Source organism: Leopardus geoffroyi, chromosome A1, assembly GCF_018350155.1.
Source record: "Leopardus geoffroyi isolate Oge1 chromosome A1, O.geoffroyi_Oge1_pat1.0, whole genome shotgun sequence".
Taxonomy (NCBI): Eukaryota; Metazoa; Chordata; class Mammalia; order Carnivora; family Felidae; genus Leopardus; species Leopardus geoffroyi.
In genome coordinates, this window is record NC_059326.1 from 204,514,501 (window position 1) to 204,628,632 (window position 114,132).

Genomic DNA, 114,132 nt, shown 5'->3' on the forward strand with positions numbered 1-114,132 from the left:
AGCCAAAGTCAAGCGTTGGATGCTTAACCGACTGAGCCACTAGGTGCCCCAAGGTCTTTGCCACTTTTATGTTTTTTCTGGGTTTCACAAGGACTGATTTTAAAAAGGCACAGGCACAGTTGGATTATAACACATATCAGTTAAAACCCCCCATTCAGAATCTCCCAATAACAAAATAGAGAATGAAATAGCTTCAGAGGATTTTTCTTTAACATAAAATTAAGTATAATAAATTCAGCAAAGTACAACCATAGATAGCTAGCCATTGTACTGGCCACCATTTCTGGCTGGTTTCAGTAGAAAAGGGATTCATTGCAGTGATGTTGGGCCTCATGGAGAGCTTCAGGGAAGGCTTAAAAGGCAGGATTGGAAAATGGGCAGAAGTGAAAGGAGGCTAGCCAGCCAGGAAGGGCCTGCCTCCCCTGCCGAACACACACCAGGGCTGTGGCTTGCATCACTGATCCTGAACACATTTTTGGCCTTTGCTCACCATCACCCCTCCCCAACCCCTGCTCCACCCCACGAAAATGGATGGTGCAGCCACTGTCAGAAAGAATGCTCTACTTGCTTTCCTTCTTTCCAACGCTAACTTCAGGTTCAAAGACCTAAGTGCATGCATCTGACAGGCTAAATCCAGGTCACGTACCCTCTCCCTGTTAGGTGATGTGACAAAGTTGGTATCTGCTGTTCTCACCTGATTGTGGGAGGGAGACCATTCATGGGGAATTTCCTAAATATAGGAATGAGGTCCACAGGCTCAGAGGTGAAGATAAAAAAATGACAAATGCACACTACAACACTTTTCGGCAGTGGTGCCTACAACCAAATATTCTTGTGTATTAAGGCAAATCATACCTAACCCCACCATTTTGTATTCTATAGTGCTGTTATGATCACCAGAGAGATAAACACAAAGTGCAATTTATCAGGAATTAAAGTCCACAAAACAAAATGTTAGTACAACAATAAATCTTGGTTCCAAGGAGGAGAATCAAGGAAGAAAATAGCTAAGACAGGAAATATGGAAGTTCTCATGTGCACTATATCACACGTTTTTGCTACTTTTTAAACTTGAAGCATTCGTCATGTGGGTACAGTGATTTAACATCCTCTTCTCAGTTCAGAAATGGAAACTCAGGCCAATATTTAAAAATGGCAACCAAACTTTTGTTTTATTTCTTCCTGTCTTTTTCTTAAGTATTCAGCTTCAGTAACAATGCGGATAAGTGTTCTGGGCAGATTGCCCCTTAATTATTCTTTATTTTAACACTCGCTACAATTCAGGACTCTCATTTTGAGAGTAAGGTTATGCTGGAATATAAACAGTTACTATTTTAAAATAACATTTGCACGGTAGCATTTCCTTACCTTGGTTGGAAGCCGTGAGATGGAACTCACTGCACTCTTCCCACATCAACTCATCAGTCCTAGACCGGACATACCTGCATGTGTCAAAGAGAGCTTCAAAAATATATTTTAAAATATGTTTGCGAATTGGCATTCCTTATTCTTGATTACGCGTTTTATGTGCCAGCACGTTTCTCTAGGCAACCATATTTGAAACTGGCATTCTGAATATATCATAATGAGCATGATAAACTTGACTGATGTGAGTGTACTTCTGGTTAAAGTTATGGTTCCCACACTGCTACTATCCTCTTTGCCTAAAATAAATTAGGATCATTCTCCCCTCCCCCGCCCCACCTCCACCCTGCCCCATCTCCAAGTCTGGCTAATGCCTGTTAGCTCTTTAAATTCAGCTCAGTCATACTTGTCTTCTGTCTGTTCATCAGACAGGGGTCATTTATTTCTGTCTCAGAACCTTTGTACTTGTTTTTCTTGCAAGTCCCAGGGCCTCCTATGACTGGCTCCTTCTGATCATTCATTTCTCAGCTCGACTTTCACAAGAAATGACTGTTTTCCTAGCCCCCTCATGTATCACCATCCTCCTCCCAGCCAATCATATTTCATCCTATTATCCTGCTTCATTTTCTTAGTATTGTCTCTGGAAACATTGCAGCTTATTTATTAACTTATTTATCGATTTGCTTACATATTTCACTGGCTCCTCCCCATCTTTAACACTGTGACTTATAATTAGAAATGTATTTTTGGTCTGTGTCCCATTTCTGGCACAGAGCTACGAAAACCCTTGGAATATCCTAAGTGGTCAGAGCAATAAATGTGTCATTATTCATAACAAACCCCTTTCAACCACGCTTGAATTTATGTTGATGAGGTGACTTTAGGAAAGCACCTAAAGATGCTGGCTGGTTTTCAGGGGAACCAACCCTGTGTTTAGAGGATTGGAACTTTCAGTCCCTCTATCCGCCCCCTGTCACCCACCCCCCGGGAGGGGAGAGGGGCTGGAGATTGAATTCAATCAACCATGCCTAAAACATGAAGCCTCCATAAAACCTCAAAAGGAGAGGGTTTGAAGAGCTTCTGGGTTGGTGAACGAGAACCTACCTAATGCTGGGAAGATGGCACACTCCAAACTCCATGGGGACAGGAGCTCTTGTACTTGAGACATTTATGGATCTTTCCCTATGTTGTCTTCATTTGGCTATTCGTTTATAGCCTTAAAATCCTTTGTAATAAGCCAATAATTACTACTGTCTAGTAAGTAAACTGGTTTACTGAGTGCTGTGAGTTGCTCTGGAAAATTAATTAAACCTGAAGGGGATGCCATGGGAATCTCTGATTTATAAGTGGTGGGTGAGGAGCACAGGTAGTAATCAGGACTTGTGACTGTGCCTGAAGTGGTTTGAGAGGGAGGCAGTCTTGTGAGACTGAGCCTTTAACCTGTAAGATTGGATGCTGTCTCCAGGTAGGTAGTGTCAAAATTGAGTTAAATTGCAGGACATCCAGCTGTTGTCGAAGAATTGCTTAATGCGTGTCAGAAGTGAAGTTGTGTTAGAGAAAATGGAGGAAACATATAGCAGTGTGTTTTTCTTTAGACCACCCCACTAGAAAGAAAGTTCTCTGGGCACAAGGACAGTGTTTGTTTTGTTTCAAACTGTTAACCTTGTGGGATGGGAATCTTGAGCAAGGAAGGTGCCTTTCTGAGAAAAATGCCAACACCAAGGAAATCATTCTCCATAGTTGTGGAGAGTGCTATAGTAGTAAAGACATCAACTGACCTCTTGGATCCAATTTTCCTAGAAAAAAAACGAACCTCCTGGATTTTTCATTATACAAACACATTGATTAAGTTAGTTGATGTTGGTTTCTGTTCTTTGCAACCAAAAGAGTATTGACTAATACACCAGTGAATGGACTCTCCAAATTAAATCACCCAGTTAGGCAACCAGTTAGGGTTTGAAGGGTGTATATTGCCATAAAATCCCACGTCTGGCAGGAAGAGTCCTGGGATTACTCAACCTTCAGGCAGCTCCCAGACACCCATATCCACACACAGGAAGGTGGCTGTTCGAGTAGAACTCCTCCATATGGCAGATACAGTTCCTGCCTACGCTTTAGTCTTTTGCTCCGTATTCCTTATAAATAGAACCCAGAACTTCTTTTAGAGAAGGCTGAAGCTAATAATGATAATGGTATTCCCCCATAATGATTGATTTAGGAATGGGCATGTGATGCCATTCTGCTCAATGAAATATGTGAGAATCCAGAGAGGCTTTTGGAAAAGTTGTCTTTGCTCTTCCAAAGGGATTTTGGGAAGGAAGCCCTTTCCCCCTCTTCCAGCCTTTGGGTATTGTTAGGCAAAGACATAAATCTTAGACCTGTTGCAACCATCTTGTGATGTGACTAAATAAGCCTGAAGACAAAAGCCAAACAAAGCCATGGAGGTAGCAAAGCGAAACCATGGCCGGATCTTCCCGCAACAACCACACAGCTCTTACTCCCTGTGTGCTATGAGACCCTTTACATGCATCTGTGGGAAGCTCTGAGGTTCTCTTTCATACTCCTTTAGTGTTATGGTGTCACAGCACAGGAGCCGTCCTCTGTCTCCTTCACAGGCAATTCCTCATGCGACCATTCCAACACATTTTCTTTAAAAAATCTACAGACCAAAAGTAGGCACTAATCTTTATATTTAATGTGCTCCCACCCTCCCCCCGGGGGATGTATGTAAAGTTCTTCCAATTCTTCCTCCATGCCCCAAAGTGCTCCTAAGGCTGCCTTTGGGACAGGACTTCAGGCCCTGCAGCTCAGCAATCAGGCAGTCGAGGAGGGGAATGTCAGTATTCTCTTCCTGTCAATAACCGAAAGTTTAATTTAACCTGGGAGCAATGGAGAAAGAACCACCCTTCCTCCAAAGGGCAAGAAGAAATTGCCCTCTCCCTAGTATCCCAAACTTCTCTCTGGACTTATGTCTCTTGACCTCCCCCTCTTCCTACCCTCACCACCCTCTTTTCTTTTATGTTGTGGAGGTATAGTAGGTGGTGGTTGATTGCAGAAAGGTTTTTCTTGGGGCGCCTGGGTGGCGCAGTCGGTTAAGCGTCCGACTTCAGCCAGGTCACGATCTCGCGGTCCGTGAGTTTGAGCCCCGCGTCGGGCTCTGGGCTGATGGCTCAGAGCCTGGAGCCTGTTTCCGATTCTGTGTCTCCCTCTCTCTCTGCCCCTCCCCTGTTCATGCTCTGTCTCTCTCTGTCCCAAAAATAAATAAACGTTGAGAAAGGTTTTTCTTTCACCAATTCAAAATCCGTTTGTAGGAATGAAACTGGCTCCAGTGTTGCTCTTTATAGACTGTAAGGTATTTAGTGCGTCTTTATTTCTCAGCTTTGGGCCCCGGTGCTCAGTGCTGGCCTGGGTGCTCCAAATCTAGGGTGACTCACATTGCGTAACTCAGGCTATCTGTGAGCTGGACACTATCTTAACATATTCCTTCCATACACTACTGTGAGGGACAGTGAGGGCAGTACGTGTTTTCAGGAGGTAGAGTCTTCGGTGAGGTACCCCCTAAGGACCCAGAAACTGGGTCATCCGCTGAAGAATAACCTTTAAGAAGTTGACACATACTGAAGCAGAGATAGAAAACGTCACTTCAAAGAAACCAAATGTTACTCAGGCAGTAAGACTAGACTTTAACCTGATTGATTGTACTGACTTGTTTAGGGAACAGAATGGGAAGTAGAGATGGTCAGTCATGGCTTCATAAAAAAGAAGTCACAGATACAAACGCAAACCATGCCCAATTAAGAATGGGTCAAAGAAGAGATTAGGAGTGGATTGTGTATCCAGTGTTCTTGAGCCATTGGCAAAGCCAGTCTTCAAGTGGCATGGGCGAAGTTCATTGGTAGTTTCGTGGCCTTGGCATATCTTCATTCCTATTTGGAAGACCGTCCTATTGAAAAATGGATACGTCATGTCACCGTAACCAGATGAGAAGAGGAGCTTGAAAGAGCTGTGTTTCTAATTTTCTTCCCAATTCCATGTGTACAATCAATGTCCGAGGATGACACGACCTCCCGTGTTGGTTAACCTAGACGGTGAGTCATGCGGACTTTGAGGGCTGGGGTCCCTTTTGTACTATCAGTAGTGAACTGGCATTCTGATTTATGCATCATATACGTGGTCAATGTAGTGCACCCCTCAGAGACGGACTTGTTCTTAGCAGGCTGATAGAAGACGTCTGCTGAGCCCAGGAGCCAGGCACCAAAAGAGTCCCCGGGGTACTCGGTGCTGTCCTCTGAAGCCTCTTGGGAGAGGTTACCTCCATTGCCTTACTTGACATCTACCACCCCACCCCAGTCTACCCTCTTTGAACACAACTGTGTTTCTGTATACACAATAGTAGAAGGAACATGGGTTTTGACATCACAAGACCTGGATTTGAATTCCATTTTTGCTACTTTTTAATTAACTTGAAACAAGTTACCTAACTTCTCTGCACCTCATTCTCCTCGTTTGTAAATTGGGTTTTACACAGTGGTGAATTAGAGGGATAGTGTATACAATACACATATTATAATCTCTGAAAAACACTATACACTCAATAAACCCTTACTACAAATGTTGACAAGTGAGAAGAGGATTAACCTCAAGATCACACTGTAGGAAGAACATTCCATTGAACTCACTCCCTTGCCTCCCAAATTATATGGAAAAAATATCATACTCTTGCTCTCTTAACACTCCTTTTACCTGAAAAACCCAGCACGAGGGAAATTTTACTGGAACTCACCACCACTTGGACTTAGGCTATCACTCTTGATTGAAGTTGCAGTTCCCACGTTATACAGTTGATGGTTCCCTTTCCCTGAAATGATGCCCCCTCCCTGGTCCACGACCCAGATATCTCCGGTCACTCCTCCAAAACTCAGCTCAGACACATGGGCCTTTTGTTTTCTATTCTTCAACCGGGCAAGCCTTTGCCCTTCCTGGCCCTTTCACTCGGCATCCCTCTGACTCCAGAGCTAGAGAGGTTCTTCCTCTCCACCTCATGGACCTGTCCACCCAACAGGCATTTTCTTGTCTCATTACTCCACTGCATTCTTTTCTTCACGGTATGATCACTGCCTGAAGAGACATCAACTTATTCTTTTTCCTACATAATGTTTGGTTTTCCTCCACTAAGCTTGACTGGATCAGAAACTGTGTCTGTCTTGTGTGCCACAATGAACCCTTGAGCCTAGAACCCTTGAGCACACTGTAGTGTTCAATAAAGATCTCTGAATGTGATAAATGGACAAATACCACTTGCTCTGGAAAGCCTTGCTTTGCCACCAGGATGAGTTAGGTCCTCCTCCTCTGAACCTCCAGTGTCCTCTGGGCATGCTTCTTTGTATCACGCTTGAACTATGTTGTGATTATTAATTGTGTTATTTAAGAAATACCTGTCATGCGTCCTCACACAGTAGTAACCCTTTCAGGGGTAAGGTGGGAAAGAGGAAAGGTAAGAGATAAAACCCTAGAGAGGAGTTGTGTTGGAAACACCACCTGTTTGTGGGGGTAAAAGTGCTAAGTCAGTAGGGTTTTCAATCAAGTTCCCATTAAGAAATCTTGGGAAGGGGGTAGGCGATGGTTCTGGAGAGAGGAGACTATATCCCTGGGCACCACAAGCCTACTTTGGAGTGCAGCAGTGGAGGTGAACTAGTGTCGTTGTGCTGTCAGGTAGGGACAGGTCCCGAGTTGTGTGGAAGCAGTACAGAAACTCCTCACCTCGCACAGAGCACAGAAGAGCTGAAACTGACCATGTTGAGGGGCTGTGCTGCAAAAGGGGCTGAGGGAGCCTCTAGCAGAGGTCTGCTGTAGGACTGCTGGTAGGGCATCCAATGAAAGCCGTGATGAGCCTTAGGACTATGCAGAGGTGAGCCCGGGTTCCTGTGAGCACAGGGAGGCCAGTATGAGGACCCGTGAGCATGGCTGAGCGCCCTACCCTCCTCTGATGTGACAACGACCCAGTGAGCAAATCCAGGTGCCATCTTGCCCAGTAGAGGGACTTGTGGAGAAATAGCCCTGAGAAGGAATTAAACTTTCAATCTACGGAATATTTAGGCAAAATAGAGCTGTTAAACCTGAAGAGACGGAATTGCAAATTTGAAAATTCCTCCTACCCCACCCTCTCCTACTCTTTATCTAGTGAAATAAAGGCTGGAAACCCAGCCTTTTGCCATTTTCACTTTTCTCCATTCTTTAGACTATGAACTCTTTGAGGAAAGAGTCTTTTGTTGTGTCTTCCTACCGTCTAGCACAAGTGGGAGCCCAGACAAAGTTTTCCATTTTCCAGCAGTTACACGAAAACTAAAAAGAAACAGGTGAAATTAATTTTAATGACATATATTATTTAACCCCACATAATCAAAGTATTATTGTAACATGTACCAATATGAAAATAATTAAGGTGATATTTCCTTTTTTTGTACTAAGTCTTTAATCGGGGATGTATTTTACACTTCTCTCACTTTGTGCTAGCCACTTTTCAAGTACTCAAGAGCCACATACAGCTAATCCTTGTTTTATTGGACAGCATAGGCCGGGCACAATCCCTGCTGCAGAGCAAGTAAAAAAGTAAGTGTTTGTCCAATGGGTGAATTTATAATACTAAATGCTATCATAACATCTTCCTGCCTCTAATAAAATTTTTGTTCCTTTCAAAGCAGGGCAGAACAATAAACTATATTTTGCCTTTGATGTGTAGCATCTATAGTGCTTGACCAACATGACTTAGCATTCAACTTAGAAACTATAAGGAAACATAGATCTTAATGTCTTAAAAATGCACATTCAAGTATGACGTTGACTTGACTATGCTTGTATAAAACTGTAACTCAAAAAAAACTTGCAGCCCCTTCCGAGATAAATATATGTATATTTTGTCCTCAACTACATGGGCCAGAGCTAGTATTTGTGTAGCTTGGTATTATCTATTATATTTCACAGAATCTCTGAGGCTTGTTCTGAAAAATTCAATTAAGATGCTCTGTATCTAATTATTAACCCATTTCATGGTTTATTGCTTAGCTTCCCAGTATCAATAACTGTGCTCATTTTGCTTAACTGAAGATTAATTTGATCAAAAAGACAATCTGTGCCTTGTGGGAATTTCCTGTTGTGCAAGATGATCATTCTCACGACTATCTGGCTAATCATTTCCTACTGTGAACTCCCGGAGTTGGAACTACTTGCTCTCCCTTTCTAAGAATAAAGCTGTATCTTCTTTCTTCTGGTTGTCTTTATTGCTTTTCAATGCATTCTATGCCAGGAATGTTTAATTCCCCCCCTACCCAATTGCTATTGATCACAACCAGCCAATTTTTGTCTCTCTTTAACATCTACTTTTTGAGTGTATGAATTGGGCAATACTATGGAGTGACAGCCATTGAGTGGCCTGTTCCCCCCAAGTAATTTATGCCACCAGTTCACAGTGGTTCCATTGCCAGTATATTTTGCCACTTCGCTGTTGAGAATGTCTCTTACTAAGTTAATATCTATAGTGGATAATAAATTTCATATAACAGTAGTTGTGCGATGCACAGAATCATCAATGACCACTTGTTAGCAGCATTCCTGGGTCTCAACGAAGCAGAGGGGGAGGGATAGAAACAACTCTCAGGGTCCCCCACCAAAGCAAAGTTTATGGATTCTCAGTCTGAGGAGGAGATGGGGCAGAGTCTAATTTAAGGCCATAATTATCCTCCTTTGGATTCTCCCAAATGGTGTTCCCGGCGATTTCCTCCAGCTTGCTCCTCTCTTGCTCCTTTCTCTTTTCTAGGGAAGTTAGGTAGTTTATATCCCATAGATTCGCTAAACCGGCAATTATGGGGCCCTTCCTTCTTTCAACAAACTTTTATTTGGCATCTACCACATATCAAGCTCAGAAGGTACAGTGGGGTCAGATGGAGCTCCTTTCCTTAGAGTGCGTGGGCTACCAAAACTCCTACAATCGTGATCAACTTCCCTGCTCAGGCCAGGAAGTCACTGGCGTCCTCACTGGTGTCTAACCCCAAACTTTTTCCCAGTTTCCTTAGGAAGAATTGTACCAATAGCAGTCTCTTAAAATTAAGTCAAGGTAGTTTTGCATAGAGGTATTAGGTACTTACAAATCGGGTGTTTAGAATATTTACACATTTACAAATTCTGAGTGATATCCTGTTCCAACTTGTAACGTAGGCGTGCTTGGCTTCTCTGGAAACTAGAAAACGTTAAGATTGAATTCAAAATAAGTATTTCAGAAATCTTACAGGTGAAACCCAGATCTGTTGCTAGGCAACCTGACAGAGTCCCAAGTGGGGACCAACTTGCCTCCCACACTTGACCATCTCTCCCCAGTGGTGGGACGCGGAGACCTCATTGGCTCCCGTCTCCTCTCACTAAACTCCCATTGGTCGGAGAACCTCTCACTCCGTTCCTGTTGGCTCTCGCTGTCTCTCGCCGCTTTGTAATTGGCAGGCCGGCTCTCGGGCCACCCCACGTCACTCTCTCACCCCACTTCCTCGGCCCTCCAACTTTATCCCCGCCCCTTCCCCCGCCCTTCCAGCCACGAGGGAAAACCCTAGCAAGATCCCGCCTCTAGTTTTCTTCGGATTGGTAGAAGCCGGGCTGGGGGGCGGGCGCTGCCGGGCTACTCTGTGGGCCACGATTGGCTACTGGAACCACTGTCCAGCCTCCCACCGACTGCCGGCCTTGCCGGAGTCGGGTGGGTCGGCGGCTATAAAGCTGGTGGTGGAGGGGAGGCCCCGCGTACTGCCCTTTCGTGGCTTGCTCCCTTTCCACGACCACCACCCGGAGGTCACGTTTGGGTGAGTGCCTTGCGCCGAAGAGAGCTAAGTTGCTGCGGCGCTGCGGGCGGGCGAGGTGAGGGCCGGGCCGAGGCGGTGTCCTTGACTAGGCCCGTAGGAGGTCCTGCTTGGTTCGGGTGGGGAGGAGGTATGGACCCGGCCCGAGAGGAAGGGGCGCCGCGAGCCGGGCCGTGAGGGGCCTCCCCTGCCAGGGGTCCTGGGGCTCACCGCGGTAGGTCTGACGAGGGGCCGAGGAGTCGCAAAAGGGAGAAGGCGAAAGGGCGTTGAGGGCTAGGGTTCTAAATGACATAGCAAGGTGCTGGAGGTGCCGGGGACGTGGCTGTGATCGCCGGGAGGGGATTTGGGGGCAGGGAGGCGTATCAGGAGGGGACGATGAGATGGGCTGCCAGGACGTTCCTGGAGCTTTGGGTTAAGGGTAGACGCCGAAGGAGGGGGAAGATTATAATTAGATGGAGGCTTGTAGGTTGGCAAGTGGGTGTGTCCTCCTGCAGCCACATATAGAGAGTTGCTGGGAAGTGGGCATGACTTTTGTTCCCTGGCTCAGGTGCAAGAAAGCATCACAACCGTGATTTAGCCTGGAGGAATACTTGGGCTCTTGACTGCTTCAGGCAGCTTGCTTCAGATATCACAGATTCCGCCTCCCACCTTCCTGCCTCCATATTTTTTATGCCCATATTAAAAAAAAAAAAAAAAAGGTTTCCTTGGTGTTCTGAAATCCCGTACCTCCCTCCTGCTAATAGCTTCGGGGCCAGCCCGACCTGATATGGTGATGTAATGGGCAGGCACCCACAGGGCCTTCACACACAGTGGGTTTTGGATTAAGCCAGGGACATTTCAAAGCCAAGTATATGGTGTCTTTGAAAAACGTGCGTCCTGCTTTGACCGGTGGTGGAGAAAAAGATTACTCTCACCTACCCTGGAGGAGGGATTTGGACAACAGATAATGAGATTGTCTCTGCTTGTCATGTTTGCCCTATGGCCTTGGCCATCACAGGCTTTTTTTTTTCCGAGGCTCACCTCTGGGGCATGTCTTTCCTGCTCCTGATGCTCTTGTCATCCAGCTGCAGTAGAAGGAGATGTTCTGGCTGCTGCTAAGTAACATTTGCTCGATTACACGGATGAACTATGAAAAACAGTGGCAGGCTATGTGACAAAATTAAGACAAATGGAAGTGCTCATATAGTTAACAGGTTTTTCCTTCTGCGATGGAGCTTGGGCTTTCATTGTACAGATTCTGTTAGAAGGCGGATTGGAAGTCCTTAACATGGATCTGTGCCAAATGGTTCTTTGCATCTTGAGACGTCTAAGCCGTTTGTGTTCTTTCTTTGATCAAAACTTTGTTTTTAAAATTTCAGTTATTTTTGTGGGGGTGGGGAGGGTAGGGATAGCATATTTTTTGGAAGAGGAGAAAGACTTTATTTCCTTAGTGTTTAACCTTTGCAAGTCTCTTTCTCCTAAATGTGTAGGTTTATCCTTTATTCAGTTCTAGTTTAGTCAGGAACCCCAGTTCTCAGGAAGGTGTTTCCAATGGGGAGAAATTATGGGATATTATGTTTGAGGCCATAAAAGGCCACATCATCTACTGGTAGTTTCTGGGCCTTGCTTTTCATTTTGTTTTCTTTAAGTATTTATCTAGAGTGCTTTTATACCTTGTTATTCTTTTTTATTTTATTTATTTTTAATTTACATCCAAGTTAGTTAGCATATAGTGCAATAATGACTTCAGGAGTAGATTCCAGTGATTCATCCCCCTGTGTATAACACCCAGTGCTCATCCCAACAAATGTCTTCCTTAATGCCCCTAACCCATTTAGCCCATCCCCCCCCCCCACAACCCCTCCAGCAACCCTCAGTTTGTTCTCTGTATTTAAGAGTCTCTATGTTTTGTCCCCCTCCTTGTTTTTATATTATTTTTGCTTCCCTTCCCTTATGGTCATCTGTTTTGTATCTCAAATTCCTCTTATGAGTGAAGTCATATGATATGTGTCTTTCTCTGACTAATTTCACTTACCATAATACCCTCTAGTTCCATCCACATAGTTGCAAATGGAATACATTGTTATTCTTAACTGTGGGAATGACTAAGATTTTTTGATTTAATTGAGATTTTAGCTAGCTTTTCTGGAAGGAAGTGCAAAACCCTGATAATGATGTAATGTGTGTTTCCTGGGTACCCTAAAATTATTTAAACCCATAAAGCAGTGGAGCTGAAGGGAGATGCAGTTGAGGTTCTGGTTCGAGGAATTTGATCGGCTATATATGCAGAATCTATATTTAGTTTCATGTAGAAAGGAACAGAGTCTTATAATTTTTTGTTGGGTTACTAACAAACCAAATAGAAGGGTGTGATATTTTTATGTTTCTCAAGATGGTGGTATAGATTCAGAAGGTTTGAAAACATGTTACCCAATCTAATGAGAGGGTGTTAGGACTCAATTCTTAATAATCTATTCATTCTGACACTTGGCATGTGATGATCAGTTGCTGTCTGTCAATCGAGTGTAGATAGAGTAGAGGAGCTCAGTCTTCATCTTGGCAGGGTGTGTGCCTGGGGATGTATACATACGGGAATGTTGCTAAGACCAACTGACTCCTTACATTTTTCAGTAGAAAGCCACTCTTCTGAAACACCTTCTAGGCACTATTTGGGGCTGCAGCTCATTTACAAAGCGATAGCAAAAGGAACTGACTAATGAGGGCTGCTCTGTGTACTTGAATCTAAACGATTTGTCCTCTAATTGTGATAACTCCAAATTTAGCTCCTCAAAAACTGGCAGTAGAATGCCCTTTACTCCAAGGTCTCAAAGGGATTTCAAAAGAATCAAAATACACCCCCTCTCCCATTAGGAGCCTAGGAATCTAGTATGGGTAAGAAGACTGTCAATAACTAGTTTTCCATTGAGAGTAGAATATGAAGACTTCGAGTGAATCACATACTTGCTGTAGAAGTGCGGGACCCTGATGAGAAAACTCTAGGAAACCTTGCTGGAAGAGGCAGCTTAGAACAGGGCCTTGAAATAGGAGTAGAATTTATAAGCAGACCAGTAACTCTGGGGAGAGGCAGGAATGTCTGTTTTTTACTTAGAGAACTAGACCAGAGTGTACAGGCGTTGCCAAAGCCTTCACCGTAGTTTTGCTTGCTTGCTCCTAAGGGGGAAAGATGGCCAGCTCTTTCTCATGAGAAAGGGTGTCCTGGATTTCTCTCCTTTTATAGCGAAAAAGATCAGCAGGCAACTGCTTACCATTTATCATGGACCAAACTGTGTGCTGGGTGAACTTTTCTGACTACTTGTTTGAATCAAGGCTGTAGAGGGATGCCAAAGATGGAATTCAGAACTCTGAATAAACCCCAGGAGAAAGCATCACTGCATGAACCTGGTTGACCCTGGCAGTCTCAGCAGTTTTCAGTTTTAATCTTTGCCAAACTAGAAGTGCCTATATTGGGCCTCTGGAGGCTCCAAACAGGCTTTGTGGTAACAGTGCCCAGCCGCTTGCGGTTTATTAACTGCTTATTATCCTGACCCATGCTGCTCCATGATTTGCCCTGAAAGGACCTTCTGTTAGAAATAAGCTGATGGTCAGCTGGAGACTTTGGCCTTGCTGTTTCAGTCAGGATAGAGAACCCTTCTAGCAGTTGCAGAAGAGAAAGGAAATCCCTTTCTAATGGGTTATTCCCCAAAGTGGCATTTACACCCTCCATTTCCTTTCCTGGTCTCCTGGCCTCTTCTTCTCCTGGGAGCTTAAGTAGCACAGCAGTCCTCTGTGAATCTTTTTTCTTGTGTTTCTTTCTTTGCTCTAATGCCCTTTTCTCTGTCTCCTTTTCTTTCCCCTCTTCTCCTCCCTCTCCTCTCTTTCTCTTCCTCCCCTTTCTCCTCCTCCCCTCCTCTTCTCTCTGCCTGTCTCCCCCCACCCCCCCGAATTTAAATAATCAAAATTTAAAGAGGGAATATTGGAAGTTCAGGAGAAATTTCCTTGGGAAAATAGTGTCAAATACATATGCCTACATGGTTTCAAGAAGAAGTATTACTAAGTTATTTAAATAGTCTCAACATGGAAGGGGAATCATGTTTTCCCCTCACCAGTGAGGACTAGTCCCTGTGGTCTGCTTAATTTGCAGGTTACAAAAGCATAATTGAAATAGCAAAGAACAAAATGCAGGTTATTTCTCAAAGTGTATGTATAATTCTGTAATCAGAGAGATCTTTTGAAAAGTTTTTTTTTTTTTTTTAATGTTTTTTATTTTTGAGAGAGCATGAGCAGGGGAGGGGCAGGGAGAGAGGGAGGAGAGGATCTGGAGTGAGCTCTGCACTGACAGAAGAGAGCCCGATGTGGTTCTCAAACTCACGTACCGAACTGTGAGATCATGGCCTGAGCCAAAGTTGGATGCTTAACCAATTGAGCCACCCAGATGCCCCAAAGAGATTTTTTGGAATGTACTAGTCTTATCAGGGTTTATTTATTTGGGGTGGGGGGGTTAAACTTAATGAAATAAAAGGAACTAAATCTGGGAGGAGCTCTTAAATGTAATCATGTAAAAGAAATAAATCTTTACTAAAGTATTTACTAAAAATGATTCAGACTACTGAATGCGGTCTCTGGTTAATCAGTCAAGGGCAGACGCTAAGTTTGCCAATAATTACATGGAGAGAAAAGGTAATTGTGTTTTCGTTAATATAGGAACTATTGTCTCGAGCAATACTCCTTCAGAACAGATGGCCTGAAGAAAGTGCTCCAGTGTCACCTTCCTATTGCATTTCCACATAATTTAAATGATGATAAAGCTTAATGCTCGTTTGTCTTGATACTGCATGCTTATCTTTTTAACACAAGCACTATAGGGAAAATTACTTTTTAAAAAGTTGGGAAGGGTGAGGGCGGACCTGTTGAAAACCAGGAGCACAAGATTAAATACAGGAAGGTAATTAGGTCTTGCTAGAAAGATACATATTTCATTTGAAAAATTCTAAGAACTAGGATAATGATGAGTTGGTGCTTGATATTACAAAACATTTTTTAAGCTTATTTATTAATTTTGAGACAAAGAGAGCACGAGAGAATGAACATGAGCAGGGTAGGGGCAGAGAGGGAGAGAGAGAATCCCAAGCAGGCTCCACACTGTCTGCATTGAGCCCCAGCGCTGAGCGGATATGTGGCTCAATCTGATGAACCCGTGCAGTTATGACCTGACCCCAAATCAAAGAGTCGATCATTTAATTGACCGAGCCACCCAGGAGTCCCTTCACTCCATTTTATAGAAGAGGAAATTGAAGCTCAAAGAGGCACAAATCACTAAAGCCACCAACTCTTAAAAGTGTAGAGCAAGCTCTTGAATGTATCAGTCTCATTACTCCAGAGCTTGCTAGTCCTGTACAACTTATTGATATTTCTTTCCTTCAATTCTTAATAATGCAAAGTTAGTAAAGACAACTAACAACTCTCCCAGCATCACACTTGATTTAAAACCTGAATCGGTAATACGAACTTCGTATGTCAGGTCATTACCGGGACCAAACCTACCATTATAAGCACTAATGAAATAAGGTGGAGATGTTTAATAGGCTTTAAGTACCATTTTTCCAAGCAAAGTCAAATTTGTTCTATGGCATGTGATTGGGCAAGGAAATGCTTATTTGAACACACTTGGAATTGGAGTCATTATTTGAATTCGTGTGGTGGTTTATGACTTTAAAAGAAGTTCTTATTTGAAATTCCTAGTGCCTGAAGGAGGAACCAGAGTGACAGACCTGGAGACTGCAATCCTTTATCCCTCACACAGGTATGGCATCCTGTCGTGCTGCTGAAGGAAAGTGTTCCTTTCCAATGGAAGGGGGAGATTTAATTTTCATCCCAGGGCTAATAACCATTTGTGTGCCCCACACATTCTTAAAATCCATTACAGAGTTATACCTTATCTTTAAACACGACTTAATGCTGTAGTGCCTTGGGAGACCATTCAATTTTGTGATTGTCAGACTGATGTTTAAAATCTAGAAACTGATTTTTTTAAAAAGTGTGCCTTTTCTCTCCTTTTTAAAATTTTGAAAGAAAATTTCTGTATTTTATTATAAATGCAGAATAGAATCCCCATTATCCCACTTACATATTTTTTAATTGCGCATACAGTGCTCTGAAAAATAACGAAGTACCTTTTTATCGGCAAAAGGTTAAAAATATTTGAAGGGGATTTTTTAACTGTCAGATCTTTTTTTAAGTTCATTTATTTTGAGAGAGACAGAGAGGTGCGAGTGAGGGAGGGGCTGAGAGAGAGGGGAGAGAGAATCCCAAGTAGGCTCCATGCTCAGTGCAGACCCGACAGAGCCCGATGTGGGGTTCGATCCCTCAACTGTGAGACCATGACCCAAGCTGACATCATGAGTCAGATGGTTAACCATCTGAGCTACCCAGTCATCCCTAAACTGTCAGATTTTTCAACTATATTCTATTTAGAGTTTTTTTGTGGTATTTAGAATAGTGAATTAACCCATTCTGTATGGAGTTAACACCATAATGTGAAAATCTGAGATCTTTAGCTGGCTTTTTTCTTTTCCTTTTTATAATTTATTTTTGGCCTGCTTCAGAGAGCATTGAGAGGACAACACAAGAGCATATGCTTAATAGGACAGTTAAAAGTAAAGATTACACATCAGAAACTATACCATTCTTTTTGTTGTTTGAAATGCCATGGAAGCAATTACTTCCTTGTATTAATTTTCCATTCTTTTCCTACTTAATCTTACTCTCCCTTAATTTCAACCAAAAGCTAAATATTTCAAATTAGATGGCTTTTTATTGGGAATATAATAAACATCTTGGCCATCAAAACCCCTCAAACAATGAGCAATATTGATTGAGTCAGATACTGTAAAACTTTTTCCATACCAAGATTAGGGTCATGATTGACTTTCAACCTGATGTGAGTGGGTTAGTTAAGCTACATTTTTTACCCCAAATGAAACAAGGTACTTAGTTAACCCCTCGGAGGTTTAAGAATAACAGAGTTATACCTTATTTCTTAAGTACCGTAATATAAGAACTGATCAGAGCTGGTCAGATTATGGTAAATATGGATTAATTCTGGGATCAAAGCCTTGCATTATGGCTTCTTATAAACTGGTTTATACCTTCAGAAGATTGTATATATTTGTCCATTTTCTTTCCAAAAGCGTTGCAAGCCATTGGGCCAGGCAAGGGAAATCACAGTGTCCTCAGGACGTTTAGAGCAGTTTGGAGAGTTGTAAAGAACCTAAAGTGTCAGCTTGTGGGAAAGGCTGGGAAGGTGGGTGATCCTCCTGCCCCTGGTGACTTCGAGGATAGCATGTGGGAGGGGTTCCTCTTCTAGGGATATGGACTGGTCTTTGTTTTTAAACACTAGTTATAGAACTCTTTTCTGTGGATTATGCAGAGGACTTCATGTTATTTTACTATAAACTGAGAATCTGCCTAGTGACATTTTAGTTCCATTATGTCTTTATTTCAACTTCAGTGTAACGCAGTTTAGATGATCATAAACTGCTAGGTTTCCAAGGAAGAGGGGAAAGAATAGAAGAAGAAAACAGATGCCTCTCTGTTAATGTAGCCAATTTGACAGAATTTCTGTCTAGTCATGACGGTTGAGGATAGAAATCTGGGAGCCATCCTAAACACTTCCTTCTTTTCTTAACTTCTAGTCAATCACAATTTCTGCTAGTTTTTTGCTTCCATATCTTTTGAAGCTGTTCCTTCTTCACCCATCATGTAGTAATTGCTCTGGTTCATGACCTGTCTTCTCTGGACTGCTGTATCTGCTCCCCAACTCACATCTGTTCTCTACACAGCACCAGTGATTGTGCAAAATGTTGACTCTCAAAATTTTTGACCATGACCCTCAGTAAGAAATATACTTTATATTGCAACCCAGGGTATGTGTGAATAATTGAAACATAATTTTCATGAAAAAATTCTTAAATTTACTGTGTGCCATGCAATCTGATATTTTCTGTTCTTTACTATTACATTTTAAAAAATGTTGTTTGCCACCCACTAAATTGATTTCCAGAATTGGAAAAACACTGATCCAAACACTAATATGACCCAGGTCACTCCTGTTTAAAACCTTGATGGCACCTTAATGTCTTTATGATGAAGTTGAAGCTCCTTACCATTAGCATAGCAGAACTGTTATGACCTGACCCTGACCTAGTTCTACTGACCTATTACTTGTCTGATCTACTCCCTGGGCCTCACATTTCACTTAGTAAATTAGTAAAACTTTTCATAGTTCTTTGCTCTGTGCCATTATGTATGCTGTTCACCCTGTTGAAAATCTTCTACCACCATTTGCTTCTGTAGAGCTTTACTGATTACTCCTTACTCATTCCTAAGACTCAAGTCAGCACCAGTAACCAAGAAGCCTCTCTCCCCACTCTTGCCCCGCCACCAGGTTGGGTTGGGTAGTTCTCCATAACATAATCCGACTGTCTCTGCTGTTTCACTTGTTTAGTATTAGGTGTTTGTATCTTACACACAAGATGGTGAATATTTATTTGAAAGGGCAAGGGTTATCTCCTATGAAACTGGTCCCAAATGTTCGGCATATAACATGTTGTCATTGTTTAGGTGAATAAAAAAACATATACATAAGATTCTTGTATTTAGAAGGAAGATTCAATGATATCCCTTAAGACCTTTTTTTTTTTTTTTTAATGTTTGTTTATTTTTAGAGAGAGTAAGCATGAGCGGAGGAGGGGCGGGGAGAATCCCAAACAGGCTCTGTGCTGTCAGTGCAGAGCCTGACGTGGGGGGCTTGATCCCACAACTGTGTGATCATGACCTGAGCTGAAATCAAGAGTCAGACATATAACTGACGGAGCCCCCTAGGCGCCCCACCCTTAAGACCTTTAACTTAGATTTTGTGATTATATCTCTAGGGGCTTATTTTTTAAGTTTTAATATACTCATGACTTGATGGCTTATGGGCTCAGAGTAGATTATTACATGATTTAAGGATAACCTCTCTGTTTTAGATATCCTGTCAAGATTTCCATAATTAACAACTCACTATGGCCGTAGTTTGTAATTCGTTATACCTGATAATATACCAGTTTGCAGAGTGGCAGGGGACAAATGACATAAATATAGGATCTTATTTTCACGTTTAGGAGTAGTGAGTTGGTCAATGCTGTAGAAGGTTGGTGAACCAGTAGGACCCAGGTAACTCTCATAAGCTAAGACCTTTAGGTCAACGAAAACCAGAAATTCTGTCACCTAAATAGCACCTTCCAATTGTGTGGTGCCTAAAAAGGAAATTGAGTTGTAGAAGTTTATCTTTTTTAAGTTTATTTATTTTGAGAGAGAGCGGGGGAGGGGCAGAGAAAGAGGGAGATGGAGAATCCCAAGCAAGCTCCATGCTGTCAGCACAGAGCCTGGTGCAGGACTCGAACCCACCAATCGCGAGATCATGACCTGAGCTGAAATCAAGAGTTGGATGCTCAACTGACTGAGAGTCACCCCGGCTCCCCAAGTTGTGGAAGTTTAAACAAAGAAAAGGTTCTTTCTCTAAAACTAACAGGCTGTGCCATTCTTCAAAGCCTGACGACTATATTCTTCTGACTCCTGTGCCAGCTGGGTTCTGGGTAGACTGCCCATGGAAGTACTCAAGAGAGATTGGAAGGTGGGAAGAAGGGGCGGTCTTGTTGTTGTCAGTGGCGGTGGCAGGAAGGGTTGGGATGGGAGGGGTATCTTGGCTCTAGCTCAGTAGCAGAGGTGCTAGTGCTGACAGCCCCAGCGGCTTCAGCAGGAGTGTGAGCTCTGGGGATTTGAATAACCACCTTCCCCTTTTTGCTCCTCTAGCCCAGCCAACAAATTTGAAACCGTTTCCCTCTATTAAATTCTCCCCTGTGAGAAATAATTTAGAATAACTTCTCTTAATGAATACAATCTCTTAAAAAAATTGAGACTCCGGTAGGTCATGTGACTTGCCCGTAGGCAGGCACGTAGCAATGGTGCTGAGTGGCTAGCACATTTATTTTACTGTTAGTAAATAAATCTAGGCACTACTGAAAGTATGTATAGTGTGGCAATAGTTTTCTATAGTGCCCTTTTAAAAAAAAGAAGGGTGGTTTAAAAAAATTTTTTTTTTTAACGTTTATGTATTTTTTTTTAAATTTTTTTTTTTTCCAACGTTTATTTATTTTTTTGGAACAGAGAGAGACAGAGCATGAACGGGGGAGGGGCAGAGAGAGAGGGAGACACAGAATCGGAAACAGGCCCCAGGCTCTGAGCCATCAGCCCAGAGCCCGACGTGGGGCTCAAACTCACGGACGGTGAGATCGTGACCTGGCTGAAGTCGGACGCTTAACCGACTGCGCCACCCAGGCGCCCCAACGTTTATGTATTTTTGAGACAGAGAGAGACAGAGCATGAACGGGGGAGGGTCAGAGAGAGGGAGACACAGAATTGGAAACAGGCTCCAGGCTCTGAGCTGTCAGCACAGAGCCCGACGCAGGGCTCGAACCCACGGACCGCGAGATCGTGACCTGAGCCGAAGTCGGCCGCTTAACCGACTGAGCCACCTAGGTGCCCCAAGAAGGGGTGGTTTTAAGAGGTGTTATCTAGATGCCACATAAGTAATATATGGATTACCAGTTTTCAAATTTGAATCAGTTTTTTTTTTTTTTCCCTGATTTAGAAGCTAAGTGATACCTTGTGATCATTTGTTGCCTATATACTGGCTGTAGAAAGTATAGGATATTGGCATATCACCCTGTGATGGGTCCTGGAACTTATTTTTGCTTAAAATTTTAATCATATGGGTTCTGGGTGAGGGAGTAGGGTTCTTTATAATAACAGGGGCCTTGTACGGATTGATTTGGTAGACTTCTATAGTATGGCTTTTCTTTAAGTTTGTTTGTCTGTTTGTTTATTTATTTAGAGGCAGGGAGGGGCAGAGAGAATCCCGGGCAGGCTCCACACTGGCAGCGCAGAGCCCAGTGCAGGGCTCGAATTCATGAACTGTGAAACCATGACCTGAGCCGAAATCAAGATTCAGAGGCTTAACTGACTGAGCCACCCAGGCGCGCCTGATTTAACAATTTTTAAAGTCCCTTAAAGTCAATAGCTGTGAATAATCCATATATCTATGATGAGTGACTGACTGACTTATTTAAACGTTCTTGGGTGGCCAGGAATGGATTAGGTACTTGAATTCTGATTTGTGGACCATATTACTAATTGTCATTGTATTTTATCTTATAGTTCTTTACAACAGAAGAATCTTATTTGAGTTTCCTTTACCTTTAGTAATCATTTCTTAAATCTAAAGAGGTCCAGGGTTTTGTTTGTTTTTGCTTTTTAAAGATTTTATTTTAAGTAATCTCTGTGCCCAGCATGGGGCTCAAACTCATGACTCCGAGATCAAGAGTCGCACGTTCCATCAACTGAGCCAGCCAGGCACCCCTGAAAAGGTCTAGTTTTAAAAAAGGTGCAAATCTTTGTAAAAGACAATAATTTTAAATAATAGCATTCCATTCATACTACAATGACTACTTTCACGTATTAAAATTGCCCCTAATATAGTCAGTGGTATTGTAATAACATTGTGTGGTGACAGATGGTAGCTACACTTGTAAGCAGGGCATATTGCATGGAGTTGTCGAATGTCTATGTTGTACACCTCAAACTAATGTAACATTGTGTGTCAGCTATACTTCAATTAAAATAATATTAATAGTAATAATAATTATTATTATTATAAAATAAACTTGACTGCCCTAAGTAAAATATACTAAACTTAGAACCTAAATTAACATTTTGGGTGATAGTTGAACTTTTAATGTTGATGTCTTAAGTTTGAACTTGACAATCTGGAATTTATAACCTAAAACAACATTTTTTTTTCTGCTTTTCTTTCTCAAGCTCTTTCACCATGCCTGGGTCACTTCCTTTGAATGCAGAAGCCTGCTGGCCAAAAGATGTGGGAATTGTTGCCCTTGAGATCTATTTTCCTTCTCAATATGTTGATCAAGCAGAGTTGGAAAAGTATGATGGTGTAGATACTGGAAAGTATACTATTGGCTTGGGCCAGGCCAGAATGGGCTTCTGCACCGATAGAGAAGATATCAACTCTCTTTGCATGACTGTGGTTCAGAATCTTATGGAGAGAAATAGCCTTTCGTATGATTGCATTGGGCGTTTAGAAGTTGGAACGGAGACAATCATCGACAAATCGAAGTCCGTGAAGACTAATTTGATGCAGCTGTTTGAGGAGTCTGGGAACACAGATATAGAAGGAATAGATACAACTAATGCATGCTATGGAGGCACAGCTGCTGTCTTTAATGCTGTTAACTGGATTGAGTCCAGCTCTTGGGATGGTATGTTACATGTTATATGTTACATGTTACTCCAAAGAAACTCTCCTTGAGGATGCATAGGCCCAAACGACCTTTTAATTAATGCCATATGCAATCTTGCCAGTTACGCTTGTTTGAATATGCTCAGAAATATAGCTCTTTCAACTAATCTGAATTATAAACTCGTTATCTTTATCATGTAGGACAAAATTATAAAAATTTGGAATATTTTTTTCTTTGCCAAAGATGAGGAAAGCACATTCTAGAAAAATAGAAGACTTCAGTTTATATGTGTGATATTTATAGTGGTGATCACCTTCTTATATATTAACAAAAATATTTTTCAGGACGGTATGCCCTGGTGGTTGCAGGAGATATCGCTGTCTATGCCACAGGAAACGCTAGACCTACAGGGGGAGCTGGAGCTGTTGCTCTGCTCATTGGGCCAAATGCTCCTTTAATTTTTGAGCGAGGTGAGTGTTTGAGAGAGCATTTCTTTTTTTATTAGCAAAGTGTGCCAAGAAAGTTGAAAACAGAAACAGAAGCCGGTATTTACTGAGTGTTCATTAAATGCGGGTACTGCCTGCTCAGTGCTTTATTTGTGTTATTGTATTTAGTCTTTACAGCGATTTTATGAGGTAAGTAACATCATTCTCATTTTACAGAGAAGTAAGATGGGTTTAAGTAACAACCAAAAAGAGCAACTGGCCCATAGTCACTCATTAGTGACAAGTTTAATTTGTTTTCAGTTCAGTAGAGCAATTGTGATGTCCCATTTAGACGTATGAAGCTTGTGTAAAATGTTGCAATGAAAGAAGTCTTAGGCCTATCCATGGATACTGTTGTTTCATTTCAATTACATGTTGGTCTCACCTTGTGATTTCTATACTGCAAGTGGCAAGAGTAGATTATTAAGGAAAGTCCCCATATAATGGGATATGCTTACTAACATACAAACATCAAGAAGCAGAAATACATATCATCTTCCTTTTTTGTTCTAATAGGACTTCGTGGGACGCATATGCAACACACCTATGACTTTTACAAGCCCGATATGCTTTCTGAATATCCTATAGTAGATGGAAAACTCTCCATACAGTGCTACCTCGGTGCATTAGACCGCTGCTATGCTGTCTACCGCAAAAAGATCCGTGCGCAGTGGCAGAAAGGTGGGTTTCATCCATTCTCCTTGGTTTTGGTATCTGTTGAGGGCAGTGTGATATACTAAGTATCTTTGGTGAGATGTTGCTTTGTAGGAGTCCTTTATTTGTGTCCTTTAACCATTTCTTCCTCACCTACCAGATTGCATTTTCCCATAGTTTTTGGGAATGTGTAATTTGGGAAAACAGGTAAGCTTTGGAAATGAGGTATGTCTATGCAAAAATACTTAGATTTATCCTCAGTAAAAAATTAAAACTAGGGTTAAAGAAAGTGACTTGGGGGCACCTAGGTGGCTCAGGCAATTAAGTGTCCGACTCTTGATTTCAGCTCAGGTCAGGATCTCACGGTTCATGAGTTCGAGCCTTGTGTTGGGCTCTGAGCTGACAGTACAGAGCCTGCCTGGGATTCTCTCCCTCCCTCTACGGCCTACCTGGGATTCTCTCTGCCCCTCCCCTGCTTGTGCTGTCTGTCTGTCTGTCTCTCTCTCTCTTTCAAAATAAAAAAACTTGAATTTTGTTCATCTTTTGACAGGTATTTTTATAAGGCTTTAGTTTGCAACTGTGATCCAGAGCAAACACTAATGAAAATAAATTGCTGAAGTGACTCCCTCCGCCCCATAGGTTGTTTGCATTTGACCTGTGAATTCATACTTGCTTTTTCAGTGTCCTCATTAATCTCTATCTTTAATCCTAAAAAAAGTTCTTGAGATATACTCAAAAGTACGGTATTTGAATTAGTGCTATTAAAACACACAGTATCATATAAATCGGGCTTTTTCCATAAACTAACTTTGCTTTATAGAGGTTGTGAGTGAGGGTTAAAAATTGAATAACATGGTAAGATTGAATAACATAGTAATATTGAATGGCATAGTAAGATTCATGGTGGTCCTGGAGAAGAAGCATTCTTGCATTGTGTAAAATGTCATACTGTTTAACAGTATTTAACAATACAGTGATTTTCTAGCTTTTTATTAGGATCCATAGTGAGTACATTCTACTTTGTCTATGCTTGCTAAACAGAAACAAAAATATCATGAAATTACTTATCCATGCCACAAGTTATACAGTTTGCTATTTTCTACTGTATTGTCTTTCATTAAAAAAATACTCTAAGGTTAAAAAAGAAACAAAACAAAAAAAGCTGGCCCCAACCCACTAAATTAATTACAGACTCTTAAGTATGGAAACAGTGATGTGGTAGTGGATATTGTTCTATCTCTGGATGTCTTTTTGATCTGCATTTTAAGCCATTAGAGATTATTTCATTATACAGTATATTTTTGGTTGCTTTTTAAAGATATAAGAACATCGTAGCCTTGTTCTAAAATCAGCCTTCCAAAGATAGTGGTTTAAATGAATTTCATAATTTCTTTGTGTTTCTCTTTCAGAGGGAAATGATAGGGATTTTACCTTGAATGATTTTGGTTTCATGATCTTCCACTCACCCTACTGTAAGCTGGTTCAGAAATCTCTAGCTCGGATGTTGCTGAATGACTTCCTTAATGACCAGAACAGAGATAAAAACAGTACCTATAGTGGCCTGGAAGCCTTTGGGTAAGAGGAGTTGTTATGATTTTTTTTCCTTCTGTGTGAGAGTATCATTATTTTTTTTTTTTTTAATTTTTTTTTTTTTCAACATTTATTTTTTTGGGGACAGAGAGAGACAGAGCATGAACGGGGGAGGGGCAGAGAGAGAGGGAGACACAGAATCGGAAACAGGCTCCAGGCTCTGAGCCATCAGCCCAGAGCCCGACGCGGGGCTCGAACTCACGGACCGCGAGCTCGTGACCTGGCTGAAGTCGGACGCTTAACCGACTGCGCCACCCAGGCGCCCCGAGAGTATCATTATGTTTACAGACATGAAAATTTTAGAGTCAAAAGGATCTTAAAAGTCATCTAGTCTAACCCATCTATGTCATTAGTGAAGAAACAGAGTCCCAGACAGGTGGTGGCTTATCTACATGAATTCTTTAGTTATTTCTCATATTTTCTGGTTTCCTCCTTTTAGATCTGTTCCTGTTGTCACCATAATAATATAGCCTGATGAGTGCTCATATTTACTACTACAGCCTCTTAAATCTTTTCCCTGCCTCTCAAGTCCCTGTGCCCCATCCCATCTCACACGCTGCCGCTGTCAAAGTCGCCTTTCCTACTCCTTCCACATTTTCCCCACTCTTAGGGCTCCCTAGAATGCCATGCCTGTTCCTTCTTGCCTGTGGCCCTTCTACGTCTAATAAAATTCTACTCAACTTTTTAAGACCTGGCTCCTGTAATATCGTGACTTTTCTAACTAAATAGACATTATTATGGACTTGAAAGAGTAGTGTATTCAGCTTGGTGACGACGAAGCTTTAGTGAGTTTATAAACCCACTAGATTTAAGTTGTCTTAACATGATTATAAAAAACTTCAACCAAAAAGACTGTATGTGTGCAACTGTTACATCTTCCATAACCATTAGCATGTTGCTACTTGGCTTTTAATAAATAAGGAAACTAAATCATACACACAGATTAGAATATTAGTTACGTCCACTAGTATAATAAAAATGTAGTCTTTGAGCATTGTAAGATGGTCTTTGTTCTTAATCTTTCAGGGATGTTAAATTAAAAGATACCTACTTTGATAGAGATGTGGAAAAGGCATTTATGAAGGCTAGTTCTGAACTCTTTAATCAGAAAACAAAGGCATCTTTGCTCGTGTCAAATCAAAATGGAAATATGTACACATCATCAGTGTATGGCTCCCTTGCTTCTGTTCTGGCACAGTAAGTACCCATTTCGGCTGCTTCACTCCTCTCATTTGGGGATGTTCAATTTCGAAGACTGAAGCTACTGGCAGGCATGTTGTTGGCAGGTCCCAGGATGACATTTTATTGCTAGGCTCTCTACCTACTGTCCATTGACCTAAAGAGAAATGGGACGAGGCTGCAGTTACTCCTGGGTACTTCGTTTCATACTGGTTTTCCTGGCTGCTGTTCTCGTGGTCTTCTTACTCTTGACCCGCAGTTGAACTGTAAATCCCTGGTTGGCAGAGTAACTTATTTTATGACATGATAACTTTCATAAAGCCCCATCATTCCCAAAGAGGCGAATAGTCTTGTTTCCAGTGTGCTTGTTGTAAAGCGCTAGGTTGGCTTCCTGCGGCTACAGGATGAATTTTGACTCCCGACTCAGTCTTCCCACACCTTGTAGTTTTAGACCAGTGGGACTTTTTCATGACATTTCTTCCCTCTGCGCAGGTACACGCCTCAGCAGCTGGCAGGAAAGAGGATCGGTGTGTTCTCTTACGGTTCTGGCCTGGCTGCCACCATGTATTCCCTTAAAGTTACGCAAGATGCCACACCAGGTAAATGCCAACACTCCCAACGAGTGTGTATCGAGAAGCTGCCGTACCAGGGTCCATTCAGCGGGCTTCCCAAGTGAGCGCTTGAATCTGTCCCACAGATAATTACATTTGAATCTTCATCACTTCTTTCAACGTCGCCAGAGTTTTACTCTTGAATGATCTGCCTTAACTGGGTAAATAAATGGCAGGATTATGTCTGAGTTGGGAGATCTTTTTCCCTCTCATCTGAGTCAGAAAAAATATATAATGAGCTTAAAAAATCTTATTATGGCGGGGTGCCTAGGGGCTCAGTCAGTTGAATGACCATCTCTTGATTTCAGCTCAGGTCATGATCTCATAGTCTGTGAGATTGAGCCCCATGTTGGGCCCTGTACTCAGCACTGAGCCTGTAGCCTGCTTAGGGTTCTGTCTCTCTCCCTCTGCCCTCCCCTGATCACGAGTGTTCTCTCTCTCTCTCTCTGAATCTAAAAATAAAGAAAAAGAAAGAAAGAACACAATACTGCACTATACTTCCTCCTCCCCAACAGTTTTAAAAAATATATATTTTTAGAGGTTTTATTTATTTTTGAGAGAGAGAGCTCAAGGGGGGAGGTGCAGAGAGAGAGGGGGATAGAGGATCAGAAGCCAGCTCCGTGCTGACAGCAGACAGCCCGATGTGGGTCTCGAACTCACAAACCTCAAGATCATGACCTGACCTGAAGTCGGATGCTCAACCGACTGAGCCACCCAGGCGCCCCGTTAAAAAAAAAAAAAAAAAAAAAAAATCTTATTATGGCATAGTGTTTGACTTTTCCTTCTTCAGCAAGTAACTATTTTTATCCTTTGTGTCAGTTTTAAAGCATTTATAACCAGCGGATATAGGTAGGGAAAGGGATGCATATGTGTTTACCACAGGCAACTTTTGAGTCTGATCATACGAGTAATAGCAAATCGTTTCTTTTTGGTTTGGTTTTATACTAAGATATTTGATTTTTATAGGTTTCTAGTTTTTGGCTTATATTTTGAGAAACTTTTGTCCCTTCCCTGAGTAGGAAGGAGCAAAACATGAAGAAAAACTGGTGGAAGACTTGGCATTACTCTAAGACTGGATCATGTATTGACCATAGACAAGTTACTTATAGTTTCAGATCCCACTGATTTCCCGACTTGTCTATTGTCTGATACCAAACAAATGTCATAGGGAGGCTGCACCAAACAAATACTATCATATCTTTCAATTAAACAATATCAGGTAGTTCTACAAGGAACAAAAAGATGTTTTTCCATTTGGTAGCATTTTGTTCAGGCTTTGGGGCATGCTACTTTTGTCTTTTAATTTTGGTGTTTACTGTTTTAGGGTCTGCTCTTGATAAAATAACAGCAAGTTTATGTGATCTTAAATCAAGACTTGACTCAAGAACTTGTGTGGCACCAGATGTCTTTGCTGAAAACATGAAGCTCAGAGAGGACACTCATCACTTGGGTAAAAATACCAAATTGTGTTTAAACATTTAGGTATATACCCAAAAGCCTATTGGAGGGCTCTAATAATATTACACGTATTAAACATGTTACACGTAAGATAAGGATATCTAGGCTTTATTCGATACTAATCTGGTATCAGTAAAAATTGTGGGGAAATATGCAACTTTTTATCTCTAGTTTTATTACCAGGTGAATTGTATACCATAACTAACGTTTCATATTCTCTTCCTTTCCTTTAGTCAACTATATTCCCCAGAGTTCAGTAGATTCACTCTTTGAAGGAACATGGTACTTGGTCAGAGTGGATGAGAAGCACAGGAGGACCTATGCCAGGCGCCCCTCTCCCAGTGACGACACCCGGGGGGAAGGAGTGGGACTTGTGCATTCAAGTACAGCCACTGAGGTGGGTAAAGCTCGTCGTGCTTGCTCTCTGCCTTTGACAGCGTAAGAAATTTCCATCCCCACATCTCCGGGGGACCCGAGACTGAGCCACCTAAAGGAATGTCGAGAAAGCAGAGTAATTCAGAGCTAGGGCTCTGGTGTTGGATTCCAGCTGTACCATTTTCTACTGTATGAAGTGCTTTGCACTCAAATTATTAGCAGTTTGAAAATGGATAGTAAATACTAGGTTTTATTAAGAATACCAACATTTAAAGGAAAACTGATGTAGAGAGAAGGCTCGTTTTGTGGTAATGTCTTGGTGAGAGAGGAGCCCCCCACATCTCTTCAGGCCATTGTCAAATCTCTATAAATTGTCAAGCAGCAACAATAATAGCAATGATTTGAACTCCTATTATATGCTAGGAACTTCATTTACATTTTATTTTTTTAATGTTTATTTGTTTTTAAGAGCAAGAGAGAGAGACCAGGGAGGTACAGAGAGAGAGGGAGACAGAGAATCCTAAGCAGGCTCTGTGTTGTCAACGCAGTGCCCGATGTCGGGCTCGAACTCACGAACTGTGAGATCATGACCCGAGCCAAAATCAAGAGTCAGATGCTTAACCGACTTAAGCCATCCAGGCGCCCCTATTTACATTTTCTAATTTAGTCCTTACAAAATCCATCTTGAGTAAATGATGCTATCCCCATTCTACAGATGAAGCTGCAAGAAGTTAGATGATTTGCCAAGTCAAGGCCACGCTTTAAACTAAGGACTTTATGACCTTGAAGTTGTTTATTTTATCTGCTCATCACAAACTTGATGAATGTATAGGCTCGCTTCTTGCTCTTACACAAATTAGGTAGCAAGTCGTGGCGCTAGAGCCAGAGTTGGCAACGCAGGAGTAGCAAGTAGAATACTGTGTATGGAAGGTCTCGGTGGTCTTCTCTCCCTCGCTCTATGAGTATTTGTGTATTACTTCACCATTAGGTAAAGAATCACTATTTAGTTCCTTCCCTGAAAGGTTCTATAGGATATGTGTTTAGCATCAACCTCTCCAAAGTTGTCCTTTCTCAGGTTTTTCTTTAATGAGAATTTTAATTAGCACTCTATCTCTAAAAAAACCCCAAGGAGTCAACAACTCTTTTTCCTTCGATTTTAGCACATTCCAAGTCCTGCTAAGAAAGTGCCAAGGCTCCCTGCAACAGCGGCAGAACCCGAAGCGGCTGTCATTAGTAACGGGGAGCATTAAGATAATTGTGTGAAGTGGAAGACTTAAGTCAGTGTGGGTTCGGGTAGGGGGTATGTATGAGAACAGTTCTGGGAATGGGATGTCTGGGGACGATTTTAAAGGATTACATGTTATGTAACTTTTTATGTGACTGACATGGAGCCTGGAAAACTATCGTGTTCTTGGGAAAGTCTCTTTGCTCAATTTGCTAACATGCTTCCTGTCGTGGTCTAGCCAATGCTTAATGTACCGGAATGATGTTTAAGGGCTCTGTAAACTTCATACCTCTCTGGCCATTTGTATGCATGAAGCTTAATTTTTAAATGTGGTATGACGAATTGTGCGCTTTGGGCGAAGAAAGCAGAGGTACTGGTCTCCGATTTTAATTTTTTTAAACACGTAAGAATTTTGTACTTTGAACAAACAAGCTTACTGAAAGTACCTGTGGTTTTTGAAAAAAGTTTCTAGTTCAGGGCGTATGGTCTTAAAATGTGATATGCACAAACCCTGTTTAAAAATGGCAAGACAAACCTGCTCTTTTTCTATAATTTATAAATCCTGAAGAGGGAGAAGAGTTGGGATGATATGGCACTGGTTCTGGAAACCGGAATGTTGCTTTAAATCCAGGCCAGCAGGGATGAGTTATTGCAATGACCTCTGTGAACAGAGAGATGCTAGCGTTGAGTGGACGTTTGGCATAGACAGCGTGCTGCACTGGGAGCTATGGCTGTACCTCTGGGTCTGCTTCTGGATCGTTGGCTCAAGGTGGATTATGCTGAACAACACAGATGTCGGTGGAGCTGTGTATGAGGAAGTGTTGGGATCCTTCTTTGCACCTTATTTTGAAGAATAAGTAAAACATCTTTCTGGCTGACTTTAAAACTTTTAAAACAAAATGGAAGGATGAGGCAGGGCATTATTAGGTTACTTCTGATGCTTCAGTGTTATAAATTCACCTTAAAGACTGACAGCCTAAATTCATGGTGTAAGTATTCCTTTTTTCTTTTTTTTTCTTTTTTTGTTTTCTTTTTTGGGTATCTTTTCAATGAAAAAAACAAAAACAAAAAACTGCAACCCACGTTTTTATATAGTATGTCCAGCCAAAAAGAGTATTCCATTTCAAGTTCTGGAAGTAGGATTTATAAAGCCTTTTTTTAGACTTTCACCTTAAAAAACCAACAAAAACTATCACATAGGATGAATAAGAAGACTGGTTAGATCGTTTTGTAGATCTTCTTGGTGCTGAATATGACATGAGCCTTATAGATTGTAACATAGAGATAGTTGGAACTAATGTACAGAACTCAATTTTTTAAACTTTATTTGCTGTTAAATTCTGTGAAGTTTCAGTTATCTCAGATAAACTTACACAAATATGAACTGTAATGTTTCAGATTGCAAGGTAATATGTAATGTAGTGTTTGTAAAATACTCTTGTCTAATATTAACTAGTGGTATTTTGATTTGTACAGTCATAATTTGTTAAAATGACTTCATTTTAACATCTACTGATGTAGGTTAATAATGTAAGTTCACATTTAAAGATCAATGGGAAAATGGTGCATGTAAGACTTTCACAAGTATTGGGAGTTTGGTATGTTTTGAAAAGAGTTAATTTAACTTTTGGGTGTCAGGAAATGGGTTTCTCAAAGTCCATTGCCGGCAATGGGCAAAAGCCTGGTGAAATTGTCAGAGCATTAACTGTACACCTCATCAACAGTGAGGTGAATAACTTTGAATAAAGTTTTAGAGAAATATTTCAGATATTTGAGTATTCTTTTTTTTTCCCTCCTGAACTAAGAATTTAGGCAAGAAATCAGCCAAGGTGCTATTTCTAAATATGGGCATTTGTTTCATTTCATTTCATTCATTCACTAATTTATTCATTCATCACTCAGCAAACATTTGGAAACCTGATATAAGCAAGGCACTCTGCTTAGGTCAGAATTAAAGAGTTATAAGGCATAATGTCTTGTCCTCAAGGAGCGATTCATCTAGTGTGGAAGAATTTGTACTCATAATTTATTATTCTTACCTTTTAAACAAAGTGGGTGGTCAGCATGTATAAATTTGGCTGTAAATATTTATGAAGAGAGTTACTGTGTTTTCCCGGAAACAACCTAAGATTAAGAGTTACCAATTAAAGATCAAACTTTACAGCCAATGAACTGCTTCCAACCAGCAAGAGCCTCCAACGTAAGAGTCACGTGGTGCTGGTGCTCCCAGGGGTTTTATAGAGAATTTTCACATTGGCAGTAATACTGGACCAGATCATCTCTAAGAGCCGTATCAACTCTTAGGATTGTATGAATTAGGAATTAACCCAGATTATTTGCTAATCCCAATCAGCTCATATCATCGTGTCACATCTACATTCAATACTTAGTGATAATTTCTTAACCTTCTGGGTTTTTGTTTTTATGAACACTAATGAGTAAGTTTAAGATTAGCAGTAGATCAAACTCAAACGTATGCAAACCAGATACTTTTGATCCTCCTGTGATTCAGTTGAAACGCTTCTTCCCTTACCTCCTGTTTGAAATGTCCTGAAAGAAACACTAAAGACGTCAATAGAGCAAGGAATGAGTGTAAGAGGGTCTTGAAATCATTTCAGGCGAGGTAATCTTGACATCAAAACGAACACTTTTCTTTAAAATTTCCAGCAACAGGGGCGCCTGGGTGGCGCAGTCGGTTAAGCGTCCGACTTCAGCCAGGTCACGATCTCGCGGTCCGTGAGTTCGAGCCCCGTGTCGGGCTCTGGGCTGATGGCTCAGAGCCTGGAGCCTGTTTCCGATTCTGTGTCTCCCTCTCTCTCTGCCCCTCCCCCGTTCATGCTCTGTCTCTCTCCCAAAAATAAATAAACGTTGAAAAAAGAAAATAATTTAAAATTTCCAGCAACTACTTTTAATTAAGTCCTAGGTTCCTTGTGTTTTTCCAAATTGGTGGTCAAAGAAAACAGTCGTCCTGTGATTCCCCTCCCCCAAATTATTATAATGGTAGTAATTTGGTGCTGAAGATTATGAGTAGCAATCCTCAAGAAGTTTATAGATCATCAGAGTTCTGGCTTATAATAATAATACATTTTTATTTTAAATGTTTAGAAGTAAAAAGGAATTCATCTTTTACTTTGCCCATGTTTCATCATTGTGCAAGCCTCTATAGTAAAAAAAAAAAAAAAAAAAAAAAAAAAAAAGGAGGGGCACCTGGGTGGCTCAGTTTGTTCAGGGTCTGACTAGCTCAGGTCATGATCTCACGGTTTGTGAGTTCGAGCCCCGTGTCGGGCTCTGTGCTGTCAGTTCAGAGCCTGGAGCCTGCTTCGGATTCTGTGTCTACCTCTCTCTCTGCCCCTCCCCCATTCATGCTCTGTCTCTCAAAAAATGAATAAACGTTAAAAAAATTTAAAAAAAAAAGGAAAAATTAAAATTTTGTTAGACTGATTTTACAAAAGCATCCCTGTGCCTCCATGTCTTTCAAATGCTATTAAGCAAGCACCTCCAACCCACCTTAGCAAAACTCTTGATCTTTAGGGCCTCAAGAGTTGCTTCCTCCCTGAAGGCTGCCTAGACTGCATATGTGCTTACTGCAAATGTGCTTACATTTCACTCTATCAAATTCCTTATTCAGGCTTGCAAACTCCTAGAGGATCTGTTCTCTGCCTACTTCAACTCAGTACCACACTCACCAAGATTTACAATGTTTCCATCTACCCTGTCTTCTCCGTTCCTCAAAATGTGCCAGGTTTATTCAGGCCTTAAAGCCTTTGGTCTATGCATCAGAACCCTTCGACACATTTCAGATGCTCTCTGCCTTGCCTTCAACTCCAGCCACAAGAGTGGCAACTGTCTCCATTCAGTTTTTGCCCAGGACCCCAGAGAATATAACATCTCCCTTTGGATTCCCGCTAAAGACCTTTCGCTTCAGCCTCACTGTGATGTGGGGTCCCCACAGAACTCACTTGGCACTAATTTCAACAGGCTGCAAGTGCAGAGGAGTTAAGTTCCCACGGCCACCCTTGACCAATGATGGACCTTTGGCTGGCGGATAAATGTTTCCTCCTTTTCTCCCTTGGGCAGACAGTTCTGAGAAGCATTCCAGAAGTTTCCTCAGAAGATCCTACAGAATCAACCACCAGTTGGCCCATGGCCAATTTGCGGTGCATCCTTATGTGGCTTTCCTCTATTCGGTTTTACTCCTGTGCATCTCCTGCATCCTGGGTCATTTCCCAAATATGTGAGTTGCATGTAAGCTTTTGTCTCGGGCTTTTTTTTTTCTTTTCTTTTCTCTCTCTCTATTTTTTTTTTTTTTTTTTTTTTAGAATCCAGGCTAAGGCAATTGATACCCAGAATAGCCCTATAATGCAGACCCTCAGGGTAGGAGTTGAGGGCTGGTTTACTCACCAGTCATGGCAATCACCCCATTGCTGTTTGTAGTAGGCATATGACCCCCCCCCCCCCCTTCCACATCCCCAAAGATGACCATCTCTAGAACGTGTGAATATGTTTACCTTACTTGGCAGAAGCAAATGTCATTAAGGACCTTGAGCTGGGGAGATTATGCTAGGTGGTCTGGATAGGCCCATGCTAACCATGCAGGCCCTTAAAAGCAGAGAACTTTTCTGGGCTGTGATCAGAGGGAGATGTGAGTTACAGAAAGATGGTCAGAGAGATGTAACGTCGCTGACTTTGCAGATGGGGGACCGGGGCCACAAACCAAGGAATGTGGATAAGGAATTTGACAATTCTTTATCAAAGTCCAAGCCTTGGTAAGAAGAGATTGGGATACTGGGGCCTGAGTTAGTAACCACAGTGTAGATGAACCTGAAAATGCTGAGAACAAGATTCTGCTTACACAGGACTGGCAGAAGCCGCTGTTCTCCCTTGCCTGGAGCCCCTGCCAAGGTCTCTGGTGAGGCAGATGCCTGCAAGCTGAGGCATGACCTCCTCGAGACCATCTTCCAATACCCTTATTATTCTCCAAACCCAGAACCAGGTCAGGCCTCAACAGCTGCCACACAGACTGAGGAGAGAAATACAGTGTCTGTGTGGGAAGAAGTAGCTTGGGCACAGGAGGAATTGCAGAATCAAGCTAATATGTATTATCAGGAACCAGGGCAAAATGTGTTCGAGTGGATCTTGAAGACATTGGGCCAGGGGTGGAGGTCGAGGGAAGAATAGCAGGTGGGATAAGGGAGAGCTAATCATCCTGGGAGCATTTACCCATGACTTGGAGAGGACACCATAAACTGGTCCTAACATGCAGCCGGGATGGCTATAGAGGTTTGGACATGAGTGCGGCCTGCAGTAAATGAGGCAGAGATGGCACAGTGTTAAGGAAAAGGTAAGAAAGTTCCGGGAGGTACGAATATTAGCAAGGTTTCATTAAGTGAGACTGAAGAACCACCTACGTACGTTCCCCAGGAGGACATTACCTTCACTTGAGGCAATAAAGAATGTTCTGGGAGGGGTGTACCAGCACTTATGTAAAGGTCAGTGATGGCTACACACTGCCAGCAGGACTTGACAGTGGGAAATGCTGCCACGGAACAAGGCGTGCTATGATCAGCGGGGATGATGGGATTCTAGAATGACAGAGGTCATGTATTATCACTTAAATGTCAGAGGTGAGGTGGACATAAGAGAATGGACAGTCTGGCTGGAGTGAAAATCAAGGAGTCTTTGTTTTGTGACAAAGGCTAATAGTTCACAGAGTTCTGAGTGACAGCTGTTACCAGAGTGTTACCTGACTTGTATAACCAAAAAAAAAAAAAAGAAAGAAAGAAAGAAAAAGAAAGAAAGAAAGAAAGAAAGAAAGAAAGAAAGAAAGAAAGAAAAAGAGGCAAGCTGGTGAGGAGAGGCTGATATAGCCTGTCACGAGAAAATCATGGTCCCAGAGCTAAGTTATAGACCCAGTGCACAGTGAGTGGGAGGCCAGGTCTTGAGGAAAAGCCTGCTGGCACAAGTATATATGGTATACGTGCCCAGAATTTTTAAGGACTGTTGGCTAAAAAGTCCAGACTGACTGGATACCAGGAAATCCTAAACACTATTATGACCCTAAGTGTGGATGGGCGTCTTTAGAAACCAGGTGATGAGTGGAGTTCTGGCCAAAGTCTGTCTCCCAGTGGGTCCCACCTTGGGGTTCCTTCCCCAGTCTCCAACTATCTACTTGGGATTGATACTTTTAGACCACTGACCTGTGGAGGAAGAGCCACATGGAAACCTCCAGGGCTGTACCCTCTCCCAGGCCATGTTCGTAAATCACGAGCAATCACACGAGGAAATGCAGCCATCAGTATTACCATCCAAACTCAGCTTCACTACTAAAAAAATTTAAAGGCACAAAGGTAATGGGCTCCATCAAAACCTCCTTTAACTTATCCATCAGACTTCTAAGAAGAGAGCAGGCAGATAAGAAAGGATGATGGCTGTTCTCTGTTGCCCCCACGCAGGATGCAGCATCTTCACTGGCAGCCTCTGGCACTGATAGGCAGCTGTTACTTTGGAAAATGCATTCCTTTCAATTTGCATCAGAAAGGAGGATCAAAACAATGCGCGGACGGGCAGCTGGTCTCATTTGCTCCAGGCAATTGTCAATCTCCGGCTCGAGGTCACAATATCGTCTGAAGGACTTTATCCTGACGGTGTGGAATATCATGCTAGCCCACTGTATTGTGACAGCGTCCTAGGTGGGTTTAGCATCAGAAAGTGGCAAGAACTCAGATGCCCTAGTGAGACTTATGTGTGCCAGAGCGTGGGTGATAAATGCCCTGAAGAATCAGGGGCCTGTTACATTGACCAAGTATTCAGAGGCACAATGACCTGGGGCAGGCCTACACATTCCTTCTAAGGTAAAGGACAATTTGTTGCATCTTTTACCCCTTAGTGCTGAGACAGAGGCACAGGGTTTAGTAGGACTCTCTGGGTTTTGGAAGTACATTATGTTTAGTACATTCTTCCAGTTTCACCTGTCATGGCTGCCCGTTTCCAGTAGATCTCTCTCTCTCATACACACACACACACACACACACACACACCATCCAGTTTCAGGCTTTGCAGCAAACTGCATTGCCACCCTGGCTGTATTACATGACGGTGAGGGATACTGTGGGGGGTCCGGCAATCCCAGTGGAAGGCTACAGCACAGCCCTGTAGGGTCCTGGAGTGACACCACACTTTCTGCAAAAGAGAACTGCTTGGGCTCCCGGTGTGTTATGGGGCCCTAGTAGAGACTAAGCACCTGATTATGGGACGCAAAGAGACAAAGCAAACGGAGCCATCTCCTCATGCACTGGGTCACTATCAGTTCCATGGAGTCATAAAAGCAGATGGCAGAGCAGCGACCTTACTGGAATTGACATCTACTCAGGATACAGGCTTGCCTTTCCTGCCCGCAGCGTACCCTCTAACACAATCATGCTATGACACAGAGAATATCTGATCCGTTTTCATGGTATCTCTCATGGCATTTCCTCAAAGTCTTTTGTGGCAAAGGCAATGGGCACTTGACCATGGGATCGACTCATCTCACTATAAACCTCAACACCTGAAACAGCCAGCATAAAAAGGACAATGTAGTGGTTCAGCCAAGGCACTGGCTCTATAGGACAGTATCCTGCAGGGTTGAGGTTGGATCCTGACATTCTCCAGGACTGGGTACAAGCACTTTAACCATGGCTGATGGGTATGTGTCCCCTGTTGTTAAAATACACAGGCCTGGTGGGGTGCCTGGCTGGCTTGGTCAGTGGAGCATGGGACTCTTGATCTCAGGGTTGTAAGTTCAAGCCCCACATTGGGGGTAGAGATTACTTAAGAAAATCTTTATAAAAAAAAAACAAAACAAAAAACTATAGGCCTGGGAATCAACAGGTAAAAGTAGGATAGCCTTCTCTCACATCAGTGATGTGAGAGTGACCCACTTGCAGAATTTGTACTTCTCTTTCCTACAACCCAGGTTCAGCTAGATTAGAGGTTTGGGTTCCCAGGGGCAGGGGGATGCTTTCACCAGGGGACCCAGTAAAGGTCCAGTGAACTGGAATCCATGACTATCGCATGGTCACTTTGAGGTCTCTGTGCCAGTTGACAAGCAAAGAGAGGAGCTATCATACTCGTGGAGATTATTCACCCTGATCATCATAAGGGGATAAAGAGGAGAATGTCTGGAACCCAGGAAGTTCACTGGAGCCTAACTTTGGGGCCTCATGATACCAGTGAACAGGCAATTGCAGCAACCACGGCCTGACAAGGGCAAGGCAACTCAAGGCTCAAATCCTTTTTTTTTTTTTTTTTTTTTTTAAGATTTTTTAGAATCTTTACACTAAATGTAGGGCTCAAACTCACAACCCCAAGATCGAGAGTCACATGCTCCACCAACTTAGCCATCCAGGCACCTGAAACAGTTCCTGGCAGAAATATTTCTTGATTAAATAAATGAATGAATGCCAGAGTTGAAGAACAAGAAAGCAAATCTAGGCTTTTCTGGGGGGGAAATGCAGATCTTAAATTTAAATTTATTTAAAAATTACAAAAATGTCTCCGCCCAAGTTGTCCATGAAAAAATTTAAAAGCAGCAACAATGCTCTTGGTTAATTATCAGCAGTTAACGCAATTTATAAAATTGAACAAAACTTAGATGTGTGTCTTATGCCTCTATAGACACGGGACCCTTTCTTCAGGTCCCTTTCTTTTGGGTCTGGTAGTATCATTATCGGGACACTTTCCAAAGCCTTTTTTCTTTGGACTCTATGTAAAATGATCCGATAGACCCCTGTAATGGAGCTTCGGGCGTCTCTCCCTTGGTTGTTTCGAATGTGCTCCTCTGTAATACCCAAGTGTTCTAAAGTGCTTTTGACCTCGTTTTCTTCTTCCTTGAGGGTGCTGGTTTCGGACAAATGTTTGGGATCCAGTTGGAAAGGCTCCAGAGGGGTGGGGTACGGCACCCCTTGCATCCACTCATTGCTCATGATGGAATCGATGCCGTGCCTGTCGGTGGGTACGGGCTGAAGGACGCCCCGGATGAGGCGGAGGCAGGGCTCGGACACGTGCGGAGGCACGCTGTATGTGCCCTCCAGGATGCTCTTCTTCAGCTTGGCCACGGTCTCTGCCCGAAACGGCATGGTGCCGGTCACCATGAAGTACAGAAGCACCCCCAAAGCCCAGATGTCCACATAAATGCCGACATAATGCTCGTCTCGGAAAAGCTCGGGCGCCGCGTAGGGAGGCGACCCGCAGAAAGTGTTGAGCATGTCGCCTTTTTTACTTACTGTGCTGAATCCAAAATCACCCACCTTCACACAAGTATTACTGGTATAAAACACGTTTTCTGCTTTCAGGTCTCTATGAATAATTTGGTTCTCATGCTGTGGAGAAGAAGACACAGGGAAAAGCTATCATTTTCAAGGAATAATACTAACAGAAGTGAATGTGTCAGTTGCTCTGAAACAGTGAAGTGATAGATGACGGAGTCATAACCAGTTCAGCGGATGTCAACCTAACTCAGATTGCAAGCCTCAAGGGCCGCCCGGCCATGCCCTTTAGCCAACGTGACACCCACACATCCCCCAAACAGACCAAAGGTTCTGTTCTTCCGTGGGGCAACGGTTGGACTCTGTCTGACACTTGTGACTCAGGAATCAGTGCCAGAAATGAAACTGAGATCTTTTGAAACTACATGCTCCAAAACACAACGAAACGGTAATCCTTCATGTTTGAGGCCATGAATGAGTTTTTCTGGCTGAGCAACTCTTGACCAGAGCCAACACCAACGAGACTTAGAGCCCTCCCCAACTTTTCAACCCTGCTCCTTTGTGGGGGCTCCTCTCCAGAATTCAGTAGAAGGAAAGAGGCTATATTCAGCAAGTTCTAGCAAGTTCCACTGTGGGTGGCGAGCATGTACCCCACCCCCACTCTTGCATTCTGGATCCATACAGACAACCTTGAAGACCCCTGACCTACTTAGTCCCGAGGGCTCTTGGGATGGTTTAATGTGACTTTGCTGGGCTTCCTGGGGTAAGAATCTGGGCTTTGGAGCCTGATGGCTGGGTTAATTTTAGGTTCAATGATCCCAGCAGCGTAATATGAGTGTTTCCCTTCTTTGTAAAATGAGATACCTCGTGAGATTGCTGTGAGGGTGGCCAGTGGTACTGTATCTGCAGTGCTCAGCAAGGTCCCGGCCCAGAGTGGACACGCTCAGTGGAATCTGGATCTGTGTTCATGACTCACCACTGGACAGATGGGAGAAATGTCAGGGCATGGAGCTTCAGAGGCCTCAGTCTGAGTTCCCTCTGCTCTCCCACTCAATTTCTTTTCCAAGTAGGATGTGGAAGACTCTTTGCCCATCTGCTCCATTGCTCAATGTGGGTCTGGCTTACTGCCTGGCCCTGGGACAGTTCACCACAGCATGGGGCCACTTAAATGACACCTGGTGGAACTGAAGATCTGAAGCACCCACCCCCATTACGGTTGGGCTTTTCTCTCTCACTCACTTCTTTTTCCTTCTCTTCTCCCTCCCAATGCCTATCTCGGGTCCCTGGGTCACTAATTTCCCTTAGTAATTTGTCCAGGAGGTCACTGATGACAGTCTTGCCTCCACAGCGTCCGGTCAGAAGAATGAACTAGAAATAGCCTCTCGCCTCACATAGACCCCAGACGAGTGTCTCTTTTCTGCCAACTGTACTGAGACTGCACTAGGTAAAGAGGACAGCCCAGACTTCTGCACTAATGGAGCCGTAAAGATGGTGGTCAGGCCCACGTGTCAGGCTCCTCAGTGTGTGGGGGCAAAACAGCCAACAGTGGAGAGGGCACAGCAGAACCAGTTCTGGGAGGAACTAGGGGTGTGTGTGTGTTTTAGGAGTCCACATTTACCTAAAGAAATGATCAGAGGACTGAAGTAAGAATGACATAATAAATGTTAATCTGCTGAGCACAGAGGGAGCAAGAGCTGGAGGAATTCACCAAAGGCAAGAAGGGTCTGTATGAGCTGACGTGACATTGTAGAAAATTCCAGAGAGAGACAAAACTGAGCAGAATCATGAAGGGTGGAGAGGATTTGGAATATGAGACGTGGTAAGAGGGGAGAGAGACACAGAGGCAGGGAGACAGGGCCCCGAAGCAGCGTGGAGCCAGCTGTCTGGTAGTGACGACATGGGGGCAAAGAGTGTCATCTCGTCTAGACTCTCACAGAAGGGACTACTGTCTGCCTTTTGCAGGACCCGAAGCCTCCGGGGACGCTTGGAGAGTGGCCAACTGGAGCCCACGCTCCCACTGTGGGCCGCGTGGGGGCAAGACTCCATCCCTCACACCCACTCACCATGTGCTTCACGGCAGACACAATCTGGGAGAAGATGAGCTTGCTTTCTGGCTCTGAGAGTTTCCCTTCGGTGCTGATTTTCCCAAAGAGTTCCCCACCCCCTGCATACTCCATCACCAAGTGGAGCTTGGATAGGGTCTCCACCACTTCATACAGACGGATGATGTTGGGATGGTGTAGTTTTTCCATGCTGGAAATTTCACGGGACAGTAGCCTTTGGGTTTTCTGGTCCAGCTTGGTCTTGTCCAGGATCTTAATGGCCACCTTTTCTGGAAAAAAAAAAAAAAAAAAGAGACGATGTGCCCATGTTCACAGGTGCATAGATAGCTAGAAGTGTGAGGAACCCACGTGGGCCCCTTTGTTTTACTGGACACAGAGGTTAAATGGCTGTTCTCAAGCTCCTGGAGCTCGTCAGTGGTGATGACAGACAGACGGGAGTTCTTTGAGCTCACAACAGTGCTCGTTCCTGGGATCGGTGTGAGTTTTCCACACACAGCTTTTGTGTGTTTTCCTGTCTTCTAGGACTTCCGGACTTCCAAGACTCCTGTCTTCCAAGGAAGTTTCAGTTTGATGATCTTTATCTAGTTGTCTGGGTAAAGTGTAAGCTTCTTTGCTTAGCCCAGAAAGCCCCTCCTCATCAGACCCAACCCACCTCTTCTGCCTCATCCTGCATCGCTCCTGTCCACAGTCCCCGCAGCCCCACGCACAACGTTACACAACTGTTTGTTGTTCCCTGAAAAGGGACTGCACATCCATGCCTGGGACCTTTCCTCCATCTGGATCATTTCCTCTGCTTGGCTCGTCACTGCTTCCCTGTTCTGTACTCAGGTAACTCCTGATTACCCTTCAAGGCTAGCCTCAGAACCAGTCCCAGGATGTCAATTCCGTGTATTCTCCGTACGATAATCTCAGCACACCGGCCTATAGATGCTGATTCCTCGTCTGTCTCCCCCTCCTCCCTCTTCCCACGTGGCTACGTTTTATCTGACTTTGGCAGCACAAAGCACATAATGTAAGAGTACGGGCCACACAGAGGTCTGTGCAGAGGTCAGGGGGTGCACGAGACTGACCGGCAGGGTGACACGTGGCTGGCGGGAGGGTTCGCTGGTATGATGGCTCTGGACTGCAGTTTACTGTTATGTATTGAGAGCCTTAAGCATGGCTGCATGTTTTGAGCCAGCCATTTTGCTTTGGTCAATTACCCTTAAAGAAATAATCTGACATGGGCACAAGACTCCCTATGTCAGAAGACTTTGGTGACACTGGGAACAGCACCCAGCAAGAGAGACGGCTAAAATGAAGTGTGGTCCATCCATCTCTATAATGGTACACCATGCAGCTGTCAAGTTAATGATGCTGATTTTTATTAATTGACATGAGGTGATGTTCAATACAGAACAAGTGAGAAAAAAATACAAATACACATTTGCAAAGAAAAAAGTCTGGCAAGTTATTCACCAAAAAGTTTAGAATACTTATTTTATGGGGCGCCTGGGTGGCGCAGTCGGTTAAGCGTCTGACTTCAGCCAGGTCACGATCTCGCGGTCTGTGAGTTCGAGCCCCGTGTCGGGCTCTGGGCTGATGGCTCAGAGCCTGGAGCCTGTTTCCGATTCTGTGTCTCCCTCTCTCTCTGCCCCTCCCCCGTTCATGCTCTGTCTCTCTCTGTCCTAAAAATAAATAAACGTTGAAAAAAAAAAAAAAAAAGAATACTTATTTTATTAATAGGGGGATCACGGGTGGTTTTCCGTTAATTTTTTTTAACTTATCTGTATTCTCTAATTTTCCTACAATTAATCAGACAATTAACATATATTGCATAATAAAAATGGTTAATGTTTGAACACGGTGAATCTACTCCAAAGTAAAACAATTCATTTTTTTTTTTTTTTTTGGTTCGAATTGGACCACATTTTGTATTAGGAAGAAAGAAGTTTCCAGGCAAGTAAATGGGAAAACAGGATTGCAGGGCCCCTGGCGACCCACAACTGCTTTGAAGAAGTCGGGCACAGTGGCTGTGGGCGCAAAAATAGATGCCGCTAGTTAAAAATAGGAGTGCTGTTTGTATATTAAAGTAGGTCCTCAGGGCTTCTGGAATGGAAAGGGGCAGGGTTCTCTGCTCTCTGAGGTCATGCTTGCTCTAGAGGAGGCAACACTAGGGAAGAAGGAGGCGAGTCACAACGGAGCAGAACCCTTGGGGTTTTGTGTCACCTCAGTGGGCAATCGGCCTCGGGGATGCACTGCCACTACCAGCCGTCCGGGCCTTCTGCCTCCCCCGCCATGTCTTTTCTACTGTTCCGTCCTTAGGAGTAAGATTCACTCCACCTGCTTACCAGAAGCAGAAACTCTTGGTTTTGGGTAGCCTGTTAGGTGGAGCTGCTATTTTAACAGCTGGAATGATGAGCCCCATCCTTTAACCTGGCAGATCGGCTGCAGAAGAGCCCCCACCGCCGCTCTTCCCTGATCCTGACCCTGAACCTGACCCGGACTCCTGTTAGGGTGCATATCCTCTTTGCTGCGTGGCAGGCAGAGGCACGTGGTCGCCCACGTTTCGGGCACCCAAGAATCAGGTCGCGGTGAGGTCAGGCTGCTGTCACAAACCTCCTTTGAGCACAATTCGAGTCTTATTTTATTTTTTGTTTTCTTTTATTTCTTAAAGTTTATTTATTTATTTTAAGAGAGAGAGAGCAAGCAAGGGAGGGGCAGAGGGAGAGGGAGAGAGAGAGAATCCCAAGCAGGCTCTGCATTGACAGCACAGAGCCCGACACATTCCCAAGAACCATGAGATCATGACCTGAGCCGAAGTCAGGAATTGACGTTTAACTGACTGAGCCACCCAGGTGCCCCATTTTTTAATTTTATTTTATATTTGAGTGGCTCTTGGCAAAGGCTGCCCTCCCAGGGCCTGGACCAGAATAAGGCAGGAGAGGAGCTGCGAGAGGGAGGCCTTTCTTTTTTATTATTATTATTTTTTTAACGTTTATTTGTTATTGAGAGACAGACACAGAGCATGAGCAGGGGAGGGGCAGAGAGAGGGGGAGACACAGAACCCGAAGCAGGTTGCAGGCTCCCAGCTGTCATCACAGAGCCTGACGCAGGGCTCGAACTCACAAACTGCAAGATCATGACCTGAGCCGAGGTCGGTCACTCAACCAACTGAGCCACCCAGGCGCCCCGAGGGAGGCCTTTCTTAAACTCTGTGCCCTGGATCCCCCCGGGCCTCACTCCTGTCCACCTGTTTCCTCTACTTGGTGTCGAATCAGATTATTGCCATGTCTCCTAACATAAATGTATGATCATAGAAAACACGAAAAAGGCTTCAGCATCCTGGATTGTCACTAAGTGAAAGAAACTGCTCTTCCAAGGAGAGCGAGGTCTCCAAATCCACTCTTTCAACAAGGGTTCCGTGAGCATGGACACAACGTGCCAGGCAGTGAGGAAGACACTGTCCCTTCAGCTCAGCCAGGGACAGAGACTTTTAAAAAACCCATATTACAAGTGCAGCACGTGTGAGGAAGGGGTGCGGGTGGAGCATGGAAAGGCCTCCCTGGGAAAGGACATTTGAGCTGTGACCGAGAGGTGAGGAGGGAGGCCAGGCACGTGGCTGTGGGATCACATGTGTGCCAGGCCCGGGCGAGGGGCAGAGGGACACCATGTGTGCTCAAGGACTCGAGCGGGAGCCCACTGTGCTGGACACAGAGAGTGAAGGGAGCCCAGTGGGGTACGCGGGATCAGAAAATCCGGGGCTTTGGAGGCTGCCTTAAGAAACATGGGCTTTGCCTGTGGGACAGCGGGAAGACAGTCCACGGTTCTCGGGAGAGTGATAATCTGACTTCCGTGTCTGAATGAGTACTCGGGCTGCACTGAGGGAAACGGATAGAAGAATAGGCCTGGGAGCAGGTTGGCGGGTTGGGAGATCCCAGAGAGAGGACTCTCCTGGTGCTGGCAGGAGGGAGAGAGACTGGACACATTCGAGTAACCCTCCCCTTTCTCCAAATCTGGTCAGGAGTCTGACACAGGTCCCATGTAGTGGGCAACACATTCCTTAAGCTAGGACTTACAGACTTGAATATCTCGAGAGGCCAGGGTGGTGATAGGGTGGCGAGCTTGCATAAAGCAACCGGGAACAGTGGGGACCACGGTGTCCTGAGGAGGACATGCCCCGGTGCAAACTCAACTCCAGACAGTTGTCGCTGTTTGCCATGGAGACTCGGTGTTGTCACATCTGATTTTTTTCAAGAGAAGCCAGACCTCTGAATTTTTATGCAAACGTTCCAATTGCTAAATGACAGCAACTAATTCACATTTTTAAACCTAAAGTGAACCAGGCAGAATATATCTGCAGGACCAAAGGGAAAAGGGGAGAAAATCGATATTAGAACACAGAGGGCGGTGTAAAAAATTTGCCACGAGAGGATCTAAGATCGTCTTTACAGACACAGAGCCAGGGGCTGGGAGAATAGGTATCAGGCCCTCCCTCTCGTTCCTTTGATCCCCTGCACGAGACCAAAGCCAACTGGAACCCAGAGAACTACGGAGACATAACACAGTCTGGGGCAGAGAGCAGAATGGGGGGCGGAGAGTGGATCTGGAGAGGCAGGTGGAAGATGCTGGGCACAGCAGGCTTGCAGGGTAAAGGTGCGGGAGGTGATGTGGGTGTAAAGCGAGAGGCTGTGCTTTCCCTGGAATCTGACTAAGTGTCAGCTAGAGGAAGGTAGTGCAGAGGCAGTGAGGGAAGGTTCTAGTGGTTGGGATGTATAGGCAAGAAGATCTTGAAGCAGGAAAGGCCCTGATACCTTGGGGTATTGGTCCACACACCTTTTGATTGGCTTTCTTTACCCATGAAATATTTTTGAGCACGACTCCAGTTTCACTCAGAGGAAAAGCCAGAGTCCTTCCTATGACATAATGACCCCACACGATCTGGTGGCTGCTGTCCCCTGGCCTCATCCCTCTGGCCGTTCCTGGACTACTACAGGAACTACAGTACTACACTCCCTCCTTAGGCTTGCTACCCTCTCTGCATGACCGCTCCCCCCCCCACATCTGTGGGCCGCAACCTTATTTCTTTCAGATCAGTGATCACCCCCTCAGGAAGGCTGTCTCTGCCAACTTATCTCAAATAAATGTGGCCCTCTCTGTATATATATATATACACACATATATATATACATATATATGTATATATATATATATGTATATATATATATGTATATATATATATACACACACATATATATATGTATATATATATAATATATGTGTACTAATATACACATTTTAAATGTATATATAATCATGGAAATTAAAAAGATATCGTGACAAATAAATATAAATGGAAATTCTTTTTTCCACGTTTATTTATTTGTTTTGAGAGAGAGAGCACGGGAGAAGGGCAGAGAGAGAGAGAGAGAGGGAGAGAGAGAATCCCAAGCAGACTCCGAGCTGTCAACACAGAGCCCGGTGTGGAGCCTGAACCCACGAACTGAGAGGCCATGACCTGAGCCAAAATTAAGAGTGAGCCGCTGAACTGACTGAGCCACCCAGGTGCCCCCGGAAATTCTAATATTGCCTTCCCTTATCCAGTGATCATCTTGGGCATCCCCTAGGGAATGTGCCCCTTACTTTGGAGGCCTCTCGGGGTCAGCAATGACTCCCAATTTGCTAAGACCAATTGTTATTTCTTAGGCTTTATCCCTTCTCCTTGAAACACCTTTATCACTTGGTTTCTATGGCATTTCTCTTCCCTCTTTCTTGTGTTTTTTTTTTTTTTTTTCTTATTGAAGCTGACATACGATGGTATATTAGTTTCTGGTGTACCATATAGTGATTCAAGTTCCGCACATAATGCTCACCTCGGTAAGTACTCCCCACCCGTCACCATGCAACGTTATTGCACTATTATTGACTATATCGCCTGTGCTGTGCTTTCCATCTCCGTGACTTATTTATTTTATAACTGGAAGCTTGTGCCTCTTAATCCCCTTTGTCTATTTCACCCATCCTCCCCCCACCCTCCTTGCCTCTGGTAATCACCAGTTTATTCTCTATATTTAAGAGTCTGTCTGTTGGTTTTTTTTTTTTTTTTAGATTCCACATATTAGTGAATACACATGGTATGTGTCTTTTCTCCCGCCTCTTCTACTTCTAAGCCTCTTTTGCTGTGTCCTTTTCATCTCGGTAGCCTCTGAGTGTTGGCTACCTGGAGGCACAGCCCTTGGACTCCCTCCCTACAACCATTTCCTTGGTGATTCCAGATGCAGAAGCATGTCTGCCTGCATGACCTCTCCACTTAGTTGTCTTAGTTTGGATTCTGCCTGAAGCAGAGTCCGAGGCAGGGATGCAGGTGCAAGTAGTTTACGAAGGAGATAACCCCAGGAAATACAGATAGAAGAATGAGGAACCGAGATGGGAAAGGAAAGATGGCCAGTAAATGATGTGTTACTAAGCAAGTTATCGGTCATCCTGCTGAGTTACTGTGCCTCGATATCACAAGAAGAGCTGGCGTATTTATGATTCAACTACTGCCAGTAATTGGTTTTTGGCCACTCCTGGGGGATGTAAATTCCCCTCTCCTTCTGGCCTCCCATGCCTGCGGGAAGAGCAGGCTCCAGAACCCAGAGAAAGTCCAGAGGCAGAGAGATAGAGAGACTGGCATGTGAAGGTTAGGCTTGCATGCACCGAGGTGGTAAGGTGCCTGGAGACGTGGGTGAGGCCCCGACACGTATGCGTAATGGATGTGTAAAAGTACGTACGACACAACATGTTCCGTACTCTGGGTCTCCTCCCCCCACCCCCAGACGTGCTCCTCCTACAGTCTCCCCAGTTTCAGTAAACGGAAACTCTATTCTTACACTTGTCAGGACCAAAACCTTTGAGGATTTGACTCTTCTCTTACACCCCACTTTGAATCTGTCAGCAGATCCCTACTAGACATAGCAGAATCCAGCCGCTTCTCAGCATTCCACTGCTAACTTCCTGCTCCAAGCCACCACTAATCTCTTGCCTGGATAACTGGCACAGACACCTACCTGATCTCTCCTTTTCTGCCTTTGACCCCTCACAGTCTATTTTCAACAGAGCAGCCAGGGTGATCCTATTAAAGCATAAGCCAGATCGAGTCACTTCTATGCTTGGCTCCAGTTTCACTCAGAGGAAAAGCCGGAGTCCTTCCTATGACATAATGACCCCACATGATCTGGTCACTGCTGTCCCATGGCCTCATCCCTCTGGCCCTTCCTGGAGTACTACAGTCACACCCCCTCCTTAGGCTTGCTACCCCCTCCACATGACCACTTCTCCCCCACATCTGTGGGTGGTGACCTTCTTTCAGGTCAGGGATCACCCCCTCAGTAAGGCTGTCCCTGCCAACGTATCTAAAATGTGGCCTTCTCTGTTCCCTATCCCCTTTGCTTGATTTCCTTCTTATCACTCACCACTATGTAACATAATGAATATTTTCCTGACTTATTTTTGTCTGTCTCTCCCCAGTAGAATGTAAGCTTCAGAGCACATATTGTTGTCTATTTTGTTCCCTGCTGTATTCCCAGTCCCTAGAAGAGTACCTGTTACACAGCAGGTGCTCGACAAATATTTGTGGAATGAATGCTCTGATCTAACCTCACAAGAACCCAGGGTGAGGAATATCATCACAGAGTAAACTCAATTTGGCACTTTGCTTTTTCATGGACTATTCTGTTCCATGCACCTTCCACGTTACTGTAGACTCTTCATTAATCCTGATTTTTAATGGCTGTGTAACCTTCTATCCAGTGTATATGCTCTCATTTGCCTGGCAATTCTTATATCATTGGATCACATAAGGGATTTCTAGTCCTTTGCATGATAAATAACACCCGCAATGAGCATTTTTTGGTTCCAGTATTTCCAATATTGGACCTATTTAGGATGGATTCACCAAAGCCGCTTTAAACCGTTTTTAAAATAAGAAAACAAGCTTTAATTGCTGTTTTAATGAATGTGTTCAAGAGGAGGTATCATTTCTTTAAAATCCATGAGCCTTCTCTATGAAGCTTTACTCTAGACTGAGTTAGTCCCCAGTCCTGTCCGCCAGGAGGTGACAACAGAGAGGACTTACCAGAGAGTACTGCCATGCATTGCTCCCTCTAAAATCTCTTCCCTGCCCCCACTGGGTTCTCATGAAGAGTTTTATAGTAACTTAAGTTACCAAATATTCGTTGAATGTTTAGTTGAATGTTTACTATTTATAACCCATGTGGGGAAATTCTAAGGATCAAAATGATACAATGACACCAAGGAGCCTGTAACCAGAACACCCAAGATTTTCGCTACCCCCTGGAGGTGTTAAGCCCCAACTCTTTATTTCCCGTTCCTACTTTCCCTCAGGCTCCAGGGTGGCTGTTAGACTCCATGACCTTCATGTTCCCCCAAATCAGTGCTTCCAAATCTTCCCTCTCAAATCTGCTTCTTTTTCTATAGTCACTACCCACTTCTGAGTTGCTAAATAAATGGGACCCTGGGGATCATTTCAATACCTCTTCTCCCTTCCTGCTCTCACCCGTGCAACTGACCACAGGGTTTTCCAATATTCTGAAATATTTCTCAAATGCATCTCCTTCTCTCCATCCTTCCTGTCACTTCTTTAGTTGAGATGGACATCATCATTCATCTGGACTATTAGACTAATACTTTTTCTGACTTCCCTGACTCTTGTCATGCCCCAACTTCAATTTGCTTTCCTCACTGAAAGTTGATCATATTAATCACTTTGTATTAATTGTTTGCTTAAAGCTCTTCGGTGGCTCCCCAATACCTAAATGACAAAACCCAAATGCACAGGAAGACTCTCCATGATCTAGTCCCTGCCTGTGTCACCTTCTGCATCCCCCTTGCCGAATTCCTTTTAAATTTCCAAATACTCCCCTCACTAGCTCATACCTCCATGCGCTTCATAAACCTCTAGGCCTACTGCAAGCCTGTCCCGGTCAATGACCCTTTCCTGCTCCCCTTGAGCACAGCTGAACACACCCATTTACCTTACTCTGCGGCCACACCTTCCAGTCATATCCCATCTCCAGTACCTGCTGTGAGTTCCTAATAGGCTACCACCATATTGTACTCGACTCTGTAAGGCCCAGAACAAAATATCGGTACGGGAGTGTTTATTATATTTTTAAAAAGGAAGGTGAGGGGGCATGAATAAACTGATGAATAAGTAAATTGAGAGAAAAGAAGAAAGGGTTCTAGAAACATGAGACTAGAGCAACACACAGGAAGACCAGGGAAGAAGAGGTCAGGAGGGGCAGCAACAGAGAAAGGGACAGGCACCCGTGGCCTCATTTACTTTTGTTTGTGACAACAGATGGAACATAAAATATTCAGAGGCTGAGTGCATCATCTCTTTTGAGAAATTTCTAATCAGCTTAAAAGGGGACTCATAGCTCTGCCCTATCAGCTTGCAAGACCCAAGGGAATCTAAGCTGTTAGCTATAAAAATAAACTCCAGCCAACAGGGGCCTCCACTGGAGCCTTCCTTCTAGAGATCCAAAACAGCTGGTGCCCTTTGAAAACGACTGTCCTAGGAGCTGCCCCACCCCCCGCCCTCCCCCAGCACTGAAACTCTCTGCTTTCCTGGGAATCTCCTCCATTGTCTTGTCCAGGCTGTCCCCATTGCCTAGAAAGCCTGATAACAATTCCAGGCCAGCTGGCTTTGATGGGGACCATACTTACACAATCACTGTCCACATTGTACAATCTGATGTGGCTGGGCAATGGGACAGCTGTTTGAAATTCCCAGCAAAGCTTTCTAAGCCACTTGCTGGTAAATCTCCTTCCTCTCTCAGAGGTAAAGATTTGGAAGGAACGTTGCTTCTCTCTTTCTTTTCCAGTCAGCTCAGGGTGGCCAAATGTCCCTCCTCCTTTCCTCAGGCCAGTTCTTCGGATCCCTGAGACTCCACTTCCCAGTACCTGAACCACCCTCCTCTTTCCTGAGCCTTGCCTGTCGTTGCATCTGGGGGCTCCCCCTGCTCCCCCGCCCAACCTTTCAGCTCCCTTCATTCTCACCTTCCTGCTCCTTCCTGACCGGGGGCCCACCGAAGGCAGAACCACCCAAGAGAGGCAGGGCGTGGAGCCAGGACGAGCCCGTTACAGGATGGGCCTACCAGTGAGGCCCAGGATTTCCTTTTCTGTCGCTCAATTACCTGCCATTACGTTTTCTGTTGTTCAAACTTGCTTGTTGAACTGATTTTTCCACACCCTGTGCTTTTGGCCTTCATCCCCCTCTTTTGCACATATGTCCCATAGCCAGAGGGTGACACTGAACCTTTGACAACAGGGCTACTCTGTGGTGGGTCAGCACTGAGGAGAGCATGTCAGTGAGGCCACTGAGGCACCCAACTTGCACAGCAGAAAAATGCCGTGTTCTCTGAAACTCAAGGAACTAGAATTCAGTTAACTTTGTAATACAACAGACAAGAAGCCTTCGGCATTTGAGCAGGAAGTCACCATGTAAATGCCAGTTGTTGCTGTCATGCGTCTTCTTCTGCCCTCCTTACTTAACAGCCTGTCTGCAGACTTAGACGCTTGCTAAGGGCTTGCGCTGATTTCTGTGCTTAGCTGCTTATCGGCTCTGGCGGATGTGTCCGTTGATTTGCTGTGCTCTCTACTCTCCCCTCTCAGAGACACTACTTTGGACCTCAGGCTCTGCTGAGAGAGCCGTGGGACCTGTGGCCCTAGAGGCTGCAGCTGACCCGATGCAGGCGTGCCCTTGAACTCAGTGGCGGCCTGTCATCGGTTGGCGGGTGAGCGGTCACATTCTCTCTCCTCAAAATTTGAGCTGTCATAGAATGAAACTAGTGGTATGGAGACGGGTAATAAAGCTGGGACATCATGTAGACATGGAACTGGCAACAGCCATTCATGGCCATGCGTCTTCCGATAATCATGCAGAGAAAGCCGCTCTGCAGAAGGAAGTATAGAGAGGCAAGACTTTCATCAAGGGAAGCAGAAATGAGCAACCACGAGCCCCAGAGAAAGAAGAGATGGAGAGTGTGATATCTTGAGACCCGGCTCTGCTTCCCTGCTGTGGGCCCACAGAATTCCCCTCGTACACACAACAAGCTAATCTGAGTAGGCTTCTGTTCCACGAACCCAGCTATGGGTGACTCGGCAGGCCTAAAGAACAGAGACTTTTTTGAAATCAGACTAATAATAGCATCTGATGAATGGTTAGTGTGGCTCTGTCTAGGCACATGGTAGATATTCAGTGTGTTAGATTTTTAAATTTTACTCATGAAGAAATTGAGGCGCAGGGGGGCCCGGGTGGCTCGGTCAGTTAAGTGTCCCACACGACTTCGGTTCAGGTCATGATCTCACGGTTTGTGAGACTGAGCCCCACATCGGGCTCTGCACTGACAGCGAGAAGCCTGCTTGGGATTCTCTCTCTCCCTCTCTCTCTGCCTCTCCCCGGATCCTGCTCCCTGCCCCCTCAAAATAAATAGGTAAACATTAAAAAAAATTGCACAGAATGATAAAGTAACTTGTTCTGGGTCACACAGAAGTAAAAAGAATAATAATCCCACCCAGGTCTCACTGATTCCAAAGCCAGTGTCTTTCCACAATATTCACTCCATGCCCTTCTGCTACTTAATGACACGGCTCTCACTTAGGCACCGTCTGAACAGGGAGAAGGGCCGGCAGAAAGCAGGCTGCAGGAAGAACCCGTGTCACTTCTGGGACACGCGGGAGGGCTAGATGAGGTCCGTGTTTCCCAAAGTGGAGCCGGTAACACTCACGGGGCGCAAAATGATTTTTGTGCATGGAAACCGCCTTAAATGGCACTGATGCACAGCATAAAAACACTATTCCTGCTTCAGTTATTCTTGAATTCTCCTAATTAAGGCAAAGAGAAAGTCTCAGATCGGTTTTTGGAATGTTTTACTTTTTTGTTACTTGGCGGTTTTCCTTTAAAACTTTGTGGAAGTTCCTAAGAGACTAAATTTTAAAAGTTCTCACCATACACAAAAAAATCCTAACTACGTGAGGTGACAGATGTTTTAAATAACCTTACTGAGGTAATCATTTTTCAATATATACAGACATAATAAAATCACTGTGGTGCATATTTTAAACCTACCCAATGTTATATGTCAATTATGTCTCAATAAAGCTGGGCAAATACATAAGTAAATAATAAATCTTTTAAATTTGTTTGCATCATATCTGTTTTTGCCATTACCTTCTATTCATAGCAAGTGACGTTGGTTTTTCATTATTTAAATAACATTACATTTCCTTCCGAAGTAAGTTTATTTAAGTAAAAAAATCGAGTTGCACCAATGATAGCTACCCTTTATTGAGTGGCTACTATGTGCCATATACTTTGTATACGTTTTTTCTAATCTTCCCAACAATTCTAAGGTAAGAATCATTATCCCTATTTTATGGCTGAGGCAACTAGGGACCAAAGAGTAAGTGCCTAGGAAGGGACTGAACCAGGACCTGAAACAAATTCATCTGATTCTGAATCCCTGCTTCCTCACCACTGGAATCTAACACCTGAACTCACACCCAGGAAAAAGCTCCAAGTTGGCCCCATCTGGGAGCCTTTGCTCAGCCTTTGCCCCGTGGCCTTTCTGAGGCGCTGGACATGCTCTCCTTTCTGAGTTCCTCCCCTGTTTTGCCTTTACCCAACTTCTCTTCTCCCCTTCCTAATCATGTCTTCTCTCCCAGTTTCTGGCCCCTCGTCTCCCTGTGTCCCCTTTGTCTCTCATTCTTGCTCCAGACCACTGAAAAGCAACACATGTCCCAATTAGATTCGAGTTGCAGCACTAGACCTACTTTTGTGGATAAAGTCAGCACTGTCACTGTCGGCTGAAGTACTGTCATTTACCCAGGGAAGCAAGGTGAGTAGCCGAGATGTGAGGATGTGAACCCAGATGCTTGGGCTCTGAGCAAGACGGCAGGAGACTTGGAGCTCCAGTGACTTGGGACTATGTATGTGTGCACATGTGTGTATATGTGTTGGGGGGTGGGGGTGACTTTTCTATAGGGGCCAAACATAGAGATGGAATTGAAAGTTGGAGCAGAAAAGAAAATAAGAGTCAACTCTAATATGAGAAAAGAGTGACACTGGAGATAGGGTAGCAGGCTGGGCCTATGGTGAGAACAGGTCAGTACAGTACTCTCAGGAACAGGATAGAGTCCATGGGCTTTAGGAAGTTGGTAAATTATATCAAGTCACAAATGTTATTTTCCTGCCTTACAACTCCGTTATGATAATCTCTAGGCTTCAGCTAAGTTACACGTGGCATGGGGGAGAGTCCACACTGGGCTGGGCCAACAAAGGGCTGCCGGGCTCTCTGTAGAGTTCTTCCTTGAAGCCAGAGTCGTGGGCACTGCTGGTCTGGGGTCCTGAGTGTCTGGATCCAAGGAAACATGGGTCTTTGCTAGACGGCAAGGAGCCAAGCAACAACGAGAACTAGCACAGAGTAGACTGAAGCAGAGAAGGTCCTGAGATCAAAAGCCTTTCCCCCAAAGGTAACAGAAGTAGCAGCCTCAGGTGAGGAGGGGAGACTGAACCCTGCTAGCTACTGGCAGTGGTGACCTGGGAGGCCTCCTGTGCCATTTGCATTGACACACAAACACAAACAGAAGTGATAAATAAGGACTTGGAATATGAGTTTCCTGGGAACCAAGCCCTACCCCACCCCACTTCTCCATGGCCTGACTGGACACAGTCCCCTCAACGTTGAGTGAGCTCATCCACACGGTACGGTGGGAGAGGTTTTAGAGTCAAAATCCTCCGAGATTGAACTGCCAAAAACCACATTTGACTTCTTTGGATCTTAGTTTCCATATCTCCAAATGGAAATACAAATCCTGACCTCACACCATTACTGTGGAAACCAACTGAGGTAACAATGGAAGGCATGTGGCACAAGGCTTGCGCCCAGCAGGGCCACCGTAATGTCGCTTCACCTGCTTCCCTGGCTTTGGCCTCCTAACCCTGTCCCCACACTAGGTCCTGATACCACAGGAGACAATCCAGGAAGGTCAGATCCTACCTTTAGTTAGGGAGTGAATCCCGAGCTTGACTTGGGAAAAGTTCCCACTTCCAATTTCCCCTCGGATTCTGTAGAAGCCAATACGTTTCCCCAGCGTGATCTCTCTCACCACCTTCTCATCTTGGGACATGTCCTGGGTCAGCTTCTCGAAGGGTGTCAGCTGGCGGGGCTGCCCCTCCTCATCCTCCTTGCTGCACTCCGTCTGACAGCCACTTTCCACGCTATCCCGCCGCTCCCACCTGGCATAGTGGGGGGTTACCAGGCCGCCTCCATTCACGTACACTGCAGTCATCGTCCACCCCAGGCTCACATCTCCGTCTCGGCCAAGGGCACCAATCGAAGGCAGGCTTGGGGAGCAGTGCCAAAGGCCCCGGGGATGGGAGATGGGAGTTAGGGCCTGCCAGAGCCCCGTGTCTGTGATAGCTGGCCTGCAGATCCGGGTAGGCTCCTTGATGAGCAGACCCCTTCTTGGTCTGAGGGGGGCAGAGGCACACGGGCCAGCAGAGTCTGCCCAGCCAGGCCAGGAGCCACCCACCTCACTCAAGACATTTCCCACCTTCCCTCACGTGGCACTTCCCAGCTCTCACTGTATAGGCCCGCACATCCAGTTACCATAACCACTCTCCTGCTCAGGCTCCAGGAACTTTCTGGCCCACCATGCGGTCTGATGCTCTGTGGAAGGTGGCTGCGTCCCAAGACAAAGCCTCCAGTTTGCTATTTCCTTTGATGGCCGGAGAATCTTTCATTGTGGTGTGTAAGAGCCCCGTGGAGGCCCCTGGGTCCCTGCTGCTGGCGTTCCCTTCTGACCTCCTTCATTTTGCACTTCTCCTGCTGGCCAGCCTCAGGGCCCCCGAGACCCAGTGATCTGGACCCTAGGAGAGTGGAAACTTGCAAATCAGCCTTCTGGTCACACGGGCTGCCAGAGAAGGATTAAATCCCTGCAATGTCACTTTAGCCGGCCTTTATTTAGATGAGGCTTCCTCTAAGCCGTGAGCTGTCTCAAAAGTTTGGCAGGTGCTGATTCACCCTAAGAACAGAGAATAAGAAAATTTATTAGCCTACGCCAATGTACTGCACAGGATTTATAATGAATGTGAAACTGCCTTGTAAGCATTGATCTAAAAAGAAAAAAAAAAAGCACTGTACAAATTTCAGTTATGACTGTCAGTAGTAAATGCTTGATTATAGGTGATTTAGTAAGAAGAAAATGTACACACACACTCCTCAATCTACTCTTTAGAAAAGCGCTCACAGCCTGTAAATAGTTTTAGCAAAACTATTTTTCTGTTTCTTGATGTTTAGGAAATATGCATGTTGCCTTAAATTGCTTTAAAGCCAGACTTTTAAAATAATGATATGGCATTAATGATGATAAAGGTTTCCTATTAATATCAGTTTTCAAAAATTCTTACATTGATTCAAAGAACAATGTTCTTTACAATTTTTCCTATATTGGTTGTTCCCACTCTTTTTTTCTGTGCCATTTGATGACAAAGGATAATTTTTCTCCAAGCTTATTTTCTGGGTATTTCTAATCAGGTATTAGCCTCCAGGCCCAACAGCTCATTCTGAAGGTGCAGAAACAGAGGATAATGTTATTGGAGGGTAAAAGTCTATGGCATCCTCAGTGATAAGAAATACTGTCCAGTGTGAATATCTTCATGACTTTTTCTCCTGCATCTTTTAGTAAGAAATAATTACTTTCTGAATCCCTACTGTGCTTTGTGCTTTTTTCCAAAATGTCTTATCGCCATGAAAGTGGGCACTGGGTTTAATTCATCTGTATTCCCTGCTCCCCTCCTCTCTCCCTCAGCATGGAGCACAACGTTTTACATAAAGAAAGTCTTTCCCTATTAAAATAACACTAGCATTCTTCACAGAGCTAGAACAAATAATCCTAAAATTTGTATGGAACAAGAAAAGACCCCGAATAGCCAAAGCAATCTTGAAAAAGAAAACCAAAGCAGGAGGCATCACAATCCCAGACTTCAAGCTATACTACAAAGCTGTAATCATCAAGACAGTATGCTACTGGCACAAGAACAGACACTCAGATCAATGGAACAGAATAAAGAACCCAGAAATGGACCCACAAACTCATCTTTGACAAAGCAGGAAAGAACATCCAAAGGAATAAAGACAGTCTCTTCAGCAACATTGTGCTGGGAAAACTGGACAGCGACATGCATAAGAATGAACCTGGACCACTTTCTTACACCATACACAAAAATAAACTCAAAATGGATGAAAGACCTCAACGTAAGACAGGAAGCCATCAAAATCCTTGGGGAGAAAGCAGGCAAAAACCTCTTTGATGTTGGCCACAGCAACTTCCTACTCAACATGTCTCCAGAGGCAAGGGAAACAAAAGCAAAAATGAACTACTGGGACCTCATCAAAATAAAAAGCTTCCACACAGCAAAGAAAACAATCAGCAAAACTAAAAGGCAACTGACAGAATGGGAGAAAATATTTGCAAATGACATATCAGTTAAAGGGTTAGTATCCAAAGTCTATAAAGAACTTATCAAACTCAACACCCAAAAGATAAATAATCCGGTGAACAAATGGGCAAAAGACATGAATAGACACTTCTCCAAAGAAGACAGCCAGATGGCCAACTGACACATGAAAAAATGCTCAACACCACTCATCATCAGGGAAACACAGATCAAAACCACAATGAGATACCACCTTACACCTGTCAGAATGGCTAACATTAACAACTCGGGCAACAACAGGTGTTGGTGAGGATGCCAGAAAGAGGATCTCTTTTGCACTGCTGGTGGGAATGCAAACTGGTACAGCCACTCTGAAAAACAGTATGGAGGTTCCTAAAAAAACTAAAAATAGAACTACCCTATGACCCAGCAATTGTACTACTAGGTATTTATCCAAGGGATACAGGTGTGCTGTTTTGAAGGGACACATGCACCCCCATGTTTATAGCAGCACTATCAACAATAGCCAAAGTATGGAAGGAGCCCAAATGTCTATCGATGGATGTAATGGATAAAGAAAATGTGGTATAGGGGTGCCTGGGTGGCTCAGTCAGTTGAGCGTCCGACTGCGGCTCAGGTCATGATCTCATGGTCTGTGAGTTGGAGCCCTGCATCGGGCTCTGTGCTGACAGCTCGGAGGCTGGAGCCTGCTTCAGATTCTGTGTCTTCCTCTCTCTCTGCCCCTCCCTCACTCATGCTCTGTCTCTCTCTGTCTCAGAAATAAACATTAAAAAAAAATTAAAAAAAAAAGAAAATGTGGTATATATATACAATGGAGTATTACTCGGCAATCAAAAAGAATGAAATCTTGCCATTTGCAACTACGTGGATGGAACCGGAGGATATTTATGCTGAGTGAAATTAGTCAGAGAAAGACAAATATCATATGACTTCACTCATATGAGGACTTTAAGAGACAAAACAGATACACTTAAGGGAAGGGAAACAAAAATAATATAAACAGGGAGGGGGACAAAACACAAGAGACTCATAAATATGGAGAACAAACTGAGGGTTAGGGGAGGGATTGTGGGAGGGGGGGATGGGCTAAATGGGTAAGGGGCATTAATGAATCTACCCCTGAAATCACTGTTGCACTATATGCTAACTAATTTGGATGTAAATTAAAAAAAATTAAATTAAATTAAAAACAGTCTTTGCTCAATGTGTGTTGAACATGATTTTTGAACTTGAGCATTCTGAACCAAAAGCCTGAGTGAACATAAGAGATTGTCTTGGGAATGTGAATTTCCAATTCTGTTTGATAATATCACATTATTACAATTAAGTACAGAGTTGCTTACATTATTACTGTCGTTAAGTATGGGGTTGCCAAATAAGCTAAAGACAGGAAAAGAGTAAAATGCCACCCAGCTCTGTTCCTCTTTTTGCACAGGGAGAGAGGAAGCTGGAAAAAGGATAAGGGATAGAGGTTTAAAAGGGGCCAGGTATTAGGAACCACACACATCTCTAGATTAGGGTCTGATTACAATGTTTTTAAAATGTTAAGATAAGAGATCCTTAATTAGGTTTAAGAAAATCTAGCCACTCGTTCTTTTTTTTTTTTTCAGAAAGAGAGAGAGAGAGAATGAGAGCACAAGCAGGGGAGAGGGGCAGAGGGTGAAAGAGAGAGAATCCAAAACAGATTCCACACTCAGCATGGAACCCAACATAGTGCTCAATCCCATGACCCTGAAATCACCACCTGAGTTGAAATCACCAGCCAGACACTTACCTGACTGAGCCACCCAGGTGCCCCTAGTCACTGGTTCTTAAGCTTTCTGGGATCACACTCTCCTTTGAGATTCTCATGGAATCTATGATCCTATCCCCAGAAATAAACAGCACGCACGTATAATTTGCATCCAATTTTAAGGGGTTAACAGACCCCCTGAAATCCATGCTCAGACTAAGAATCTCAATGCAGACGGAGCGGCACTAGATCTCCCCCAATCCCTGGCAGAAAGTTACCACACAGATGACAAGTGGAGTAACATGAATTATAATTCTGAAATTATAACTCTAGCTTTACCTACATAAAGAGAGTAGGGATTTTAGACAGGAAGCAGTGCTTGATCACCTCCTGTTCCAGCAAACTCTATGAAGAACTTGGCTTGGTGTCCTTCCTGGGCCTTTCATGCAACTCCAGAGCACCTCACCGCTCTGCAGTGTCTGCTGCTGACCTACTCGTACCCCAACTAGATATGCACCTGGAGGGAAAGGACCTGCACCTTATTCTATTTCCCAGAGCTCAGCACATTGCCTGGCACGTATCTGATAAATGTAGACGAAGAGGGAATGCATTAATTTACCAATTTATCAACCATTACATTTGGATATGATTTAGTAGAGGTAAAGATTTTTATTTAGAAAATAATAACGCTATCCCAAGATTTACTTGAATTATTTCAGAAAGCTTATTTCAGTCCATACTTCCGAGGTCACAGCTAACCTCTCCCAGCTGTTAGGATTCTGGGCCCAACCTAGTGTAGGTGAGAGTTTAATGGGAATTCCGACATCCCACGGAGAATTACCATAGGGCTGCTTAGAAATGCAAAATCTTCCTTCTCCTTGCCCCTTCCAAAGGATCAGCTCTCCTCAGGCACCCACGCCACACCCAGGTCTCCTGGAACCTACTCTCTGACTCCCCAAGCTCGGCCATCTCTGCTGGTTCTCCCGTCTCCTGATTTGGGCTCTGTATCTTGAACCCCATTCAGGCCTGGGATTTACAATTGGCTTTTAGGCTTGCTACCCTGATTAGCTTCAGGTGCCCCCAGGAATTGCTCCTCTTTCTCTTCCTAGTTCGACAAAAGAAGGTCAGACTCAGTTGTCAGGTGTCAGGCGTTATCTTGCATAACACACACTCTACCTGCAAATTAAATTTCTTGCGCAATGACCTTAAGACCAATTGTCTTTCCACAATGGTGAGGGAGACAGTCTTCTGTTTATATCAGATAAAGAAATTTTGCAATTTTAAAAATGTTGCCATGGGTTTGTATTGAGGATGAATTGCAACCTGTTGAAACAAGCTGCAAGCTGACTGGAAAAACACAAAATAAATTCCAAACAGACCACCTGAGTAAATGTAAAAAAATGAAACCATAAAAGACTAGAAAAAAAATTTTTTTTATGATCTCAGAGATGGTCAGAAAAGAAAACATTAAATTTGACTACATCAAATGCTTACTTTCTGTTTGCTAAAAGGTAACATAAACCAATAAAGCAAATTAAATGAGAAACTGGTAGGAAAAGCTTTCCAGCAAGTATGACAGACAAAGGCCTAATTTTTAGATAAAGAATTTTTTACAAATTGATTAGAAAAATGCCAATATCCCCAAAGAAAATGATAAAGAACATGAGCAGACACTGCATAGAAAATACAAATGGCTCTAAAATATAGAAGATGCTCAACCTAGGGGCGCCTGGGTGGCGCAGTCGGTTAAGCGTCCGACTTCAGCCAGGTCACGATCTCGCGGTCCGGGAGTTCGAGCCCCGCGTCGGGCTCTGGGCTGATGGCTCAGAGCCTGGAGCCTGTTTCCGATTCTGTGTCTCCCTCTCTCTCTGCCCCTCCCCCGTTCATGCTCTGTCTCTCTCTGTCCCAAAAATAAATAAACGTTGAAAAAAAATTAAAAAAAAAAAAAAAAAAAAAAAAAAGAAGATGCTCAACCTCACTTACAACCGAGAAATACACATGAAACTGCATGGAAATTAGATTTTTTTACAAAGAAATTTGGAAACGACAAAAACATTTTTGGTAATGTCCCGGCAAGATAGGGTTTGGGGACACAGGGACTCTCATCCATTACATTCATTACTACTGTGAGTCCACGTGCCTGGAGGGCGATTGGGCTCTAGCTCTGAAAGCACACGTGCATATACCCTTCACTTCGGGGAGTCCCCTTCTGGAGTTTATCTTATGCACGCTGCACAAAAATATGCCTATTTCTAATATGAGGATTGAGAGACTGATACTCACTACCGGCTTGCTTTGTGGCAAAAGCTGGAAATTGTTTACGTGGCCATCAATAGGGAACAGGTTAAATCAATGATAATACGTATATAATGGATTGCTATGCACTTGTGAAAAAGAATGTGTTGCAATCTGCAAAATGTCCTGTTAAGAAGACAGAAAAGTGTATGTAAATGGGATAGCAAGAATGTAAGAGGGGCGCCTGGGTGGCTCAGGCGGTTAAGCGTCTGGCTTTGGCTCAGGCCATGATCTCACAGCTCGTGGGTTCAAGCCTCACGTCGGGCTCTGTGCTGACAGCTCGGAGCCCGGAGCCTGCTTCAGGTTCTGTGTCTTCCCCTCTCTCTCTGCCCCTCACCTGCTCGTGCTCTGTCTCTCCCTGTCTCTCAAAAATAAATAAACATTAAACAAATTAAAAAAAATAAAAAGAATGTAAGAGAGAGGAGACAATATCTAAGGAACTGCCAGGAAGTACTGCATCTGGGGAAAAGAACTGGATGGACAGCTGGAGGGAGAGAAAGGTGTACTTTTCACTATTTACTCTTTCATATGATTTACATTTTTTCCATGTGCATGTATTTACACTTACAAAAGGAAACAGTTTAAAAAATGTGATGTGTTGCCATCTTACACAATAGGTTTGCTTTCCTTTGGTTGTGCAGGGAAATCATTATACCTAATTCTCTTAATATCTAATGGATTGCTTTTAAAATCAAAACATAATTAGGAATTCTGGTTCAATACAGGAAATTTTACCCTTCCATGTATTTCTATTTCCTTCCAAACACCCACAGTAGGAATAGGAGGCAGAAGGGTATAAACTCACAAGGACAAAGAGAGTAAGAGAGAGGAGAGCAGCCAATGTGAGATGTCAACGTGTTTTTGCGGGGTAGGAAAGCAAACTGAGGAGCGGGGAGTGATTTGGCAAAGACAGTGACAAAACCCGCAACCTCCATCTCGTTGGCATGCCAGTGAGATTTGAGAGTCACCTTTCTGAATGCTCAGAAGATTTCAGACCAGGATAGACCAAGTGCCTCCACGTTTGGGGGCATGAAGCAGACAAAAACATGATGGGGATTGTTTGAAATGTGGTGCAATTAGAGTCCCAGCCCTTTCCCTTTTCAAAGCCAGATTGTTACTTTCTCCTCCTATCCCCAGCCCAGCTCAGGAATGCAAGGCCCAGGCAGGACAGAGGGTTCAGACTCTGCTTTGTGGGATACACCGGCCCCTTCTTCTCTCTGCACCCCTGCACTCTGAGCTCCCAGAATGGAGGGAAACAAGCATATAATCTTCCAGGCACGGGATTCCTCTTCCCCCCCCGCTTGTTGTTTGTTTGTTTGTTTGTTTGCTGATTAAGTAAACTCTACCCCCATCGTGGGGCTCAAATTGACAACTCTGAGATCAAGAGTCACTGTACTACTGACTGAGCCAGCCAGGTGCCCTGGATTCCTCTTTTCGATAAACCAAACAGCTCAAGAGAAAAGACCTCCTGAAACCAATATACGCAAATTCTTCAACACAAAAGCCGCCTGACCACCTGCCATGCAGTCCCCCAGGTGCCAGGTTCCCTGGCAGGCAGGGAGCTTCCAGTCAGATTTTAGGGCCTTCTGCTTACAATGCATGTCCAGCCAAGAAGGACCAGGCACCTGAAGAAAGGCTCCGAAATGAAAGAAAGAAACCATGCCCAACTAAAACGACAACAACCAAAAGGAGCTGGAAGGGAACAGCAATGCAGGAAGGAGGAGACCAAAGATAAGACATTGCATCCATAAAACCAGGACGAAATGCTAAAACAGACAAACACAAGCCCTCAGAGAACAAGAAAACTCTTTTGGAAAGGGAAATTAAATATTTCAATTGAAGATTTGCAAAAAAAAAAAAAAAAAAAAAAAAAATCTAGAAGAGATGAACAATAGAGAAAAAAGAAAATTTGGCAATCCATTTAGAAAGTCCAACATCTGGGGCACCTGGGTGGCTCAGTTGGTTGAGTGACCGACTTCGGCTCAGGTCATGATCTCACAGCTCGTGATTTCAAGGCCCACGTCGGGCTCTGTGCTGACAGCTCGGAGCCTGGAGCCTGCTTCGGATTCTGTGTCTCCCTCTCTCTCTGCCCCTAACCCACTCGCATCCTGTCTCTGTCTCTCTCAAAAATAAATAAATATTAAAAAAAAGTTTTTAAGAAAGTCCAACATCTAATTATTAGAATTCCCAGAGTCACACTATTGTGTCCCCAGTAAAGTAAGACATATGACTCCTATTGTACTCGAATTGCCAACAAATTTCTTTTAAAAAAAAAATTTTTTTTTCAACGTTTATTTATTTTTGGGACAGAGAGAGACAGAGCATGAACGGGGGAGGGGCAGAGAGAGAGGGAGACACAGAATCGGAAACAGGCTCCAGGCTCTGAGCCATCAGCCCAGAGCCTGATGCGGGGCTCAAACTCACGGACGGCGAGATCGTGACCTGGCTGAAGTTGGACGCTTAACCGACTGCGCCACCCAGGCGCCCCAACAAATTTCAAAAATAGTAATGAATGAGGGAAAGCTCCAGATTCCCAGATATTCCAATACAATAAAAAAGTGGAAGAAAAAATCTAACAGAAACATAAATCCCACTTGGATATGTGTATAATGAATACTCGTTTTTATTTTGCAGAATGTTTTTTTTTTCCCTAAAGACTTTTCTTAGATGTTTGGAAGTAGAAATCCTGACTGCAGGTCGTGGGCTTGCTACAAATAGCTTACATTTACATTACTTTCTAGTAGTGGCCCAAAATGTCAAGTTACATCATGCCAAAAATATGCAAATGATGGAAATGATGACATATCTAGTTGTGGATGAAATCTTCCTTTTCTCAGATGCATTTGCTAAGGGTTTTCCCTTTTGCCCATTTGATTTCGACCAATGTTTATGAAAGCTTAGAAACCCAATCAGCCAAAAACATGAAGTCACATCACTGTAGCTCAAAGCTTCCGGAGGAGGCAGATCGGTCCTTAATTATTAGCTTACTGCTGTTGCATAGCAATGCATTAAGATTAAAGAAAACTGAACTTACTTAGTAATTCATGCTCTTGACTTGCAACCCACTGCGAAGAGTAAATCAAAGAAAACCATCTGGCCTTTGTTCTCTTTGTCTGAGTTTAAATTACAAAACTAGGCAAGGCTTTCTGAGGACCTTTTCCCCTGGCTGGCAAGGGCAGGCACTGGTTTGCTTAGAAGTAAAGCTGGGTTTTCTGTGCGACAACTGGCTGCACTGATAGCCGAATCCCACGTAATCCTTCTCAGGCATGGTGCATTTCTGGGAGAACCTTTAGCAAATAGTTTGCTTCACTTATTATTATTATTCTTAATGTTTATTTATTTTTGATAGAGCATGAGCAGTGAGGGGCAGGAGAGAGGAAGATACAGACTCTGAAGCAGGCTCCAGGCTCTGAGCTGTCAGCACAGAGCCAAATGTGTGGCTCGAACCCAGGAACCGTGAGACCATGAACGGAGCCGAAGTCAGAGGCTCAACTGACTGAGCCACTCAGGTGCCCCAAATAGGCTTCATTTAAAAAATATATTTTACAACTTAAAAATCATCTGCACTGTCTTCGCTTTTGCTCTTAGCTCTTTATTTCTCAACACACATGTCAAGATCTCCATGGGGAGCAGTTGGGAAATTTTGAAGCAAATGGAAAATCAGTATGAACTGGGTGTGCCCTACTGATGAATAGCAGAGCTGTTCTTAATACTACCCCTTGCCCTGCTTGACATCCCAGGCTACTTTGCCAGCCACTCAGCCCAGGTCTCCTCCATTCCACGGACACCCACCGTCCATGGCCAATCCACCCAGTCTGACGAGCTTATGACATCAGCTCTTCTCCCACAGAATTCTACCACACTTGAGGTTCCCTCAGCCATCAAGGTCAATCTCAGCCACCAAGGTCACAGACTCAAACACCTAGAGGGCCATGCAGGTGTTCTATGGGGCTTAGTGCAAGGCCCATGCCTTCCACAGTGCCCAACTCGGCATGACAAGGAAGCCCATACTCAGTTTAAGCCAGAGAGGCCATGCTAGAATGCAGGCTTACTTTTGCTTGGTCTTTTGTTAAAAGCAGCTGGAAACCAAGAAATATTTGGTGAACTTTCTTAATTTTTAAACGGTAGATTAAGTGTGTGAGTTTGTGTGTGTGTGTGTGTGTGTGTGTGTGTGTGGATTAAATATTTTTAAAATACTGTGTGGCCAAGTGAAACTGAACCATCAGGCCAGATTTGGCATTCAGGTTGCCAATTTGCAGTCTGCTCTATGTTTTCTAGGGACATCACCAGAAGAAAAGGGGAGGGTCATCCAGAGGTCCACAGTCAAGGTCACCTGGGAATGGCACAGATATCTGCATTAGTAACTTACAGTCTTGTAATATTTAACACACACACACACACACACACAGTGTTTTATTTATTTGTTTGTTTAATGCAGTGTCCTCGAAGTTTATTTAGCCATGTAATTCATTCCCCAGAATATCTTTTTGTCATGGGCATTTTTCTTATAATTCTGACCTCAGAGTTAGACAAAGCTATAAAATGCTCAACTGTCGGTTAAAATATCTGTAGGAATTTGGGTCCCAAGAAGATTAGTAAAACTATTCAGTATAGAACGAAACAGAAAACAAATTTGTTGAGTTTAATCCACATAGCCGACTGGCTTGGGAAATGCCTGTCTCTGTGACATCTAGAATGACATAGTAGTTCCTCAGTGATCGAGTATCTTTTAACTCTGGGAAGATTTATCACTAAAAACTGAAATGTTTAAGAGACTCAAATCCCATAGTATTAGTACTTTTGTTTTGATGATGTATAAAACTGGCATTTTATGTACTTGTGAAGAAAATTTAGCAGAATAAAGTAAAAAAAGTTTTGTGATGCTAATTTTCAACGAAGAATTGAATAATTGGTTTAGATTTGTGGTTTTGAGTTGGAATTTTATTGTTTATAAATAGCATTGGACTGTATTTAAGAAAACATAAGGTTTACCCTGTTTAGATGTTTAAGTCATCTATACTAAAAAAATTATTAGTATTTTGGAAATTTTTTGTTAATCATATAAAATGCTTTATTTAAAAGGAAATGAAATAAATTATAAATGCAGTTTAAAACGTTTAAAAGGTTTAGGGGCGCCTGGGTGGCTCAGTCGGTTGAGCAACCGACTTTGGCTCAGGTCATGATCTCACAGATTGTGAGTTCGAGCCCCACATCGGGCTCCGTGCTGACAGCTCAGAGCCTGGAGCCTGCTTCAGATTCTGTGTCTCCCTCTCTCTCCGCCCCTAGCCCACTCACATTCTGTCTCTGTCTCCCTCAAAAATAAATAAACATTAAAAAAAATTTTTTTAAAAAAGGTTTAAAGTTTTAAGTGGGCTCAAACATAAATCTTTAAAAATAATTGTTAGATGAGAAGTTGGACCACTTTCTTAGACCTTGCACAGAAATAAACTCAAAATGGATTAAAGGCCTAAATGTGAGACCGGAAACCATAAAACTCCTAGAAGAAAATATAAGGAGTAATTTCTTTGACATTGGCCTTAGCGACATTTTTCTAAATACAACTCCTAAGGCAAGGGAAACAAAAGCAGAAATAAACTGTTGGGACTACACCAAAAGAAAAAGCTTTTGCACAGCATAGGAAACCACCAACAAAACAAAAAGTCAACCTACTGAATGGGAGAAAGTACTCACAAATGATATAAATGATAAGGGTTTAAGATCCAAAATATATAAAGAACTTATACAATTCAACACCAATAAAAACACGAATAATCTCATTAAAAATGGGCAGAGAATCGGGGCTCCTGGGTGGCTCGGTCGGTTGAGCGACCAACTTCGGCTCAGGTCATGATCTCACGGTTTGTGAGCTCGAGCCCTGCATCAGTCTCTGTGCTGACAGCTCAGAGCCTGGAGCCTGCTTCAGATTCTGTGTCTCCCTCTCTCTCCGCCCCTAGCCCACTCACATTCTGTCTCTGTCTCCCTCAAAAATAAATAAACATTAAAAAAAATTTTTTTTTAAAAAAGGTTTAAAGTTTTAAGTGGGCTCAAACATAAATCTTTAAAAATAATTGTTAGATGAGAAGTTGGACCACTTTCTTAGACCTTGCACAGAAATAAACTCAAAATGGATTAAAGGCCTAAATGTGAGACCGGAAACCATAAAACTCCTAGAAGAAAATATAAGGAGTAATTTCTTTGACATTGGCCTTAGCGACATTTTTCTAAATACGACTCCTAAGGCAAGGGAAACAAAAGCAGAAATAAACTGTTGGGACTACACCAAAAGAAAAAGCTTTTGCACAGCATAGGAAACCACCAACAAAACAAAAAGTCAACCTACTGAATGGGAGAAAGTACTCACAAATGATATAAATGATAAGGGTTTAAGATCCAAAATATATAAAGAACTTATACAATTCAACACCAATAAAAACACGAATAATCTCATTAAAAATGGGCAGAGAATCGGGGCTCCTGGGTGGCTCGGTCGGTTGAGCGACCAACTTCGGCTCAGGTCATGATCTCACGGTTTGTGAGCTCGAGCCCTGCATCAGGCTCTGTGCTGACAGCTCAGAGCCTGGAGCCTGCTTCGGATTCTGTGTCTCCCTCTCTCTCTCTGCCCCTCGCCGCTCATGCTCTGTCTGTCTCTGTCTCAGAAATAAATACACATTAAAAAAATTTTTTAAAAATGGGCAGAGGACCTAAACAGACATTTTTCCAAAGAAGACATACAGCCGGAAAGTAGACATATGAAAAGATGCCCAACATTGTTAATCATCAGGGAAATGCAAATGAAAACCACAATGAGGTATCACCTTACACCTGTCAGAATGGCTACAATCAAAAGGACAAAAATAATAAGTGTTGGCGAGGATGTGGAGAAACAGGAACTCTCACACACTATGGGTAGGAGTGTAAATTGGTGCAGCCACCGTGGAAAACAGTATGGAGTTCCTACGAAAACAGAAATACCATATGACCCAGTGATTCTACTATTGGGTATTTACGTAAGGAGAACAAAAACATCGATTCAAAAGGATATATGTGCCCCCAATGTTTATTGCAGCATTATTTATGTTAGCCAAGATTGGAAGCAATCCAAGTGTCCATTGATAGATGAATGGATAAAGAAGATGTGGTACATATATACAAGCAATAAGCCATAAAAATTACTAAGCCATAAAAAAGAATGAGATCTTACCATTTGCAACAACATGGATGGACCTAGAGTGTAGAATGTGAAGTGAAATCAGTCTGACAGAGAAAGACAGATACCTTATAATTTCACTTACATAGGGAATCTAGCAAAACAAAACAAGTAGACAAGAGCAAAAAGCAGAAACAGATCCATAAATACAGAGAACAAATGGATGGTTGCCAGGCCGAGGTGGTGAGAGGGATGGGCAAAATGGGTGAAAGGCAGTGGGAGATACGGTGTCCAGTTATAGAACAAATACGTCACAGGGATAAAAGGTACAGCATAGGGGATATAGCCAATAGTGTTGTAAAAATGTGTGGTGACAGGTGGTAGCGACACCTGTGGTGAACATAACATAAGGTATAGACTTGTTGAATCCCTATGTGCTACACCTGAAACTAACGTAACATTGTGTGTCAGCTATAAGTCAATTTAAAAAAAATCAAAGTTCTGGGAAAAAGCGTTGTTAGGTGAAATGATATGCCTGGAATTTCCTTCAAAATAATCAGGAGTGAAGGGAATAATGGCAATTTAAATGAAACAAGACGGGTCATGAATTGATCACTTTCAAAGCTGCATGACGAGCACCCAGAGACTTATCACATGCTTTGCACCGTTTTTGCATCTGTTTAAACTTTTCTATAATGCGCTTCAGAAAAAGATTGCTACAATCCACTAGATCAAAAATACATTCGTAGTTTTAAAATGTTAGGTATTTTACAACAGGTGACAGTGCCAAAAGGATGGATGGATGCGTAACACGACAGTCCTACGATGTGGGTCCTACGATGCGGGGGGTTGTCATTCTCTTTTCATACATTGAAGCAAAAACAAAAAACAAAACGAAGCCCTAGGAAAGTTAAAAAAGCTAATTGTGCAAACAGACACATCAAAGGTGCTCAGCATCGCCCATCAGGGAACCACAAACCACAAGTACAATGAGATGTCACCTCACATCTGTCAGGATGGCTAAAATCAAAAGCACAAGAAACAATGAATCTTGGTGAGGACGTGGGGAAAAAGGAACCCTTGTGCACTGTTGGTGGGAACGTAGAGCGGGGCAGCCAGTGTAGAAAACAGTATGGAGGTTCCTCAGAGAGTTAAAAGTAGAATTACCCTACAATCCAGGAATCACACTACTGGGCATTTACCCCCAAAACACAAAAACACTAATTCAAAGGGATACACGCACCTGTATGTTTATTGCAGCATTATTTACAACAGCCAAATTACGGCAGCAGCCCAAGTGTCCATCAATAGATGAATGGATAAGGAAGAAGATATGGTATATAAATGCAATGGAATATTACTCAGCCATAAAAAATAATGAAATCTTGCCATTTTCAATGAAATGGATAGAGTTAGAGAGTATAATGGTAAGTGAAATAAGTCAGAGAAAGACAAATGCCATATAATTTCACTCATATGTAGAATTTAAGAAATAAAACAAAGGGGAAAAAAAGAGAGGAAAAAAACCCAAGAAATAGATTGTTATCTATAGAGAACAAACTCATGGTAACCAGGGGGAGGAGTGGGGGGGGGGGGATGAGGGAAATAGGGAAAGGATTAAAGAGTACACTTATTGTGATGAAAAAAATAAAATGATAAAAAAATGGAAATATGCATTTAAGTAAAAAGAGAGAGAGAGAGAGAGAGAGAGAGAGAGTTGCCTTTGATGTCCTGATTATTAACTCCATAAGAGTGGAGTCTATGTAAGTAAACCTTATAACATGTGGAACCAGGAATTTCAAACACATAGGGAAGAGAACATTGTCATGCTCCAATCAGGACATAGCAGAAACCCAGGGCCTTCCCCATAAAGACTTCAATCTCATACATAATTCATTTCCAAGCACAAATCTTCCCATCTCCTCTGAGGGAATATGGCAGCCTCTAAAGAAATAAGGAAGGACATTAAGGCACAGGGTTGAGTAAGGCATAGCATTAAGGTACAGAATGGAATCATGGATTGAATCACACCAGAAAAACAAAATGTAGTCTTCGTTTCCTCAGAAATAATGAATTTAGGAAACAGTGTGCGAACATTCATGCCTATTTGCAGCTTATCGTTTATTTTTAGGGGTCTAAAAATATTTGCAAGTCAAAGCAGACATTGCTCTTTTGCTGCCTTAGAACTTCCTTCAACTCTGATGTAGTATGTTCACTGAGAAGCAGGGAATAACATTTGAAGGATGGCCTTAGGAGGTGATAGGAAAACATTGTTCTTCTCTATCTGAGCAGAACTCAAGAAGGTCTGTCATGACAGGAGGCTGAAGGGCTACGGTCTGGGAGGGAGAGAATAGTGTTCCAGAAGAAAAGCTCTTACTTTTACCATATAAAAAGTTCAGGTGGATTTGAAACCTTTATCACAAGCCTCCCATACCTCATAAGTGATCCCTTCACACAGTATAAACAACAAATCCAAGAATTCTTAAATAAATTCTTAAATATTTAATAAATAAATTCTTAAATATTCATAAATATACCCAGTAGTGGAAGTAAATGAGGGGTAGTGATGACAGTAAACAGGAGAGAAGTTATTGAATATAAAAAAGTGAACCGGGGGTGCTTGGGTGGCTCAGTCGGTTAAGTGTCAGATTTTTGATTTCGGCTCAGGTCGTGATCTCACGGTTTGAGAGTTTGAGCCCCGTGTTGGGCTCTGCACTGAGAGCATGGAGCCTGCTTGGAATTCTCTCTCTCCACTTCTATCTGCCCCTTCTCGAATCCTGCTCTCTCTCTCTCTCTCTCTCTCTCAAAATAAACACACTTTAAAAACTTAAAAAAAAAAATGACCTGGGATGGTGTACAATAGCAATCTGCACTAACAGAATAGAGAATTAAAAAAACAAAAATCTCATAGACATGGAAATTTCCTATGTAATTGACATGGCATTCCAAACCGCTGGCAAAAGATAAATGATTTAGTACATGATGCTTGTGGAGACTAACCCAAAAGTGTCTCAGGTAGGCGTTAGCTCATCCAACACCCAAAATCCTCCAACAGATGTCTCCATTCTTCGATATTCATATTTTCTTAAATTAATATAAAGTGCCATGCAGACTAACACAGAGGCTCACATCTTTTCCAGTAATATTACTACCCTAAGACCCATACATATAGAAATTCTAAAGTCACTGTTGGGTGTTTAGACATGCACATATGTATGTATGTATGTATGTGTCCACAGAAAAAGTATTTGCATATTCACAGTAAAAGATCTGGACTGAACTAGTGGATGACAACCCGAAGGGGCAGAGTAGTGAAGGGAGGGTATGGTAGAGGCTGTGAGTTGTCCCATCTCTATTGGTTCTTTGTTATGGCACTGATTCTTAGCTCTGACCCACATCAAAGTCACTATAGAGCTTTTTTTAAATGGGTAATCCCAAGCCCTGCTCCCAAAGATGCTGACTTCATTGATCTTGAGAGAGGGCATGGTTTTTTGTCTGTTTTTAAGTTTCTCAGGTGATTCTATTGCATAGCCAGCTTTGAAAAACACTATTCTATGACAAAGTTCTGTCTGGGAACACTGCTATCCAACTGATATATTTCCCAGTCTCCCTTCTAGTTTGGCTTGGCCACGTGTCTGAGTTCTGATCTTGAGCTGTGAGCAAAAGCGATAAATGCCATACCAGGTTGTGCCTTTAAGTTTCTATCTATCATCTTTCTTTTTCTCTTTCTTTCTTTCTTTCTTTCTTTCTTTCTTTCTTTCTTTCTTTCTTTCATCTCTATTTATTGAGAGAGTGCAAGCAGGGGAGGGCCTGAGAGCGAGGGAGGGAGAGAATCCCAAGCAGGCCTGGCATGGAGCCCAACACTCACGGCCATAATCAAGAGTTGAACATTTAACTGACTGAGCTACTCAAGCGCCCCCAGGTTGTGCCTTTAAAAGGAAAGAAACATGTCATTCTCCTCTTCATTTTTCCCTTCTTCTTGTAGGTTGGAATATGGATATGACAGTGTAAATGGAAATAGCCATCTTAGACCAAGATGGAAGCCATGAATTGAGAATGGCAGAGCCACAAGACAGGAGGAACCTGGGCCTGCAACACTACACAGCCACCATATCAGCCCTGGATTGCTTACTAGTAGATTTGGTTGTGAGAGAATTAAGATTCTACCTTCTTTAAGTCTCCGTTGTTTTGACCTTTGCTAAAGCAACTTAATGTTTACACAACCTAATGTTATATAATGTTTATAATGTTTACAAAATGAACTTGTTTCATTTCTTACTTCCTAGGTTTCTGTATTGTTTGAATGTTTTAGAACATGTATAATTACTTTAAAAATTAGAAATGTACATATCTATAGATAGAAAGTACCTGGGTCAAGGAGAGAATAAGAACTGCAGACGTCAGATACTGGTTTTCTGATATCCCAAAATATTCCAAATTATTTATACTTTCATACACAGAAAATTGACAAATATTTATTGAGGACTGGTCATATGAAAGAAACTAAGGTTATATGAATAACTGTGTTGCTGTTTTTAAAAGCACCACATTTACTTAATTTACTTATGAGTAACAAATTAATTTCAACAAAACAATACCATCTATACTTTTCAAGTAATATTGTTAATCTAAATTTCATTGGTTTGAAGTTTTGTTTGTATTTAACTTGATAAAATTTGTTTTGCTTCACAGCTGTATATAAGCTATAAGGAAAAAGACTTAGGGTTAGAAAGAGATTAGGGTCTAGACCTTCCCACTAAATGCCTGTGTGACCTTAAGCAAGTCCTTTCCCCTCTCTGGGCTTCAGTTTCTCTACTGGCAAGTGAGAGTGATGGACCCCATGATGTCTACAGAATCATTCCTTGACCTGAGATTCTTGATTTTAACATAGGAAAAAAGCCCTCCTGAAGTCCAAGTGTCACATTGCCCCCTTCTGGACCTTTGTAACATTCACCTGAATGAGATTATTAAAAACCCATAAGCCTACATGATGATACTGAATATATTTTAGTCCAACTCCTTCCCCCTCACAAACAATTTAGAAAACCCAGTTTGAGTATTTTCCGATAGAAGTAATAGAAGATGAGCCAGGAAAGAGATAGGGCAAAAAGCATTAAAGGAGCAGGTGCAGGTGTTGATATGGTGGTGGGGGTGGACTCAGGACACAGTAGTTATCTCCATCTCTTCCCCCAATATAATAAGTGGTATTGGCTGGTCTTTATCAAATGCCTACTATGTGCCAAAAACCAATTTTTTAACCGATTAAAAAAAAATCCTTCCAACAATTCTTCCAGCCAGGCCAAGAACATCTGTGTCCTGAGCGGCTCCTGATTATTCCCACATTTATGCCCTTTTTCCTCTAAGTCTTTCCCGTCCTATGAAGATGGCTCCTTTCTTATTTCCTTCTAGAAGCATTCTTGACTACTTCATACGGCCCCACTACTATCCTGGAGCACTTGAGACCTGCATCTCATAATCTGGTCCTTGACTTCATGATTTTTCCAGCTCGTGGGAGTCAAGCCTTCCCACAAACTCTCCTTGAGAGCAGGGCCATGTGCAGGGCATCACGTCCACCCTCTCCCATTCCCCATCACCTAGAACAGTGCTGCTCGCATGGGGCTTGACTCACAAGATGACTATCTCTACTGCATCCTCCAACTACTTCCTCTGTAGAGGAAATTGCTTGTACTTTGGGTAGCAATCGCTCATATGTACTCTAAAGTAGAAAAATCAAGCTTCTGATTTTCTTCTCCAAATGTGCTTCTTTCACATCTTGGTAAATTGCAACACATCTTTATAGCTGAAGCCAAAACCCTTGATTCTTCTTTTTACCTTACGTCTTGTGTTCAGTTTGTCAGCAAATCCTCTTGGCTCTACCTTCAAAATATATTCAGAACGGGATCATTTTATCCCATTATTACCCAAATCACAGTATTTGATTCAATCACATTATTTGATTTAATCACATTATTACCAGAGTCCAAGCCACAGCCGGGTTTAATTGGATTGCAGTTGTGGTCTTCACAGCTGGTTTCAGAGCTTGTCTTTACCTGCCCCCTGCCGACCCCCAACATGGTCTGTCTTGAACACAACATCTGGGAAGATGCTTCTAAAAGATGTCAGATCAGGGACGCCTGGGTGGCTCGGTCAGTTAAACGTCTGACTCTTGATCTCATCTCAAGTCGTGATCTCATGGTTCGTGAGATTGAGCCGCCCCATGTTGGGCTCTGTGCTGACAGCTCAGAGCCTGCTTGGGATTCTCTCTCCCTCTCTCTCTACCTTGCTCCCCACTGGCATGCACATGCTCTCTCTCTCTTTCTCAAAATAAATCAACTTATAAGTAAATAAATAAAGGATGTCCAATCACTTCTCCATTCGAACCCTTTTGGCGGCTTCCCTTCTTCCTCAGAATAAAAGCCAAGACCCTTAAAATGGCCTTCAAAGCTCTGCCCAAGGTGGTCCTCCCTCCGGCATCATCTCCAGTCTCCCTTTCACCTACTCCACTCCAGCCACACTGGCCTTCTTGCTCTTCCTTGAGGGTATCAGGCCTGCTCCTACCTTCTGCAAACTCCTTCTTACCCTTTAAGGATCACTTTAAGTATTACCTCTTTCAGGAATCTTCCCCATCCGCCTGCCTTAAACCTGGTGGAGTTCTCGTTTGTACTTCCAACATCTGTGGCTAGTACTGTGATTTTTCTCCATCTTTTTGTACTATTATGACTTCTACATCAGACTGTTCATCTCATCAGATTGTAAACCCATTAAGGGTAGTAATTGTGTTTGACTTATTTAAACTATATTCATAAGAGCTACAGTAATCAAGATGGTGTATAAGGATAGACCAATAGATCACAACAAAGAGTCCAGAAATTGACTTACACATACATGGTCAGTTGTTTTTCCACCAAGGCACCAAGCCAATTTAATGGGGAGAAGGAAGTCTTTTTTTAACAAATGGTGCTGAATCAACTAGATGTCTGTGTAAATAAAAGTTGAACCTTGACTTTTATCCTATACCATACACAAAAATGAATTTGAGATGGATCATTGACTTAAAACCTAGGACCAAAAAGTTTCTGGAAGCATACACAGGATAATAAATCCATGACGCTGAAGTAGGGCAAGCTTTTTGGACTAGATACAAAAAGGACAAACCATAGAAAAGAAAAAATTTGGTTAGTTCGACATCATCAGACTTAAAATTTTCTGGGTTATCGAAAGATACCATTAAGAAAACCAATAGAGAAATCATAGACTACGCTAAAAATCTAGGGCTCTAAACAGCATCTGGCACACAATACATGCTCAATTAAATATTTGTTGAACACATGTATAAAAGACCTGCCTCCTTCTTGTCACAACATACAGCTATCCTGACAGGTGCAAGAGATGTCAACACTCTGACTGTTGAGTGGGCAGTGCCGTTAGAGGGAAAATCTATCCTACTGGAGGGAAAGAAAAGTTATCAAGGCTATTTATCAGTTGAAATAAAATGTGTCAAGTCAGCAAACTCAAGAGCTTGTCTACAGGTTACAAGGACCTGTAGTGAATCACACAAAATAAGGAGTCGGTAACTGCAGAACATTCACATGAGTAAATTAGCTAAAAATACAGGTGGAATTTCACCAAACGGAGCAGGAAGCATATACCTCCTTCCTCATTGCCTCAGTAATGCCAATGACGTTATAATGAGAACTAGAGACACTGAAACTAATACACGATGGTGAAGCTACCAATGTTCTACCTAGAGGAAGTGGGAGGAGTTTTATCAACAAAACAAGGGGTCAGGAAGGAAAAAAATTTCATTGGGTAAAAAGGGTTAAATTGATCCTATATGCTTAAGAAACTGCTTCTGGGCATGGCATAGACCGATGCTAAACATACATTCTGGTTTGCATAAGACTGTCTAAGCGTGTCCTGATGCAATTAACAGTAGCCGCTTTTTCACTCTCAAAAGTGTCCTTGTTTCCATATATAATATGACCATCCTACTTATATGTGGCATTCCTTCCTCTTACTTTGTTTGTTTTCTTCTTCCTCTTATTTGGGTAGTCACTGAGGATAAGAATAATCACGTAGTTGCATATCGGTTGTATTATTTGTTTTATCTATTAGCATCACTCTCTGGAAGGAACCTCAGGCCAAATGAGAGTGAGTGTTCATTCTGATGACCAGTGTAAGACTGGGTTGAGCAACTATACAAGCTGGTGTTTAAATTGCTTCCCTGCTCCCTACTCTAAACAGGTGAGCTGGGCAGGGGGAGTCTTCAGTGTTATTATATAGTTCTATTTTATTCCGAAAAGCACCAACTTTTTAATCAATATTTTAACCCACAATTTAATTTAAACCACAATATATTATTCATCAGGACTCTCTTTTAAAGACATGGAAACTGAGGCATGGAATGATCTAGTTAAATGACTTGTTTGGGATCATAATCTGGGGTAAAATTATCAGATGAGACTCCTATTTATGATCAATTTATTTTCAGTTCACCCTCACCACCATCATTCATTCAACAAACACGTATTAAACACCTATTATGTGCCATCAACGTCCTCTCCACACGATGCGTTATTCAGGACCCTAAGTCCTGGATAGTCACTGCATACGCATGGTCTAACATAGGCAATCTGTTGCTGAGAAAAGAATGTCAGGTGCTAATGTTCAATGTTTGAAGTAAGTTCCATGCTTCTACTAAAAAAAAAAAAAAAAAAAAAAAAAAAAATTGACCAGAAGGAACCTGCAGTTCTACAGTAAGACAAATCTTTTTTTTTTCAAGTTTATTTATTTTTGGAGAGAGTGAGAGAGAGAGAGAGAGCACAAGCAGGTGAGGGGCAGAGAGAAGGACAGACGGAATCCCAAGCAGTTTCCGCACCATCAGCGCAGAGCCAATGCAGGGCTTGAACTCATGAACTGTGAGATCATGACCTGAGCCGAGATCAAGAGTTGGACACTTAGCCGACTGAGCCACCCCGGTGCCCCTGCAGTAAGACAAATCTTACTTGTACTCCCAATTTATACTTTAGGGGTCCAAGCAATAGTGGGTTATGGGGCACTTTGATGGGCAGAGGGAAGAGGTTCTTACATCCAGTGATGGAAATAACATTCAACCTTTCTACTGTATCTTTCTAATCTAAATATCTTTTGTAAGTCTCAAAAAGAATCCTTCAGGGGCACCTGGGTGGCTCAGTCGGGTAAATATCTGACTCTTGGTTTCCGCTCAGGTCATGGTCTCACAGTTCGTGAGTTCGAGCCCCATGTTAGGCTCTGTGCTACGAGCATGGAACTTACTTGGGATTCTCTCTCCCTCTCTCTCTGCCCCCTCCCTGGCTCTTGGTAGCTCTCTCTCTCTCTCTCCTTCTCTCTTAAAATAAATACATAAACTTAAAAAAAAAGAATGTTTCATGATGCTGCTCTTTTACATGATAAAACCAACTACAGTCTTTAATTAGTATTTTGAATGGCTCATACATTTACATTAACAGCATCACCTTTGGTGTCTTTGATTCCTGAGCCAATTGATCTGCCACAGCTTTGAAATCTCAGCAATCCATTCATATTAACCTAATTTGAAAATAAATCAACTGCTTTCCAGCCCTCTGAATTATGAGGGCTCCTCTCTGTTCTGGTAACCTCTGGAATGGAGTTGGTTTTTAAAGGTAGAAAACAGCTCTTTGCCATAGTAATCATTTAACAAAATGAAACAAGCATACATAAGAAGAAGGTTGTTTCTTCTTAACAGCTCAAGCTTCAAAATCAATTCATATATACATAAATGGCTGCTACTAAGAAAATTTCTAGGTAGGTAGCTAGGTACTATGGATAATGGGAACTTTAAAATTGCATTGAAATTTACTAGATGATCTCAATTAACTATTGTGGTCTTTGTTTAATAATAATTGTTACAGCAATAATAATAGCTAGCTCTTATATATTACATATTACGTGGTAGGCAATATCTTATGTGCTTTATGTGTACTAACGATTTAATCTAGAAGTCTAGGAGGTAAGTATTACTATCTCTACTTTACAGAAAAGGGAGGTTTAATCAGCATAGGGAGGTCATCAGGCAACTCTACCCATCTGGGATTCAAACCCAGTCAGTGAGGCTTCAGTCTTGGGCATCTTAACCACTATAAAGGGCTATATAGTTATTTCCAGAATGTTTTTACAACAGTGAAGTACATTTTTTTGTTTAGGGTTTAACATTTGGCATAAGGAAAGTTGAATACATTGTTATATCCATCTCTAGTCTAGTACAAAGCAGGCTTTCAATAGGTGTTGTGGGTGAATGAATGAGTTAATTCAGTCTAGATTTATCATAGGCTTCCTCTTAGTTACCTCACTGTCTATTACCAATAGTTTCCTTCTTCCTCTTCTTATTGCCCACCCTCCACCCTACCAACCTGGTTAATGATAAATTTATCCTGTCTTCCCTCTGCTAAGTCCTAACCAACAGGCTTGTACTTCTCATCTTTCAGTGATCGGACATCCTGCTGAGAACACACAAAGGCAGCTGACAATCCAGGGGGGTCTGTCAGCCCAGAAGAAGCACCAGGGTCACTGAGAAGAAGCAGAGATTGTCCATTTGGGGAGCACAGGGACTTCTAAGACTGAAACTCTCTTGCCTCATCCCCCAAGATCTGCACCAGCCATAGGATGCTTCACTTATTCATCAACATTTACTGAGCCTCTCCCAAATGTCAACTGTGCCCGACATCAGACACATCAGACACATAAGACATTGAATGAGAAAGACATTGTCTTACTTTTTACTGTGATCACTACCTCTCCCACAACAGCTCCACAATCATGTAATCTTATTCTCTTAATCTCTTCATTATTCATCTCCACGTCTTTTGGGGATGCTCTCTCTCTCTCTCCACTTAGTACCTGCATGGTTCATTTATGTATTAGGTGAGCACCTACTATGTGACAAAGACTGTTCTAGGTGTAGGGGATATGAAAATGAGCAACGTGGAAAGCATTTCTGTACTAAAGGGGTTCATAATAACCTCCAAGACTATTCATTTAAGACTATCCTTCATTCTTTCAGTTTCCTTAAAGAACATAAAATTACATAAAGTAACAATTACAACAGTATGTTGCATTTTTAACACATACAGATGTAACAATTATAACAATAATAGCAAAACAAAGGGGAGATGGGAATGGAGCTATAAAGGAGTACAATTTCTAGACCTCACTGCAATTATGTTAGTATAAATTTGAACTAGGTTCTGATAAGTTAAAAGATATATTTTAAGCCCTAGAGTAACCTTTCAGAAAATAACTAGAAATACATAGTTAAAAATCATTAAAAGGCTATCTATATGCAGAAGAATGAAGTTAGACCTCTACCTCACGCCGTAAACAAAAGTTGTCTCAAAATGCATCAAAGACCCAAATTAAGAGCTAACACTATAAAGCTCTTAGAAGAAAGCATGGGCATAAATCTTCACAACTGTGGGTTAGGCAATCATTTGTCAGCCTGTGACAAAAGTACAAGCAACAAAAACAAAAATAGAAACTGGTCTCGTTGATTAAAAACTGTAATGCTTCAAAGGATGCCATCGAGAAAGTGAAATACAACCTGCAGAATGGAGGAAAAAAATTTTTTTGCAAATCATGTATCTGGTAAGGGACTTGTATCTAGAATCTAGAAATAGAACACAATAATAAAAAGATAAATAATCCAATTAAAAACCTGCAAAGGACCTGAATAGACATTTATCTAAGAAGATACATAAATGGTCAATAAACATATGAAAAGATGCTCAACATCATTAGTCACCAGGGAATGCAAAATCATAGTAAGACCTCTTCACACCCACTAGGATGGCTAGAATCAAAAAGACATACTAACAAGTGTTAGCAAGGATGTGGAGAAACTAGAACCTTGTATCCTGTTGAGGGGAATGTAAAATGGGTCAGCCCTTTGAAAAACAATTGGTCAGTTTTTAAAAACAGCTGAATATAGTTATCAGCAATTTCACTCCTCGGTATATACCTGTAACAAATGAAAACATATGTTGACACACAAACTTTTATACAAGTGTTCCTAGCAACATAATTCATAATAGCTAAAAAGTAGAAACACCCAAATATCCATCAACTGATGAAGGGATCAATAATATGTGGTATATCCAGATGATAGAATATTATTATGCCATCAATAAAAAGAATTGAAGTACTGACATTATGCTGTGACGTAGACAAACCTTGAAAACATCGTGCTAAGTGAAAGAAACCAGTCACAAAGGACCATATACTGTATGATACGATGTACGTAAACTGTTCAAAATAGGCAAATCTTTAAAAAGAGAAAGCAGATTAGTAGTTGACTGGGGTTTCGGGGAGGGGTTGGGAATGCTGTTAGGCAGAGCAGTGTTTCTTTTCAGGGTAATGAAAATGTCCTAAGATTGATTGTGGTGATGGATGCACCACTCTGTGAATGTATGAAAAGCCATTGAATCGTATACTTTAAATGAGTAAATTGTATATTTAAAATATATCTCAATAAAGCTACTAAAATACACTTAAAATAATAAGAGGAATTAAAATGTTACACTAGAAAATATTCACTTAATGCAGACTACCCAGCCAGCTGCCTCCAAATCTTTTTCCATAACTACCTCGACCATGTTTTGGATTAAATATCCTTCTGCTCCCAGACGATTCATGTTCTCTTTTCGGCCATTTATATCTCTACCTGTAACTTCCATTCCTGTTCACATTCTTAATAGCTATCTCCCCTTTCTTGCCTACAGGTCTTTGCCCAGACTGTCTAAATGCATAGAATAAAGAATTATGCAATCCTGGAATGTTAGAAATGGAAGACATCTCCATGCTCCTCTCTCCCACCTCTTCATTTCAGAGATGAGAGGACAAAGGCCCAGAGAGGTTATATGACTTGTCCATGGTCTCCAAAATACTTTGTCCTTGCTCACCTTCCCCCAAAAGCCCTCTTTAATTAAGCAAATGTTTCCTTATCTTTCTACCCAACCTCTGATACTTTTCTTTACCGCATTACTCACAGGTATCAAATGCATTGATTACAAGACATCATTCACATTTAAACTCAAATCTTGCATACCAGAGGATAAAAGCAATTCTTTGATCTCTATAGCCACTACATCTGCTCTCAGCTGCTGCAGCTTTTCATTTGTTGTTACGAGGAACAATTCAAAATTCACAGGAGGCTGGCTCCTATGAGCTCCAAGTTGACTCCTGGCTTGGACAGCCTGGAGAAGACATAGGGATCAACTCCCTGCCTGGTTTCCATAAAGGACACCCCCTCAACTCACCTCACAGAGAACCATTCCTAAGGTCTTCATAAAAGAACACTTTAGTGCATATAAAATATGGCATCTCTACATTTTTAAATGCTCTCAGGAAAGAAAATGGTAACAAAGGGCATTTACATTTCTTTATCCATTTATACCTAGAAGTATACCAGGATCAAAGATTAAGTTGCTTTTTAAAAAACAAATAAGTATTCATCTTGATGGGAAACAGAAAAGCTTCTAGGGGGGCAGGAAATTCATAAATCATGCAGTCATTCTGGACTTTACATGAAGAGAAAATACATCAAAACCCCACTGGCCTTTCATCTGAAGGGAGCCTGATATATAATGATGTAAATCCATTAATGAACACGAGTTGTGGAGTCAAAAATCACACAGGCCTACCTGGCTTGGAAAAGCAAAATAAACTGCTCTGAAAAACAGTATGGAGGTTCCTCAAAAAATTAAAAATAGAATTACCCTATGACCCAGCAATTGCATTACTAGGTATTTATCCAAGGGACACAGGTATGCTGTTTCTAAGGGGCACATGCACCCCAATGTTCATAGCAGCACTATCAACAATAGCCAAAGTATGGAAAGAGCCCAAATGTCCATCGATGGAGGAATGGATAAAGAAGATGTGGTATATATACACAATGGAGGATTACTCAGCAATCAAAAAGAATGAAATCTTGCCATTTGCAACTATGTGGATGGAACCGGAGGGTATTATGCTAAGCGAAATTAGTCAGTCAGAGAAAGACAAATATCATATGACTTCACTCATATGAGGACTTTAACATACAAAACAGGTGAACACAAGGGAAGGGAAGCAAAAATGATATAAAAACAGGGAGGGGGACAAAATACAAGAGACTCATAAATATGGAGAATAAACTAAAGGTTACTGGAGGGGTTGTGGGAGGGGGGATGGGCTAAATGAATAAGGGGCACTAAGGAATCTACTCCTGAAATCATTGTTGCACTATATGCGGACTAACTTGAATGTAAATTTAAAAAAATAATAAATTAAAAATAATTAAAAATTTAAATATTAAAAAAAAAAAAAGGAGAGTCAGGGCCTTCCCACGTCTGACTGTGCCTCTCCTGCTCCAAGAACTGCTTGGCACAGGCTTCTGCACAGAGGACCTTCGTGACTGAAGAAGAGAAAGGCAAGTGTAATTAGAGACACTTTGTTCCCTAGAGCGGCACCGTTTGGGGGCTGATTGAGGGAGTGATTACACAATGCTGAAGAGGCAGGTTAAGTGCTGCCCACCAGGGAGCCAGGAGGCTTTGGAAGCCAGTTCTGAGAATTACATACTGTTCCATAGTGCTTGCTAATTGACCCGGTATTTCTAGATGAAAAAATTTCCCCAAGGAGTGGTGTTAAAGCAGATAATGAGGATCTCTCATCTCACAGAGCAGTTCAGAAGCAGAGTTTGAGCTCTGGAGACTAGATATTATTTCAGTGCATCAAATGGCAAGAAGATCACCGATTGAACACGAAACGATTCGGTAGGTGCATCAAGGTTTCCACTGTGATTCTCAGCCCACACTCCGCTCTCCCTGCCCTGTACTACCTTAGTTGGAATAATTTTATGGATTATTTATAATTGTAAAGATAAGGCGTGTATAGGCGAACAGCCATAAGGTCCACGACATGGGCACATTTCTGAGAGCTTCATGAAAATAGTCACTATTCACTGAAGCAGGGATCTAGTCATACATAAGGAAAGATATCTGCCAAGTGCAGGAAAAGTTCTGGACCCACGAGTTCCCAACCGTTGACAGTGAAATGAAATTGGGCTGAAGGTGGAGAATCCGAGGAGCTCTATCATATTTTACTCTGTATACTTCTGCGTGTGCCGTTTTTACTATGATCACCACAGAGATTTTCTTGGCCTAGGGGCTAAAAATATACATTTATCTCCACCAATATCTGGAGGTTGTGGCCTGTCTCTGATGACCATGGATGTAAAAGTGACTCCTCCCCGATATGGTAAACCACTCCCCCCACCACGGACTGAGATGGTCTAGTCCAGTACTCCAAAGTCGCGATTTTTTTTTTTAATTTTTTTTTTTTCCAACGTTTATTTATTTTTGGGACAGAGAGAGACAGAGCATGACCGGGGGAGGGGCAGAGAGAGAGAGGGAGACACAGAATCGGAAACAGGCTCCAGGCTCTGAGCCATCAGCCCAGAGCCCGACGCGGGGCACGAACCCACGGACCGCGAGATCGTGACCTGGCTGAAGTCGGACGCTTAACCGACTGTGCCACCCAGGCGCCCCTAAAGTCGCGATTTTTAAAAGTTTGCAATTCAGAAATAAGATGGCTTAGAAAGAAATGAAACCTGGCACCACATTAAATCAAGTGGTTGAAATGGTGACATTGCTTATACAGAATAGATTCCCAAACAGAAGTAGACACTCAAATGTTGGTGATGAACATAAATGACACTTAGGGAGCCAGTATCCTGCACTGGGCCTCTAAGACCATGGAGAAGGAGCTAAGCCTCTATTCGAGAAGGCATCTGTAAATATTTTGTTGTTTGTTTCTCTTGAAGCTGGGGCTTTGGGAATCCTGAAGAAAACAGTGCAATGAGCCCTGGGCCCAGGATCATGGGGAAAATTCTCTTCTCAGTCCCTGATGCTTTGGTATATTCAGGAACAATCCCAGAGATATATTTAGCTGTTGCCTGGGGCTTTGTTCCCAGACAGATTTGGGGGCTGGGAGTGGGTGGTGCATGACGCTGGGAGAAAGACGAGTCTCTATCAGGCGGCATCTTCTCTTTTGTGCCACTGAGCAGGAGTCCCAGAGTGAGTAAGGGGACCAGGTTACCTCTGCGTGGAGGAGCACGTGCCAGCGGAGGACAAGCGATGGGTGAGAGGATTGGGATGCCCTGCCGAGCCCTCCTCTCCTGAGCCAACTTGAGTCAGGAGGCTCATGACAGAGCTGTGCTGAAATGGTGGTCGTGTCGGAGGCTGAATCTGGTCCTGAGGATTTTAAAGTCTGTGAGGGTCCCCAGAGGAGAGCATTTTAAAACACTCTTTGGAGCCTGGACGAAGTGCAAAACATGGAGGGACTCTGCAGGGGGAACAGATGTGAGAGGTGTGCCTGCCTCAGGCAGTAGCACTCCAAAGGCAGAGCTTGGCCAGTACTCTGTGGGCCCGGTCAGAATCTAAGCGCCATCCCAGGTTTCTCTCTTCCCTTCACCTAGTCCTGTAAGCCCCCCCACTTCAATACCACCCCAGTCCTTTCACCCGTGCAGCCTGACTCCTGCACGACTGGATCCCACAGCAGATGGAGAGGCACATGCAGGGACGAGCCAATAAAAGTCTTAAAATATTTTGAAATTTGATCTTTTTCAAGGCATCTCAATAATCATCATAAGAAAAATCAGAACATGCACTTTATTAGGCATTTTATGGTTATCTTTGCCTAAATTCTAAATTGCATGTTAGGCTGATGAAGGCAATTGCCCCCTAATGGTCTAAATCCTGCCCTGGACCTAGCTGACTGAAACAGCCTCCTGACAGCCTTTCCTGCATGCTGTCTTTCCCAGCTCCACTTTATCCTCCAGGAAACCATCTGCGGGAGCTTTCTAAAATTTAGGTATTACTGCTCTACTTAAACGAACTTCACTAAAATGAATATGGAACAGGGGCGCCTGGGTGGCTCAGTTGATTAAGCATCCAACTCTTGGTTTCGGCTCAGGTCATGATCTCACGGCTTCGTGGGTTCGAGCCCCACATTGGGATCTGTGCTGGCAGTGCGGATCCTGCTTGGGATTCTCTGTTTCCCTTGCTCTCTGCCCCTCCCCTACTCGTGCTGACTCTGTCTTTCTCAAAAGAAATAAACTTTTAAACAAAATTTAAAATGAATATTGGGTGGAATTAAATATCCATTGTATGGTCTAGAAAACTCTTTGAGATCTGGCTTTTGATTTTGTTTCTAGTCTTATTTCTCATGTCCCCTGCTCCCACTTGCCCCACTCCATATGCCCTGATAGGATTCAGGGCATGCTACCCCAAATACGGCACCTTGATATATTGAGTATTTTAAGCAGGAGAGTGCGTTTGACTTCCTTCTCCCCTGAAACATGCTATAAAATCTTCAGGTGAGGGGTGCCCTCCCTGTACCTGAAGAAAAGGAGCATCCTTATCTCTGAAGACAAGGGGCACCAGTTAGAATCCTAACAATTAGGCCTTGCTAAGCTTCCCCCAATTTATACACTTACCTCATACAGTGGTCCCTCCTTATCCTTGGGGGATGTTCCCAAGACCCTGAGTGGATGTCTGAAACCACAGAGACTACTGAGCTCTGTGGATACTATGATATTTCTTATATGTGTATATCTATGATAAGGTTTAATTTATAAGTTAGGAACAGTAAGAGATTAACAGCAATAGCTCATAATAAAATAGAACAATTACAACAATATGCTGTCATAAAAGCCATGTGAATGTGGTCTGCCAAAATATCTTATTGGGCTGTACTCACCTTTCTTGTGAAGATGTGAAATGATAAAACGCCTGTGTGGTGAGATGAGGTGAATGACGTAGGCGTGGTGACCTAGCGTTAGGCTACCCTTGACCTTCTGCAGATAAGACAGAAGGAGAATCTTCTACTTCGGGGCCCCACTTGACCTCAGGTAACTGAAATCGTGGAAAGCAAACCCGCGGATAAGGGGGGACCACTGTACTGCTTGACTTATCATAGTGTTCCTCCACGACTCTCCACTCCTCATCAAACCTAGCATAAAATACTCAGCTCTGTTTCTGTAGGTCTTCATTTCCTTGTAAAGGCTCCCATGTCGCATCAAACTTAGGTTAAACACTTGTATACATTCTTCTCCTGTTAATCTTTGTCAATTTACTTTTCAGACCCAGCCAAGGACTCTAGGAAGGTCCAGGAGCACTTTTCCTCCCCTACAGCCCTATATTTGAGAACATCAAAATACTTGAGGGCCCACAAGCATCCCATGCTGCTTCACGCCTCCACGCCTTTCTACATGGACTGTTTTCTTTAACCTGTTCCCCCTCGAACCTTCCAAACTCTACCCCGCTGTGCAGTCTTCTTCAACTCCTTTAAGTCTGTGGTACTCTCAGAGTATTTCATGCACCTGTCTGTGCACATCTGTCTCTTGTGTGAACATCTCTATCTGTCTAGACAATAAGGGTAATGAGGGCAGGGAGGATGTTCTATTCACCTCTCTCTCTAAATAGTGCCTGGCACATCATAGGTACTCAATATTTGTTTATGGAACAGATGAATGAGTAAACAAATTAAAACAGTTATTTTGTTGGTAAGCACAACAATTATTTTAAATTCTTGTTTTACAAGAGATTAATTCCATTCTTTTTCTTATTTCAATCGTCTAATGGTTAAAATTCTACTTATTATTCAAACTTCCCTTCTCTTCTCTTCTCTTCTCTTCTCTTCTCTTCTCTTCTAATACTTCAGGCAGAACACAGCTCTTCCTCTGGTATTTCCCGCATGAACTCTGTGTTTTCCTTGAACATCTTCACATTCTGTCTAGTGTTTGTGCTACTTGTGCACATATTTGTCCTCCCTACTGGAATGTGGGGTTCTATGGGGCAAGTCCTCAATCTTATTAACTTCAGGATTCTGGACACCGAGTACCCAGGAGGAGTTCATAAGTGCCACGTGAATTGATCTGAGTTGTGCAGATATTTTAAAGGGTAGTGTGGGGGCGCCTGGGTGGCGCAGTCGGTTAAGCGTCCGACTTCAGCCAGGTCACGATCTCGCGGTCCGTGAGTTCGAGCCCCGCGTCGGGCTCTGGGCTGATGGCTCAGGGCCTGGAGCCTGTTTCCGATTCTGTGTCTCCCTCTCTCTCTGCCCCTCCCCCGTTCATGCTCTGTCTCTCTCTGTCCCAAAAATAAATAAACGTTGAAAAAAAAAAAATTTAAAGGGTAGTGTGGATCCCAGAAGATACAGAAATAGATATTTCTTTCATATACTTCTCTGGTGGAAAAACAACAGCAACAGCAACCACAACACTAAAACAACTGTTCTATGATAAAGAAAATATAAAGGCAAAAAAAAAAAAAAAATTGAAAACAACCAAACAAAATCCCAAAACTCTTTGAAGTATCTTCTCTTGAAACAAGGGCACATTTGTTACATGTGCCCCCAGCCGGAATAACTCTGGCTGGAAAATTTCTGAAACATTGTGGGTTTGGTGAGATGCCCTGTTGTTTTTCTAGAACATTCTAAGGTTCCCAGCGAAGCACACCTCAAATGTGGGTAGACATTCCTAAGAAGGCTATTTGAGTTGGAAGCATCAGAATGTTTACAGACCAGCATTTGCTCCAGCCCACAGACAATAAAAACAGCCCAATTATGGCTTCCTTTTGGAAGGTTAAAATGATCACAGTAAGAATAAAAAAGGCTCCATATTCCTTTGTTTTTATTTTTAGGGTGTGATATGTTAGCAGCCTCCAGCAGAATTTGCTTTATTTTAAAGCATGCGAAATAATCCCTGCTCTATTTTCAAGACCTTCTCTGCATGTCTCAATTCCTCCAGGGCAGTTCTGCAAAATACACATCCATGCACTTGCCTTTTGCCCTTCTCCCCACTCCTTTCCTTCTTTATGTTTATACTTCCCCAGGGGAGCCAAAGCCAACACTAATTAGCAGTGAATTAAATCTTACCTCCAGGACACCAGAGGGTCAGTGTTTACCCAGGGTTCCAAGGCATCCCTGCTCTCCTTCCCACAGGCTCAGACTCATAGTTAAATATCCAGCCCTGAAGGGAAGTTCTGAGATCAGAATCAATTATGCAATTTATTCCTAAAGTTTTACCTTTCCTATCATAAACTATCTTTTTCCTGCCGGGGTAGTTTTACCTACCTAGCTTGCTAGGACTGGAACACAGTTGCTCCTTACCTCTTTCAGCCTTTAAGACCCTACTGAAATATGACCTTCTTCATGTTTTCTTTGCTCTACTTACCTAGACAGTTAGTTGCTTCTTCCTCAGTCCCACTGAGTTCAATCTTGATATTCCCATATCTTATGTTCCATCTTGATATCCCACATCTTACGTTCTATCAGTTCATATTCTAATTGTATTTTGTCTCTCTAGACTGATCTCTGCTGCTTATTTATCTCATATCTTCAATATTCCCCAGCATCTAACCCTAGGATATGAGAGGCACCAAATAAATATTTTTTAAAAGAAAAAGGATTAAGACATAATATATGAAAGGCACTGTAACAGAAACTTGTAAACTGCAAACTAATAGCACCTTTTGAAGGACATTTGAAAGAAGCCACACTTTCAGTTGGTGTTAGCATAGTATTGTTAGCATTTTATTCATTCTAACAGTGAAAAAATAAAGGTACTTCTTTTAAGCGTTTACACTATACCAGATACTGCACTCTGTTATGGATTTAATCATTATAACAAACTCTGTTTGATGATATTAAAATTCCCGTTGCACTGATGAATAACATTTTAGAGAGGTGAAAGAATTTGTCCAAACGCAAAGAGCTGGCAAGTAGCAGGGAGAGCAAGGGACCCAAGCCTACCTGACTCCATTTGCTGCCTCTATTTGCTGTATATTACTGTGGAACTTAACGCTCTAGGGAACCAGCAACCACCACGAAGTCCAGACTTGGGCATGACATGAATCAGCCATAGTGGCGAGGGCAGGCAGGAGAATCAGAAAGGAGTATTCTCTGTTTTTGGATAAACCACTGGGCCCGATCAACATCAGTAACAGTTAATACACAAATTAATTTTTTCTTCATTCCCAGCTTCGTAATGGGCTTATCACCACCGCAAAGTAGCCAAATTGACTTGATGAAACGCTAGATAACTCTGTGCTTTTGAATGACAACCTATAGTGAGAAAGTTCAAAATGGGCCATGATTATTATCATTATTGCTAAATGAGTCTAAATGCCTCAAAGGAGGTTATAAATAAATAAGAGCAATCCTTGCTATACATGTACATGCCATAGAAAAAAACAAGCTATACTTTAAGCTACAACCACAACTCAGGTCATTTTGGAATAGAATACCGATTGAAAGTTTGGCAGCCTCTACAAGAAAGTGAAATTATAAGCCAATTTCACTCCCTAACCATAGATATCAAAAATGTAAAATAAAATAGTAGTACTAAATCAAATCCAACAATATATTTATAAAGGCATCTCTCAATAAAATGTCTCCCAAGAATATAAGCCTTGCTTAACAATAGAAGATGTACGAATTTTATTAAGCACATAAATTAATTAAAGGAGAAAAGCAAAAGGGTATCTCAGCAGGTGCAGAAAAAGCATTTGCTAAAACTGTACACTCATTATTAATAAAATATCAGCAAACTAGGTGCAGAGGGGAACTTGCTCAAGCAAGTTAAGCCTATCTACCAAAGACCTATAGCAAATATCTTTTTAAGTGGCTCAATATTAGAAGCAGTCTTGGGGTGACCGGGTGGCTCAGTCAGTTGAGTGTCCAACTCTTGGTTTTGGCTCAGGTCATGATCTCACGGCTTTGTGGGCTCAAGCCCCACACCAGGCTCTGTGCTGGCGGCATGGAACCTGCTTGGGATTCTCTCTCTCTCTCTCTCTCTCTCTCCCTCTCTTTCTCTGCTCTTCCCCCCCTCGTGCTATCTCTGTCTCTCTCAAAATAAATAAACTTAAAAAAAAAACAACAAGCTGTCTCTTCCTACAAAGTCAGGAAGAAAACAAGGATGCCTTCCAATACTGCTTCTATTCAATGTTTATTGGAACCTCTAGCCAATGAAAGAAGATGATAACTAAATATTGAAAAGAAAGAAATAAAATTATTCTTATTTTCAGACACATATTTTAAACATAGAAAATCCCAGAGTCCCTACTCAGAAACCGTTAGAACTAATAAGTAGGTTTAACAGTGTTTCTAGACACAAGATTAGTGTAAATCCAGTAACATTCGTATTCACCATTAATACTCTGGTAACAATAAAGAAATAATATATATTCCATTGACAAGAGTAGCAATAAAATTCCCGAGAAACCTAAGCATAAATCCAATAAAGGAGCTGAGAGAGACATAAATTAGGAAAATTATGAAAGCTTATGGGAGAACATAAAAGAAGTTCTAATAAATGGAAAGACACCATGTTTAGTACAGGAATGCTCAACATCATAAAGATGTAAACTCTCCCCCAAACGAACCTAAAGCCTAAGGGATTTCAGTTGAAATCTCTACTGTTCTCTGTTTTTGCGTGGTGGTATGCTTAAAACGGTATATTTGGTCTTTTGTTCCATGGCACCCACGTGCAAACAGACCTGTTTGAATTTCACAACACAGACTGGTACTGCAAACATCTAAACCTTCTAAAAGAGGTATGAGCAAAACTATTACATATGGGTGGTTCAGAAGAGCCGCAGAAACCCAGAGTTTTGAGCAATTTTGGACAAGGCAATGAGTTGTACTGGGCATGGAACTGGGGGGAATCTTTTTCAGCATTTCCATGAATTAGCTAAAGCAGGAAATGTTCAGCAGATGATTGTAAACCTGACAAGTTGAAAAGTTGAGATGGGGTGTCTGGGTGGCTCAGTCAGTCAAGCGTCCGACTTTGGCTCAGGTCATGATCTCAGTTTGTGGGTTTGAGCCCCATGCTGGGCTCTGTGCTGACAGCTCAGAGCCTGGAGCCTGCTTCAGATTCTGTGTCTGCCTCTTTCTCAACCCTTCCCCCACTCGCACTCTGTGTCTCTGTCAGAATAAATAAACATTTTAAAAAACTAAAGAAAAAAAAAGTTGAGAAAATCAAAATCTACCTAAGGAAGATTTCATAAAAATAAATGAGTTTTTAGGAAGGGGGAAGATAAGGTAGGAAAGGAAGTGCCAATGAGGACTTATAAGGAGAAAAAAAACTCCAAAATAATTGCCAACCACACTGAAGGTGGTCAGGGATGGGGAGCGTGGAATGACCTCGGACCAGCAGTCCTTAGAACCTTGAAGATATCAATCAGGCATCGCTGTTTCAACAAGCAACCTAGATATCAAAATCCAGGGTGCAGTTACTCCTAAAAGTGGCGGCAGGACATTGGAATGCCAATCTCTTCAGCTATTTGATAACATTATTTCCCATGAGAAAATCTAAACAAAAATTGGTTGGGTTGACTGAGCAGGCAAATTATCTAGATTCTAAATCTTTCATTTCAAAAATAAAAGTAATAAGGAACTAAGGTTGTAGAACATTGGTGGTGTCATTTAGAAAGGAGATACAGGGGCGCCTGGGTGGCGCAGTCGGTTAAGCGTCCGACTTCAGCCAGGTCACGATCTCGCGGTTCGTGAGTTCGAGCCCCGTGTCGGGCTCTGGGCTGATGGCTCAGAGCCTGGAGCCTGTTTCCGATTCTGTGTCTCCCTCTCTCTCTGCCCCTCCCCCGTTCATGCTCTGTCTCTCTCTGTCCCAAAAATAAATAAACGTTGAAAAAAAAAATTAAAAACAAAAAAAAAATAGAAAGGAGATACAGCTTTCCCCCACTTTCCAAAAGTAGAGGGTTCGGATGAAACCTTTCATAAGCTGAAATGGCAGAAAAGTGAAGGAGCCATTACCATTCATTTTTATGGGATTTTTTTTTTTTTTAGCATTCCCAGACCCACAAAATACCCTTCTTGGGCTTTTCTAATCCTTTGGGACACGTTTTGCTAGCAGATGCTCAAAATAAATTGCGACAAAGCACAGATGCTCACAGACAACAGCTCAAAGCTCTGTGATGCTCGTGTGCCCAGTGTAGTTCCCGAGGAAGGAGCTCGGTGTGGCCTCTGCCACTGTTCCGGGTGTACTGCCCCCATAGAGGCTCGCGGCAAAGCCGATGCTGAATGCATGTTCACTTTTTGCCTTTTTTCATAAAAGCCAAAATCTTCTGCAGATTTCTCTCGGTGAGTGAAAACAGGTACCAATGTAGGTTTTTTGGTAAAAGCGGGATGGTGTAATGTGAACTTAGAAAAGCGGGGGATACCTATAAGAGCAGAATGGGAGTGGGAGGGCTGGAGTTGAACCACCAACAGCACACTGGGTCAAAACTATTAACCTGTGACGTGCTGCTAGAATTTGTCAAACACAAACCCAGGGACAGGTGAGTTACGCCTCACGGCCACTCTGCTCCTTGGACCAGAGACGTTAGGTCATTGAACGTGTAAAGAATTCAGAACCCGGAATAAAACAAGTCTTTTCCTCCCGTGTCTTTCTTCCCTCCAACCCATCAAGTACCACTGACCTTCCATGCTGTTTAGGAAATGCCTTCCTTCTGCCAAAAATGAACGGCAAGTTGCTTGGCTGGATGGATATGCATGCGCTTTGTGACCTCATGTCAGTTTTCCTCTGCAGTCTTACTTCTTAACACATCCTCAGACCAAAGTGACCTGAAGCCGCAAGCAGATTGGCTGTTTCCTGGTTTCCCTTGATGACCCAAACACACTCATGGACTCTTCGGAACACAAAGTAGAAGACCCCCACGAATATTTCATCTCTCACTTTGTATATGAGAAACAGATCCAGAGAGGAAAGAGACTTACTAACCGGTGGCCAGGGACAAAGCAAGAACCAAATTTCTTTAATTTGTTTGTTTCCACTGTGTCAGCCCAACAGAATATATGCATTTGTAAAACAAATTGTTAGGATTTTAAAACGGAGCTGAGGGGAAAAAAATAAACAGTTTAGTAAATAGCTTTATTTTAAATCAACTTGAAAGAATATTTGGAAGACACAAATATTTTCTCCTGATTAAGGAGGGCTTTATTACCAAATAGCCCAAGGTCACACTCTACTGCATTCTCCACAAGAGAATAATCTAGAAGGTAAAATAACGTTTCTTCTCATGTGCAAAATTTCTCTGATAAATTTGTGACGGCAGAAAAGTATATCTGCCTTAATATGTAAGTGGCTTTCTATTCTGCGTCATCAGTCCTCAAAACACTCCTAGGCCAAATCAATGTCGTAGTATTGTATCCCATATTACGAAGTGGCATCACAGGCATTCGCCACATGTAATCTTGGCTTATTATTTATCGTATGGTTGCCTTCTATCTTATTAATAACTACCATTTAATAAGAGCCTACAGTAAATAGCAAGCGCTCAGTAAGTGGAATGAACATAGCATTTGTCATTCAAACCAAGACATTCTTGAGAATAGAAGGGGTTGCTATTAATAATCACACTGGGACAACAGGTGCAAACCAGGGCTGTCGCTGGCAAAGTGGGACATATGAGCACCCTATCAATAAGTGACGAGCCACTGCTGGCTGGCTCACTCAACATCTTTACTAACTCTTTTCTCCCTTCCTCGACTTCTGCTATAGAAGCTGGAAGGCCCCCGTGCTCTTTCTCCCCGACAGCTAGGGCTGGCCCGGAGACACAGTTCTGGCAAATGGGACCTTAGCAAGGGATTTTCGATATCTTATGCTTCACGATAAAATGGCATAGTTGTAAGTGGCCCAGCTCCTTTCCCTTTCTTCCTGTGTGGACCTTGTCTGGAGGTTTCGTGGCCAGCTAAGCACACTCAAATGATAACCATGACAGCAAGACTTCGGAAGAATGGCGGAGCAGAAAGATAGCAATAAACTAGGTCTCTGATGGCAACTAAAACAAAGCTATCAACGGCTTCTCGCTATATATGAATTGTGTCTTCCCCAGAATTCACACGTTGATGCCCTAAGCCCCTGTGTGTTGGTATTTGGAGACAGGATTTAGGTTTAGATAAGGCCACAAGGGTAGGGCCCCCACGATGGGATTCGTGTCCTTAGGAGATCAGGGAGTTCCCTCTCTCTGCCATGTGAGGACACAGCAAGAACGTGGCCATCTGAAAGCCAGAGACAGTGCTCATCAGAACCCGAGCGTGCTGGCACCCTGGTATCAGACTTCCCACCTCCAGAACTGTGAGAAAATCAGTTTCTGTTGTTTAAGCCTCCCATTTTATGGTATTTTGTTATGGCAGCCTGAGCAGACCAAGACACCTATCTAGATCTCTTTTTCTACGTGAAAATAAACCTCTTTTAGCCAAGCTAATAAACCTCTTTTTATTCCTTGCAGCCAAAAGCATCCTTAACTTAGAATAGCTACTATTATTTGGTTCCAATTAGTTGATACAGATTTTCTTTAATCCTTAACAACCACCCTGAAAGGTGCCTGCAATTTACCCTCATTTTTACGATGAAGAAACTGAATGCAAGAAGGACTTGATAACTTGTCCAAAGTTGTACAGGCAAGAAATATCAGTTGGATTTCCAGCTCAGGCCTCTCTGACCTCAGAGCCTGTGCCTCACACACAACAGATGCTGCTGCGTTACCTGGTCTCACGAGCAGGAGCCGTGGGTGTCGCAGGCAATCCCCCGAAAAGATGTTGCTAGAAAGAAGAAGGATGAAAGCGAGATGATTCTCCCTGACTTCCTTGCCCTCCCTGCCACCCTAAGCAATGTGAGGTCACTACCTTCACACTCTATTATGGAAGATTCTGTCAACATCAATGAAATGTCCAGTGGAGCAAACATTATTTTTAAGTGCCTGCCTACTTTATGCCAACCGTCTGAGGTGCTCGCCAAGAGCCATGTGGATGTGAATAAGTCATCCACTGGCGGGACAAAGTAGATACATAAACAGACCAGTTAAATATAATGGACAAAGCAGTTGGCTAGAGATGCTCACAGGAGAGTGGGTGCTCAGAGAACAGCTAGCGTGTCGTGAATGTGTAGGGAAAACTTCCTGAAGCAGATGAGGCCTGAAGGCAAGCAAGTACTAAGGTAAGGAAACGTAGGTGAGGAAAACAGGGAAACGCGGCATCTAAAAATGTATTGTTGGGGCACCTGGGTGGCTCAGTTGGTTAACCAACTGACTTCGGCTCAGGTCATGATCTCGTGGTTTGTGGGTTCGAGCCCCACATCGGGCTCTGTGCTGACTGCTCAGAGCCTGGAGCCTGTTTCAGATTCTGTGTCTCCCTCGCTCTCTGCCCCCCTCCCGCTTGTGCTCTGTCTCTCTCAAAATTGAATAAACATTAAAAAAAATTAAAATGTCTTGTTGAATTTGAGGCATTTATATAAAGGGTGAGCAAATCTGTACCTCTTCGCTTTCTACACCAGCTCACGAACTGGTGGTGTTGATTATGTCCGAGGAGTATTTGTCTAAACGAAAAGCTCAGAAAAGTTTAAAAGGCTTTATTATTTTTTAAATATTTATTTATTTTGAGAGAGAGTGTGTGTGAGTGCATGAGCTGGGGGGGGGGAAAGGGGGGAGAGAACCCCAAGCAGACTCCACACTGTAGCACAGAGCCTGATGCGGAGCTCAATTTCACAAACCGTGAGATCATGACCTGAGCTGAAATCATGAGTCAGATGCTTAACCGGCTGAGCCATCTAGGCACCCCAAGTTTAAAAGGCTTTAAAAGGAATCCTCATGATTCAATAAGTATGATCAGAGTGTATTTTGTTAACCAAGAATGGAACTAATAGTCTGTATTTGAATCGTTGTCTCTGTGGGCAACGTTCACAAAATAATCTAGCATTTTGCACAAAATCTCGAACAAAAGAATTTTAAGTCACTGATCTGCAACTCACTGAATATTCTAGCAGTGTGACAAACAGGTTTAAGCTAAGAGCATCCTTACTTAGCATTGCTATATAGTAACCTTTGAAAGCGTCATGTCCTGTTTTCTATAGATATTAACCAATGCAATTGTTTTAGAGCTTCGGTAAATCTTTTTGAACTTCCTTGCCAGACAGTAGCCACCAGACCACACAGAATGGTTCTCACATGGGTGTTATGTGCTACCCAGAGTGATTCTTTTTTTTTTTTTAATTGTTTTAATGATTATTTATTTTTTAGAGAGAGAGCGAGAGAGACAGAGTGCAAGTGGAGGAGGGCAGAGAGAGAGAGAGACAGACACCCAGAATCTGAAGCAAGCTCCAGGTTCTGAGCTGTCAGCATAGAGCCCGACGCGGGGCTCGAACCCACGAACCGCGAGATCATGACCTGAGCTGAAGTCGACACTTAACTGACTGAGCCACCCAGGTGCCCCCAGAAAGGGTGATTCTTAAGAAAGCCTGAGTTTAAGCAAGACAGAAGTACTCCTCTAAATGAACTGTTAAATGTCTCCGGCCACAGCCAGCCACCCAGCCCACTCTTCTGAATAACATCTTTGCTTCCTGGGATATAGTAACTCTCTGGCATATGCAAATGACAGAACACAAAAAACGCCAACATAAATTTGCCTCCATGCTACATGCAGTGCTCTGAGGAGACACGAATCCTCACTGGGGCTGCTCAAGGCTTAATTCCAAAACCGTGAAAGAGTTGCTAAGTGACTGTTTCTGGCCACACGTGTCCTGTGTGAGGAAAGCAGGCAGGCGACTGTCATGTACTGTGGAAGAGCCAAACTGGGTCAGATCTCTCAGAAGGAGATGGGGGAGATCAAAGCAGGCCGGACTTCTGGAAGTGTCTATACACAGAAGCTTTCTCACTGGCTTCCTAGCCTCAACTAATCACTGAGGCTGCGAGGAAAAACCAAAACATCAGGCCATTTCTCTTGGCCTTTGCTGTGCATGTGCCAAGATCCACACCTCCCAGCTGGGTGGCCCTACTGAGTCATGCCTCGCTACTTCCATTCGGGTTCTTGTCCATGCCACCCCCCACTCCTCCATCATATTTTCACACGAGTATTCCCTCATTCTGCTGAATCCACACTTTTCAGGTGCCATCTCCAGAATGCTTTTATTGCGTAGGAAAAGATAAGACCTGTCTTAGTTGCAGGGGGACTTCTCAAATTCATGATGGGAGGAACTCTCTTTACACCTGCCCCAAGCCCAAAGGGTCCAGAAGAAAGGGCTGGCTTCCCAGACAATTAGTACTTATTGAGGGCCTAATTTGTAAGGCTCTGTGTTAGGATCAATACAGAAAAGAAAACAAATATGTCATACAGAGAATACTGACTATCCAACAACAAGGAAAAAAGCTCAAAACATAAAGATAAATGGAAAGAGCAACAAATAAAATTGTATGTATGGTATCTCAATTTTTTTTCTTTGTTTTTAACTACCAAAAACAACCCTCTGAAATGTTAACCATGATAATCTCTCTAGCTGGGATTATACACAGGATTAGAGAGAGATTTATACATGTTTATTTCTTTCATTTTAACATTTATTTCCACATTTTTGACAATAATACTAGCAACAATGACATTTATTTTGTGCCGGGCACCATTCTAAGAGCTTTACATGAGCCAACTCATTTAAGTCTTACAACAATCCTAGAAGGTACCTGTTGTTATTATGCCCAAAAAAGTAAGGCACAAAGAGATCAAACTATGTGCCCAAGGTCACATTTATAGTAAGTAAGTCACAGAGCCAGGATTCAAATGCAGCAAAGCTATTTCCAGAATTAAGACTTAACCCCTATGCAAATGTATAACTATTAGGACTACATCAAAATAAAGAGCGTCTGCACAGTGAAGGAAACAATCCACAAAACTAAAAGGTAACCCACTGAATGGGAAAAGATACTTGCATATGACACGTTCAATAAGGGGTTAGTACCCAAAATATATAAAGAACTTATACAACTCAAAAAAACACAAATAAACATTAAAACATGGACAGAAGACATGAATAGGCATTTCTCCAAAGAAGACATCCAGATAGCCAACAAACACATGAAAAGATGCTCAGCATCACTCATCATCAGGGAAATGCAAATCAAAACTACAATGGGATATCACCTCACACCCGTCAGAATGGCTAAAGTAAAACACAAGAAACAACACGTGTGGGTGAGGATGTGGAGAAAAAGGAACCCTCGTGTACTGTTGGTGGGAATGCAAACCAGTACAACCACTGTGGAAAACAGTATGAAGGTTCTTCAAGAAGTTAAAAATAGAACTACTCTACAGTCCAGAAATCACCCTACTGGGTGTTTATGCCAAAAATACAAAAACATTAATTCAAAGGGATACATGCTCCTGTATGTTTATAGCAGCATTATTTACAATAGCCGAATTATGGAAGCAGCTCAAGTGTCCATCAATAGATGAATGGATAAAGAAATGGCATATGTATATACAATGGAATATTATTCAACCGTAAAAAGAACGAAATCTTGTCATTTGCAATGACATGGATAGAGCTAGATAATATACTGCTAAGTGAAGTGAGTCAGTCAGAGAAAGACAAATACCATATGATTTCACTCATATGTAGAATTTAGGAAACAAATGAGCAAAGAAAAGACAGAGAGAGAGAAACCAGGAAACAGCCTTGGCATAGAGAACAAACTGATGGTTACCAGAGGGGAGGTGGGCAGGGGGATGGGTGAAATAGGTGATGGGGATTAGAGAGAGCACTTGTGGTGAGCACTGGGTAACGCACAGAATTACTGAATCACTATACTGTACCCCTGAAACTAATATGACACTGTATGTTAACTATAAAATTTATTTTTAAAACTAAATAAGACTTAACCACTACTTCTTGCTACCTGTGGAATATAGATTGTTTTATAATACATAGTTTATAACAAAGAAGTCGAATATTTCTTTATAATAAAGAAAAAAGGTTTAAAGAAAGGAACAGAGGAGAGCCTGGTTTGCTCAACGAGCTAAGCCTCTGACTCTTGATTTTGGTTCAGGTCATGATCTCATGGTTGGTGGGTTTGAGCCCCACATAAGGGCTCCGTGCTCACGGTGCACAGCCTGCTTGGGGTTCTCTCTCTCTCCTTCTCTCTCTGCCCCTCCCTCCCTCTACCTCTTTCTCTCTCTCAAGATAAATAGGTAAACTTTAAAAATGAAAAAAGAATATATGACAAAGTAACCAAGGAGAGAGAGGAGGCTGGGTAAAAGAATGAGTGTTTAAAAGGGAGTCAGGGCAGAACGACTTCAGGCAGGGCAGGTGGGGATCCCGGCGAGCTGGCCTAGGAGGCGGCCGATGACCACACTCTGGGCCTTCACGTGCAACGACCTGTTCCGCTTCGACAACATTAACTTGGATCCACCTACAGAAATGTAACAGATTCCTTTTTACTTACAGTACCTCGCCCACTGGCCAGGGTATTTCATCATTGCAGAGACACCTGGTGGAGAGTTAACGGGTTAGATCACGGGTAAAGCAGAAGGCTCCGAAGCTAGGGAAGAATGGCACGGGCATGTCACGGCTCTCTCTGTCCCCCTCCCCAGAATTTCGACGCCTTGGTTTGGCTGCTAAACTTATGGAGTTATTAGAGGAGACTTCAGAAAGAAAGGGTGGATTTTTTGTTGATCTCTTTGTAAGAGTATCTAACCAAGTTGCAGTCAACATGTACAAGCAGTCGGGCTACAGTGTGTACGGGACAGTCATAGAGTACTATTTGGCCAGCAACAGGGAACGTGATGAGGATGCTTATGATATGAGGAAAGCACCTTCCAGAAACACTGAGAAGAAATCCATCATACCATTACCTCATCCTGTGAGGCCTGAAGACGTTGAATAACCATGGGCAGTGGTTCTGAGGCTGATGTTCCAGATATGTTAGGGGCAATATTATTTTCACGGGATGATCCTGGAGCTCTATCGGGAGAAAAGTAATCATTTGGGTCTTACAGACTTCAAGAAAATACAGGTTACAAATTTGAGTCTCATTGTTTCCTGTTAGCAACATCGTGCCTACTAAAGCAGTTCAGTGTAATAAAATTCAATCAAAAAGGCAGCTAGGTCAGATGGAAACATTTCACTATTTGGGTTCAGAATATTCCCTCTGTGTTAAGGGGAAAAACATGCTCCAGTCTCCTCCTACATTCTGTGCCTGAGAACCACTGCTATATATATATATATATATATATATATATATATATATATATATATATATTTGTTTTATATTGTCTGTTAATTGAAGCTTTAAAAGCATATGTGAAATGTACAAATCTAAGATGTATAATAAAATGCATTGTTGACCCTAAAATAAATAAATAAATAAAAGGGACTCTGGAGAAATGACCGCACACTTAATATCTCTGGATTTGTTGCCTCACATGCAAAACAAGAGGGTGAACAAGTCTACATTCTAGAGAAATATTTACCTTGCAGGTCACCAATGGTTGGCATGGAGGATGCCTCATTACTTTAGACTTGGCCATCACATCATTGACTAGTCCACAGCAAATGTACTGTCGCTGTGCTCTAATTTAATTGTAAAACCAACATGTCCCATAAAGCAAATACACAAAGAATATAAAAACTATTTGTAGAGCTAAGGGTATGACCCTAACGAATGAGAGCACTGATCATTGTTAAAAAGTGGTAAGAAAACAGAAATGGAATGCAGGATGGTCTGGCAGCATGCATGATTCCAAAGAGCAGCAACCAAGTATTCAAAACTAAATATCTTGAGTTGATGCAATCAAGAATAATCAATATGTGACAATGAAAAGTAACCAATAAAATGGAATGATTTTCCAAGTATGTCTATATCATTAATTCCCCAGAAGAGCAGGATACAAGTTCCTCAGGACCAGTAGGTAGATGAACATAATCTGTAGAAAGCAAGTTCATATTTAGTGAAACTTCACAAAACAATGAGAGAATCCTACAAGGTTCCAGACAGAAAAAAAATAGATATCATGACAAGAATCAAGAATCAGAATAGCATTGAACTTTCAGCAACATTGAAAGCTGAAAACAATTAACCGATACCTTCCAAAATTGGCAGGAATTAATTTCCAGTCAATCCTACACCCAAGCAAACCATCAATTAAGTGCAAGAGTAAAATAAGGACATTTTCAGACATGCAAGGTCTCAAAATTTTATTTCCCATAACTCTTTCTTAAGAAGCTACCAAAGTGGGTGCTTCAGAAAATGAAGCAGTAAACTAACAAAGAGGAAAACCAGAGAACAGAGAATGGGGACAAAAAGGAAGTGAAGGGAAATCTCAGAATGCTGGTGTATGTCAGGACTAGGAAAGAACTGGTTCAGACTAGGGCTCCATTTTGAAGAGCTGGGTGGAGGTTGGGGGGCCTAGAAGGATGTAAGGACTGTCTGATGCATTTCATTGTATAGAAAATACCAAGGAGAGGTGTTTTACAGAGCCATTAGAATATTTGATAAGAAAGAGCCAGAGGTTCTTAAAAATTAAGCAAGTAAAAAACAATTATTTTCTCCACAAAAACTTTTTAAAGAATGATGATAGGAGATGGCAACAATAGAATGAGACTAGTTTTGTAAACAGCTGGTCCTTTCAGCAACCGAAAGAAAATCAGCCAATGAATTGAGGCTTTTTGAGTCCTTAGAGAAACACCATAATGAGACTCAAAAAATGAAGGTGGATTTCACGTTATGTTTTAATTTTTAAATTCTTCAAAATGAAACTACGTATTTGGCTATAAACATTAACCTACTAAGACGAAGTATTTTTTTTCTTCTTTTAAAACTGTAAGTCTAGGGGCTTCCAAATTTCCCAATCATGTGCCATCAATGTACAAAATTGATTTTATAGGATTCACTGCTCAGGAATTGTGGATGTACTGTATAAAGGATTATAGTTCTTTGAAGACACCAACATTTGCTACTGAAAAGTATCTGAATGATGCTACTGCTTCCCCCAAATTAATCCATCTTAATTGAAAACCTCAGGCTAAATCAAGAGCATAGAGGGCTCTATGGCCTACATGTAGTTATTACTGGGAAATTTAGATTTCATACAAACCTGCCTTTATTTTAAATGCAGTGTAGTTACTAGAAAAAAATGCACACCCCAAACTAAATATCCAATCCACATTTTTTCCCTAACACAGAAGAAGGCCTCTCTAAAGGTTTTTCCAGGCTCACCACTTAACAGTGGTCAAGCCAAAAATAAACCCATGAGGCAAATTCAACAGCGCACAAAACAGGAGGCCATGGAGAGCAAGACTTAGCTTTTCCTCCATTCACCTCTTTCTGGGACCCCCACCCACATTCCCCATCTCCTAATTAGAGAGCTGATTAGGACTCCAAATTATAAAACGCTAAATGGGGAGGGGGATGTGGTGCAAGGCCGGGATTCCTTTAACACCAGACACTCTCCTCCTTCATGCTTCCCTCCCCCCCCCCCCCCCTTATTGCATCGAGCTGTGGGAAGAGAGCTGGGCCAGCAGGGCTGATTGGCTGGAGGGCAGTGTTTACACTCAGTTGTCTAAGAAGGAAGGTCTGTGTCACAAATTGCAAACTCGGGAAAGATAAAATTTGAAAACAACATGCTTGGGCTTTAGTATTTTAAGGAAAAGAAACAAGTATCTTATAAGCTCATTTATTATTACCATGGTGACATGAGGGGACGTGAGGAGATCTCACGAACAGTTCCTGGTTCCAGCCAGGCTGCGCATCAACGGCGCGGGGCAACTTCTTCGGTTACCATGGCAACCAAAATTAGAAGTGCTTTTTGCAACACTAACAGAAACCATCTTTTGAAGCGCTTCTGTGAATCACATTGAATACTGATGATGCAAGCTTGAGTGATACATGTTTTTCAAACATTAAAACACACACACACACAACGTATTGCCATACACAAATACTCCTTTTAGATCCCGTGTTGAAATCTTGACTTAACTTGGAATAGATTTTTCGGTCTGGTTTTGTTTGTTTCCCTTTTGGATTCCCGCGGACTCGAGTGCAAACGCGATTTGTTTAATTTCCAAACTTGTCTGAACTGCACGGGTAAGAGCTTAGAATGTGGTTCATTTGCTCCCATTTTGAAACGGGATGAGAAGTGGGGTGGGGGAGGGTGGGTCTAACAGAGAGCCCTCTTGTCTACTAAACTCTGGAGGACGAAAACGCGGGTGGGGGGGGTGAAACGGGGGTAGGGGGTAGGGGGAGGAGAGGCAAGGAGGGAGGAAAGAAGAGGGAGGGAAGGAAGGGAAGGAAAAAATGCGGAAGGCTGAATCTTTGCTGCCCCAAGAGCACCTTTATCTGTTACTTTGACCTCTCCATCTGCCCAGGTGTTGTGTCGGGAACACAAAAGCTGATCAGAAATGTCATTTTACAGACCCCGTTGCCATTCTTTCCTGGTCATCCTGGAGCTCCTAATACTCCCGAAGGGACATCCGGGAAGAGACGAGGTTCCTCCTTACTCGTACAGTCTTTTAAAAAGCACGATTCTTTAGGGAGCGTTGTGGTGTGGGGTGTGGTGGGCCACAGCCGTTCGCTGTCAGCGCCCTCTCTGCCAGTCCGGGTCACGCAGGTCCCCACCTGGGCTCACGTCCTGGGGCTCGGGTCCCCGCGCCAGGTGCGCGCCGGGCCGGGCGCGAAGCCGCCCTCCCGGGCTCCCGTACGGGCGCGCACTCCCCGGGCGCGCACTCCGACGCGGGGGCCCGCACGGTGCCGGGACGCGGGGACACACGCGCGCGCAGACCCAGGGGCGCCGCACACTGCACGGGCACCGGCTCGCCTGCGCCTCCGGCTACAACGCCCTCTGCTCGCGCTCGCCCTCGGGAGCGCCTGCCCGTCTCCCGCGCCCAGCTCGCGCCCTCGCCTCTCCGGGAGCCGTGCCCCCTTTTCCCCCTCGGCTTGCCGGGGACGGGCGCTGCTCGCAGCCACCCCCCGCCCCCCGCCACCAGGTCAGCAGCCTGGGGGAGGAGGGGCGGGAGGGGTGGAGGTGCTGGCTGCGAGCCCCGCGGCCCTCGCTTACCTTCGTGGCGAGCCCGGCTCACGGACTCGGCTGCGCTGGGCCAGGAGCTGAGGGCGGTTGGAGCTGAAGCGGGCGCGGCGCGGGAGGTGCGTGGGTGGCGGGCGCCGCGGCCGCGCGGGAGGCTCCCTGAGCTGTCAGGGACCGCGGACCTGACCGACAGCAGCCCCGGCAAACCCCGCCCGCTGGCCCCGGCCCGGGCTCTGCAGCGGGGACAGAGGCGCCCCGCAGCGTTTCCCCGGAGGACCAATAGGGAGCGGGGGGCTGGCCCGGGGGAGGGGGCCAGGGGCCGGTCAGGCTCCGGGACTCGGGCCCGGACCTCGTAGGCCGGTTTCTATGGCAGCCAGGAAGGAGGGGCTGGAGGGAGGGGGGTGCGCGGCGCGGGGACACCCATCGCAGACACTGGGGGGGGGGGGTGGTTGGCCCTCTCACAGAGAGAGCCCCTCCTACGGGATGGATGAGAACAGGCGACACAGCCAAAAGAGGGTTGACACAGCTCTCGTCCGCTCACGCCTCGTGCTGAGCCTCTCGAGCCTCTTGATCAAAGGTTTCCCGTATCCTTGGTAGACCGGGACCCAGCAAGCTTACCAACAGAACGGGGTTTCCAGCAAACCCACCGTGACAGCTCCTTCGGGTGAGTCTGGCAGGGTTTAGTCTCTGCAGAAAGAAGTGCTAATGCCACCCTCTGCCCGGATCCCTCCCATACAATATATCCAGTTCCTATGGTGTCATTTAGACTGTGAGTCCCTAATCTCTTGCCTACTCCCCAGCTATAACCCTCCGGCTAATGGTAGGTGCCAAATATTTTTACAGTTTACAAACAAGGAAGCCAAGTCACTGAATTGAGTGTTGAGCGGAGAATGCGATTCACAGACTAGCAAAACCCGTAGGATAACTAGAGGTTATCCACTGAAGTTCAAGCCCTTCATTTTACAGAGGAGGAAAGTGAGATCAGAGAGGTCAGTTAACAAGGGTCACACAGCTTGGTTAATGGCAAAGCCAAGACCAGCACCCTAAGTTGCAGCTCAGCAAGCACTCTTTCCACCTCCTCATGCTTCCAGATTCTGTCTTCCTGATTGCCAGGGCAATATTTAGGAAAGCAAAAGTGTAGATGAGTGAGTTTTAAATCTATTTATGGTAGAAATTAGGGAACCCAAAGATTCCTTGTTTTGCTATTTGCCAGGCCTTATTATAAATATTTTCAAAAGAGTAACTGATTAAATCCTCACAATAACCTAATTTTAGGTATTATTACCATCTCTTTTGACAGATGAGGAAACAGCTCAGAAAGGTTATTTGACTGCTCAGCTGTCCAATGCTGGTGCTGGAATTCAAACCTAGGCAGTCTGACTCCAGAGTCAGTGCTTTTCTTCCTCACTCTGATGCCTCTGTGTGTGATTGAAGGGGCCAGGAACAGGAAGAGGAAGAAATAAAACCTTGGACAGCTCCAGGGACTGGCCACTGAGATTGGCGAGAAACCAAAACAACCTGGAATGTTTGCTTCCTTGTTTGATGAGAGTGGTTATCTACTTTACAGGATAAAAGTTCTCTGTGAGAAAGGTTTGTCTTTAAAGGGAGACCCTTTCCTTAAAAGATAAGAGGCATTTTGTTTCTTTTAAGAGCAGTCTTTAGTTGGATGGCTTAGTTGGTTAAGCATCCAACTCCTGATTTTGGCTCAGGTCATGATCTCCCCATTTGTGAGTTCCAGCCCGGCATTGGGCTCCGTGCTGAGTGTGGAGGCTGCTTGCGATTCTCTCTCTTCCTCTCTCTCTGCCCCTCCCCAACTCATATGCACTCACACTCTCGTTCTCTCTCAAAAGCAAACTTATCAAAAAGCAGTCTCTAAGATAGCACATGCCATCAGTTTGTTTTCTTTCTTTCTTTTTTGAAAAATTTTATTTTTAAGTAATCTGTGGTCTGGAACCCGGAACTTGGAGATCAAAAGTCACATGCTCCACTGAATGAGCCAGCCAGGCGCCCCTTGTTTTCTTTCTAAAGCAGGGTAAGAGTTTACATGTTTAAAAATGTCATATAAAATACTCCTTGAATCCTATAACAGGACAATACACAGGATAGGAGTTCATAAGGAAACTGCCTGGAAGCCAAGAACTTCAAACTCACAACCGAACATGGACTCTCTCATAGACCCTTGCGTCATGCCCCCATGGAGTATCATAGATACTAGATTCTAGTGGCTTGGAAGGTTACTGAAGACCTGAGGCTATCACAGAAAAGGAAAACTTCAGCATGAGAGACAACTTCTAAAGTCCATTGGCCAGATTCCATTCCAGAAGCCTCCTGCACCCCTATTTCTCCTGCAGCTATTCTGCTGGGGTCTACTCCCTTTCAAATCAGAACTGTTCCTTCACGCTTTCCTTTCCCTTGAAAGTCCTGGGACCCCAGTCATATAGGACTGACTGTTCATTCAGTTCCCTCCACTTGAAAGAAGTGTTGTTTTCTCCTAGAAAGGGCCATTCAGTAGGTTGATTACAATGTAACAGCATATAGAAGTTAAAAATTGTTGTTTTGAAGAGTATGGGGAGGGGCGCCTGGGTGGCGCAGTCGGTTAAGCGTCCGACTTCAGCCAGGTCACGATCTCGCGGTCCGTGAGTTCGAGCCCCGCGTCAGGCTCTGGGCTGACGGCTCAGAGCCTGGAGCCTGTTTCCGATTCTGTGTCTCCCTCTCTCTCTGCCCCTCCCCCGTTCATGCTCTGTCTCTCTCTGTCCCCAAAATAAATAAACGTTGAAAAAAAAAATTTAAAAAAAAAATGAAGAGTATGGGGAAATATTTTCAACATATTAAGTGAAAGCAAAAGTTACAAAGCAGAATGATACAAATTTGTGATATGTTTGAGTAGAAGGAAATACACTAGATATTGGTAATGTTTTTTTGTGAACTGGTGGAATTACAGGTGGTTTAAATAACCTTAATATTTTCAGCATTTTTTCTTTTTTCTACAATGGACATATATGTCAGAAAAAAATATTTTAATGTCAGAAAAATATTACTTTCCAAAAGAAAAAAACCTATAAAGTCCATTTAGTCTCGGTTTTCTAAACCCTGCTCCATTGTGTCGGCAGAAAGTAGTCCTGGATGATTCTAACCCAGGAGGTACTTGTTCTATGCTTTGAGAGCCTCCTGGCAGTGGCTAAAAGTTTAGACCTTTGAGTCATAAAGTTACACCTTGACTCCCAGCTCTGCCACTTATTAGCTGTATGAGCTCTTTAGTTGCAAGCATCTTCTAACCTCAGTTTTTTCATCTGTCCTCTGGGAATTGTGAGAATTAATGAGATAAAGTTACTGGCGAACAGTTTAACTAGGTTGTCTTAACCTGGAGTCCATGGGCTTGGAGTGGTCGGTGGGAGGATCCCCCACTGAAAGTGTTTAAAGTATGCTCCTTTCATCACAATCTCTAAGTAGTTGGGGCTCCAAGCAGGTCAGCGCTTCTTCTAATAAGTGCTTAATAAGTGTAGCTACTTTTGCTATTTCAAGTTCTGAGGGATCGTTCCACATTTGGTACTATTCTAGGGCGTATGGGGACATTCTACTCATTTTCTGGATATTGTTACCTGGTACACTGCATCCCTGCTGAATGTGAACCTGGGCTATTCCTGGGGTTGGACTATTCCTACTCTCCTTCCTCCTTTCCTCTGATAGGGATATTTGACAAATCTTGGGAGAGGAGATAAAACAAAACTTTTCTAAGACTGCATAGCGCTGTAGAGCTGGATCTGCAACTCAAAAGGCGTAGGTCGTTCCAGAAAAAAAAAATGTCTTTATCCTGTTTAGGATCTGTGTGCTACCTAAATCTGACAATTCATGTCTTTCCACAATTCAGAAAAATTCCCAGTCTCTTTGAATATGACTCCTCTCCCATGTTTTACCTTTCTTTTAGGATTTCGAGTTGGACATTATGTATGTCAGAGCTCATTCTATCTCATGTCCTTTTGCATGTTTTCCAGATTTTTACCTTCTGTTTAACTTCTTTTACACTCTGGTAATTTCTTCAGGTCTGATATTTCACGAATTCTCTCTTGGCTGTAATTGATTAGCTGTTGAACCTGCACACTGATTTTATAAGCCTTGTCAGTGCAAATACAACAAGATCACAAGGTGGAAGCATGAGAATGCCAATTTCATCATTTCACAGCAGGAGGTCAATTGACAGTTTAAAAATGAATCACAATCAGTATTTATTGAAATCCTTTGTCCTTAACTTTATAAGAATCTTTTAAGAACTAATATTTCTTGGGGCGCCTGGGTGGCTCAGTCGGTTAAGTGGCCAACTTTGGCTCAGGTCATGATCTCGCGGTCCGTGAGTTCGAGCCCCGCGTCGGGCTCTGTGCTGACAGCTCAGAGCCTGGGGCCTGTTTCAGATTCTGTGTCTCCCTCTCTCTGACCCTCCCCTGTTCATGCTCTGTCTCTCTCTGTCTCAAAAATAAATAAACATTAAAAAAATTTTTTTAAAAAGGAACTAATATTTCTTGCAATAAAGAAAGATTTTTCTGAGCTTTACCATTTTATTCTGCTTATTTGTTAAATTAAGCAAAATAAAACTGAAAGAATTAAAACTAGCATGGTAATCCTGCTTTAAAAAGTCCTCTCTGCATCTCCCTCTCTCCTCTTCCTTTTCCTTCTTCTTTTTCTTCTCCTTTTCCTTCTCTCTCTCTCTCTTGCTCTCACGTGTGTGTGTGTGTGTGTGTGTGTGTGTGTGTAGAGATATTCATATATTCATGTAATGTTAACAACAGTTATTTCTGGTTAATGGGTCTTAGAGTAGATTTTTTTACTTTCTTATTTCCTAAAATATGTGAATCTTTTACTTGTATAGGTGTAATTTAATATTAATAACAAAATGAAAAAAGAAAGAGGTCACAAATTTCAGCGGCTGAATGAGGGGCCACTGCCCCTGCCTCTGCCAGTCAGCTTAAATTCTATCGATATTCTTGGTACTTTATTTAATTCACTTGAGATCTTCCTGCCTCGTCATTTAGTCTAATGTTCAATATTGAACTTTCTTCCATAGGTAAAATACAACAAATAGAGAAGAAAAAGAAAGGAAAAAAAAAAAACTGTGATCTTGAGAAATTTTCATTAAAATGTAATTTTCACCATGAAATTTGAGTCGCTGAGATTCTCACGGTTGTAGCAATTTTACTCCACACTTTTCTTGACCGTGTAACCACATACAGCAATTAGTGTAATATGTTCTTATAATTGGCACTTGGGTATTACTTACTATTGGGCAAGGAAGAATAGTTTAAGAGCCCCGAGCCCATTGATACTTGAGCAAAATTATTTTTTATGAAAATGTAGAAAAATCAAATTTGAACCATTACCTTTGAGTCTTTAGTTTTAAATAAGCCCCATTTTAATTGGGCCAGGGTTCTGAACCCATAGTATTCCCTCCATAGTGTTTCCTAGCTGTGTCTAATAGATAACTATTATTTTACAGGACAGTTTCTGTCCTCATACAGGCAGTTTACCAGACCGCAAAACCACAGCTAATGATCAGCTATTGTCTTAAGTGAATTCATATATTGGCATTTACTTCTCAACAGATATTAGCTAAGATTTTGTGTCTAAAGTGTATTTGAGTTACCCAGAAGAAGCAAAGTATTCCTAGTCCATTATTCTGACTTTCTGGCTTTTAATTTCTTATTATTCTCTAACATTTCTTGTCTTTGTGGCATTTTCACTTTAGAAACAGAAAAGCAATGATTTATTGAAAATAAGCACAATGTTCTTGCTTGAAATTATAAAACCTAAGACAACTGCCTTAGTCCAGTCCATTACATGAATGATAAACATGAACAATAGTTAACAGGATATTTTTAGAGTAGCACCTGATTACACCATAGAAAAAAAGACTGTCAAAAAGGTCCATTCCACTGGCTACTCATCTGTGCTTTCTTGAAGTGTCCTATGTCTGCTGTTCAACTGATAGTGGTTCCAGGACTGAGGGTATTAGTAGTACCCAGGAACTTGTTAGACATGCAATTTCTTGGGCCCTAACCCAGACCAACTGAATCCGCAACTCCGGGTGTGGGATCCATCAATGTGTGTTTTAGCAAGATTCTGACGCACACTAAGTTGGAGAACAATTACCTAGACGGTATGGTCTCAGGGCAAGGAGTCAGCAAGGAGACATCAAAAGACAATTCGCAGGGCGCCTGCGTGGCTCAGTCGGTTGGGCATTCCACTTCGGCTCAGGTCATGATCTCGTGGTTTGTGAGTTCGAGCCCTGCGTCGGGCTCTGTGCTGACAGCTCAGAGCTTGGAGCCTGCTTCGGATTCTGTGTCTCCCTCTCTCTCTGCCCCTCCCCCACTTGTGCTCTGTCTCTATCAAAAATAAATAAAATGTAAAAAAAAATTAAAAAAAAAAAGACAACTTGCTGCATGTATCTTACCAGCTTTTCTGATCTCCTGCTCCTTCCACCCCAAAACCTATCAAGGGCTGATGTGGATTCCAAAAAGAAAATGGATATTTAGCTTTTGCTCTGTGCAATCCCATGTTGTCAACCACAAAGAGATCTCATACAAAGGTAACTGTATTTTAGTGATCAAGACTGTGCCTATGGAGTCAATTTCCTTGGTTTCAAATACTGGCTCCATTCTTTACCAGCTGTTTCTCATCTCCTGCTTCTCTTAATTTCCTCCATTTATATTTACCTCATGAAGTCATTGAGATGATTAAGTGTTTGACATATACTAAGTGATTCATAAATGATGCTTTTAGGTTACAAGATTTTTCTATCCTGGCCTATATTTTGGTGCAATGCCCAACAAGGTGGGTGAGTAATTATGTGTGATATTAGGTTTTAGGAAAGGTGAGAAGAAGAAAACACTGCATTCACAGCCTGCCTTCCTTATTTACCGCATCAACAGGATTAACAAAGCAATGTTTATACAACACAGAGTAGTTTTAAGATATCCCCATAAGGTCAGAATACATTTATAATGACAGCCTCTGCATTTACCATTTTAAAGCAATACACTTCTGGGCCTCCAGTTAACTACAGAGGATCCTATTGATTGTTGTTGGTGGTGAGGGTTTAATAGTTTTAATTCCTGCTGCTTCTCATTTAGATCTCTTATGACAAATTCTGTAAGAGCCATAGCACAGCTCAGAACATTATATCTGATAAACATTGAGCTTAGGTTCTCCCCTCTCCTGATGCAGCCAACAGTGTTAACCTAATGAAAGCAAAGCTATTTTCTCCAACAGAATCAGGCTAAACTTTTAGGGTCAGGCATTTCCTTTTAATTTTGCATGACGTAGTTATAAAACATTATTTCCACATGAACACCTTAATGGTCATCTGATCATGTGTTTAAAACAACCCATGCTAGGAGTGCCTGGGTGGCTCAGTTGGCTAGGCAACCGACTTCGGCTCAGGTCATGATCTCAGTTTGTGGGTTTGAGCCCCATGTCGGGCTCTGTGCTGACAGCTCAGGGCCTGGAGCCTGCTTCAGATTCTGTGTCTCCCCCTCTCTCGACCCCTCCCCTGCTCATGCTCTGTGTCTCTCTCTCAATAATAAATAAACATTAAAAAAATTTTTAATAAAAAATAAAACAACCCATGCTAAATTGAAGATGTTCATTAAGACGCACTTGATATTCTGGTGTAGACTTTTATCTATATTTAGGCCTCAGTACTGTTGGCTTATCAAATTATCAAGTGGGTAGTCTATACCTTCAAAAACCCTTTCAATCTTGAAATCTTTAATTCCAAGTTGAACGTAGCAGAAACAGAAGCATTTACATTTCCACGAAAATATTCCTACTTTCAATAGTGTATGAGGATGGTAGCATTTTTAAACTAGTAAGACCCTAAGAACCTTCTCTTTTTGTACATATCCAAAAAACTTCTGGGTTTTACGTGTATTATTAGAGTTCTGTTTAGTGTTCCTTTGAATCTCAGATTGTAGGTGTGGTATAATAAAAAATATGTATCCAGTCTTTGACCCTGGTTCTTGGCCCAGAGCTCTTAAAACCCTTGGAATTTCCTGATGTCTTTTATCATAAGCTCCCTTTTGCTCATCCCTGAGTTTATGCTAATGAGGTGATCTTGGCAGTGGTCGCCAGAGGAACTAACCACATGATTAGAGGGCTAGAACTACCAGCCACACCCCAAGATATCCAGGATGGAAGGGTTGGACAGGGAATTCAGTAATCAAGGGCTAATGATTTAATCAATCACATCTAGGTAATGAAACCTTAGTAAAGAAAAAGAAAAGATTAAGGGGTTAAGAGAGCTCCCAGGTTGGTGAACACATCCACGTGCAGGGAGGGTGGAGCGCCAGGAGGGCCTGGAAGCTCTACCCACTCCACTCCCCCAACCCCCTTTGCCCTTTGCAACCATTTGGCTGTTCCTGGATTCCCCCCTCCTTTTTTCTTTTTTAATGGATTTTAAGTAATCTCTACACCCAACGTGGGGCTCAAACTTACAACTCAGAGATCAAGAGTCGCACACATACTCTTAATCAGCTGAGCCAGCCAGGAGCCCCTGGGTTGTATCCTTTATGATAAAACTATACTCAGAAGTGTGGTGCCTTCCTCAGTACTGAGTTGTTCTAGTGTATTGAATCTGACAAGGGGGCGGGGACCCCTGATTTGTAGTCGGCAGGGCAGAAGTGCAGGTATCCTTGGTACCCCATTTTTGGCTACCGTCTGAAGCAAGGGCAGTCTTGTGCTACTACTACTGATCACTCAACTTGTGGAGTCTACGCTAACTCTGGCTGTTGTCAAAAGTGACTTGTTGGACACCCAGTTGGTGTTAGAGAATCCGAGCACTGCTGTGTGTTAGATCGGTGGAATAGGGGAGACAGAAGAGGCTCTCCTATCTATCATTCTGCCGTGCATGTGGGATTCCTTTGCTGATCAGTGTCTGGCACTCTAAGGACCAGCTGCCACTGTAGACCTAAAAACCCCACTAGGAGTAAAATGAGAGGAACATTCAGTTCAGTTCTTAAATACACATCATGGGTTTTCATAGTTGTTTTATTATATGTAAAATGCTTTGCAAACTGCAAAGCCTAATCAACATATGGTTTACCACCAGTGGGTAGTTTTCCTCTCCTTCTGCAATCAAATTTACCGGCATTCAG

At 42.8% G+C, this 114,132-nt stretch overlaps 2 protein-coding genes and 1 pseudogene across 5 annotated transcripts; 2 read left to right on the forward strand and 1 right to left on the reverse strand.

Annotated features, from left to right (window-relative positions):
* Window positions 1-10,058: 10,058 nt before the first annotated feature.
* HMGCS1 (3-hydroxy-3-methylglutaryl-CoA synthase 1) lies at window positions 10,059-31,875 on the forward strand. 2 transcript variants are annotated; one of them, XM_045438747.1, is made up of 11 exons: window positions 10,059-10,205; window positions 15,921-15,981; window positions 22,098-22,555; window positions 22,882-23,007; window positions 23,539-23,703; window positions 25,086-25,251; window positions 26,293-26,463; window positions 26,938-27,044; window positions 28,381-28,506; window positions 28,748-28,911; window positions 30,050-31,875. In XM_045438747.1, exons 3-11 carry the CDS (start codon window positions 22,108-22,110, stop codon window positions 30,137-30,139), a joined length of 1,563 nt encoding a protein of 520 aa, XP_045294703.1. In that variant the 5' UTR covers window positions 10,059-10,205; window positions 15,921-15,981; window positions 22,098-22,107; the 3' UTR covers window positions 30,140-31,875. The 2 variants fall into 2 exon arrangements, with proteins under 2 accessions (XP_045294703.1, XP_045294712.1); XM_045438756.1 differs by lacking the exon at window positions 15,921-15,981.
* Window positions 31,876-38,593: 6,718 nt separating this feature from the next.
* Window positions 38,594-105,313, reverse strand: NIM1K (NIM1 serine/threonine protein kinase). 3 transcript variants are annotated; one of them, XM_045438768.1, is made up of 4 exons: window positions 105,026-105,313; window positions 55,465-56,491; window positions 41,423-41,691; window positions 38,594-39,473 (listed from the first exon to the last, which is right to left on the reverse strand). In XM_045438768.1, exons 2-4 carry the CDS (start codon window positions 55,754-55,756, stop codon window positions 38,724-38,726), a joined length of 1,311 nt encoding a protein of 436 aa, XP_045294724.1. In that variant the 5' UTR covers window positions 55,757-56,491; window positions 105,026-105,313; the 3' UTR covers window positions 38,594-38,723. The 3 variants fall into 3 exon arrangements, with proteins under 3 accessions (XP_045294724.1, XP_045294732.1, XP_045294741.1); XM_045438776.1 differs by lacking the exon at window positions 105,026-105,313 and adding an exon at window positions 89,069-89,167; XM_045438785.1 differs by lacking the exon at window positions 105,026-105,313 and adding an exon at window positions 79,873-79,974.
* Window positions 100,169-100,918, forward strand: LOC123577039 (annotated as a pseudogene).
* Window positions 105,314-114,132: the final 8,819 nt, after the last annotated feature.

Coding starts and splice junctions, on each gene's coding strand:
- HMGCS1 (XM_045438747.1), top strand. CDS start 22,108: ATGCCTGGGTCACTTCCTTTGAATGCAGAAGCCTGCTGGCCAAAAGAT. Junction 26,464..26,937: donor CTTGCTTCTGTTCTGGCACA/GTAAGTACCCAT, acceptor CCCTCTGCGCAG/GTACACGCCTCAGCAGCTGG. Junction 28,507..28,747: donor AGAGGACACTCATCACTTGG/GTAAAAATACCA, acceptor CCTTTCCTTTAG/TCAACTATATTCCCCAGAGT.
- NIM1K (XM_045438768.1), bottom strand. CDS start 55,756: ATGACTGCAGTGTACGTGAATGGAGGCGGCCTGGTAACCCCCCACTAT. Junction 41,692..55,464: donor GATTCACTCCCTAACTAAAG/GTAGGATCTGAC, acceptor TTTTTTTTCCAG/AAAAGGTGGCCATTAAGATC. Junction 39,474..41,422: donor TGTCTGCCGTGAAGCACATG/GTGAGTGGGTGT, acceptor TCTTCTCCACAG/CATGAGAACCAAATTATTCA.